The 130,252-nt window shown below is 47.6% G+C and overlaps 26 protein-coding genes across 26 annotated transcripts; 15 read left to right on the top strand and 11 right to left on the bottom strand.

Annotated features, from left to right (window-relative positions):
• Nucleotides 1-687: 687 nt before the first annotated feature.
• On the top strand, nt 688-1,170 carry LAJ45_10767 (uncharacterized protein; the record flags this gene model as incomplete). Its single annotated transcript, XM_046120283.1, has 2 exons — nt 688-924; nt 991-1,170. 2 exons carry the CDS (start codon nt 688-690, stop codon nt 1,168-1,170), a joined length of 417 nt encoding a protein of 138 aa, XP_045966511.1.
• Nucleotides 1,171-6,606: 5,436 nt separating this feature from the next.
• LAJ45_10766 (uncharacterized protein) lies at nt 6,607-7,440 on the bottom strand (the record flags this gene model as incomplete). The annotated part of the gene is made up of 3 exons (XM_046120282.1): nt 6,607-6,685; nt 6,750-6,925; nt 6,985-7,440. The coding sequence occupies 3 exons, from the start codon at nt 7,438-7,440 to the stop codon at nt 6,607-6,609; spliced, it is 711 nt and encodes a 236-aa protein (XP_045966510.1).
• Nucleotides 7,441-11,640: 4,200 nt separating this feature from the next.
• LAJ45_10765 (uncharacterized protein) lies at nt 11,641-14,586 on the bottom strand (the record flags this gene model as incomplete). Its single annotated transcript, XM_046120281.1, has 2 exons — nt 11,641-13,883; nt 13,980-14,586. The coding sequence occupies 2 exons, from the start codon at nt 14,584-14,586 to the stop codon at nt 11,641-11,643; spliced, it is 2,850 nt and encodes a 949-aa protein (XP_045966509.1).
• A 6,299-nt stretch (nt 14,587-20,885) lies between these two features.
• LAJ45_10764 (uncharacterized protein) lies at nt 20,886-22,732 on the top strand (the record flags this gene model as incomplete). The annotated part of the gene is made up of 3 exons (XM_046120280.1): nt 20,886-21,290; nt 21,502-22,555; nt 22,617-22,732. The coding sequence occupies 3 exons, from the start codon at nt 20,886-20,888 to the stop codon at nt 22,730-22,732; spliced, it is 1,575 nt and encodes a 524-aa protein (XP_045966508.1).
• Nucleotides 22,733-26,635: 3,903 nt separating this feature from the next.
• LAJ45_10763 (uncharacterized protein) lies at nt 26,636-30,621 on the top strand (the record flags this gene model as incomplete). The annotated part of the gene is made up of 2 exons (XM_046120279.1): nt 26,636-27,056; nt 27,209-30,621. The coding sequence occupies 2 exons, from the start codon at nt 26,636-26,638 to the stop codon at nt 30,619-30,621; spliced, it is 3,834 nt and encodes a 1,277-aa protein (XP_045966507.1).
• A 2,228-nt stretch (nt 30,622-32,849) lies between these two features.
• Nucleotides 32,850-33,418, top strand: LAJ45_10762 (uncharacterized protein; the record flags this gene model as incomplete). Its single annotated transcript, XM_046120278.1, has 2 exons — nt 32,850-33,121; nt 33,211-33,418. The coding sequence occupies 2 exons, from the start codon at nt 32,850-32,852 to the stop codon at nt 33,416-33,418; spliced, it is 480 nt and encodes a 159-aa protein (XP_045966506.1).
• A 2,620-nt stretch (nt 33,419-36,038) lies between these two features.
• On the top strand, nt 36,039-37,814 carry LAJ45_10761 (uncharacterized protein; the record flags this gene model as incomplete). Its single annotated transcript, XM_046120277.1, has 9 exons — nt 36,039-36,044; nt 36,338-36,354; nt 36,410-36,452; nt 36,948-36,977; nt 37,070-37,147; nt 37,212-37,434; nt 37,507-37,508; nt 37,581-37,646; nt 37,713-37,814. 9 exons carry the CDS (start codon nt 36,039-36,041, stop codon nt 37,812-37,814), a joined length of 567 nt encoding a protein of 188 aa, XP_045966505.1.
• Nucleotides 37,815-38,300: 486 nt separating this feature from the next.
• Nucleotides 38,301-39,575, bottom strand: LAJ45_10760 (uncharacterized protein; the record flags this gene model as incomplete). The annotated part of the gene is made up of 1 exon (XM_046120276.1): nt 38,301-39,575. One exon carries the CDS (start codon nt 39,573-39,575, stop codon nt 38,301-38,303), a length of 1,275 nt encoding a protein of 424 aa, XP_045966504.1.
• Nucleotides 39,576-39,608: 33 nt separating this feature from the next.
• LAJ45_10759 (uncharacterized protein) lies at nt 39,609-40,102 on the bottom strand (the record flags this gene model as incomplete). Its single annotated transcript, XM_046120275.1, has 4 exons — nt 39,609-39,710; nt 39,770-39,866; nt 39,939-40,042; nt 40,100-40,102. The coding sequence occupies 4 exons, from the start codon at nt 40,100-40,102 to the stop codon at nt 39,609-39,611; spliced, it is 306 nt and encodes a 101-aa protein (XP_045966503.1).
• Nucleotides 40,103-42,398: 2,296 nt separating this feature from the next.
• LAJ45_10758 (uncharacterized protein) lies at nt 42,399-45,435 on the top strand (the record flags this gene model as incomplete). Its single annotated transcript, XM_046120274.1, has 4 exons — nt 42,399-43,109; nt 43,190-43,262; nt 43,360-43,581; nt 43,646-45,435. The coding sequence occupies 4 exons, from the start codon at nt 42,399-42,401 to the stop codon at nt 45,433-45,435; spliced, it is 2,796 nt and encodes a 931-aa protein (XP_045966502.1).
• Nucleotides 45,436-49,019: 3,584 nt separating this feature from the next.
• Nucleotides 49,020-50,845, top strand: LAJ45_10757 (uncharacterized protein; the record flags this gene model as incomplete). Its single annotated transcript, XM_046120273.1, has 2 exons — nt 49,020-49,054; nt 49,129-50,845. The coding sequence occupies 2 exons, from the start codon at nt 49,020-49,022 to the stop codon at nt 50,843-50,845; spliced, it is 1,752 nt and encodes a 583-aa protein (XP_045966501.1).
• Nucleotides 50,846-53,433: 2,588 nt separating this feature from the next.
• LAJ45_10756 (uncharacterized protein) lies at nt 53,434-54,736 on the top strand (the record flags this gene model as incomplete). Its single annotated transcript, XM_046120272.1, has 3 exons — nt 53,434-53,514; nt 53,644-54,517; nt 54,615-54,736. The coding sequence occupies 3 exons, from the start codon at nt 53,434-53,436 to the stop codon at nt 54,734-54,736; spliced, it is 1,077 nt and encodes a 358-aa protein (XP_045966500.1).
• A 5,242-nt stretch (nt 54,737-59,978) lies between these two features.
• On the top strand, nt 59,979-62,073 carry LAJ45_10755 (uncharacterized protein; the record flags this gene model as incomplete). Its single annotated transcript, XM_046120271.1, has 3 exons — nt 59,979-60,323; nt 60,387-60,909; nt 61,034-62,073. 3 exons carry the CDS (start codon nt 59,979-59,981, stop codon nt 62,071-62,073), a joined length of 1,908 nt encoding a protein of 635 aa, XP_045966499.1.
• A 7,438-nt stretch (nt 62,074-69,511) lies between these two features.
• Nucleotides 69,512-70,264, top strand: LAJ45_10754 (uncharacterized protein; the record flags this gene model as incomplete). The annotated part of the gene is made up of 3 exons (XM_046120270.1): nt 69,512-70,016; nt 70,096-70,182; nt 70,254-70,264. 3 exons carry the CDS (start codon nt 69,512-69,514, stop codon nt 70,262-70,264), a joined length of 603 nt encoding a protein of 200 aa, XP_045966498.1.
• A 28-nt stretch (nt 70,265-70,292) lies between these two features.
• LAJ45_10753 (uncharacterized protein) lies at nt 70,293-71,910 on the top strand (the record flags this gene model as incomplete). Its single annotated transcript, XM_046120269.1, has 3 exons — nt 70,293-71,352; nt 71,409-71,627; nt 71,684-71,910. The coding sequence occupies 3 exons, from the start codon at nt 70,293-70,295 to the stop codon at nt 71,908-71,910; spliced, it is 1,506 nt and encodes a 501-aa protein (XP_045966497.1).
• A 2,072-nt stretch (nt 71,911-73,982) lies between these two features.
• Nucleotides 73,983-75,440, top strand: LAJ45_10752 (uncharacterized protein; the record flags this gene model as incomplete). Its single annotated transcript, XM_046120268.1, has 5 exons — nt 73,983-74,004; nt 74,239-74,817; nt 74,879-74,912; nt 74,978-75,242; nt 75,300-75,440. 5 exons carry the CDS (start codon nt 73,983-73,985, stop codon nt 75,438-75,440), a joined length of 1,041 nt encoding a protein of 346 aa, XP_045966496.1.
• Nucleotides 75,441-77,147: 1,707 nt separating this feature from the next.
• Nucleotides 77,148-79,796, bottom strand: LAJ45_10751 (uncharacterized protein; the record flags this gene model as incomplete). The annotated part of the gene is made up of 7 exons (XM_046120267.1): nt 77,148-77,723; nt 77,780-78,003; nt 78,055-78,318; nt 78,396-79,242; nt 79,298-79,344; nt 79,408-79,578; nt 79,637-79,796. 7 exons carry the CDS (start codon nt 79,794-79,796, stop codon nt 77,148-77,150), a joined length of 2,289 nt encoding a protein of 762 aa, XP_045966495.1.
• Nucleotides 79,797-81,156: 1,360 nt separating this feature from the next.
• Nucleotides 81,157-81,651, bottom strand: LAJ45_10750 (uncharacterized protein; the record flags this gene model as incomplete). The annotated part of the gene is made up of 2 exons (XM_046120266.1): nt 81,157-81,253; nt 81,320-81,651. The coding sequence occupies 2 exons, from the start codon at nt 81,649-81,651 to the stop codon at nt 81,157-81,159; spliced, it is 429 nt and encodes a 142-aa protein (XP_045966494.1).
• Nucleotides 81,652-103,844: 22,193 nt separating this feature from the next.
• LAJ45_10749 (uncharacterized protein) lies at nt 103,845-105,959 on the bottom strand (the record flags this gene model as incomplete). The annotated part of the gene is made up of 5 exons (XM_046120265.1): nt 103,845-104,099; nt 104,151-104,245; nt 104,506-104,785; nt 104,843-105,271; nt 105,327-105,959. 5 exons carry the CDS (start codon nt 105,957-105,959, stop codon nt 103,845-103,847), a joined length of 1,692 nt encoding a protein of 563 aa, XP_045966493.1.
• A 611-nt stretch (nt 105,960-106,570) lies between these two features.
• On the bottom strand, nt 106,571-107,215 carry LAJ45_10748 (uncharacterized protein; the record flags this gene model as incomplete). The annotated part of the gene is made up of 1 exon (XM_046120264.1): nt 106,571-107,215. One exon carries the CDS (start codon nt 107,213-107,215, stop codon nt 106,571-106,573), a length of 645 nt encoding a protein of 214 aa, XP_045966492.1.
• Nucleotides 107,216-107,458: 243 nt separating this feature from the next.
• LAJ45_10747 (uncharacterized protein) lies at nt 107,459-108,770 on the bottom strand (the record flags this gene model as incomplete). Its single annotated transcript, XM_046120263.1, has 3 exons — nt 107,459-108,391; nt 108,454-108,714; nt 108,768-108,770. The coding sequence occupies 3 exons, from the start codon at nt 108,768-108,770 to the stop codon at nt 107,459-107,461; spliced, it is 1,197 nt and encodes a 398-aa protein (XP_045966491.1).
• Nucleotides 108,771-109,377: 607 nt separating this feature from the next.
• On the top strand, nt 109,378-112,039 carry LAJ45_10746 (uncharacterized protein; the record flags this gene model as incomplete). The annotated part of the gene is made up of 3 exons (XM_046120262.1): nt 109,378-109,798; nt 109,860-110,146; nt 110,198-112,039. 3 exons carry the CDS (start codon nt 109,378-109,380, stop codon nt 112,037-112,039), a joined length of 2,550 nt encoding a protein of 849 aa, XP_045966490.1.
• Nucleotides 112,040-119,530: 7,491 nt separating this feature from the next.
• Nucleotides 119,531-120,359, bottom strand: LAJ45_10745 (uncharacterized protein; the record flags this gene model as incomplete). Its single annotated transcript, XM_046120261.1, has 2 exons — nt 119,531-119,872; nt 120,006-120,359. The coding sequence occupies 2 exons, from the start codon at nt 120,357-120,359 to the stop codon at nt 119,531-119,533; spliced, it is 696 nt and encodes a 231-aa protein (XP_045966489.1).
• A 3,960-nt stretch (nt 120,360-124,319) lies between these two features.
• Nucleotides 124,320-124,869, bottom strand: LAJ45_10744 (uncharacterized protein; the record flags this gene model as incomplete). Its single annotated transcript, XM_046120260.1, has 2 exons — nt 124,320-124,658; nt 124,717-124,869. 2 exons carry the CDS (start codon nt 124,867-124,869, stop codon nt 124,320-124,322), a joined length of 492 nt encoding a protein of 163 aa, XP_045966488.1.
• Nucleotides 124,870-126,056: 1,187 nt separating this feature from the next.
• On the top strand, nt 126,057-127,289 carry LAJ45_10743 (uncharacterized protein; the record flags this gene model as incomplete). Its single annotated transcript, XM_046120259.1, has 1 exon — nt 126,057-127,289. The coding sequence occupies one exon, from the start codon at nt 126,057-126,059 to the stop codon at nt 127,287-127,289; it is 1,233 nt and encodes a 410-aa protein (XP_045966487.1).
• Nucleotides 127,290-127,504: 215 nt separating this feature from the next.
• Nucleotides 127,505-128,626, top strand: LAJ45_10742 (uncharacterized protein; the record flags this gene model as incomplete). The annotated part of the gene is made up of 1 exon (XM_046120258.1): nt 127,505-128,626. One exon carries the CDS (start codon nt 127,505-127,507, stop codon nt 128,624-128,626), a length of 1,122 nt encoding a protein of 373 aa, XP_045966486.1.
• Between the last annotated feature and the right edge of the window lie 1,626 nt (nt 128,627-130,252).

Here is a 130,252-nt window from a genome sequence, read left to right as displayed (position 1 = left end):
CTAGAAGAAAGAAGAGAAAAACTAGGATAGCAAGCCCAGAAAAACGAAATAAAAATTACGTGCAAAACAAAAGAGACAATGGAAAAGGTTGTTATACTCACTCTGCAGCATCCCGCTCTCTTTTTTCGCGTTCCCTCTCTCCACGGCTAGCTCTTTGTTCCAGCGGGCTTGGATCATAAACTTCCCTAGCTCTTTCTACAACCCTAACCTCTCTAAGTTCTCGATCAGCCTTATATGATCTTTCACGCTCTCGATCACGTTCCCTCTCTCTTTCCCTCTCTCTTTCTAGCCTCTCTCTTTCGAATGTAGATCTCCTATCTCCTGTAAACGCGCCCCTATCCGGCCTACTATCTCTGTCCCCTCTTCCACTTGAATAAACTGACACCCCTCTATCCCTCTCTCGAGAGGATGACCTAGCCCTATGCTGAAACGTCTCTCTTTCTCGAGACCTGGGTCTATACCCGCCACGTCCGTAATCTCGTTCTCGCTCTCTGAAACCCGGACCTCCGAACGCTCCACCTCCTCGGGGACCATAATCACTCCCTCCGCCACGGCCATACTCTCGATATTCCCCTTCCCTTTCCCGGCTTCGACCCCTACCGCCTCTTCCAATCCCCCCTTGCTCCCATTCACTTGATCTCCGCCTTCCTCCACGATATATCCTATCACCATCGTTTGATGTTGCATATGTCGAAAAGACCGGTCCCCCTGAAGTGGTTACACCTCCTGATCCAGGCGCCGACACAGGGGATCGACTCTGCCCTGCCGATGGCATTGCGGGGACCCCTCTTCCAAGTGCTGCACGAGGCCCTGGAGGCGGGACCGAACCTCGTGATGAAGGCCCCTGTCCACCCGCTTGAGGGTAGTGATGCCCGTGATGAGGTGACAATCCAGCCGAAGACATGGAAAATGATGATTTATGCGGTGAATGAGCAGGGGCGCCACCATTCCCACCTGTACCACCAGCAATGCCCGATGATGCCAGAATAGGAGGAGGATATAAAGCCTTTGGCCCCTTCGGAACATTATGAGGAAACTCGCGTGCAGGCGCCTCACTTGTGCGTGCTGTGGGTGCTACATAAGCTAGATGAGGATCTCGGCCAAATTGAGGGGTTGATGGAGGAGGTTGGTGAGTTGATACTGAGGGCCTTCGCCCGAATGGTGAGGTAGGGCGTGACCCCGCCGGAGGATCCCGGCGAGAACTCATGTTATACGTTATACGCTGCTATATTGAGATAAAAAAATGATGGTTTGAAAATCCGAGGGTTTCCTTTTATCGATAAGTGGATATTATTGGATTTCCTGATGATGGAGGTATGACGTTGTGGTATTGGTGTCGCACTATAAATTCCTGTGGGGTTGTCGTGGTTTTGTCTCCTGGCGTTGGTGTTGTTAGCTTTAAGGCCCTCAAGATTGAAATTACATGATAATACATACAATATTTTGATTTCTAGCCTGGAAACTCAATTCTGTGGTATAAAACAGATTGCTTATAGAGACCCAATCAAAAACGTTGAAAGATGGTATGAATAAAAACTAAGTTCGAGGACAACAAAGACCGGCGGCGGCGTCCGAGGGCAGCGTTGCAAGAGAGGCTGAAATTCAAGATATAGAAAACGAAGATGTAGAAAAGATGCCCACAATCACTGGGACTACGGATGAGCGAGTGAGTTGGTTGTATCAGTTGATTAGAGTGAGATACACGATGAAACTGGTATATCCTGGTTGTCTGCTGGAGGGGCTCTGTCGTCTGGGTGATTAATCCCTTTCCTTATAACAACCCTTCACGATGTATAGATTGACGCGTTGATGAATAGACCCCTTTCCTTGATATATTCCAGCTCCTATTCCGTCTTGAATAACCCTTTCGTTCTTTTGGCTTTCTTTATCCCTATTTTTCCTTTGCTGTGTTGATGGTTTCCTTGATATAATGATCCCTTCTTCCTCTAATGATGTTGCACAACACGGCTTCAAGAACCCAGATTCTTCAAATGGAGTCGTTTTCCTTCCGTCGTCAGTCGCGTTTTCGCTATATAATTCCCTTCCGCAGACCAGCTCTACACACAGGGGGGGTGGGTGGGAGAGGGGGTGGGCGGAGAAGAATTGAAGGTTGCAGAAACAGAGGGCAAGTCAGTCAGACGAGAGTTGTACGGCGGCTCCCTCAAAAGGCGAAAGGGCAAGAGAGGTTTCTCGGGAGGTCGCCAAGGAACAGGCCAGACCCAATCAATCTCGCAACCACACCACCGAGCCCCCGGTTACACTCGAATGTCTCACCTAGCACACACCCTTCCCTCTTCTTCAAAAGAAGTGTGTCCTGTTTCCACGCCAGAACTGGGAGGGGAAAGGTAAAAGACCTTGACATGGATGGGGCAGCAGAACGGAGCAGAGAAAAGGGAGCAGACATTAACATTCCCGCCACATACTCTGCCTACCTTAATGCCCGCCCCACAAAGCCCCGCCGCCATACCAGACTTGGGAACGCCCCTGGCTGAAGAATGTTGCGTTTCAGTATTCCGACGTTGATTGGGGCGCCCGAAGAAGGAAATTGAAGGGAAAACAACATTCTCTTAGAAGGAAGTGCCACCGCTTCCTATCATACCTGTACCCATATGGATGACTCGGAGAGCAATATATACAAGGTACATGTAAATACATACGTCCAGCGGCCAACCAGCGGCACTGGATTTTACTCTGTGGTAGCAGCACAAAAATACCTAGAGTATTCTACGTACCACCGGTAGATACACCACACAAACGTAGCCTTCTCACTCCGGGATGCAGCATCACGCAACCGAACATGATGAAACGACCGGCCCCAACCAATCACCACGTCTTACAGTCACTTTCAACAAACGATGAACTGTCATCCCATGGAATATATCAGGAAAATGAGTTCCCACTGAGTCGAGATATTGTTGACAATTACATCTATCCCAAGTGAACAGGAGTACCTACAGGGTTCCTTTATTTCTGCATTTTGCCGCCGGTTCTCTTCTGCAAGCACGCACACACCCACAACTCATCCACCCTTGTTGTTCCCGATCTTGGGAGATTTCTGGACGGTTCGTTTAGAGACTAGCCCGCCTGGTGTCTAAACTGTAATGATATTAGGGTAAGGCTAGCTTTTCTGAGAAAGACACTTTTTGTCTGCCGAATTGAAACTCCAGCCATAACTACACTTTTGGAGTGCTGCACTATTACATGTACTCTATGTATGCCTCGGCATTGATTTCCTGGAACACCTGCTCCCCTACACTCGTATCACCACTCGCAGCGAGGCGTAAGTAACTTATGTAAAGCATGCATGTCCTTTTGGTAGGCAACGCAGACACCGTTTATACTTTTTGAGTACACACGTGTCGTCGTTAGGTCGGGGAACGTTAAGGGGCAGGCCGCAACCTGATTCCATTCCTCGTATTAACGATAGGCGCTACATCCTACAACTGTAGCTATATATTCCATTTCGTGGGAGTCTTGGCTTGCATACGTCGAGAGCAGAAAAACCCAACCATGGTGAGTCTGTATCAAGACCGACGCCCACCAAGAAAGAATGAGGGTCATCTCTATCCTACGCCCGCTTAGACAGTAGGTGTGTATTCAACGGGTCGTCGTTGTCGTCTCAATGCCTAAAATCAAAAACGCCATAACGGGTTCGCGCGCACCACCGAGAACATTATGTGAAACGAGCCGAACCAGCGATGCAGGGTTGTTGGGGAGGGATAAACCTCTGTGCACGGACATGGTGTGTGACATTGGGCAACTTGAGACTTGTCGAAGCGATGATGCCGTGCTAATACTTAGAGCGATTTGTTCGAGAAAACTCCGGATGGAAGTGCTTGTAGAGGAGAGGGGAAGCTACATAACTGCAAAGATTCTTGCCGCCGATACGAAAAGAGGCTGATTTTAGGTCTAAGGAACTTGAACAGATCAGCCACGTGGAATGAGTTCTGCATATGTGCCGACGTACAGAAAGACCTTTAATCTGATAAGATCTTTCAGATACGAGTTATGAATATGCAGGGGTTCAGGTGCTCCGCGACATGGCTTGGCCAAACTATCATGATCCGGGCGGGCCACCGACCTTAACGATACTTAAGTTGAAATTCCAGGCTAATCACCAGCCATCTGGTGAAAGCCGTATATACATGATAACTGCCGTGTTCGACTTAAACTTGCGAGATAACCTCGGCATAAAACCGACACATAATTCTCTTCTTGCATTTGCCGTCTTCTCTACCTATTGATCATTGTGGTTTTTTGGACATTGATACCTTAGAACTCAAGTCTATCGAGATCTGCAGCTTCCGTGACCATGCGAATTGGACGTCAAATCGGTACTGTTGTCAACACTGAGGTCCTGGTCCTGGCCCTTAATTTCTTTTCGCTCACACCTTCAACCGGGTGGTTCCTCTATTTGAAACTTTCCGGTTGCTCCTGTCTTCAAGCACAACCTTCAGGCCCATGCTCATGAAGCGTCCCCAGCTCTATATCTTGGTCTATATTATCCAGAAAGATGCAATTTCGAGACTTTATCTTCATGCTGCAAAAATGAGTCCTTATTTATTATAAGATTGAGTGTGATAATACATATTGAGGTAGTTGACATTAGCATCGGAAAGATTTGTCCTTAGGAAATCCCACAAAGGCACCAAAACGACTAGGACCTCTTCATACGAGTTGCTCTAGCAAAATCGTCCCATAGTCCCTTCCCCCTTCCCCGGTTTACCGGTTGATAAAATAATTATCGCGGTTTAGTACTTCCGTATGGTCATGGCCCTTAAAGCTTTTCGTGTAAACACGGAAATCATTGATGGTTCTCCCTCAACCTGGGCGGTTCCACTATTGGATAGTAGCTTGACAAATCTTTATCGTAAGCCAAATCCGGAGTATCTGATTCAACCTTCACCGTTACTCTCTTGGTCGGCTTTGTTTCGCTTCAATGCTAAATCAGGCCGAACCGCTGGGGTTATCGTAACTAATGGTGGCTGACGGCGAGACTAAACCCAACCGATCACGCCAACTATTACGAAAACAGATATTGACCTCTTTTCGTATTCTACTAATTCTTTTCTAGCCTCGAATGTTGATACGGGTATAGAAGGAAAAGAGATCGAGGGACAGGACCGGGCCGTGGGAAGGGAGTGGCCGTGGTGTTAAATACATAAAATAAAAACGACATCTAGATATTCTAGAGAGGGTAACCACATGCATATACATACATGTACATGTATATATACGTCAATGTACATACATGCGGTGCTACGTACTATCAACCTCTTATATACTCTCTTCTAAGCATAATGTCGACGCCAGTTCAGTTGAGAGGTGCTTGATTCGTTTATGAGCTTATTAACGTGGTCATATCTGGAAGTCCCTCTATGAATGATGATGAGACGCCTGCGAGTATTAAGGAACTCCGATATGATAAGAGCACCCGAAAAACCGAGTGATAGTCTATGGTTAAGGCATAACCTTTTTTTTATATTTTGTTTAGTTCTTTAAGATTGATATACCTTCAGGACACCAAACTAACTTGTAGTCTAGTTAATGTGTGATTGGTCGATCGAGCGGGTTTGATCCTTTACCATATCGACTCAATTATGTCTTCTATATAATTTACAGAATCGATCGAGTCCTAAATTGAAATACCTTAGCTAGTAAGAAAGTCATCTCCTGTTCCTCTAGATTACGTCTAATCAAGCACGCGCACTTGGACGAAGTATATCATCAGCCTAATTTGACTTCAGAAATCGAACAAAATATCCTGTCACGTCATCGATCAGGTCTAGCTCACAGGGATGATTGTTCGAGGCCGTTCAACTGCGTAGCTGCTTGGTCGCACAAATATATTCTTCTCACGATTTGTTACCTAAATAAAAGGGATTCGGTTTAGGGAAGCTACCTCAAACTCTTTAAACCTATGTATGTACTCTATAGTATATGCTGCACCCCCAATCAATGCCCCAAACAACTCAGCATTAGAATCAGTTACTCACACAGCACATCTCATTGTAACGCGTACGTCAAGAAACATCTGATCCTGGGAGCTTTCCAAACTCTATTACGAGGAGCGAGTTGGCCTTCCTGAACTCGAACCCGAACCGGCTTGAGCTTATATCTGCTCTGGCCCATTGACGGAGGTCAATTATCCCCTCCTATGCACATTAATCCTGTATAGAAAGTGATCCTTCACCGGCCTCCTCGACTCCGTTTAAACAAGCTTGTTCTTTCTTACTAGTAGGCCCAAATCCTCGCAGAGCTGGTTCTAAATCCCTGGTACTGCCCTACGCCCATTAAATAATACCAGGTGTTGTAAACCACGAGCAGAGGTTTGTGCACGGATTTAGTACTTTGTTAACTTCCTACCAATAGTTATACACGGTGGTTTAACAAGTTTATTGATCAATACGATCATTCGTCGCAGAAATACGGCTTCGTCCAGCATCATCTATATCTATTTCCAGTAACTTTATTCGGCACCGTCGTCATCACAAATCATGGGTACAAAATATACACGCATTGTGGTTTAATTAAATCGTTTATCATTAATTCATCATCATGTGTCGTTATCATTTCTACTTCTATGATCTACAAAGGAAAGAAAATCTAAGCATGGATGCCAGCAACCAATTTGTCGCCAAGAGGCCCCAAAGAATCCTCAAATTCAGCAAAGGATTTTGCACCCCTGGAATGCATATATGTTAGAAAACCACTAGTGATCAATGGACAGATTGGATGGAAGAATTTACCAATTGCAAGTCTTCGAGGCATCAGCATCCTCCCCTGGGAAGGCAAGATATAGAACATCATGCTGGTTGTGCCCACTGTTTCCTGTCATGGAATCTCCAAAGCAGGCATTTGCTAACGAAATGCTAGCCTCGCCGACCTTATCAGTAGCATTGCTATCCCCCCAAATAGCGTAGAACTAGGATTCAATTAGCATATATATATAACAGTCATAGATTTAAGGAAATATGAAAATACCAATTGACCTCCGCAAATAACCGCTACCAAGCTTAAGGGCTTGATTCCCAGCGACTGAGGGTCGAAGCCGTGGTTTCCCAAGACGACAAAGCTGTGCGTGTTGGAGTCCAAGTCGGAGAGACCGTGCTTCACGACATCGCCTACAAAGCTTGTCATACCCTGGCCGGTTGGGTCATTGGCACACTTTCCATAGCCCTGGTTGGCGCCGTCGCAATCAATATCCATATCGGCGAGGCCACTAGGGGTAGTGATCCACATCACGGTATGGTCTTTATCAACGCAGTAGTTCGATTCACCAGAGTACGCTCCTTGGGAGAAACCTTTGGCGACGGCAACGGGGCATTCGCCGCCTTTGACTTTGTCGTAAAATTCTCGGACATTTGCAGGCACCTCGCGAGCGTGGGTGAGGGTAAAGAGGGCGAAAAGGAGAGTGGTAATGAGAGTGTTGAAAATCATATCGAAGGAGCGAATATGATCTTCGGTCAAGTGAGTGTGATTACTTTGAGAAGTATGGTGAGGTGGAATATTAGATGTAGATAGGCGGTTGAGGTTGGCTAAGTACTAGTGGGTGGTTGCCGCTTGTATGGAGGTTGTGAGAAAGATGATATGGTTGGAAAATACACTAGTTTGTGAAACCCTTTATATGAAGACTGCTTTGAGCTGTTGAATGTCATTTCCTAGAGGTTGGTTCTATACATTTATATATGACAACTTTCTTGGTATTGCCCTAGAGACACAATAAGATTCAATCCCAGAAGCCATATTTGCCGCGTCTTGAATGCGACATTCCTTACCAAAATCTTCATCAGAGGAACAACAAGCGGCAATAAAACTGCAGGAGAAGTTTTAAAAGTGCACTTACAGGCTGAAAAGATATTGCAAAACTAGAGGTCTTTGATATTTGCTTTTCCTCGGGATAAAAAGGGCGTATGTAAAGACCCCAAAATTCTTAAGGGTGTATGTAAACTAAAAAATTGAGCTAGTGGCTTAATCTAAATCCTCATTTTTTTTCATTTGGGATGCATATGTATACATGCGTTTGGCCTACATGCAGTACTCTACTCTTTATTCCTTCTCAAAAGAACATAAAGTTTTGAGACTTCGCCCTGCTTGCAGGAAATCCTGGACTTTCCCACCAATGTTAATAACATGTATATATGCAGAACGGCCCGCTGGTATGACAACGTGGTTTTTAACGGTGCAGCATCGATCATATTGATGCACATTTCTCTTACTCTTCGGTGATTTAGATGAGTTTAAATCGTTATTTTCATGCCCGTCTTTCTACCCATACATGATAATTTAGAACTTCTTAACATTGATAATATCGGAGGGTTCCACGGCAATTGAGAACGACGTGATGATTTTCAGGTACCCGTGGTCGATCGTGCCAGCCGTGTGGTGGTGGTAGGTGGTAGGTGCTGACCGGAAGCTGCCCCGGTGGTAGTATTAGATTTCCTGGGTCAGTCGACACTGTGCACCATAATGATTGGTTAGGTACTTCAAGATCTGAAGATAAGCTGTCGTTGAGACCGGATGGTCAGAACTAAAACCCATGTTACACCTACACCTGCCACGTTTGGTAATGACTGTACCTGGATTAGCAGGGGTCATACGTGGGATTACCAAGATCAGTACCATGGGTTGTTTTTATCCCAGGGAACCCCACTCTTCAGGGGGTCAAACCATGCTCTTGGAATGAAGCCCTCGCGAACATTATCCAATAAACCAACAGAACGTTCATGCAAGGAACTGGGAGCTTCAGGATCGTGGGTTTAGGATGTGTCTTTCTCTTTTGAGCCATTCCATGTCGCAAAAGCTGAAATGCAGTAGGGCAACCTCAAGGGTTGCGTTCCTAATGTCAACAACTGTATATCTATTCAGTCCATTTTTTGCACTTTCTAACCGCACGTTGCATCATAGATCGTCACTCGAAGCCAAGCCTTCCCCTCCATCATCCTAAAAAGGAATTCCCAAAACGCCACGACCTGTACGGCTATGATTCAAACGCATTATACCGTACCCAATGTACCGAGACTTGTACACTTGTCCCTGCTCAGTCCCCAAGACTGAATAAGTTCTACATACCTGCTTTCTAAAGAATCGCATCGCATCATCAGGTTGTTCTGTTGCATGCCAGCTCGGAACAACCCAGCCATTCTCTGTCCGCCGCGCAATCGCTCGCTAAAAAAAATAAAAGGTTAGAGAGGAACACACAAGGTGCGTGCATTAGATAATTTTCGTTTAAGTAATGTACCATGTAGTAGCGGGTGGCCGGTGGAGAAAAACGTCTTGGTTGTAAGCCCAACTTCCCGCAACAGATTCTAGGGCTGAAGCGATCCCGATGTGTACTCGGGGCAGGCATGAAGAACCTGAACATCGTTTTTCTGGTAGCAACCACTTTGACCACTGCTAGTGCGTTTTTATGTTCAGGTTCTTGTTACCTGCCCTGAGTATAGACGAGTGCTGTTCCTGATTTAGCGAGAGTCTCGATCGATACCTCGCTAGAACTTATGTACGCTCGTGAAACAAATTCTTTCTCTTGCGCCTGTTTAGCTGCTGTTATACATGTACGATCCATGAGACAATCATTATCGACGTGTACACCTGGGAATCGTTACTCTCACAGCAATATCAGCAGTTAGTGGTTTTAGTTTGACGAAGATAGTTGTGCTTCAACTTTGTATGGTTCCTGACGGTCCCATATGTTTATCAATGAGCTCCGCGGCCATAGGATGGGGCATGCTCGTATTCCAATATGAGGCTGAACTACAAGTTGGAAGGTTCCGGTATGTATACGTAGGACACTCAATCTGCAAGGTATTACTACATAGTCAGCTCAATGGTGCTAAGTGCATTTCTCGGTAAAAGTCGTCTATCTAGGGCCCCAGCTGAATTTGTTTTTTGACGGACTGGCAAGTCCGTCAGGCCAGGTACGGCCTAGTCATCCAGGAACATAAGGCATCAGTTGCGATCAAAAGATTTTTTCCGCTGGGGCTGCTTAATTAGTACAAAGTATCTTTCGTGAGACAATTCAAGGCGTGGGGGAGGGGTCTAAAAGACAATTATGCTTGCCTTGAAAGTGTCCTTCTGCTTGCCGGTATTGTCGATGTCATTCACAGGGTATTGGTGGACTGGGTCGTGTTGGCGGACAACAACCAGGAGAGACAACCAAGCCTAGGTTTATCTTCTTTCATTGGTCAAAAAAACCCTATCCATTGGTACGGTGTCAACCGTGTCCGTAACAGTCCGTCAATAACTACCCTTACTGTACTCCAGCTGCTTGGAATTTCCGTGGTCGTGTGTGCTATTATTGAACATACATACATCTTGTTGGAGAATGTCTTTCCTATGCTCTCGTGGACTACACCAATACCAGTACAAAATTCACCCCAAAATAATGTTTGGCATTAGGCATTTGAGCTTATGTTAAGTGCAGTCACATACGAGGTGCCCTTCACATACCTATGAATGTGAAGTGGAATGCGAAGAGGAATATGGGGGAAACCATCTTCCAATGTCAAGGTTATTCAATGATGATCTATTACTTACGGGAGTCCGGAAGGGATACCGGGTTCGGTCTGTCCACGAATGCCCGTGAACGGACACCCGGACGCACTTGCAGGCACCTCTAATAATCTTGACGAAAAAGGAATCTCTTCTAATACGCGTCTTATATGACCTACGCGGTCACCAATTAAGAGCTGCAACACCATGTAGGTACATACTTCACATGTCACCTTTTTTTTTCACATTTTTTTTCGCTGTTGATTGTAGCAGAGTAGGTACATACCTTCATGTATACGAGTACTACGCACTCTGTGCTCACTCAGGTAGCCTTAGACAATAATACCGATCAAGGTTCCCGGAGACTTTCTTACACAAAACCCGGGACCCAATCCCTCGGCAAAAGAACAAAAAAAAAAAAAAAAGAAAAAGCCTCTCTCGGCTGTTGTTGACTTCCACCTCATTGACTCCCCATACCGACCGCGAGAAAAAAAAATGAATTCAATGCGCCAAACCCGGATCGAACGGGTGACCTTCAGATAGACTTATGACTGATGTACAGCTTCAGTCTGACGCTCTCCCAACTGAGCTATTAGCGCTTGATGTTACACTGAGAATGTTTGGTCTTTTTGTTATGTTACAACCGGATGTTTCCGCTTGTGCTAGGGTGGTAAACTGCACTAGTAAACGGGGATTAATACTTGGACCCCTCTTACTAACTCTGTTGCGACTACTAGAGGGATTCAGAGTGCGCCGGGGGTGTAAGTATCATTGGACCTCTGAGATGTATTATGCGCACGCTCTACTATTTACAATTCTGTTTAAATATTTCTAGGAGATGTTTTGGGTCTGATCTGCCACTGCCTTGCTTGTGTATAATGATATGACCAAGACTCTAACAAAGCTCAAATCCCGCGATCCTAACTAAATACTTAATGGAAGCCCACTAACATTATCCTACACCTCCCCCAAAAGTTCATATCCAAGGAACAATAGAGAAAAAACAGAAAAAGAAACAAGGGTTAAAAAATAAAATTCCCGAAGCAGCACCACCAGATATCGCCATAACAGAAAAAAAAAAAAAAAAAAGTCGAAAAATCAGAAAAAGGTCCCTTTACACCAGAAACATCACATCATAACAATATCCAACTAACAGATAACACATTTCTCTTTCTGCTCGGCCTCAGTTCCAGGTCCTCCTAGACTTGATCGCCTCCCGGGCTGTTGCGCCGGGCCACTCGGCGATCCCGCATTGTTCGCAATCTCCGACATGAGATTTCTGGCGGCCTCCGCTCTCCTCTGCGCTGGGCTCATGCCACCGCTAGCTTGAATTCCCGCTGGAGCAGTTGTTGCGCCAAAACTCGCTCTTCGGCCTCGGCCTTGACCTGCACCCCATGCTTGCTGCTGTTGAATCTGCTGCTGTTGCTGGTACGCACTCAGCTGGGGCTGGGGCTGGTTTGGATGGCGCTCATATGGCGGCGGCGGCGGGGTAGTCTCTGTTCCATCTACAGGGCGGTGTGTGAACTGCCCCGAGCCTCCAGGGTGCCGTGGGGGTGGTGGAGGAGGGAGACCGCGAGGTTGCCCTCCCATAGACTGCGAGGGCCCATGACGCCGCTGTCGCTGCTCCGCATCTTGTCGACTCCGGTAACGTTCATCCTCCTCCTCCTGGAGTTGCATAGCGAGGGCAAGATCTGCATCGTGGTCTACGATATCCCCGGGGGCGGGTGTATGGGTGTCGGTGACACCGGGGATGGTTTCCCAGCCCTCGTCAGGGTCGAGGAGGGAGCGGACCTCCTGACGTGGTGGTGGTGGTGGCGGCGCGTCGCCGGCCCCGACGGGGCGGAAGTCGCCAGAGAGGAACTCGTTGTTACGACCTTGGACATCTACCATACGCTCCCATACTACCTCTTCATGTCCCGCAAAGCCCATATCTGTCACCAAGCCCATGAGCGCATGAGAGTCCCGTCCTCCAATTACAGTCATAAAGTGGTCGTTCCGGAATAAAATTGCGACATCACCAGTCTTAAGTCCACTCTTGACGACCTCGAGCCCGTGTGCTGTCAGCTGCGTTCTGCTGCGTTCCATCCAATCTCGAATGATACCTGCATCTTCAATGATCTGGTCCTCCCCATCTGCAAGAGTACCGTCCTCGGAAGTGACGCGAGAGATAATCTCCCCTTCGTGGAAGAGGAGGGTTTGAGCTTCTTCGTAGTTACACACAGTCCGTCGCTTCATCGCCGCAAGTACAGGATCAGAGGGGGTTGGGAGCCAGCCATGAACAAGCGGGATCCTGAAAGCACCATATAGCTCCATTTCTCGTGTATTTTCGAAATGCATTGTGTGGGTATTGGTAGGAGTATCCTCAGAGTAGAAACGTGGATTGACGTTCATACCTGTGTGGAGCGTTAACAGGAATGCGAAAAGATCGCCGACATCTGGGAGGCCCGCTGCGCCGCCACGGTCCATGAGCTCTTGGAATACAGCGTCCAGGAGGAGTTCGAGTGAGACTTGTTCCCGAAGCTCAAGGGTCTCCCAGAGAGCTGTTTTAGTCCCCACGGGAGTAGAAAGTATCAGTGCATTTACGAGAGCTAGCAAAGGACATGGGCCATTCGCATTTTGCAGAAGAATTGGGGAGCGACGAAGTGGGGCATTGGGAACAGACGGGTCGGTCCAGGCAATATGTTTGATTTGGTAGATTTCAGTGGTCGTATTTGCGGAAGGGGGTGGCGGCGGTGGTGGCCGTATATTTAAATCTGCCATCGCCTCTACTGGTATAGGCGGCACTGGCCTAGATTGATCCGGTTGAGGTATTGGGGCATCAGCTCTTATAGCGCTATCGCCACCTACAGATGACGGCGCCTTAGGAGGCTTCTGGGGACCTTCTGCGACTCCTGCAAGGCGGCGCTCTTCTTCCCAGAACTCCGCCTGTAGTCGCTCCTCTTTCTCCCTTTCCTGAGCTTCTTCGTTGCGGCGTTGAAGTTCTGCACCAGCTCTAGCACGCCTGTCGAGCTCTTCCTCCCAAGTTTTTGCAACCTCGCCTTCTTCCTCGTCCTCGTTCCAACCACCCATACCGACTGCCGGGTATCCTCTCCTTCCCGGATATGCTCTTGTAGTTGATGCGTCGAAGGAGGATAAATCCATCCCTGGATCGAAACCCACTGAAGAAGTCGAAGACGCAATCGAGAACTGTCTGTCTCTATCTTCACCAGGTCGCACGGCGGCAACCGGCGGAAACCTTTGTGGCTCGGAAGCAACATTTACTCCGGTCTGGTTTGAGTGGTTAGGCGCTTTTGAGGAACTAGCGCTAAAGTTATTGGTCGGATTGTAGAACGGCGAATATTCATTGAACGGTCTATCATAAGAGTTGAAATTGGCAGCCATAGGAGAAGAAACTGCACTTGTAGTTAGTAAAGGTATATAGGGATGTTGAGCCCGAGATATGAGTGTCCAATTGCCCAACGATATCTTGACATAGGGAATTAACTCACTATCTTCGCTTTGCCGCCGCTCTATTGGCGTCTTTTCGTTTCCCCATATATCTTCTGAATCTTCATTCCCTGTGACGAATGCACCATGCATCGTCGTCTCCACACCCTTCTGCTCAGGAACGACATGCGTATTGATCTCTGGTTGCTGCTTCTCGCCCCCAGGCGCACTGTGTGTGTAAACCTCAGCATTTTCAGCTGGTACCTTCATCTTCCCACCTCCAGGTTGCAGAGCCTCAGGTATGTCTGCCTTTTCGAAGCTCCCCCTCGGTGTCTCACTACCCCGCTGCGAGCCCTCATTGCTTCCAGCGCCAACTCTTAAACTATCTGGTAACATTACGCCACCTTTCGCAACGCTCTCGGGCTCAGGCGCATGACTTATATGATGAGCAGGTGGTGACCCAACTCTCAAGCTGTCCGGCAAATCTACCGTTGCCGTGGAATTACTCTCTGCACTGGGACCACGGGTCATTTTCCTCGCTTGCGCTTCTCCGAGATCTTGTGATTGCGATAACGAGGGAGGGTGAGGCTCTTGGACGCCAGCAAGATGGGGGTTTGAGTCTTCGGGGTACGGAGGCCTGACGCCGTGTGTATGCTGGTTATCTGACATTATGGAGGGAATCACTTGCGTATCGTGTGAGAGGTTGGAGGTATCGCGAAGAGGTATCGTGGGATAGAAGAGAGAGGAGAATAAGAATGAGTTAAGAGCGCGCAAACGCGCGTCTGGGTGACGTTGACGTGGGGTATCTAGCCACGAGGTGACGCGGCCAGGGTGTGTGTGAAGAGGGGAGATGAGCAATGCGAGAAAGTGGCTCCGAGCGTGGTAGATATCGAAGTCTATTGAAGTAGATTCTATGTCTGGGGGGGAGGGGAACGAGATTAGCCCGGTGATGTCTGCGGTGGTCCCTGCTGCGTTATCTTATACTAATTGTTTTTATGCCCTGTTCCGTTGAGGAAGGAGTAGATACAGACGACGACGGTGCGAGGAGGGGATCTATGTAGGCACGAGGCACGCCACACCCTTGGAACAGGAACCAGCGATGCTCGGCCCTTAAGTTTCCATCACATGGAAATCGTAGTTAGGGGTTCTCCGTGGTCCGTGAGGCTTAGACACCCTTAAGGGCTTAAAATGACCCTGAATTCTCGATGTCATCGCCCCAGTGCTGCTCCTGTGGCAAGAGAAGAGCATCAGCGGCTCGATACCTGGGTACTCTATGAGAGTTCTCCCGGTATTCTATCCTAGCAGCAGCGCCCTTACTTTAATCCATTATGGGGAAACCGGTTTAATTTGTTATCTGATGCGTAGAACAAAACCGTATGAAACACTGCTGGTTTTCGTCATCCCGCCTGACCCTGTCCAAACGGCGATCCTATGTATATAGTTGGTGCTAAGATAAGATAAGATAAGATAAGATTCCAACTGGCTTGGCAGCTAGATACAGACCTAATTTCCTACTTCTCAAGAAACTGTTCAGAAAAGGCATGATCTCTTCATATCACAATTCTTCTAGTAATGCTGCTTCATAGCTTAGGGAAAGGTGAAATATGGTCTCTTTTTTTCTAAGGTAAGAAAAAGAACATCTAATAAAAGAAAGATGATCTAACTTTCAGGCCAGTTGATGAATGATCACGACCTGCTTTGGTCTCTATTAACCCACATTACATCAAGCATACACTAGTACTAGCGAGGATATATAGGCTTTATGCGGATGAATTTTTTTGATGGATTGAGAACTTACTGTCGGAAAGGATGAAGCTTTCCCCGGATCGTGAGCAACGCATTCCCCTTATAAGAGCAGGACAATATTCGCCAACGTCCATCAATGATAATACTCTAAGGGTACCAAAAATAAGTTTGTATTCCTCCCCCGTCATAATATTGTAATAGTTCTAATAGAAATCGGGAATGTTTTTATCTGGCGTTCTGAACAAACCTCACAAGATAGCGTTCGTTTTCATGGACAAACCCGGTACAAACATCGCGGTAGGCGATAAGGAAATAAGCGATAGAGCAGGCACAGTCGGACTCCCACACTAGATATACAGATACCTAAACGATTATTCAGGATACGAAGGGTTTATATTTGGTCCCAGAAGGAAGGACGGAAGGAGAGACAGAGTCAAATTTGTTAGAGCTAAATAGTTACTTTTCGTTTCTTTATTTCTCGCAGATGGCGGTGGATTTTTGACAGCTTGCCGAATACCCTTCATTGGGCGTGGCCGGGAGCTAGCGGGGTAGTTCTGGGTATTGCCATAACTGTAAGGTTGCATGCAATTAATGAATTAAACAAAAAAAAAAAAACCTCGCAAGATCAGGTAAATGTTACGGAAATATGGTCATCTGGCCACCGGCGGTAGAGTGCACGCTTAGCCTGCCGAAAGCGCTCTGCTACACGTAACATATAGAAGTGCATTGATAAAGTCATATGTTTCTCTCTTATAGAGACCGTCTTGAACGGATAAAGGAGCCAAATCCGAATACCTGTATTTCCGAGTGATATCTGGTGAGTCTACCATAACTACGAGTGACTGCTCATGACTGCCAATTGATCTTTGACATACACGGAGTCTATCCTAGTACAAAACTTGCTCAAGTTTACTCCTGGTTTGTGTCATTCGAAGTGAAATTTGTCCGGATTTCTTGGCTTCTAGTGAGTTGGACTGGTGGGCTCTTATCCCGTTAGTGATGGGCACGAGGCAAGTTGTCTCGAGACCTTTAGCAAAACAAGACGAGACCCGGGAGCTGACAAGACAAGACAAGACAAGACCAGATCCGGAGGTCTCGAGATAAGTCTCGAGACTTTTTTGACTTTTTTTCCTCACCTAAATAAATTCTCTAGCCTCGGCCCAAAAATAAAATGAAAATGAAAAAATGAAAATGAAAGAAATTAAACCTTTATTTGCATTGATTAGCATAGTCATAGTGCCTTCCCATCCCCATGGTCACATGACGAAAAGTCTCGAGACTTTGACGAGACTAGACCATTGTCTCGAGACTTTCAAGACTCAGTCTAAAGAATACAAGACGAGACGAGATTGAGGTAAGTCTCGTCTCGTCTCGTCTCGTGCCCATCACTAATCCCCGTAAATGGGCTAGAAGGAAACCTAGAGCAACCACGACCTAAGCTTCCTAATCTTCCTAGATCTTAGGCCAGCCCGAGTTGAGCTAGAGAGGACGAATTAGCTCTTATTTTCACGGGATGGGAACCACTTCCCTTCTACCTCCGTGAAAGGGAAAGAAAAACCTTGGGGGCGACCAGATGGTAAAAAGGCAAGGTCAGACAGCCGGAGAGCCAGGCCAGTGATAAGAAAACGATAGTTATCTCGCTTCTGTTCTATCGGACGCTAAGATAGATTTCATGATGCCTATCGAAGTGAGAGGTGCCCGGTGGGTTTTCTTTATATATAGACTGTGTTTAATTACATGTAATATCAAAGAGCATTTTTGTTGTTCAACGTAGGGTAATTGGGCATGGATACATATAGCTGTACGTTAGTGTTTGGGTTAAGGCCGGCCCCAGACCTTCTTATACCACACAGCAGCGTAGTTGTCAGGTAACAGGTAGGAAGGAGGAATAAATACACATGCGTACATCTCACCACTCAACCTTCTCCTTCCACCACCAAATACTCTTTTATCATCATCCATAATCTACTATTAGCTATCTATCATTAGACAATCACCATATTCATCATGGGAGATCCAGTAACGAGGTTTCACCTAAACCGAACGTTAACGCCGAGGGCAAGGGAAGAGAGAAAGAAGGAGTCCAGTCACCGAATTATGGATAAAGATAGTCCCATTCACCAGCCATCCCGTCTGATGCTGGGGGTCAATCTCGCTCAATCAAAGTATCCGTGTTTTCCACCATGATATCGTGATAATGAGTGAAGCTATATGACCGTTGAGCCGGTTTTCACCAAGCATTCGTCAATATTCTTTCTTTCTTTTTTTTTTAAAAAAAAAAAGTTACCTTTCCCGAACATAGCTGATGTTGACGCATTACAGGACCAAAACATGATATCATGGCTAAATAAGATCTGCAGATCTCATCAGGCGAAGGGATACATCGTTTGACACACCGAGGGTAAATGGTATAGATGAACCCACGCCATCCTGGATTCGCCCAGGCTGAGCCGGGTGGGGTTTCTCGAGTGATATCTCATGATTCTGCACATGAGGCGAGAAACCTAATTCTCACGCTGTGGGGTACAGTGAAGTCTCGATAGTAGGAGGCTGAGGACACCAAATAGCATGCCAGCATCGATAATATGCAGTTTAATAACGAATATGCTACTATGGGGACTCCACTTTATATCCACCTTGAGGATTCCTCCCTAATGGAATCACGACTATCACTAGTGGAAAGTCAGACAATGGACGGGGAATAGATTCACTGAAAGGATAGTTTCTAAATAATACGGGGTTCAATGGTCTGCGGGCTGGTGATATAATGCCTTAATATCCGCTAGAACCAACCAGGGGTGGGGACTAAAAAAATACATAGTAAGGAGGGGGAAAAGTCTTCTGGTAGCCCGCCTGGATGAATATTGCTCAAGACGAAAGAAATTAAACCCATACTCTGTATTGGGCAAAGGCAGGCTGGTATAGCGGCAGAAACACCTCTTTTGGTTGGCTACTTTCTCTGGAAAATCAAACGGCTTTCTGATAGAAAAAGAAAAGTACAAATTTATCTTCAACAATCTAAGCCGGCCATTGTGTGCTGAAAGGGCACATCATTTACGAATGGAACATGCTACGAAGTCTTCGGGTTGGCCTTGTATGATGGCAGATGATAATTTACTTAAACTCTGGCAGTACTTTCGGGATTAACGCGGATATCTAAGTCGCCCCCAATGTCTATTGGAGAGTAGAGCACCGCAGAGTTCAAGGCAACAATGGTTTAATTGTGGGTTGTGCTGATGTCCTACCACCAAAACTCCAAAAATTGGCTATCTCTGTTCAAGGATTACTACTTGAGTGATTGGGTGAATGGCATCGATCTGCACTAAAGTTTCCCATACAAGTAATTTTGAGCTAGCCAATTTTTCGAGTTATGGCGGTATCTCTCTAGTCAGTCCACAATGATATAAAGTCATTTATGCCAGACAAAAGATGTTACACGGAAATGGTGTAACCGGGAGTGTTAACATCACTCTAAGAATACAGCTTTCATCTTGGACGACCATAAACTCTTACTAGGAGTTCCATATATGTTATACTAAACAGTTTATACCAACAACTAACAAGCAATGTAAGCTCTAGGTCTCATGATCCTCTGTTATCCTTTCCGGAAAAGAGATATCACAAATTAATACAAATGAAAATTACACCATCCCTAGTAGCACTCATTACTAGAGCTATATATATCGACTATCAATAGTGAGAGCTTCGGCGTAGAGTCTCAGCCCTCGGGATTCATATAAGCATCCTGGTTCGGCGCACATGCTTTTTCGGAACTCCGAGAAAAGCCAGTATGACTGAGATACACCCAAAGACATAGCTTTAGTCAAGTATTCATATCAGGGTTGATTTATAAAGATATGTATACGGGGTTACTGAAGGCGCGGCATACGAGGGTACAGGGCGCAGTATTTGCATATCCTCGGAGCCCTAAGGCTCGATCCGCCGCAGGAGAGGTCATCAGACATTTTTACCCATAGTGGTGGGGCCTATATCTTGCCACGAGCAAAAAGGAATGGATAGATGAGATGAGAATAGTTAGCTAAAGAAAGATTAGAAGGGGCATCAAGGCATTAGTTCGAGAAAGATGAGACGAGATGAGAGGATCCGAGGACCTTTTGGATGAGTATAAGGCACGGCCATTAAGGCTGCGCGGGCTAGACTGGCCTCTCATCCACCATCATCCAAAAAAAAAAAATTAAAAACCCCGCATATAGACAAATCGCACGAGCAACGATCCGATGTCGACCGCCCAGTGATGATATCACCAAAGAGGATACTGCGGATGTGTAAATTTATCAGCACAACTACATGTAACTACCTACTGCGAGCCGGTGGGAGTCAGATATTCATCTCAGTAAGAAGTCGTCGACCCCTCACCTGTGCATTTCACCCGGAGATGTTGGTGGAGGGGAACATCTTGAAAGTGTGTGGTGGGGTGCCATATCCCTCAGATCTCTAACTGCCCTAGATGGATCGTGTTTTTTTTCCCGGAGACATTCGATCAGATCGAACAGACCGGTTTTTGACTTTTGTTTTTTTTCCGCTGTGTGTGTGGGAGTCGAGAGGGAGGTTGGGAGGGGTTAGACACACATATATAAATAATAATAAACTACATAATTGTATTCCACCACCACCACCACCACCCCGCCGTGACGGAAAACGATGAGATCGAGTGCATATATAGGTAGGGAGAACTGTTATGGATATGCAATTTTGTTTTACCCACTACCAAATACCGTCTTGTGCATACCCGGTGGGACGAGAAACAGATTAATCGGATCGCGATATGCCATTACCAAGGCAGAGAGAACTCGCATATGATGCAGCCCTTACTCGGATCAATTAATTGAGTGATGGGTAGGTATTGGTACCGGTATTGGTATTGTACCTACATCACCGTGAAGAGGAGAGAAGACCTTCTCTGTAGCACACACACACCCACCCATCCATCCATCCATCCATCCATCCATCCCCAGATTTGCAGCCCTACCAGTGCCAGAAATACCCCTAACCCCCGTCCCGAACAACCCTGGCCCCCCCCCCCCGCTATACCGGAGCCATCGCTTGGCATCCGCAACCCATAATTTTCGCAGATCCCACAATTTCTTTTTCTCTCTCTCTGAGTCTCTCTGCACCTGCCCGCCTCACTCCTCCCCTCCCCTCCCCCTCCCCCTCCCCCTCCCCTCCCCTCCCCTCCCCCACCACCACCACCACCACCAAAGATGGCATCCCCGCACGACCTCATCCTCCCGCACACACACATCCTCCTCCGCCTGCCCTCCGGCGCCCCGCGCATCCTCGTCATCACCCCCGACACCACAATCTCGTTGGGCAAGTTCGGGTCCTTCCCTGCCAACGCGCTGCTCTACCGGCCGTACAACCTCACGTTCGACATTCTCGATGCGCCGCAGTCGGGCCTGCGGGTCGTGAGCGCCGCCGAGATCACCCGCGATGTGCTGGGCGGGGCCGGCGAGGAGGAGACCGAGGCCGAGGCGGGCGAGCACTACCGCGAGGAGAAGGAGGAGGCCATGAGGAATAATAGGGAGACGGTGGATGATCCTGCCGCGCAGAAGATGAGCTGGGAGGAGATTGAGGAGGCGAAGAAGGTGGGGTCGGGGTCGGGGAGGGTGGGTTCTTCCGCTTTTCTTTTTTGTGTTTTTTGATGTCGGGGGTGAGGGGTGCAGTGTGGGTAGGAATGTGGTGTCGTGATCATTGGCACGGCATTGGGCTGCAATTGCAATTGGAATTGCAATTGCGGGTTCCTGCAGCCCTCATATCTACATTCTACTCTACAGCATATCTACATATCTACAAACCCAGAACTAACACCCCCTACAGGACCTCGTCCAAAAACTCCTCTCTTCGCACACCGCCCTGCACCAAAAGACGCCCTTCTCACTCCAAAAGTACACCCTGCGCAAGACCAAAAAGTTCCTGCGCCGCTTCACCGTCCTCCCGCTGACCGTCAGCGCGCTCAACAACTACCTCCTCGAGGTGAAGGAGCCCCAGAAGATCCTCGACCTGCGCGATGAGACCCTTGGCCTCATGCTCTCGCTCGGAAACGTCCACTATGGCGGCCGCTGGCTGGTGATCGACGAGACCGGAGGTCTCCTAGTTGCCGCTGTGGCAGAGAGACTTGGGCTGCTATACCACACGCCCGACCCCACCACTACCACCACTACCACCGCCGCCGCCGCCGACAACGGCGCCGACCCCACCGACGACCCCGACGGCGCCGCCGACACCACCACCACCGAAGGCGACACCACCCCCGCCACACGCCCCCCACCGTGCCACCCCCCCGCACCCGCGCCCCTCAAGACCTCAAACACAATCACGCTGATCCACCCAAACGAGCAGCCCAACCTCTCCCTCCTAAAATACTTCTCCTACGACACCAACAACCCCACGCCCACGCACCCGCTGCACACCCACCTGCACACCCTCAACTGGCTGCAGGTCGTCTCCCCGCACACCGACATGACGCTGCAGCAGCCCCCGGAGCCGCCGGGCCTCGCAGACATCCGGGGCGGCAAGCGCGGCGCCTACTACCGCAAGCTGCGCCGCTGGCAGCACGTCAAGGCCATCGCGGACGCCACCGCCGCGGGCGGCTTCGACGGCCTGCTGGTCGCGGGATATATGGAGCTGTCTGGGGTGCTGCGGTGGGCGGTGCCGCTGCTGCGCGGGAGTGCGCAGGTCGTGGTGTATGCGAGCTCGAGGGAGCCCGTGGTGGAGTGCGCGGATCTGTATAGTAGTGCGAGGAAGGCGGAGTGGATTGCGGGGGGTGGGGGCGAGGGGCTGGATCCGACGTTGTTGCTGGCGCCGACGGTGATGGAGGTGAGGGCGAGACGGTATCAGGTTTTGCCTGGGAGGACGCATCCGGTGATGACGAGTAGGGGGGCGGGGAGGGGTGTGTGTTGGTGGGGACGAGGGTGGTGCCGGTGGTGGGGAAGGTGGAGGCGAGGGGCGTGTGGAGGGGGGGAAGAAGAGGAGGGAGGAGGCGGAGGAGGGGGAGGCGGAGGAGGCGGGGAGTCCGCAGAAGAGGATGAAGGGGGAGAGGGGCGGGTAGAAAAGTGGGTAGATGGGTAGCTTTTTTCTTTTTCTTTTCTTTTTCTTTCTAGTTTTAGGTTTTCTTCTTTTCGTTCGTAGGGTAGCTAGCTGGTCTGTAGAGTAATATTCCATAGCAATTGACCAAAAAAAAAATCTGCAGTCTCTTCTCTTCTCTTCTCGTGTTCTTCTTCTCGTCTTGTGCTTCTTCTTCTTCCCGTGTTCTGCTGCTTCGTCGTCCGTCCGTCGGCCGCCGTCTGGTTTCACATTTTTTTTTCCGACACGACGATCATTGCAGCTGTGATCTACCTTCTCCACCCAACCCAAACCCAACCCACCGTTCTCCCCCCAAATGTGACCCACATGTCCACTCCACTCCACTCTGCTCTGCAGCGTAAATCCTCCGGCCGCCTTGGGCATAAAGCATAATGGACTAGGTAGAGTAGGTAGGGAACGCAGAGTATGTAAAGCAGAGGACATGCAATGGCCATTGCACCGGCAATGGCATCCTCCCTGCCCTGTGGAGGGAGAGACTTGTGGGTATGGGTAAATACCGAGAGGTGCCCCCCCCCCCCCCCCCCCCACTGAGGTGGTGTAGAGTAGCCACAAGATTGTGTCACAATTCACAAAATCAAAAAAACCAAAAAATGCGCAGAGAGAGAGAGAGCCTAAGTTGCCTAACTAGGGGCGTTTGTATCATCTTGTGAAATTTTTTTATATATATATATATGTGTGTATGTAGAGTTTGGATATGAAGAAGAGATATCCCAGTACATTACGCCACAGAACAGGCTCTGTTGCATGGTCAAACGCGAACATCTGTTACCTCCCCGCTCCTCCTCCTCCTACCTACATACTCTAAACTGGCTACATAAAACAAGTTCAGCTGTAAAAACAACCATAACTAGCGCCCACTTACATACAGCAGCAGCAGAGAGAGACAGCTAGCCATCAAACTTAAAACCTAAAACTTAAAACTGGTGATGAATGTTTTGTAACACATTGACACAGCACATCATGATCACATCACGTCACGTCGAACAAAAAAATTTTTTTTTATCGCTTTGGACAAACTGTCCTGTCGTCACCAGCCCAAAACATGAAACCGACCCTATAACTAGCGCGGCGGCGGTGGTGGTGGTGGTGGTGGTGGTGGTGGTGGTGATACCGGGAAATAGAGTACTCTAGGTAGAGTAGAGTAGAGTAGAGTGGTTTTTTATTTAGTGGTATGTGCTATCATTTCTCCAACTGGTCCGCAGGGCGACGTGCGTAAAGTACGGGCGGATAAATACGGCTGTCTGTCTGTGCTAGGGAGAAGCAGAGGAAGAAGGGAAGGGGAGAGAAGAGAAGAGAAGAGAAGCCTTTCCCGAGGTACATACATACATACAAGCTAGAGTACTCACTCTACCTACAGCATACAGATAGAGATATGTAGCGATACTGTTGGGAGAGAGACAGACAGAAAGGATATTCCTTCTTCTTCTATGTACTCCAGGTAGGTATTCCAGAGTTAGATACCTTGATGCCCGCATGCGAACGGAGGTAAGTTTTTCCCATTTTCTGGCCCCTCGACGCGGTCGCATTGCTAGCGCTGTCTCACAACCACCTGGCCTGGCTGGCCATGCCATGCCATGCCACCTCCGCCCGCTCCATCATGTTGGCTGGGCGAATCAGGGCGATCAGCCAGAAATTCTCCGTAGCGGGGGAGGGGAGCCGGGGGTACTGGTGTAAGGTATGGTATTCTGGAGTATGTAGGTGCTGTTACTCTACTCTCTACCCTACCGAGAGCACAGAGAGAGTAGAGCAGGTACCCAGGGAGGGAGGGCTATTTCGGTTTCACCCCGATCTTCGGCTGCCTGCGCAGATGTGGCCAGGGCGGGTGCTTTAATTCTGGTTGGGCGCGGACCAGCACGATACGAGGGGATGGATGTACTATGTAGGTAGGGCAGGTATTTGTGGTGAATGCAATGGTATGGATTGACGGGGGGCGGTGTAATAGAGCACATGGTGTACTCTACATATGTATCTAGGTATCTAGAGGATGAGTGAGAGTGGTGAGAATGAGAATGGTGAGATGGGCTCCTGTTGGCTGGCTGGCGTGCTCATCAATTAATGCCATGTCGAGCAGATAGAGAGATAGTTACCTCATGCTCATGCTCTTTGATATGCGAGTCCACTCTGATCTCTGTTGCTGTTCACATACTCACAATCCATACCAGGCCATGACCAGCCATACCCTTCCCACTCTACATACCGGATACCTAACCTGACTACATAGGTACCTACATACACATACTCTCTAAAGTACTGTACTACTGCTTACAGCACTTGCCTACCTACTTTATGATAACCTGTAGCTGTAGCAGGGTCTTAATTGCGTGTCCGTTTTTCCGTGGAGGTGGCTGTGAAGCCATTCCTGTGATTCCTGCGGGTGCGGCTTCTTTTGGATGGACCGTACCGTACCGTTCCGTCCCTTTCTTTCTGGATGCTCTGCTTGCTTGCCTACCTACCCGAATTCCTCCTCCTCGACAAGATACAATTCGCATGATGTACTCTAGCTACATAGGTAGAGAGTACGAGTGAGTATCTAGGGTACATGTAGGGTCAGGACTCACGACGAGGCCGTTGCTGGCTGGGCTGCAGCCGGGAACGGACGAACCACTCACTGCCAGCTACAGCTAGAGCAGAGCAGAGTAGAGTACTCGTAGCTGTCTCTACCTACAGCACTGTAGGTACTTTAGCTACATGGGAGCTATGTACTCCAACTACATGTAGCTCAGGCTACAATCCCTTCTCTACATAGCAATTGAGTACCCGTAACGGTATGCGTTTTTTCCTTCTTCCAGCCTGCCTGCCCCCCCAGCCCCAGTCAGTCCCCGCAACAGCAGCAAGCCCCCGGTTTGTGCCAGTCGTAACGGTTCATGTCTCTCTGTCTGTTACAAACCAGCCTGCCCTGCGACACAAGCCATTTATCGGTCCCAGTTACCTATTTACTTTATCCTGCCTATCGATCTCCCACCCCAGCCAGTAGAGTATGTAGAGTAGAGTACCAGCAGCCACGCTTCTTTCTTACTCTAACCTAACCTACCGTACCCCAATGTGCCCCTCCCCGGGGCGAATTGAATTATGGGCCTATCGCGACACCTCCTCCGTTTGCAGGGAAAAAAAAAAAAGACACACGCTCACACACCACATACCACACACACATTTTGGGGTTGACGTGGACGCACCTATTGGTAAGAACAGAAGTAGGTTTTCCGTTCATGTCTTGTGGGGTACATACCTCACTCACTCACTCCGAGTTTTTTTTTGGGGGGGAGGAGGCTGCTGCTGTATGTATGTATTAAAATGCAAAACCCGCTTAAGGTTGGGTAGGCGGCAGGCGGGCGTTTGCTATATATGAACAGCAGAGGAGTGCCTGATACATACTTACAGCTGCTACTTACTCTTGCTGCAAGCCTTCTTTTTTTATTTTATTTTATTTTTTCTTTCTTAATAATAAAAACGGTTCTGTTCTTTTCTTCCCCCCCCCTTTTTTTAAAAAAAATACTACGTTATACTTCATCTCGTCAATCCCCACACACCCTCACGCTCACACCTTCTGGCAAGGTTCGATCTGGACGTCTGGGAAGATATATATACACATCTATACCTCCAACAAAAAAAAAGGGGAAAGAAAGAAAGAAAGAAAGGGAAGGATTGAAAAGAAAATATATATTAAGAGAAGAGAGAAGCCCACTTACTCACTACTCACCACTACTGTATACGAATTAACACATCCCATCCATATATCAATCAATCAATCAATCAATCTAGCTGCTAGTTAGTGTTCATGACTCTCACTCTCCGCCATCTCACCACCACACCAAACTAGCACTCCAATCACCACCCATCACTCTCACCACAACCACAACCACAACCACCCATGTCCATCCGCCGGCGCAGCCGCGCCTCCTCGCGCCCCTCCCCCATGGAGCTCGAGGTCCCCGCGGACCCCAACACCTTCACCTGGCCCGAGCGCTCCCGCAAGAAGTTTGTGCAGCTGGTGGCCCTCCAGTGCCTCGTCACCCCCGCGCCCATCACCACCGAGCACCCGATCACGCTCGAGGCCCCCGAATACGATACGACGAGGCGGAACAAGCTGCCGCACAAGACGGAGCGCGAGATTGCGGACCACTTTGCGTTTCTAGCGGCGGGCGATGGAAGCGGCGCGGCGTGCTGCATTGAGGAGGAGGGCGAGCAGGGGAGCGTCAGGTTTCGGCTGGCCATGAATGAGGGCGTGCCTGTGGGCGTGTTGGAGGGGTTGAGGGCCGTGTTGAGGGAGGTGAGGAAGGTGGCGAGTGGGGGTAGGGTTTATCTGTTTCTTTTTGTTTTTTTGTGGTGGTTGGTGGTCACTCACTATCAATGATCACCCCACCATGTTTCCTCTTTTCCGTACCCCAAGTTATCATTTCCATCTCTAAACACCACCGCTAACACTCCCACCCCGCACCCACAGAACAAGCCGAATCCGACATCAAGGCCGCCGTCTGGGCCAACGTCCTCGCGCTCGAGCAGGCCAAAGTCCACGCCGACCTCCTCGACCGCTTCACCCGCGGTTCCCGCCCGCTCATCGACCAATTCACCGACGCCCTCACCACGCCCACCACCCCCGACGACGCGCACGCAGCCCTGCAGAAGATCCACGACCTCTGCACCCGCGTCACCAGCACCCCGGACCCAGCCCGCTGCACCCGCGACCTCGACCGCCTCCTCGACACCTGCTACCGCTTCCGCGGCTCACGCAGCTTCAAGACAAACCTCAAGGCCACACCCGCCCGCCGCGGCCTCGTGCAGATGATCGAGAAGCTCGGCCGCTACAAGACCGCCAGCAACGCGCTCGTGCTCGCTGCACGGAAGTTCCCGGCTCTGTTTGCGGCCGTGAGTGTGGAGAGCGTTCCCACGCTCCCCGCGCTCGACGAGCGCGCTGCAGCCGGGTTCAAGGGCGTCTATGTGGGCGAGGTCGTCCAAGACCTGACAAGCTCCCCCGAGGCGCTGTGCATGAGCCGCCTGCGCGCCGCCACGCAGCTGGGCAGCGAGAAGCTGGCGGGGCGCTACCAGGAGCTGTGTCAGGCGGCGCCGACGGCGCACGCCGAGATGCAGCTGGTCAAGTTCTACGAGGAGAATGCGGGCAGCATTGCGGCGCGGCCCGCGTTCATCGGGTGCAGCAAGAAGGCGTGTTTTCTGTGCGGGCTGTTTCTGCAGCTGCAGCGCCGCTTCACGGTCAGTAAGGCGCACCAGAACATTTATCACGCGTGGACCGTGCCGACGATCCGGTGTGCGAGCCCGGAGAATGCGGTGATGCTGGACTTTGTGGTGGAGAAGATGGCGAGGATTATCGAGGACTCGTGTAGGAAGATGTTGTGGGAGAAGCCGGACGAGAGTAGCAGTGGCGGTGGCAGCACCGGTACGAGTATCATTACCAGTACAAGTATCATTACCAGCAGCCCGCACAAGAACATCCTTTCCACGGCCTTTGCTTCTGCCCCTCCGCCCTCGTTGTCCGGGTTTGTGACCCCGCGCTCACCGCTCTCGCCCATCTCGCCGGGCTTCTCGCGCCCCAGCACCGCGGCATCAAACCTTCACAATATCAGGCCCTCCTCCTCCGCAAGGCAGACGCCAAAGCCCGCACCACCACCGTCCACACATGCGCCACCATCGAAGCTCACAGACTCCTCGGGCGACAGCTCCAGCCCAGAGCCAGGCTCGCCCAACCTCTCGTCCGAGTCCAGCTGCACGTCCGTCAGCGAGGACTCGTCGAAGGAGTCGTCGTCGTCGACAAAAGCACCCAAGCGCCAGCCACGCACCAAGCAGCAGCAGCAGCAGCAGCAGCAGCAGCAGCACACCGAGGCCGCACCACCAGCAGTAGCAGCAGCACCTGTCGCCGCCGCAGAGCGCATGCCAGCCATCATGGCAGCCGACGCACCACCGGCGGTGCCCATGCGGTCTGCGTCCAGAGCGAGAGAGTCCCCCGCCCGCCCGGGCTCATCCAGGTCCACCCGCAAGAGGGGGAGTCCTGTCGAGGTGCCCAAGGCGGCCGCAGAACCACAGCAGCAGCACCCGGTCATGAGCACCATCACCCGCTCACAGTCTGTCCGCGTGTCACGCAGGGCCACAGCAGCCCCACCGCCGCCGCCAAAGGCGCCCACAAGGTCTGCCTCCGTGGCCCGCAGACCCACCACAGCCACGCCCGAGATCCCAGCCCGCCGCGGGCATGTCCGCTCTGCCTCGGCCATGGAGGTCAGGAAGGCGCCCGCTGTGTCTGATGCAGAGTCTGTCAGCCCTGGTGCTGTATCTCGTCCCTTTGGCCCTCTCCGCCGAGCACACACCGCTCCGGCCGAGTCCACAGCCACAGCCACAGCCATCCCTACTCCCACCAGGAGCGCCATCCCCGTCCCCCGCTCCGTCTCCCGCTCAAACCGCAAAGCCACCGCAACAACACACACGACACCGCCACGCTCGCCCTCGCAGGTGCGTTACACCCGCGTCGACAACCCCGCCACAGCCGCCCGCAACCGCAGCTCTCCCTCCCGCGAGCGTGACCACTCCCCGGGCCACATCACAAGCTCGCTGCGCCACGACTCGCCCATCAGCATCGCGCGCTTCGAGACGGCGATGGCCATGGCCGTGACCTCCGTCACGGGCTCGCCAACAATGGTCGAGCTCAAGGGGTCGTCGGAGTCCTCGTCCAGCGCCCGCACTACTCCTCGGGGCTCACCGTCGTCGTCGAGGTCGAGAGCGCAGAAGAGAATGTCGCCGCTGTCGGCGGACCCGGAGTGTGCTGTTGTCGATGTCGCTGCCGCTGCCGCCGTGCCTGTGCCTGTGCCTGTGCCTGTGCCTGTGCCTGTGCCCGCGGCCGGTCTGGGGCTGAAGAAGAGCAGCGGGACGTCCATCCGCGACTCGTTCGCCTCTGCGGCCACCAGCCAGACCACGACCGCCGAGACAGCCGCAGAGACATCCAGCACCGCCGCCGTCATCGAGCACGCATACGCCCCTCTTCACCACCCCCTCCTCCACATCGACACCGAGGACGACCCCCCGCTCACACCAATCACAGTCGCAACCCCGCACGGCATCTCCATCATCGACTCCTCGGAGGAATCCTCCCCTACCACTACTACTACTACCACTACTACTAAGCGCAGCCTCACCGAGCGCCGCGGCCGCGCACTGAAGCGCGTCGAGCCCACCACCCCCGGAAAGCGCCCGCGCTCCATCCTGGCCGTTGAGCGCAAGCGCGCCGCGATCGATAGGGCTACCGCCGACGCGGCCGCCTTTGTGCAGGAGAACGGCTTCGAGGCGCAGCGCAAGCGCGGCATGACGATCGCAGATGTAGTGCAGGCGAGCGGGTTCCAGGCGCAGATCAACCGCGGGATGGGAAACGGAATGGGCGGGGTGGGCGTGCGTGCGAATAGCAGGTTCCAGATGGGGCCGAAGGGGTATTACAGCGACACCGAGACGATGCGGGCGCGGCTGCGCGGCGGGGCGCTGAGTACTATTTCGTCGGAAGAGGCGGCGGCGGGGACGGCGGCGACGTCGTCGGGGAGGAGTAGGCTTGGGAGGAGGCCGCAGGAGACGGAGTATACGCTGTACCTGGCGGGGCCGGATCATGACGATAGGACGCTGGGGGAGAAGATCTTTAATGGGCGCTTGAGCGATGCCAACAACAATAATGGTGGCGGCGGCGGCGGTGGGGAGATGAAGCAGCGCGCGGGGTGTAAGCTGCGGACGGCGCTGCGGCCGGCGGAGAAGGAGATTAGTGGCATGAGGGTTAAGGAGGTGTCCAAGAGTTTGGAGGAGATGGTGTTGGATATCTTTTTTCCGGATGCGGTGTTGAGGTTGGAGGTGGTGTGGGATGGGCAGATGGCGTGACTACATGATTGGCTTGATGGCGTTGAGGAGGGGGAATGATTGTTTGGACGGGTTTGAGATGATTGATGGAGGTGAGGATGATGCATTTGTCTATACGAGACGATTTTCTTTTTATTTATTTCCGTTTTCTTTGGCTAGAGGGAGTTTTTTTTTTTTTATTTTTACGATTTACGATTTACGTTTTTGGGGTAATTATTTTTTATTCTGCCTGGGTTTTGGTTTTTCTTTTTCCTTTTTACGCATTTACGCATTTACGCACTTTGGGGGTTACCGCAATATCTTTTTTTAACGAACGATTGATATGATGGGAAACATGCTTTATTACGATATGACTGACAGGACGGGGGTTTTATTTTTTATTTTTTTATATATATACATACGCGGAGACAGGGACATTGATAGCCTAGTATAGCCTTTGGTAGTAGGAGGGAGCTTATAGCTAGCTAGCCTTGGGTTGGCCAGGCTGTTTGGATTGCAGGTCGATTTGAATACGATTTTGGCCCCCACTGATTTTCTTCTGCCTTTGTACTTTTACCTCTACTTTTAACTATTTTCACCTGTGCGTTGATGATGTGAGGCGGGGCGGGGCGTGAGGTGAAGTGGATCTCCATACTCTAGAAGATGTGGGGAGTGGGAGTGGGAAGGGAAGGGAAGGGAGGAGGGGAGCACTCACTCACTCACTCACCCAACTCCGGTGTGCGCTGCTCGGGAAATGATCAGAGCCTATAGCTAGGTGGAACACTTGGTGCGCTGAGATAGGGTGGGGGTGGTGAACAGCGATTACTGGAACGCAATTACTGGAACGCAATTACTGGAGCGGCCGGACGAACCTCTGGACAGAAGGCACCTCCCTAATCCAATCCTTCGTGCGTAAAGGTCGGAACCGTGCACGTAAGACATGTCTTGTGGTGGTGAGGATATTCATAGGTAGCCACTCCCACTCGGCCTCTGTGGAGTAGAGCATCAAAAAAAGTGATATATGCCGTATTACACCCGTGGTTGGCTGGCTGCTTGGGATGGAGTGGCCAATGAGATGGGTCACAACCCCCGTGAGAACACAGACCCGGTCATGTCAGTCGCGATCTGAAGTGTCATGTCGGGGGTTGTGGATGTGGTGATCTCTGTGTTTGGTTTGGTTTGGTTTAATGGTCTGGTGGTGGTGGGAGCTAGGAGCTAGAAACACAATGTGATCCACGGATTCGAAGACGAGGATTTAAACACGATGTGATGTGGCTAATCAATGGGCTTGGTGCATCACTTCACTTGCTGTGCGTGGAGTATGGATAGAGATCGGTGATGTATGTATGTAGTTCGAGTGCGGCGGGTGTTTCCGTACCTACATGTACCTCTAGATACTCGACGAAGAGCTAGGACATGGGGCTTGCATACGTACGTGAGTGCTCGATGATGATGATGATGATGATGATGGGCCAGCTAGCGGACGGAGTAGGAGTAGAGTAGGCACATACGTATATGTCCATTAATTACATATATGGTATATGGTATATGGAGTAGATACCTCCTACTGGGTTTTATGTTTGGCAGTTCCTAGATCCGATAGATAACGAAGGCCCCCGGCCGTTGGCTTTTGACAATTCCCCAATACATCCTACCAGTGGCTAGCTTGCTCAACTAACCCTTAGCCACTGAGAGATTCTAGAAGAACCCGCCTCCAGGGCTGGTAATCAAAAAAAAATAAAAATAAAAATAAAACGTCTAAAACATTTCCCAGTTAGCGTGGTCATGTTTCGGTATAAGGCAATTTTCGACAGGTACCAAACAAAAAGCGATGCAATTTAAGTAGGCGCCGCCGCATCTACAGCCAGGGGCCTGTAGGTATATGTACAATGCCATGTTATCGACCCTACTAGGGCTGCAGCTGGCTGTTTGTTTGAGGTTCAGTTACATACATGTTATCCAACGCGCGGATTATATAGCGGCGAAGCACAGACTATCACTCGCACCCATCATCTCCTCACTCTCCCCCAGCCTTGTCCAAGACGACGCCTCGATCGGCCGGCCAGGCGCATCTCTGTGTGGTCGCGGTAGGTATAAGACATTTTGACAAAAAGTCAGTGCTCACTGTTTCCCCGATCAGTCAGCCGCACGCACGTGCATCTTTTTTTTTCTTTTCAGGTTTTATATTTAGGGAACGATCATATAAATTCCAGCCCTCCCTCCCCACCGAGCTTCGCTACGAGCGCCGCCCTAGCTTCTGATACACCAAGATGCTGCTGCTGCTGCTGCTACCCGGAATCAAGTACTCCCAATTCCTGCTCTTCTTCCTGGTGGTTCTCGCGAGCCACGCGATCCACGCGATCCACGCACAAGCCAACGCCGCCGCCGCCGCTGACGCCTGTAAAGCAGGGTCATGCCTCGACTTCCGGTCTCTGTCTGCGAGCTGCGGCTACGACATTGATCTCGATCAGTCGCGGCAAAAGACCTGGGACGAGACGATGTGTGTTTGCAGTGATTCGTCATACACAAGAATCAGCAACAGGTAGCTACATGATCTATGCCCTAACCACTACTTTGTACGAGGGAAAAGAAGCTGATGAAGTGGTGTTTTTTTTTTTATCTTAAAACCAGCTGCTTTGGTTGTATTGGTGCGCTAGGCATTGCCGGCTATAACTCGACTCAATGGGGGGACGATTGCTACGAAGCATATTCACAGGCACCCCAGAAGTCCGCCGCCACCGCCGCCACCGCCGGGGTAGATCGAGTTATTTACAGTGCCCTTGTAATGGCCGCGGCTAGTATGAGGTTACAGCATGTACTCGCGTGTACTGGCTGGTAGCTAGCAGATAAAACCCAGAAAATACAATTGCCTGGTTTTGAGCGGCGCCGCTCCATACGCCTTCGTCACTTGCATTTTTCTGGTTCTTGCTAGTTGAACGCGAGTGCTGCTGCTGTGAGGGATAGATGGGGTGGAAGAGATTTGTATCATAAAGGGGGGGGCTTAAGAGAAAATGTGCTATTGATCCCGTGACCAATAGTTTCAAACGGCGCTTGCCGGTGATGACCATTGATGGGGGAGTTGTTGCGATGAGACATTTGGTTGGTTTGGCGCTGTTATTTACCAAGGGAGTTGGAATTTTTCGTCATGATCAGCCAGAAATGATGGGCTTGCATGTATGTTTCTTTATTATTCCCTCGGGGGATTGTTATTTATTTCATGATCATTGATAATACCGTTGATATGATTCAATATTTTTAGTTTGTTGAAGCCCTTGGAACTGGTGAAGACAGTTAATCAATCAATATTGTCCCTAGTATATATTCCAGTTTCGAGCAACCAGAATTGAGCAATGGAATTAATAATATTTAGGGATCTCAGACTCGCCCAACGTTATCCACTAGTATCCGGTTCTATTATAATCAAGAACCGCAGTGGCCCAGGGTTTATATAGGATGTCTGTCGTTATATTGCTATTTTAATAGCATTCCTTATAACTCAGATCTTAGGGGGTTCAAATTCGTCCCATGAGGGGTGATCCGAGGCAAAGTTTGCGACCTCAGTAGGAATGTGCGTCATGAATGGGATGAAATATCCGGCCACTTTCATCTTAACGAACGGTTACTTTGAGAAGCAAAATTCCGGCCCTTTATTTGAGATATCCTGACATTAGACGCTGGTCCATAGTATTCCCATGAACATATCCCAGAAGCCTATCTCGTTTTTCCTTTTCTATAGGAGGCTAGGACCGATATCGGGCTTTTCGGGCCATATATACACACTGACCAGAAACCCCGAGTAATTTCGAATCCATAGCGCTTTTCCTTAGTTTCTTGCAAACTATAATTAACCTTTATCTGTGGTGCAGATGCATAACCTATCTCGCAACACTAGCACTGACCAAAGATAAAGGCTCGTGGATGGAAGCCTGATGACGAGGGCTACTTGAACAAGGAACCACTCTTGGCCTCCAAGAGATATATGGCGTAGAGTACCACTGGTGTTAGGTGCCTAGGACCTTTGATGGACTTGAGACTAGATAGAGCAGGGCTTAAGCACTGATTGGTACCGAGTATAGCTTAGAAGAATACCATCTCCCCATACATATTAAGCCGTTACGGTCATCGGGCTTCCTTGTAGACGCGTCAAAAGCTATTTGATTTCTTTACACGCAGGTGGATCTCTTGCTCGTCCTATATATAGCGTTATTTGCTATAGAATATTATGACGCCTAGGAGAAGAATCCAAACTTCAATGTAAGGGGGGATTCCCACTCCAGGCCAGCTTAGCAGGATATATGATGACTTATCGCAATCCCAACTCCTTTTTGCCCCCTCTTTCCCCTACAAACCCATACCGAGGGCTGGGCCTCGCGCGTACTCTATGGGCGTTACAGGCTTGCCTCTTCCTGCAGGAAAGGGCGCCACCAGTCTTCTCAAACCTAAGATAGGCTGGAAGAGTTTTAATTGTAATCTTCCCATGAAGAGATGGGTAGAGTACGGCATGTACAGAGTCCGCAAGAACCAGACTGCAAATCTTCGCTCTTCTTGAGCCCTTGGTGAGACACAAGACCCTAGGGGGTTTAAACCTTACCAAGGGCTCGAGAAGAGTGAAAAGACTGCTTGATATAGAGCTTTAGTGGGCTTTCGTGTCCCCCCCCCCCCCCCTTCTCCCCACGGACAGGCTCCATCAATTATTTCGCCCCTACCAGACTAATCATAGGCAACAAGGGTCTTTAGGAGTGGAAATATTGTAATGTGGGCTTTTTGGTTCGCAATATCGTCATCTTAGTGGACATAAGACAGCGAGGCGACAAGGGAATTAGGGCATTTTCAAGCTTCTGCCGTCAAAATCTGCCAAAATACCCCCCCATATTCTACTCCGACTCATTCCAGCTATATATTAGCCTCTTAAAAAAAAACTGAAAGCTTGAGAAATTATCCTACTACTAAATGGATCACCAAGTGTCACTCGGTCTTCACTCCTGCCCTTGCACGATATAGAACCATCATTTGCAATTGGCACTAGTAAGTACAAGTAAGTGCAGCTGCGGTATACATTTACTCGAACCGGTTTAAATTGTGGAGACAAAGGTTTATATGGTTCAAGCTTAATGGCTAGAGCTAGGTTCAATCCTTGACTCAGGGTCCTCGATGCAAAGCTCAGAATTAAGGATAGGTTGTTGATTTTTCATGGTGCATGTTGTGGACCGAGAGAACGAGTTAACATTTAACCACATGTGCACATATTGTGCTGCAGCTGCAGGTGGGCGCTTATGATGACACTTGAGCTGTCACCACGTAGGCCTAGGCTTGCACTCGCTCGGTTAGTGTGGAATTAGGGAGCTCCCCGAAAGCTTGTCTCGTGCTCAAAATTACCCTTAATCTTCTATTCTTTCTACTAGAATAGACAACTATCAGCACTAGTCTCGGTCTCAGCTGCGGACGTAAAACACGATACCATGCCCGTGACGTCAAGGCTTTGCACGTGAAAGACTTTCAGCCTTCTCAACCTCCCCTTCAACCACTACACCTTACGGCCAACATCTCTCCAAATCTCCATATCCATCAAAGATATATATTCCGTTCGGTCTACATGTGCATGGCCATTGATTAATTGGAGTCTGATCAAGAAGGTATGTGCTAACCTCCAGTCTGTCCTACATGATCCTGACGGGAGGCATAGATGCCTTGGGACATTTACCTCTTCTCGATTTGATCTAGTGGCCTCGAACTGACCATATAACTAAAGCTCTTATAGGTCTCTAGCCACTGGACGTATATGACCACTTCGTCTTTTTGGATTGCAAAGCGTTAAACTGACCACCAGCAGCACGACCCACGAGTTGCATCGCCGCTCAAAGCTTCACCTGAAGGTAAGGGAGTTCACGAGGCTAAACACCACTTGCTTGCCTTGAGCTACTCGAGTGCTCGAGGCCCCAGAGAAGTAATCTTCTTTATACCATTAGGGTTTTTCATCGACTCAGGGGATGTTTCGATTTCCAAAGTCTGGGTGTTTATAAAAAGACGTTTGTCTTTAATTATGGGGTTTTGCAGTCCGAAACAACTCCGTTTGAGAAACCTGGCATACTGTCAAATACAGAGGCATCCCAAGAGAGGCGTTTAAAAAAGTTTACCTCTGTTGACACCATGAATCACGCAAGTTAATAAAACACCACCCCCCCCCCCCCCCGGGCCAAAGAGAGATAAACGAACCCTAACTTGACAAGATTTGCCTCCATCTCTTAAAGCCTTGCGGGCTTTGCGGGCGCCTTCAGGACGCTTACACCGCTTGAATAATGGATCAACTATCAAGCAAGCATAGGTCACTGTGGGCCTTCGAGATAGATTGTTGAAAAAAATAATGAGAGAGAGGCAGTGAAAGCCACAGATTTCAAGAGGTTCGTGATGTTAATGGAAGCGAAAAAAGACGAAATTGTTTGGTTTACAACAGTAGTATCAACTTATACGAACAATATTCTTCTGGGGATAGACTCGCTCTCCTAGTATTGGTCTAGACTTGGAAGCAGCCATTTCGGCAGGCCAGAGTCTACTCACTACGAGTGACACCGTATGATCCTACAATTAACCAACCCAACCAAGGCCAGTAAAGCTAAAATAGTTATCCATGGCAGGAACATTCTAATCCAACCCGATCAGCTTCATTTTTGGTTCCGTCAATTGTTTGGTCCATATTTAGAACAGAACGCAACGTGTCCCGGACTCCCGTTTGGCTCGCCAAGACAACCCTGGAGAGATGCGTCACGTTACGTCACTCGTTTTCTTATTCGTCCGATTTCTTCGGGTTTTGTTTCGTGGGGAGCTGGGTTCTCAACTTTACCTTCCTTGTATTAAAAGGTCTATCAACAACACCCGAGTGGATTTCAATTACGGACACGACCGATTAGATGAATAGTGAGGGGTAACTAGCAGTAATAAACACAAACTCCGTTCCTGAGGGATATATTGAAGAGGACTTACCCCTCGCTCATGAACGTCAACAGCGAGGTTTCAAAATGCGAGTTTCGGCGAAGTCTTATCATAGTATGACAGCGTCTTGTTTCACAAACGTCAGTTGGATCCCTTTTTTTTTTCTTTTCCTTTTTTCTTTTACGTGTTTTTAATATTCCCTAAAGCTCCATTTTATTTTGAAGCAAAATAACGCCCACCGGATCATTACCTTCATTACCGCCCTCTTGACCGCCGCGTCATTAATTCCATTTACATTTTCCTTTTGATCGGGGACTACGTGCAGACAGGCCCAAAACACGTACCTTTCCCTAATTGCAAGAATCGCCACCCCAATTATCCCCCCGCTTAAATCAAAAATAATGAATAGCAGTAACCGTCCGCCCATAGAAAGAGAAAATATTAGCCAACGATAAGTAACCACGCGCACGAGTACTCAACCAAACAAATAAAGGCACGTTCGGGTCAGATACCCCGACCCCGACCCAGGGGAAAGGGGGAGGAGGGGTTTAACCACCAGGCAGGAGGGCCCACGTTAAAAGAAAGAAGAAAAAAAAAGGAAAAAAACGATCACACTAGATCACTGAGCGGAGAGTATAAAACAAATGGAATCGAAAAAGAAAAAAAGGCAACAGAACATCCCTCCTACGATCGTCGTCATACATGAGGCCAGATCGCCGGTTGAAACAAACCATACCCATACCACCGGAAACCTCATGTTATGAAACGAACCTTTCTGACTCCTGGCCGCACGTTCAAAGTATGTCCCCGCCATTGGCGATCTCACTCCACGCTCTATTAACAACACCTCTTGCACCCCCTTCTCTTATTCTCATTTTGATCATTGCCAGGTCCAATCCGGTCTTCCCCGAATCATCGGCCATGTGAGGATCAGCCCCGTGCTCCACTAACATTCCCAAGACTCTCTCCCTACCAGCCCATACTGCACGATGCAATGGAGTGGCGCCATAATCGTCCCTTGCATTTGCCTCTGCACCTTTCTCGAGCAGAACTTTGACGACCTCTTCCTCGCCCGCCTTTGCTGCAAGATGTAACGGCGACCATCCAAACATATCCCGCGTGTTTATGTTCTCAGCACATTTTGCATTTGACAATAGTACGCGAACCGTGGTTGCATCAGCAAGCTTTGCCGCCAGATGCAACGCTGATTGGCCCATCAATGTACGACTAGTTGGATCCGCGCCATGTGCTAACAGTGAACTTACCATCGCGGACGTGCCAGGGTGAAGAACGCTAAGATGGAGAAGCTTCCGCCCAGTGGCGGGATCAGTGTAGGATGTTGTGTTTGCGCCGTGCTCCAATAGCAACGCGGTCATCCCCGGGTCTTTGCGTTCTACAACGGCCAAGTATAGGGGTGTACGACCCTGTGCGTCTGGAAGGTCAACGCAGGTTGTTGTGTTGGACAGTATTAATTGCACCATTGTATAATTGCCGCGGTAGACGGCCTCATGAAGTGCAGACCGGCCACACGCATTGAGTGTGTTGATGTTTGACAATTCTTCGTCGGATTTGAGGATTAGTGTGGCAAGATTTTTATGACCGGCCTCGACGGCCCAGAATAAAGAGGTGTATGTTATGCATTTATAGTGGAGAATGAGTTCCGCACCCGCGCCGAGGACATCTTTGATTGTTTCCACCAGCTCACCGCCCTTCTCCCCCGTGGCTACATGGGTCGGATGCAGCAGCAGTGATGATGATTGTGCTGTGATGGCGGCCGGTGGAGTGTGTGCTGCCGGAAGGATCCTGAAGATTGCGGTTGTTTTTGTCAGTATCTGACTCGCGAGGATACTGTTGGATGAGGCGGCGGCCCAGAACAGGGCGGTGATAGAGAAGTCGTCGTAGCATGCGAGGGTGCGGAGGCGTGGCAGGAGGAGAATCGCGAGGCGGCGGGATGTGCGGATTAGGGAGTATAGAGAGCATGGGAGGAGGTGTTCGCCGAGGTTGAGTAGGAGCTCGTTGGGGAGCGTAAGTAGGTGGGATATAGGGCTGTCGATCGTAGGACTGGTCATTATTACTGCAATTGGACGCTGGAGATATTGTCTTTATGGTGGCGATGAGGGAGTTGACGAGTCGGACTGTAGCTGGCATTTGTGGATCGGGAGGAATAGATGGTGTATAATATGTGAGGTATGTGAGAGGTCCGCCTAGGGAGTGAGTGGTGAGATTATTTTTTTCTTTTCTTCTTTCTCTTCCACTTTCGTACCTTGACCGGTATGCGATGTGTATGTGGGTGCGTAACTGATGGTGGATGGGGGCGATGTGTATGGGTATGTAGAGCGGTGTATGTGTATGTAGAGGACCTGTATGTGAAGTATGTGTGTGGATGCGGTTGGTATTGTTACCGGCTTGACAGTATCTGGCTGGCTACGTACCCCTTTGTGTCTTTGTGTTGATAAAGTTGCAGGAAGATCTCGCAAGCTGTCCTCGGAATGATCCAGGGGGTGAGTGAAAAAATGTTGGGTGTTGTTGCCGTTATCTTAGACAGTGTTAGTAATCGTATCAATATGCAGCTAATATGGGGCTGATCACGAACCATCACTCGGTCTCACTTTCAGGCGGATTTTGTTTTTTAGCGGCACGCTTGGGGGAATGTGTTTGGGGCGAGAAGCTGTAGAGACAGGCATGGATATAAAGGCGCCCATTTGAGGGGCCGAGAAACACTGCTCTGGGTTGAAGATTGAGCTCGGTTAGAGGTCTATATTGCAATTTACCTGGGTTTTCGGGGGAGCTGGTGTTTTCCGGAGGTGACATCGGAGGTCGGAGGTTACACTTTTGGATGGACTGACTGACTAATTGAGCCAACAATTGACCTTGACTAACATGCAGCATCACGTGCAAACAATAATAAGCCAAATAAATAATTAGTACGGAATCGGTCAGGGTTAGGGTTATTATCGGTGAAGGATGAATTGAATACATTTTTAGATTCTCGGATTATCAGATTTCCAGAAATTTTTTTTTTTCGCAAGCGGAAGGCCCGTTCGTCTAGTGTCATGCAGGATGATGCTGATGGTGGAAAAGGAAAAGAAAAAAAAAGTAAGAGAGAGGAAGAAGAAATGTTAATCAACAAGGTACTGCTGGAATTCTAAGATGCTCATTTGGCCGAAAATGGAAGGCTACATAATGTATTAAGAAAGTGGATATGCTGGCCTAATCGATATTGATCGGAAGCATAGTGGGGATAGGATATATCGAGGGGAGAAATTTTGACAGGGGGGGAGGGGGGGGGCAGGATGTGCGGGTTGCAGATTATCGATCCCCGCCTTATGTCTAGTTAACTTAACATACACAAAGTATCATTGACATTTCACACAAGAGAGACAAGACAAGACATATCGCCCAGAACTCACCTCATCCTATCGCTCCACAGACCTCAAAGCCTTTCGTCCCTAGTTACTCGAACTAATCATCTTGGAGCCTCACACAAGCACAATTACCACCAGTCCGCTTAGGAGCACACAGCAACCGTACGTAGTACTACGTCCACCAGTACATATACAGCCGCCATCCTATGAGCCGCACAGTGTTTCTTTTGCCAAACGCACAGCAGGGGGGCTAGTGGGGATGAAAGGGAGGGGTGCTGTTAGTTATTGTACGGGGATGAAGGGATTACCTTGATGATATAGACGAGAGGGGGATTACACGGTTGAAGTGCCCTTTTGGCTAACAACGTGTTTAATGGCAAGACACAGTAAGAGTGTAAGGTTTCTTCCCCCCTCCCCTAGTAATCTCTGGTCTCCTTCCTTAGAGCTCTTTCGTCCTCTCTTTGGACTCAGACTCAGACTCAGTCCTTTTCAATCAATCAATCCCTATCCCCTCCCTGTCCACCCCCCTCGCTCTCCATCCCTCACTCTCCTGCCTGCCTGCCTGCCTGCCTTGCCTGTCTGTCTGTCTGTCCCCCTCCCCGCCTGGTCTCCCCCGGCGCGGCGTCCACCATAGCCGTGCCACCACGCCAGCCAGCTATTATGCTATGTATGTTATGGCCCCGCCGTGTCCATCTTATTCTTTTTTGTATTTTATTTTTAAAAAAGAATCCCACTTTCATCCTTCCCCCCCGCTAGAGAGAAGTGCTAGCTGTCTATATACTGTACCTCTTACCAACCGCAGACGTCCACGTCCCCTCTGCTGTTTCCTTCCCGCCATCCCTCCACCCTGCCCTCAAATTCTTCCCCTGCCCTTTTGACACTGCACCCCTCCAACCCCCCCTCTCTCACTCAATTCACCTCCCGGAAGAATTCGTTGTGTGCGCTTGGCAAAGTCTCTCGATAAGCGATAGACGATCCCCCGCAAATCCAAAAGTACATGCCATCCTGCAGCTCTCCGTCTCATAACTAACTTCTGCTCCTGCACACTACGTATTGCTCAACGACTTGACTGCTTGCTCTTTTTTCTTTTCTTTTCTTCACTTTCTCTGTCTCTTCCTCTCCTCTCCCCTTCCTTCCCCTTCTCTTCTTCTCTTTTCTTCTCTGACTCCTCCTGTCATCTCCTCCGTCAGCCTTGTGAATTTCCGTTTCTGCCTACTTCTTTATCTCCTCTGACCCCGCCCTCCACTTCTTCTTCTTCAGCTGTGGTCGACCCCTCTATTTACTGTCTGTCTTTCCAGCTTCTTCCATCTGGCAGGCACAGCCAACACAAACTCTATCCAGAGTAACATCAACCTTCACCCAAAGCTTTACTCAACGCAACCCCAAGTAGTTGAATCAACACTAGTAGTAGTAGTGAGTGTGAGCTCTCAGCAACAACCAACCTAACGAATATTATATAAATATTCACTACAGCAACCACAACTGCCCCACCAAAAAACAAACTTGGAAAGAAAGAAAGACTCCAAGATGACTACTCCCCCCTCCGTCCTCGAGCCGGACTGGAGCATTGTCTGGGAATCCCATATCCCGCTCACATCTACAAGTGCGGATTTAGTTATGAGTGACTGGTCCGCGTGGAGTGGCACCAGCCATGTCAGCAGCAGCAGCAACAGCCCCGAAGCCTTGCAAGCTCCCCTCTCCCTCCCACTCCCACCACTGCAGCCACCCCTGCAACCACAGCAACCACAGCAACCACAGCAGCAGCAGCAGCAGCCTTGCCAGCACCCCACCACAACCGTCGCCGCCCCTCCATCGAAGCGTCGAAAAAGCATCGGTGGCATGTCCGTGCGGCTGCCTATCCGGAAATCTATATTGCGGAACCCGAACTCTTCGCCGGCGCCCAGAAGAACCCCGAAAACTAAAGCAATCTCCTCACACATCCCCTTCGAAATATGGCTGGAGATCTTCTCGTATTGTTCTCCGGCGCAGCTGGCGAAGCTCCGTCGGGTCAATTCCAGCTTCAAAGGATTCATCGACGATGAAAAGATTTGGGCAAAGAGTCGGCGAAATACATTCCCGAACTATCCGGAACCTATCTATGGCTACCCCGAGAACTACATGTGGAATCTGTTAAAAGGCAGTGGATGCGTGATTTGCGGGGCGCCTAGGTTCAAAAAATGCTACTGGACTTGGGGTATTAGGCTGTGCACTGCGTGTTTTAAGGATAACAGGATCAGGGTATGTGTTTGATGTTTTTCATTCATTCATTTATTTTATTCCCGGAAGTGATGTCGGATGGAGGCTAATGCTTTTGGTAGGGTGATGAGATTTCTGGAGAGCGCGAGTTTGTCAATGCTGCACAAGTGTGTCTAAGGCATTGTTTCGTATCGGGTGAGCCCCCCCTACTCCTGAAACATGCAGCACATCAAACATGTCTGTCGGTTGAAATTGCAAGACTTAAAAGTCTTACTCATTGTTTGATTTGCAGGGAAATTCGTTTCGACCCAACGCGGGAACTACTATGGGCTCGGCGGAGGAGACCCGTGCTACTGGAAAGACGAAGTGGCCGCATTTAGGAAAGCCTATGATGAGAAGAAGAGCCAGGAAGCCGAATTCCCGGGCATCCTCGCCACTTTTATCGAGTATGAAAAGGACCAGGTTAAAGTTCAGATGGACTTGGCGGTAAAGATGTGCGACTTCGAGAGGATTGGTATGACCTTGGGATTTAACATCACCTGATACGTTTATAAGTCCCTAACATGTGCCTTTAACAGAAGCGGTAAACCGCCGTGAGGAACTCGCTGAAATCCGCCGTCAACGTCTTATCTCAATCCCGGAGAAATGCAAAGAACACTTTAAGCCTCCAATTCCTGAGGGCGTCCTTGAACTCATCCCGTCTTACCAGGCTGCGCTCAAGGCTGGTAATATTCTCACCGACCGAGGCTGGAAAACCCTGGTTACAAAGATCACAACCGAGCGAACAAGAGCCGAGGCGCAGTACCAACAACGCCAACAAGAAAAAGAGCAGGCACATCGCAAGTACACAAGCATTAGGCGAAGGGTCCGTAAGGAGGAGGCATTGGACTATAGAAACCTCCGGGAGCTCAAATCTGCCATGCCAAAGCTGTTGAAGTATGCGAGAGATTTTATCAGAAGGGAAGGTGGGATTCTTCTTCTTGAGTCCAGAAAGGTTCAATCTTTCATCATGGAGACATTCAAGTACTGCAGACGTACTTGGTATGAGAAAAACCCCAAGAACCCCCTGCCATTCAGGGCAGCATATTTCATCTGGGAAGAGGTAATCGAGGAAACCTTTAACCGTGGTGGGTTCGATGTGAAGTTTTGTTGCGAGTACTGTACGATCCTAGGAACGTGGGAGGAGATTATTTTTCATCTCGCAGTGGATCACCTAAAGAAGCCAGATATGCTAGGGCTTGCGAGGTATCCTGTGGAGTTTCAACCGGAAGAAAAATACACCTACAAGAGACCTATCCCGAACTGGGATGGCGCTGAATGGCCAGAAAAGATTCCGATCTGTGCCGGAGGACCAAAGTTTTTCCCTAAATTCTTGAAAGCTGCCCCCACCAAGCCTATAATATCAGCTAGCACCTCTACAACAGGCTCTCCGAGACCCAGAAAACCAAAAAAGCCCGGAACAAAGGATGATCCAATTTGCATGTTTGCGAGCAACAGTTGTACTATAAAACCGCAAACTTCAACACGCATGCTTATCCTCCGCGCCATTACGGAACTCAATGACCTTCATGTCCCCCCCTTCTTCCAACTATCCATCTTCTTCAAGAAGATTGTGCTAGAGTTCAAACGCTACAAATTCCGCGTGGAGTTCAATGAACTCTACTACGAGTTGATCCGGATCTGTAGCAGACCCGAAAAAACTCCTGCATGCTTCTCCCACGACTCAATTATGTGCCATACATGCTTATGCTCCTGGGAGGGAGCTGAGAGCAGCATAATCACGCTCATGCAGCACTTCTTCGAGAAGCACCACCAGGTCAAGGATTGGCGAAAAGACATGCTGCTCATGCCTGGCCCTCCAGATATCCTTGATATGTTCCAAAAACTTAACGACCGCCAGATGGAATTCCGTTGGGATCAGAGAGCATCAGAACACCAGCTTGACACAAGCTCTGCAAGAGACAAAATGACCATTGCAGACCAAAACGGAGATGTTTTGTGTTCGATGGAACAGCTGAAGAACATCATTGTGTTGAAGCAAGGCACCAATATCTTTGAGGGCATTGAACGGAAGAATGGCGAACTCCATATCCGGGACGAAAATAATAGCATGGACAGGAAGAGGAAGCGGGAGGCCGGAGAGGCTTTTGACGATGATGTGCAAGGAGAAGGGAGTGATAAGGGGAAGGAGAGTGATGGATCCGAATTTTCTTTTGAGGATTTTATCGCGGAGAGTGAGGAGGATTGGGAGCTTGGCAGTTCTGTGGATTCGTTCGGCGAATTTGATAACGACCTCTGCGGGATTGACTCCGAAACCTGGGTTGAAGATGATGACCAAATGGAGCTCAGCGATATGATGTTCGCTTAATACTCCAAATAGGATCGATTAATAACGAGAATTAGCGGTATGGTTTAGGAGGAACCTAAATAAGATATAACGGATTCCATTTTAAGTTTGTGTGCTGTTTTTCTTTTTTCCTTTTTCCTTTCCTTTTTTTTCCTTTCCTTTTTTCCCTTTTTTCTCACGATCGAGAGAGAGAGGTTTGCATGGCGCATTTGATTTGAATGGTTGGTCATAGATTGATGGTATTATCTTTATTTGCTCTCTCATAGAAGGTTTCCTTTTTTTTTTTATTGTTTCCGAGGGGGCTAGGTGCCGCTACTATTTCACATTATCATCTCGGGGGTCTCATGGGTTTTCTTTGAATTAATTTCCTTGACTTTTTTCTTTCTCTTGCTTACTCTGGGAAATACTGTGCGGGGTGTTATTGTGGGTCATCTATTTTCTTGCTTTATTTACTGGGAGGGGGTGTTTTTGATTCAAGGACTTTCTTCTCCGGTACAGCGGTGGGTAATAAGTCATCAGACGGAACGCCACCAAAATACGCGTTTGCAGGCAAAATTATGGCTAGGTCGCCCGATGACTTATTACCCACCGCTGTACATGCCCTTGTTTGCTGCTTTTTTTTTCTTTTTTCTTTTTTCCCTCTCTCATGGTTCAATGTTTTACTGTGGATCTATGGCTTGCTGGTTAGATTGATACAACTCTTGTGTGTGTGTTTAGGCGGTGGCGGTTGATGCGTGCGCGCTGCGTTATATCCCTATCCTACTAGTTTGTGGTTAAGCAATTTTACTGGATTTGAGCAGTGGTATTATTTCGGGGGTGTTAATTTGTGAACATGGGATGAGATTTAGGAGGAGATTTGTGCTAGACTTAATAAAACAAGAAAGTAACTAATTCGGTTTCTTAATTTACAACTAGTTGGGTTTAGCCCGGTGCTGTCAAAATGATATAGTGATTCATGGACTATCACTCGGTTCCTTTTTCTGACTAGTGGTAGCGCCGTGTGGGTTGGGGTTTGTTTCTTTAAGGAGCGACTAAATATCTGGCACGTGCCAGCTTACTTGGTTTGGCGATCTTGGGATGAACTATAGCTACATGTACCAAACATCGGCCAAATTGCCCACCGCAGGCGGCAAGGCTACAGGTACATTCCTGTTTCGCACAATATCATGTGCGAATGCGAAGCTCAGTTAAGCTTGTTGGGGGTATTGTTTCTATAGACACACCTTCTGTCTGCGGAAATGGGGATAGACAGAAAAGCATTAATTAAGTGAGTGCGTTGTTATTTATCTCTCTAGTGCTCGATCGACTACATTTTTTAATTATCCTTCATTTAGCACATGCGCTTGAGTGGGGGTTTATCACTCACTTAAAGGCTCAATACTCAACACTCAAAGTTAACTCCAAACTCAGCGTCCCCAGCGTCCCAACCCCAGCGCAGCCTCAGCTAGCCTACAAGGCTCCTATCGAACGAGGGCGCTCATTATTATACCTTCCGGTGGTGCTCATACATGGAATATCACTCGCGCCAAGCCAGACAGACATGCGGGAACAGTAAAGTGCACGGCACGTCAATGTTTCTGCAGTGTTATCTAGAGAGTTCTTAGGCTGGTGGGGCTAGCGTTCTCCGGGGAGACGAATTTGAGGTCTATGAGATGAGGATCTACACTCTTGACGTGTAGAGTAGAGATACGGCTATCTGTTATTTAATTCGGCGGTTAGTGATAGTATATGATACTATCGCTTCTTTTGTCTGTCCGTGAATAAGATAGAGGACTAGTAGGGCATATACGCTGGAGATTTTTGCAGTAAGATAGGGCTAGATATGAGTCCATCTCTCAGACACACACGTACGTGCACCACCACTACTATTAGTGTCCAAGATGTCGCGAGGTTAAAGCGTGGGGCATGAGTTATACTTTTTATATACTGCTGTAGATTAGAAAGGTTCTAGCAGGCCTATAGGCTTTTTGTTCGCGAATGTGTGGTCTCTGTACCATCCTCCCTTTAAAAACAGCGGTCTGTGCCCAACTAGGACTCCAACATCGATAACATTGTTCTATTAGTACATAGAAGGCCGTCTCGACGATACCCATTGGGCCATCCTATACCCGGCCTGGGCTTAGATGCTCGCATCCCATGACGCCTGGAAAGATTTGCTATAGGCCCGTTTATCCACTACTGTAAGGTGGTCTAAGCAACTGCGTCTCCCTGTGGTACAAAATCCGAATAGATAAGTAATCAGGGAAACGAGGATAGCTTTTGGTGGCGAGAAATCAGGAGAAAGGGATATCCTATCTTTTAATTTGGGGTAACTGGTGTACTTATCATTTCTCTCACAGTAAGGTTATCCCCACGAATATGATAATAAAAAGTGGTAGTAAACGCGGCCTGCGTGACAGCCACATGAGACCCCCAGCCGACTCATCATCACCACCATCACCACCATCACCATCACCACCATCACGCACATCACCGCCATCACCATCAATACATCAAGAGCGGGCACATGCTATGCCAGCTCACGCCAGATTCATGTACATATTATTCTTTAAGCAATTGTATTTCCTAATTTTTACAAGCCCGTCTATAAAGGGGATGATTTGAAGATGATATTCATGGCAGTGGTTGATGGTTTATTAATTAGAAGATATTTGTGTGATGAAGCCGTGACAATCCACAGAATATCCTGCTACCGTGACAGCCTGGATAGCCTATCCCTTCTCGGCTGATTACCTAGAATTAATTCCTCATGATATCCTGTCACTCCTATAAGTTATCTTTTCCCCCCGAATCATGCAGAGATTGTCATTTACTACCTATACAAAAATTGATAACTTATCCTGATCGTACCAAAGTCGATGTACCACAGGATCTACAGTCGACTAGACGTGTCATCTTTAAGTGTATAAGTAGATCATAAGATTTCATCTTCCTTCGCTCATGATGATCCTATTACCTATAATTGAGCCTCCTACAACTACCCGACTGCGCACGCGCACTGTGCTCTAGGAGGCGGCACCAAGGACAGCTAGCTACATGTACTTATATATACAAGCGCCTGTATTAGATGAGATACTATCATAATTAGACTCTTATCAGTCAAGAAGATGCACCACTTGTCACGTCGGTACATGCGTTATTCTCGATAAATTGCATCCTAGAAAGAAGTCTCTATAGTAAGTCAATCATTTTATGACAGCTCTTACTCTCACGAGCCTCTCTCTTCAGTTATCAATATTCAAGCACTAACGTATATAACAATCCCGCCGTATCTAGCTAGCCTAGAGCGATAGTAATAATAGACCAGCCCCCCGCCCCGATCTGGGTTCTACTGGTAGATAGCTAGACCGCGCCAGCAACAAAACAATGTGTCAATGATATCTCCCCACTTTTTTTCACACAAACGCTGGCCTGCAACGTGACACAGACTGACGCCCAACGCGGCCTAGCCCCGTCACCCTTGCAACAACACGAAGTCACCTCTTTCTCTCGCCTCAAACACCTTCGCTCACGTCGCTCATTCTCGCGACTTTAACCTCATCACCACCACCACCAGACATCACACTCAGCATCAATTCTGGTCCACCAGACCACCACACACCACAATGGCGTCCGCTTACAACCTGGAACCGCAGACGAAGTACGCCCCTCTCCTCACGCCTCTTCCCTCCTCCCTCTCTCTACCCTACCTACTGACCCACCCACTCCTCCCAGTGCCAAAGTAATCCTGCACACCAGCCACGGCGACCTCGACATCGAGCTCTGGGCCACCCAGACGCCTCTCACCTCCCGCAACTTCCTGCAACTCTGCCTCGACAACTACTACACAAACACGGCCTTCCACCGCCTCGTCCCCAACTTCATCCTGCAAGGCGGCGACCCTACCGGTACCGGTCATGGCGGCGAAGCAATCTACCCTGGCGGGCTCTTTGAGGATGAATTCCACTCCCGTCTCCGCTTCAACCGCCGTGGCCTTGTCGGCATGGCGAATTCGGGCCGCCGCAACGACAATGGCTCGCAGTTCTTCCTGACGCTCGGAGACACAAAGGAGCTGACGGGGAGGAATACGATGTTTGGCAAGGTGGTGGGCGACACGCTATACAACCTGGTGAGGATGGGGGAGGGCGAGTGTGAGGAGGGCACGGAGAGGCCCGTGTATCCGGTTACGATTACGGGCGCGGAGGTGGTGGTGAATCCGTTTGAGGACATGAAGCCGCGTGAGGCGGCGGCAAAGGCTGGGACGCTGGAGGAGAAGAAGGCTGCCGCGGGGAAGAAAGCTGCTGCAGGAAAAAAGAAGAAGGGAAAGGCGCTTCTGTCCTTTGGCGGCGATGAGGAGGAGGCAGAGCAGCAGCCGGTGCTCAAGAAGCCGAAATTCAACACCCGGCTCGTGGTCGCCGCACCACTATCGGAAGAGGCGCCAGAGAAACAGGCGGAGAAGAAAATCTCGGAGCCGACAAGCACGGGCGCAAAGAACGCCATCACAACAACAGAGACGGTCACGACCGTGACGTCGAAAGATGTTGACTCCCTCGCTGACCCAGACCCAACACCCGTCCGCGCCCGCTCGCCCTCCCGTACGCCCTCACCACCGCCGACGCGCCAGGCCTTGCAACTCGCAGAAACTAACGCCCAGATCGCGGCACTGAAACAATCACTCCGCCGCGACCGCGACACACCCACTACCACCACAACAACTACAAAACCCAAGAAATCCCTACTAGCAATCCAAAAAGACCTCCTCCCCGCAACATCCATCAAAGGCCGCAAACGCAAGCGCGACACCGCCAAAGACGAAGACGAGACGCTCGCCGCGCTAAAACGCTTCCAAAAGAAGCTCTCCACCGCCTCCTCTGCCCCACCTACCACCTCCTCCGCCACCTCCCGCACAACCAAAGACACTGCCCCGGCCACCGACAAAGACGCCACCAGCGTCTTGGACGAAGACGACGAGTCGGCCCTCTGCGATCTGCACTTCATCCCGAACTGCGCCTCGTGCGGCCTCTACGAGCGGCCCTCACGTAGTCCTAGCCCGGGGGCCAGCGAGGCGCTGTGGAGTCATAAGCTGAGCTTTGAGAAGGATAGACTGGGCAAGGATCTTACGTGGAAGCGCAAGAACGAGGAGCTGGTTATGATTGATCCGAGGGAGAAGGAGAAGGAGATTTTGCAGTTGGGGAAGAGGCGGGAGAGGGGTGGTGGTAGTGGCGGCGGTAGTGGGGGAGGGACGGAGTGGGGGAAGAGGAGGGAGGGCGATGGGGGACGGGGTGAAGGTTCGGGAAGAGGGGGCGAGAGGGGAAGGGGTGGAGGAGATAGGGGTGAGAGGAGGGGGGTGGTAGAGGTGATCGCGGGGGTCCGAGTGGGGGACCTAGGAGGTAGTGGTAATGATTATAGTGAGGCTTTGCGTCTTTTTTTGTATTTTATAGCTTTTTTTTAGGTAGTTATGTTTAGCAGAGGTCTTCTAAATAGATTGGGTTGCTAATTATCAGTCTTTTGTATCCTTTTTGCTAAAAATAAATATGTATTATTATCGCTGCAGTTGTTATTGCGCCCTTTATACCAGAAATCAATTCATTACTATCCTATATTTTCCTAAAAATCCTTGGTAGCATCTCTAAACAGAAACCCTTATGCCCACGGGCTAGAGACCAAGGAAAGCCCATATCTCCATCTCCTTTTACGTACCTCTATTTCCCCTAACCATCCCCGGACCCAACTTCTCAACCACCGAAAACCTAACATATCAATCATTACCTGATCGAAACCAATTAGTCAATTTGACCCCCTTTCTTCTTTTTTCATATATATCAATTATTATGGTTTTCATAAATCAAATCTATTTTTTTTCAGGCTTGGCACACGAGTGATATCTCGTGAATCCAGCCAGCCAGTCAGGTTTTATCAGATCGATCCTACAGTATTGATGAGCGCGATAATTCCCCCCTTTGTCTTTTTTTATATGGTGCTATGTCGAGTGAATACATGCAGTCACGCAGGTTTAAGGGGCTGGAGAGAAATTAATACAAAAAAGTCGCGAGGCCATACCTTTATAGAGCGTAAACCCTTATAAGAAATTGAGGATTAGGGTTTAAGTTCGATACAATGTGCGTTCACAGTAGAAACTGCTTGTTGGACCACCCGAAAATTGAATTTTTTGTTTTGTTTTGTTTAATTCATTTTTCTTTCTACCTCTGTCAATTTTCCTCGAAGTTTTCGATCAAAAACCCCTAACCCTGCTCTTTCTATAGGGGTAACGCACCAAAAAAAGGTTCCAAAGTCTTAAGGGTACTCTTATAACAAATAATCGGTCATTTACCCTTAAGATTACATACAAATTATTTGGGACCGGAAACCTCCACCCTTATAAGGCGAATACCCTTTTAACCCGAATTTTTATAAGGAGATTGTACTGTATATGTATCTCTAGCCAATAAGCCGACCGGGAGACTGGGACAGGAATCTCTATATCGATGCTGTTCCTTCGGGTTGTCATCGGGTGTTGATATCATGTTGTGGTGTGCCGGTCTACCGGTATAAGTACATGAACACGCCCGGTCGGTAATCGGCCGGACAGATCATGCCACAACTCCCCCGCGGTACTTCCTTCATGTCATATCCCACCCGGTACCGGTTCTTGGGGGCGGGCTACTCTAGTAATCCGCCGGTACTGTACTACTCTAGATCTTATATTCAGATTTTCAGCGGCGACCGCTCCCTTGCAGGAATATTATACAAGTGACAATATGTTCTGGTCTAGCTATAGTATCTCACCCCCGCAAACGTACCGGCGAGTAACTTCCCTCAATTGCCCGCGCGCATCGGCCGGATCGAGAAGGCGCGAGTACGTAGGCCTAACTAACTCTTCTGCGCCGGCCCACTGGGCGGTGAGCGGGCGTGGTAATTTCAATGCGGTGATGCCGCCGGGCACCTATATAAGTAGGCCGCCTGAATATTGGTACATATACTCATAATTTAAGTAGGCCAACAGGCCCAAATCTAGGCTCTGATACCGCGCCGATATAGAGCGGTACAAGGGGTCCTTTTCTCGCACTCTCTGCAGTAAGGACCCGGCCCGAATGTTTACCGTTTGCGGGCATGTTCACTGCCGCTAGTCGGCATGAGTGATACCCCATGACGTGACCGCCGTGTCTCTCGCAGCCCGCAATTTATAAGGGTGGAAATTCCCCTGAGGCTGGGAGGTGGGGTGCGGGCCCACCTGCATATAGTGCTTGGAGATCTGCCGTGGTATATAAGGAATCTCTTTATCAACTCCCGGCCTCCTCCTCCAGGCTTTTTCTCTGTTGTATATTTTATACCTCGCAGATCCACACCCATCATACCGGTCCCTACACCAGGTCAAAGGTCCCGACTAAGTATTATATAAATATATCGCTCTTCCCCTTGACGGGTAAACATCCCGAAACAGCCATTTGCATGGTTGATACATCGTTGGTTGCGTCCCAAACCCAACTTTAAGCTTTCCACCACAATAACAACCACAAGACAGCAACGCGATCATCATTATCATCATCATAATCAACGGTAAAGTTATTCCAGGCGACACGTATCAACAAAACCACCGTCAAGTGCGGTCCAAGGTTTCCAGGATAAATGTACCTAGTCAGTCCAAATATAATTTGATCACCACCAATCATGACCCCTCACTCGATCCCAGCACGAGAAAAAAAACAAATAACTCTCAGCCTCGTATCCGTCAAGCGAGCCGGAGTAAAACATATAGCACCCACGACCTATCGCCTTGTTCTGCACTGCCCATTGGCGTTCCCATCCCAATCCATGTTCAGCCTCATGCAGCCTCCTATTCCTGTAGAGTACCCACGGGGCACGCTTTCTAGAAGCGGGATTTACAGGTTTTAACTTTAGAGTTTTTTGCAATGTGGGTTGGCGAACTGGGGAGGTGTGCGAAACTTGTTAAATACGCCGGTACATGTACGTCCTGCACTTTTTCGAGATGGAAATCCGCCAGGAAGAAGCAAAGTAGCCGCAAAGCAAACCAAGCAAGTCATGGAGACTGAGGAGGAAGGCTTTCAGAAGTGGTGGTGCGAGGCAAAAATACTCTCAAACCCCGACATCAGCGGGATAGGTGTGAGTTGTTGTTATGCCCGCCCTCGGCCCCCCCCCCCCCCCACGTTGTTGCCTTCCAGCGTTCCTTTTTCCCCACAAACGCTAACTTGGAACCTATCCGCTAACTTGGGCTTATCACGACGACTACAGGTGATCTCTGCCTTCTTCGTGCAAGGCTTTCTCGCCAGCCTAATCGGCATCTGCATGTACTACTTCTCGGGCCGCTGGAATCGCCTCATCACCTTCCCGCCGCTCGCCTACAAGTACCTCCATGCTGGAGGGCGCCTTGGGGGCCTCCCCACGCTTCCGCGCTCCCTCCACCCCGCGAATCCGCTCCGCGCGGCGATGATGACAGACATCATCCTGCTGACCTCGGACATGCAGACCCTGTCTGGGATCGCCCTAATGGTAGCCTCGCTGTCGCAGTTCCCCAAGCTAAGTGCCTACCACGCTATCATGGTTGGGAACATGGCGTGGATCCCATCGCTATCACATCATCTGGCCATCATGTATGTTTGGGACGAGAAGCCGTATGGGCGCTTCAACACGGTGCGCTATGCGGCGGTGGCGCTGTATGCTGTTTTGTACGCCGTCTACTGCGGCTTGACGTACACGAGTGTTCGGCGGCGATGGGACCTCGAGCAGGATTGTTTCCGCGCGTGTAGTGCCAAGTATTGTGTTGGTAGCTACACTGAGCGGGACTCACTGCTGGGCTGGGTCCTGGTCAATCTTGTCTTTTTCGTGTGTGGCTATGTACCAACTATTTGCGGCCTCTTTGTAAAGATGTTCGTGAAAGGGTCGTGGCCGTGGATGAGGCTCGCTGGAGGCCTTGTGTTTTCAGCCGCCCTCTGTCTGCCAGTCATGATCTTCTGGACGGTTTTTACGCTGTGTGGCGTGTTAGGGTATCGTAAAGCAAACAGAGAGTTACTAAGTGAAGATGCGGAGGAGAGGTGGGGGTTTGGACAAGTTGTTGCGGTTGTATCGTTGCTGCTTGTGGTGTTTGAGTTTTGGAAGTCGTATGTTCGTAAGTTTCCCCCGTCTACAAATATGGCCTTTGAATAGATATGAAAGAATGTAAATTCATGAGAGAAAATAGTCTCAATGCTAATCAATGTTTGCAGAATATAATGAAACGAGTTCAGAGGAGGACCCGGCGCTTTGTAAGTGCACGTGCTTCTGCGGAAAGCGAGTCGATAGCTTTTCCACTGTGGAGAGTGGAGGCATGGTTTCTGTAAATTTTTGAGAGTTATATGTAGTATAATGTATGTATCGAATTGTAAATATCTTCCTGGGACGCTTCCCTAGAAGGAAAGCCGAAATTTAACAAGAGATGAGTGGAAATGACCTCAAATCTAAGTAAATTTATCCCAGTCAGCAGGAATTTGACACCGCAAACACATCTGATATATATTTTGAATAATTGTTTCGTTCTATGATGTTAGGTTTAGTGTGGCTTAGCGCTTTTACGATTACACACGGCCAAGAACTCATTCCAATGGCCGAGGTCAAGTATATATCACTCCCTATCGCAACTACTGATCGAGTCCTGTGCTAACTTGGTTACTTGTGTAAAGGAAAGTGAGGCCTATGCAGTCGATAGAAAGTACATACCATGCTCGACGCCTTTTCTTTTTGGCTGGATATTTCCTCCGTTGCAGGGATAATTGTGAGAAAATAAAAGTATCTCATTATATTACCTATTCCTTTACTTGTCCTTGTTAAGGGATACAACTTTGGGGGTCTTTCCTGTATTGGCCGTCGGTGTCGGTTGCCGAGGTAATTGATACCCACTATCGATATTTTAAAACTGGGTATCACTATACGTATATATAGCTTCTGAGAAGTGGCTCCTGCGGACCCGAAAGTGTGAGTACATTTGTAGATTCTCAGGTGCCTGGATTCAAATAGAGTGGCTTACCATGAGGGTTTTCAGATTGATCGAAAGATAGCACTAATGCTGGAAGAGATCGATCTTTACCAACGTGGATTCAACAAAAATTAAAAGCTTAACAGCACGTTCTGCAGTGTAGTGTGGGTGAGGGGTAGGTACGTCAACACAACCAATAAGATGTGCAGAATTTCTGTCCAAGCTCTCAACATGCGCATACAAAGCGTTCATGTAGAGTATCATAACTTCTATATTCAGAATCGAGGAATAACGATGCCATGATTTCAAAAAAGAAAACAGAATCGGAACCATTTTAAGTCTCGGGACGAATCTTGGGACGAATTTTGGGACGAACCGCCCTTACCATGTCCGAACCATATTCCATGAAGAGACTAGGTAACCCAACCTACACAACCGGGTAAATCCGTACGCACCGACGAATTGGATTCCACATTTGGATCAGATAGATGTGCTTCGCCACATATCTACCCTCTACATATCAGATCAGATCCCATCTCATCTCAAAGGATTGCAAGGTGTCCTTCCTCCCCAGGTTAGAAGAAAGTCTCAAGTGCCAATGATCCAGTGGCTTTTCGGGATCGACGCAACCCATGATAGGGGCACAGTACTTTCCGGGTCCGAGGGGCGGAAACCAGTGGGTCAGAAATGAGGTACGTGAGAGCCTCTCCCCCTTTTGTATGTGCCGTCGCGTATCTAGGGTAGGTGGGTAATAGAGTCTTAGACATGCTTTACCCAATCTTGCCGCGTCGTCTTGCCTTAAGTGATGGACCTGCCTGTCGGTTTCTTTTATTTTTTTGTGACCTGGACTTTTTCCTCAGAGCAATCTCCATATCGATTGCCTCTAGATGGCATGCGTGTAATGTGCCGGTAATGAGATTTCGGGTCTTGTCTGTCTGTCCGCATTCATATCCAGCTATATTTCATAACTCAACCCATCTCACAGGTACCGGAAGGTTGAACGTTAATCGATCAGCCAGTCATTCAGTTAGACCGTCCGGGGGTGATTGAGGCGGCGGATGGACGTGTGTTGGGGGTAATTGATCATGCGACTCGACTCTGGTTCTGGCTCTTGGTACTTGGGTTTAGGTATATCATACTTAGATACACAAATAGTCTTGGTGGGTTTTGTGGAGAGACAGCTCCGAAATCACCATCCATGGGGAGAGGCACTCTAGAAGTTCTCGAAGATGTGGGCAATCATCCGGAATTTATCTCATACCTGGGCTGCATATCTAGTGTATTTATGCAGCGGTAACAGAACCCCCTCCAGCCCTGACAAATCTCCGTAGATGGAGTTGAAAGTAGGTAGAACTGTACCTACGAAGAGAGTAACGTACTTAATCCTGTGGAGTATGCAGGTGTAACTATCCTGGACGTCCGCAGAATAGAGAAACTTCCCTTTTAGAAAAATATCCCCAAAGAGGGGACCCAAAATGGTCGACGCATCCCTATCAAAAAGTAGGAATCCTGAAAAGGGATCATAACAACACCCCTTCCATTCCAAGTTCCCACACCACTCATCATACTCGCACGTGATAAGAGTAGACCCAACAGATGCACGGGACGACATGCATGGTGCTGGTTTCTTTCTTGGTAACACATTTGTTCCTTCATTTGTTCGTTCTGTTTCTCCCTTTTTATTTCCTTTTTTCTTAGGCTCGGGATTGGATAGTATGTTGGGAAGCACCGGTAAGTTGTAACGGAAACTTAGTTTTTTATATGATTATGAATTTGGTCTGATTTGGTCAAGAAGTCTTGATTGCATACCATGAAATTTGTACTGCACTTGTTTTTGGAAACTCTAGACTCCGAGACTCGTAGAGTAGTTTTGTAAGTCAAGGTTCTTGACTATTTTTGGTACATCGGATGGCAGTTTCATGCACTGCTTTTTCTTCTCGACTTCCTTTTCTCCATGCTGAGTGGCCCTTAATGTAGGCCGGCAAGTCGTGATCGTGAGGATCGCGATAAGGCCTTTCCTTGGTTTTTCTCCTTCATTCCTCTATTTTGCCTAATGCTTTCTTATGCATATGTTGTTTCGGTCTTGGTTTTGTTTTTGATTTGTGTATCATAAAGAAGAAGAAGAACCCGGAGGCTTCCTGCACCGCACAGCACAACTGGCGTGATCCATCCCGACAGAGAACTTCTGTATGGCCTATGCAGGTAGTTTTCGTTTCGTGGGCACTACCTACGGCGGGACACCGACAAACAGGGTATAGAATGTGGTCCAAGCGGGGAATGAGGAAGAGAGTATTTGTTCTAGCGTGATAGAAACCTTCTTGTCCGATATGATACATGTATTGGCCGCGGGAGGGGCCGGGTTTAGATGGTGGGGGAAGGGGCAGAGCTCAAGTCATCTGGTACTCTACCTAGGTATTTAGCTGGAGGGAAGAATTTGCTCCAGGTGGAGGAGGTATGTAGGTGTTTCTTGTTGTTTCCTTTGCATGATGATCGTGATCTTTCTTTTCTTCTTTCCCCTTCTCTTGTTTTCTTCTTCCCTTCGTCTCTGGGTATTGTGGCGGGGCTATACTACCTTTGTCATGTCATGTCATATTGCACTGGGAGGGCGCCTTTACTTGACATTAAGTGAGAAATTGAGGCCACGCACGTCGGTTTCTTGGATGAGCCCTGTTCTATGGTACACGACAGCACGACAAGACTTCTATGGTCTGCCAGCTATATGACAGGACGGGTACAAGTTACTTACATATTGTTTTGACCGCCACCCCTTGTAGCTCAGAGGCCAAAGCTGACTGGCTGGTTGTTGTCGGAGTTTTTGAGCCGTGGATAGTGTTTTTGCCTAGGAAGTGTGCATAAGCTGTACCTACATATTATTCTTCAGCAGAATATCGTCAGGCTGCCTGCATACACATAGCACGTAAAGCATATTCGTACACTCGTAGAGTACGTGCTCTACATAACTTATAAGTAAATTCATATGTACCTACTCTACTCTACGAGTCTACCTCGAGTGTTTGGCACAGGTCGAATGTGCAGTTAGAGTACTCTAGAGTGCCTAGATACCCGATTACATGCAGTAATAATCTTACCCTGGAGAGAGTTCCTATTCTGTACATAGATGTACCATATGCAGTCCATCCACTCATCCACTCATCCACTGTTATTCTGGAGCTTCAACCAAGAGAGAGCAATCCGCCGAATGCTTGGCCATGAACGGGTAGGCCAAAGAGCCACAAGCGGCGCAAAGCGAGTTCTTTGGCTTTGCTGTAATACCTACAGCTCTCCATACTGTATCATCCCAGGCCCGATCTCAGGAGAGTTTGGATAGGGTAGCAATCTGTCTTTTTGGCTGTGACCCCCTTTCCTTCCTCTTACTCTCGCTCCAATTGATGCTGCGCTCTCCCACTTTTCCTCATTCTCCCCTCGCATCGCATCGCATCTAAATAGCCAACCAAACAGCTAGCCGTCGTTGTTGCTGCTCCCGTGCCTCTTAGCAGTATAATCCATAACTTATGTAGCGTAGGAGATCCTTCCATCATCCCCCAATAAGTTTTTACAAACGTTCAGCAAATTTATCTCCAAGTGGTCAGCCAGCTGCAGACTTCTCGAACGAGCTTGTAAAGGTTACACTTGATTCGCCTGTCTTCGTGTGCTCGTGCTTCTAGTGCATCTACTTTTCCTTTCGTTTTTTCGTTTTTTTTCACACTCATTTCCCCCCCAGCTTTGTTGCTGCCCGAACCGTCTCCCCCCCGTAGCTATTCAGACTACCCGTGCCCTCCTCCGTCGGCTCTGATCACACCTCCTTTTTCAATCAGACCCCCGTCACACTCTAACCACCCCTCCTCCACCCCCCTTCAGGACATTTCGCTCCTATTCATCTCATCACTCATTCATTCACTCTTCAACGCTTTCCTTTCCTCAACCCCCTACTACACCTACCCCCTCCACCGCCACAAATCTTACTCTGGTGGACTGGAACACCCCTTACCACATTTCACGACGAGACTAGAGACGGAGAAAACCCCTCATCATAACGACTTCCCCGCCCCTTTCCCGGTAACGAGACCCACGCCTTTTAACGATTATTCACGAGCCACGCAACGGAAAGACGACTTTGTGACATTATCGAGAGAAAGAATAGCAAAAATTATATCCTACTCATCCTAAAAAGGCATCAGCATTTGTCCAGCATCATCTTCTTCGTTCGGGTTCATATATTTCTATAGTTTTTTCCACATTACAAAAGAAAGACTTCAATTAAAATCGGGACGATCTTCCGAGAAAGCATTCACAACAATACCGCACTTCTAATACAAGGTTCGCTACAACAAAATCATTTAATTCCAATAAAGAAAACAGAGAGAGAACGACGAAACGTCACTGCAAGCGTCATCTAGAGAAGAAACTACGGTTACGTTAAGACGGTAGTTGGTTTATTTGGTGATCTGACGTCGTTCAGGAATCATCAAAGTTTTTCTTTTCTTTTCCTTTCTTTTCCAACAAAGGGGCTTCGATATCCTTCACTTTTAAACTTGACCAAAGGGACCTTATTACAAGTGCTCTATAAATACATATTTAAAGCCTTTTAAACATTTATCATACCGTCTAAGCGATAGCAATGTCTAGCCATCACGACGGATACTACGACACCATCGGCTCCTCGCGATCACCAACCGGCCAGCACCAACAACAGCAACATCAGAGTCTCCATCGAGCCTCTTCAAGGCATTTTGAAACATTTGCTTCACAGAGTGGCCTTTACACTGCCGAAGACCACGCCGCAAGGTTCGACTCTCGTTATGGCGATTCTTCTCGTTTAGGTGCGGTCACTGGGTACGGGTACGATTCAGGGGCGCAGACTTGGAATGCAAGTAGTTTTGGAGGTGGTGGTGCATTGGCTGCTATGGGTGGCGCTACTGGCAGGATCAAGACCCCATCAAGGCAACGTAGTGCTTTACCAGCGGTATGTAGCAGTAGGGAGGCAGTAGGTATTGATGGGTCGAATTGGAAACTAACCTTCTGATAGATGTGGACTGATACCGCGCCCGTATCTTTGCCCACGGTTTCGCCACTTGCCGGTATGGGGAATATTCCGTTGGGCCCGTCCCCTATGAGAACTGAGACTGTTGGATCGGATCCCGACGAGGAGTTGATACCTACAGCGATCGTAATCAAAAATATCCCATTTGCTGTCAAGAAGGAACAACTGGTGCAATTGATGACAGAGCTTAACTTGCCACTTCCGTATGCATTCAACTATCACTTCGACAATGGTGTTTTTAGGGGCCTTGCGTTCGCAAATTTTACAACCGCCGAAGAAACAGCAGCTGTAATTGATATCTTGAATCATTTCGATCTTCAGGGCCGGAAGCTTAGAGTAGAATACAAAAAGATGTTGCCCTTGGTTGAAAGGGAGCGAATTGAAAGGGAGAAGAGAGAAAGGAGAGGACAGTTGGAGGAACAGCATCGGCCTGTGCAGATGCAGCAGCAACAGCCTATCATCCCTCTATCTACTTCACCTTCTCCCAGCGCTTCTCGGACACTTCCAGGTTAGTACTCCTACCCGAAATCTGTTTTATTCGAGCCAGTTGTTCGCGCCGTAGTGCATTTGGACTGCATAGTTTATTACTTGCCTGCAGAGTGCAGAGTGCATAGACTAATGGTCACGTCCAGACGTAGACTTGAACGATCCACAGACTCTGCAGTTCTACTCACAGCTCCTGCTGTTCCGCGACGATCTTTCCCGAGAGGCTCTTATTTTTCCGTCGACGCTTTCTCCGCAGCAACGTCGCATCGTGCACACCCTTGCACATCACATGGCCTTGGCACACGTTTCTCGTGGTACTGGTGAACAGCGCCAAGTGCATGTTTTCCGTGCCCCAATTTCAGGGACCCCAAGCATAAGCCCACCGTCGATTCCCACGACCGTTCATCCTGTGGAATCGCATCAGCGACGAGTGCTGACTAGGGCGACTACTATGGATTTCAGTGATGCTCGCTCAGAAGGAGCGGGAATGTATTCAACAATAGGTCGTCACGGAAATTCTCTATTGGACATTCCATCTTCGCCTTCTGGCAGAGGAGATATGCATAGCCGACAGAATCTTCGTGCCGCAAAATCGTTTGCTGACTTGCGATCCTATACTCCGTCGCCTGTGCCTTCTTCTGCTAGCTTTCCTGCCGCTCTCGGAGGCAATATTTCTCGGTACACGGACTATGGTGCCAGCGTTACTTCTACTACTCCGAGTTTGACGCCAACTGCGACAGGAACTACCGTGTCTGCTTCTAATGCTAGTGAGTCGTTACTTGTGAATGGACTTGCTGGAGTGTCGCTTACGTCCTCCTTGGGTGGTAATCTCGGTGTCGGTGGAGCGAGCCTTCGAGACCCACTGGATCCTAGGGGTGTTTTGAATTTTGATAGAGAACGACAAAACGGAAGGGACGGCAATCACGATGTTTCAACGCCTGTTAGTGCTGGTAGTAGTAATGGAGGTGTGTCAACAAGGGGATATGGAGGTATGTCGCCGTACAGCGATGAACCGACGTCAGCATCTTCGATGAGAAGCGAGAGGGAGAGAGGCCAGGTAGTGCCTTCTAGACAACCAAGAGGACCGGATCCGGATAGAAATGCGGGGTTTGCGTCCAGGAGGCAGCATCGTGGGGGTTCTGGGGAGTTGGATGTCCAGTCAGGTGTTGAGATCGTGGTTGAATAGAGGGGTGACGGTTTTTATTTTTATTTTTTTATTCAGATTTTTATTATGTTGAAAGTATATTTGTTATTGCCTTTTAAGTCAACTTTAGGGCCTTTGGGACCTTTTCTGTGTGACCTTTTTATTCTATTTATTTCAACTTATCCCGGAACAGTTTTCTCACTGTTGGGATTCCCCCTGTATTAGATAGTACGATGTCTATGATATGGCAACGAATGCGAGGGGAAACAAAACAAAATCAAGAAAGACAGATCCTCCTTTTCTTTTTCTCTATTTCATATTTTGTGCGTTGGGACAGGACGGGCCCGGATGGGATCCGGAAGGCTATGAGGATGATACCTTATTATATATAAAGAATTTTCAGCAATGATACGGGGATTGGGAGGGAGGTATTTCTTATGTTTTCTTACTAACAAGGCAGGAAGGGCTTCATGCTCATGTCGCATCTCGGGGAGGGTTTTTTTTATATATTTTTATTTAAGTTTGCCGTTTTTATCATTTTATATGCGCGTTTCCGTTTTGCTTTTTTCGTTATATTGTACTTGGTTTGATATCCAGTGTAATGCCGGTGTGGGGGTATTTGATAATAGGTTCAAGGTAGCCGGAGCGGTTTATGTAGAGTATCTAGCTTGTTAATTTTGAAAAAAGTTGTTTTGTTTCTGTAAAGTTGTCTCTTTTAATTACCAAAGGGTACTTAGTGACCCAGATCAGATCAATGGGTGGGGAAATCTCGACTCGTCAGAGTTAGGTTACTCAAGTGATCGAGGGTAGCAGTTACTTCGGGCTCCCTTTTGCGGAATGGGAATTATTCCTTTGCTTGGTAATGGATCACTGAGTACCATCGCTGGGTACGAGATCTAGACTACGTACTACGTATCGACATCTCCCAATTCCAACCCCACCACCCCATCTATCGATCCACCTTGTTTTAATTTTCCGGGACTCGAACGAGTGACCAAATCCCATAGGCCCACAGATTATGATAGGATTGAGCAAACGGGGCTGGCGGGTTGCTTACTTGCGTCACAGTGGGTTATCACGGCTGGCAACATATGCCATACACACACCCCCTTACTGGCACTGACTAAAATTGAATCATGAGCGAGAGCATCAAAAAAAGGCTATCATCGAATATCCACTGCTGCGTAAATGGAACACCGAACTCTCTGTTGAGGTACGTAGTGTTCAGTGCATGTTCAAAATGTCGGCATCCATCCAATATGCGTATTCATGACCATCACATTAATCAATGGTAGAAGTGACAACCTCTCTCTCTACTAGCTAGTCATCCAATTGGCCAACAATACCTACGAGGAAGCTCGAGGCACTCAACGGATAGACTCGAGACTTGGAAATGTCGAAGTAATAAGGTTCTGTAAGGGATGCAGTTGGGCGAAGCACGTCTAGATGCCAAAGTTACCGTACACCACATTAACATCACGAGACATCGTTTCACACCGAACTGTACGCAGATTCCCATGGAATGTATCAGCCTAATGGTTTTTGGCAGTTATCTCGGGCGCCTTGGATTTTTTTTTTTTTGTTTAATTCATCGGGTGCCTTGGATGCTCATAGTGGCTAAAACACAAGACTCGGGATTTCCTTCAATAAAAATTACAATATATATAGGCACTAGAAATACTAAAACTCTTGATCATGGGCCCACGGAGACAGAGTGGGTGGGAATATATGCACTAAACAATTCATGTGCAGTGGGCTGACTATACTGTTGAGTAACAACTCTGGCTAGGTAGTAAACTGAAGGAAGCAAGCACCCTCAAGCGATGAGTGTTGTACGAAACCGCTAAGAGAAAATACCAAATATCTCACTCTAAATGACTGTTAGCAAAAGATACAGGTAGTTATATGCATTCATCAGCAGTAAGTACCATCGAAGATACACGATTTTATAAACTCAAATACGTATATCTAAGCTTATAGGGAAAGCAATTTACCGGATGAAGTCTGAGGCACTCGAACAAATAGGCAATGAAGTAGATATATGTATTGTGATACCTACTAAACTAATTTAGTATTACCCTTCTACAAACTGATAGTCTTCTTCATATTATATCACTCGCGTATGAGCACGTGGTTACTTACTCAAAAATATATATGATGGACTTATATTATCATTCACCACCATCTTTATTTTATGGCTGGATGAAGTGGCTAGACGCGCCTGGCTTTTCGGGATTAACAAGAAGCGGTAAATTTACAAGTACCACGTGGAAAACAAGAGTCAAAACACGTGATCCGGGGATTCCTACCAGCTAGATTTCAGTTAATGAGAGGATGATACCAGCAGTCTTTTCCACCTGGCATAGGGTCCTCGGGAAATAAAACATACAATTGGCCTGTGTTATCTTGTGTCCCAAGGTCCCAAGGAAGGCGATTCGGACAATTCCGATTTTGAAAACCCAGACAGACTTCATGTATCAAGTAATATGACATCAATAGTTGGAGCTGATTGGGAGCAAAATGCACTTTTCTCCCTCAAAATCGAAGGTTGAGATAAGCCCAAGATGGGCACCAGTGACAATAACAAGAAGTATGTACTGACTAACCGACAGGGAAACATACGGTAAAAGTAGACATTCAAGCCTTTCTTATCGAAGATTTTCGCCCGTTTCCATTTTCGCTGAACCACTCAGAGCTAGGTTACAGACGACCAAACAGCTTTTTTTGTTACTGTAAGTCAATACATGTATTTACTTGATTGTTATGTTATAAACTATGTAGCTGTAGCATATCTAGAGTTAGGTTTTCAACCATGCTTCGCTATGAACGTGACTTTGGCCTGAGAAAAATACCACATACCCTAACAAATGACTCCTGAAAGTACTAAGTATGAAACATGAACATCTAATATTTCTATGTTCATGGTCAACTACGTAATTAATTCAGTGGTTACTAATTCCATATTCCGAGTGATATACTGTGACTAAATATAATTTGTTCGTTTAGTGTATACGAACTTCCAAAACGGCTACCATATAATCATCATAATCTCTACACCTGAAACCAGCTCGTTGAATCACGCCATATGGAGACGACAGCCCACAGATTTCAGAACTTGAAAAGGTGATCATGACGATGCCTCGCATTAAAACGCACCTCTTGGATGTACGATTCCTCTTCAGGGGGTTAAAATATTTCAGGGGGTTTAGTACTGATATCTACTTCCAACTGGAGGAATTTTGAACCCCGTTCTGAGGTTCCTCGTTAATGATCAAACTTGCACTTATGTTGTAATTATGTAAGATGCCAAGTCTTCGATTTATCGGCTGTCCAGTTACATTGACTCTCTTTGCGCAACTGTAGTTTATCGGCGCCATTCTCGCTCTAAGTGCAAGTGATAATGGAGTTGATCTGATCAGAAAGCTTCGTGGTCATCTGTATAAATTTAGCGGAACGTTTGATGCAGAAAAATTGAATTGGAGACTTGATCTCAACTAGTAGATCTTGAAACATTTTTTGGGCCGGCTATTAGCCGAACGCGATTTTGCTCATATCACACATGAACAGATCTCACAACGGGCGTGGGAGGGGGGCATAAAACACATTAAAGTTTCGTCATGTTGAGCAGTGGTTCAAAATAGGTAAAAACCAAAAAATACTCATAGCAGCCCTGCTGGCGCAATGGTAGCGCGTCAGACTTCTATTAGAGTTCCTCTTGTAGCGATCTGAAGGTTGCGGGTTCGAGCCCCGCGTGGGGTTACTAAGTAACACTTTTTTCTTGCTGTTTCTCTTCAAAGACAAGACTACTTGGTCTCACTAAGGAATGGAATCCCGGGAGTTTTGCTTTTTGCACCCCACACGATCTTTGGATTTTGGAATCCAGGTACACATTTGTAGGGACTTCCCAATAATTCTACAAAAAAACACAGGCACGTCACATACATCCCCTATACAGGCAACTTCTCGACATCGATTCTGTATATCGGGTATCGGGATTCAGAAGGCAGGCAAATAGATGATCACGGATCCAGTGCACCGATTGGCCACGATCACTCACCATCCCACCACTCACCTCCAGCACTCACCTCCAGCACTCCCGTCCCTCAATTCGCAACGTACCCCCATGAGCCACACTACTCTACTGCCCAGAGACATGGGCCGTAAGTAGACCTGACACATCTCAGCTACAAACCTGAGTGATGAAAGTGACTTCTGGGTTTAAACGAATGCCAACAGGCTGACCAAAAATGAGATACAAGCCGTTAGGGGGTAGCCACCAGTAAATACCTGGCTCTCAATCCTCCCAAAAAGCCACAATCATGACCATCATACGTGGGGGCAGAAAAAAAGTGCTAGAGGAGAACGAAGCGATGGCCGTCTAATGGTTTGGAGGGGGAAGATACGGTGATTGCTATTTGTACATTCACTGTCGCTTTTGGCATACCATACATGCTACATACCTCTGAAAGTCTCCGTATGGTTTTGCGATGGTTCGCCCCGTCGGCGGCGGATTGGAGGCTGGAACCGGAGTAAGGATCGGGAGGAGCTCAGTAGGCTTTGGGTGTTTTACTCCCGGAGGTTCCGTGGACACAGACCATCACTCGAATTCTTCGGGCTAAAAAATCTGACAGGGGAAACTTTTCCGCAGAAAATGTGTACTTGATCGTTTACGGTTAGAGCTTATGCTTAATTACGGGCGATACTATTTTTACACTGCTGTACATCATCAGGAGAGGCAAAAAGTGTAGAAACCAACATTGGGGTAGGCATCAAGGTGCCGTACTATCGTGTATTACTTTGAAAGTACGATGTTGTATATATGCTTATTCTATCTTTGGTTGTAAGCAAACCGCTTCGGCGATTTCGATACGAAGACGATGTTTGCTAGAGACACCCACATCTTCTCTTCCTCTCCCCAATGTCTCTGGACGATCCCGCGGCGGGGAAGGGCCGATAGGATAGGTAGCCCGGGACTTGGATAATCATGAAGCAGTTTGAGATAAGTCCGCGTCGAGTCCCGTCCCCCCCTCCCCTCTCTCTTGATATCCTGACTGGGTCCTTTTGAAACACAAAGATTCCTCTGCAGACCAATGCACTCGTAAAAGAACCGCTAGCAGGATCTCCTCTGCCGCACACATGACTAAACAGTATTCCAACTGCACGTTACAGAGAGTGGCGAACTCGTCCTTTTTCCGGCGATCTCTGATGCACCTCCAGGAGGTACTAGTACTGTAAGAGCAGAGGCGTGCGTACATGCTCTAGTCTATGTACTCTCTTGTTTTGCAGCTCATGTTTCTGCGCGAACTACTGGCGAGGAGAGTGAGGGGTGCGGGAGGGAATGTAAAATGTATGTATGTGTCTTAAACGTGTCAAAGGGGCGGAGGAGAGGTGATTGGGGAGGGGGGTGTAAGAGAAGGAGGGTTCAAAAGTGGCTGTGGAAGGGAGGGGATCTTTACAAGCTCTGACTATGGAGAGTAGCGCTTATTCCGGGGCCTGGAATTAACCTAGGATACACAGTGGCTTACGACGTCGTTTGTGTTGAATCCCGAGAGAGCCGGTAGTATACATATGAAGAGGAAGGCCAGTCAGACAGATCATTGACCCTTACGTGGTGAGGGTTGAGGGATCTCTGCAACTGCAACCACCCCCTCCCCCCCTTCATGATCATCGAGTGATTAAATATGATTTCCCTGCCAAGTCGCCCCTCCCCTCACCCGGTGGGTCTATCGCCGAATAACGGGAAGCCGGTAGATATAATTCTGCCAGTAATAGGGTGCTTAATTGTCGCAAGGTATTAGATCTGCCTGATGTCATGAAATGTGTTTTTTCTCGTTCGTTTCTGAGAGAGTACGAGTGCACCGTTGTGCATGCAAGACGCTCGGTTACTCCCGCAGTAGAGTGATATGCAGCTCGATAATCAGTTTGGTGGGGTTGCAGGAAGCAGCAAACCAGCGATAGCAAGGGGGGGGGGGGGGTAGAGGGTGGTGAGGGGAAAGAGGAGAGAGGGCGAGAATAAAATAATAAAAAAGCCACTCCTTAATAGTACATTGTAGTATTAGAATGGTTGTAGTGGTGGATGGGGTAATTGTACTCTAGGTAGTATTGTAGTTGTAGTTGTAGCTAGCCGTTGCTCTCGCTCTTCTTATCCTCTCATCACCACCACCAACTCGGCGAACCCTTTCATCCAAACCAAACATCCACCACCACCCTCACCACCATCTCACGCCCACCCTGCCCCCGCAGCGAGAAACAAACCGGCATCCAAAAGGCACCAAGAAACCCCGGTTAACAAACATCCCCCCTTCACCCTCGTTGCCCTGACTAACCCCCATTTCGCTTAGCCCGCCTCATGCGCCCATCCCAAAGCGTCTGTCATGTGCTGGCAAACTACCTCCCCCGACTGGCTCCACGTCAATCCCTCAAGCGTCCGGAGAACACGTCTCGCAGTTTCTTGGAGAAGCTGTAGCCGGTCATCGCAGACTGGGTCTCATGATGGATGTGTATGACAGCATTGCAGTGGTGAGGCAACGAGGCAAGGTGGGTGGATATGCAATCTGATATGATAGCGAAGGTGGGGAATAGAGTCCTCGAGAAGAGCAGCAGCAGAAGCAGCAGCAGAGTACCTGCCTGCCTGCTTGCCTCTCTCCTTCTGCTTGTCTAGCTGCCTGCCTACCCTACCTGCCTACATGCCTACATGCCTGATTGCGAGTCAATTGCCTTGATATTGATTGAGCTACCTGCCATGTACCTACTATGTAGGCCATCTGCTCAATTCAATTGCGATTACGATCAGAAGAAAGTGCAATTGTTACTGTTAAGCCAGAGAACCAATTTCAATTACTAGATACCTAGTTAACTGTCTCAATTGACAGTTAATATTTTCTGCCTGAAAGGATTATTACAACTACCACTACCGGCAAGTTTCACAAACATACGAGATAAGAGAGATCTATTTCCCGTTTCAATTGAAACATTTTTAAATCCTACACCCTGTGGCCCGCTGGTTCGGTAATCTCTCGATTCCACTCCATCCGTTTTGTTCTCTTTTCACCGACGTGCACTCCCGGGGTAGGGATAAAAATTAATAAGGGAATAAGAAAAAGGAAAAAAAAAAGACAAAATTCAAGACAGTACTGCATTAACTACCTACACCTCCACGGAATCCATGGCCCATCCAGTTGGAAATTGTGTCGCCGGATAATTCAAATACCTCCCCCTCCCCTTCTTGCCCCCCCCCAAAATCATTTCCATTGCGCAGTTCAATTACAAGCAGCACACTTCTGATCTATCTTTCTTCTCGAAATATTTCTGCAGCTTCTTTCTGCTATATTATCATTATCTATCATTATCGTTATCATATCTTTCTATCTATTATCATTACTGCCCTTTGTATCGTACCCAAGAAAAAGAATATAGCCCTTTTATTGTCCATCTCTCTTTCTAGGTCTCTCTGCATCTCTCCTGTTTTGTACTGTCCACAATGTTCCCCCCCAGCTGCCCACCGGCATGCTTGAAACGGAAGACCTCAAGTACCCATTCCTCTTCCAACAAGCGGGTCCGGCTCTCGGGAGTTTTCTCTCCCCGTCTCATTGTTCCCACCGGAGCTCGACGTTCTATATGGGATTGGACCAAACCTCCCCGGTTTATCCTCGATCCTGTTGCAGTACAGGGAGCCAAACGGACCCTCGCCGAGGATGAGGACATATATACACCGAGCAATTGTAAAGTACGCCTTCTAGACAACCGAGATGCCCTCTTCCTGCCCGGTTACAAAAGGCTCCCAACCAAGAAGCAACGTAAGCGGAGCTTATCCACCTCGTCGCCGTCCAAGAAGTCCCTCGAGGTTGTGAGGCTACGGAGACGGGAGCAGTTCAAACGCCAGCTACAACGTGTAGATTCAGGCATTTGCATGGATTCTGATGAGGATCTTGACCTTGACACTGTTGTAGAGAATATCAGTCCTTTCGACGGTTTCGCTTTCACTGGTACAGAATTCTCCTCCTGGACGTGAAGATCATGAGGTATCACTCGTAGATATAGGTACTGACATTCGTCCGGAATCAGGCGTGATCGTCGATATGACCGAAGCCATGGAGGCTACAGCTACAACTACGGAGGGGGACGATATGGATATTGAGGACGCTATCATTAGTACGGATGCCACCACCACTGCCGCTTCAAGCGAGGGTGTCACTGATTTCGGCTCGGTCTCGGCGGAGCAGGCTACTTCTAGCTCGAAGGAAGAGGATGAGGTCAAGGACATGGTGGTGGATGAGGTCAAGAAAGATGAAGTAGAAGAAAAGGAAGTGTCCAAAGAAGAAAGTGAAAAGGTAAAGGAAAGGGAAGAAGATAGGGACTCGGGCATCGATGTGGAGCTCTCAGACGCCGAAAAAGATATGGAACAAAAAGAAGTCGACGAACAGCTCTCACCTAAGGAGACTCCCGTCAAGGAGAAAGCACCGAAGAGGATTAGTATTGAGGAATTGGTGACATCAACCAAGTCAACTGTCAAGAAGGAGGAGGAGGAAGCAGACGATGAGGATGATGAACCACCAAGAAGGTCAACACGTAGAAGGTCGGCAAAGCCTTCGATTCTCCCAACAACTGTCGAGGAAGAGGAGGAAGAGGAGAAAGAGGGAGGCGATCTATTAAAGCGAAGACCATCCAAGTCCACAATTAAAGAAGATGATGAGGTAGAGAGCGAGAAGGAAACTGAGAAGGAAGAGAAGAAAGAAAAGAAAAAACTATTACGACGCAAGGCTAAGGTCGAGGAGGCAGATTCTGAGGTATCCGAGAACGAAGATGAGAAGAAGCCAAAGAAGAAGGTGGTCAAGGAAGAAGTAAAGGAAGTAAAGGAAGAAACAAAGGAAGAAGTAAAGGAAGAAGTGAAGATTGAGGCAGAGGAGGAGAGAAAGGTGGAGATCGTCGAGACAGACAAGATGGAGGAGGACACAGAAGAGGTTCTACGTCACATCTTGGAAGACACCGATATGAGCACAGACGAGGATTACGTTCCAGCTGTCGAAGAACAGACACAACTAATCAAAGATTCGGTTATTGTCGACAGCCACGCTGAAGAGGATGTGACAATGAGTGAAGACGAAGACATGGCTGAGCAAATCATTGAAGACATCAGCGCAGAACAACTACAGAACGAGGCTAAACAAGGGACTCATCAGACAAACAAAGCAGAAGAGTCCAAAGACATCGAGACCACTGATGTAGTCGTCGAGGACTCTCCTCCTCAGGTCCCCACCATTGATGTCAAGAAGACAATAAGGCGTCTAGTACTTGCGCCATCAAGGTTGGATGAGTTTGAGAGTAAGTTTATCACCTAATCACCAGCACCGCTATCACTCTGCTTACAACGATTTTAGTCACAAAAATGATTTCATCAGCACCCAAAACCCCGAGAACACCTCGAAGCCCGAGTGTGTCTCGTTTCAACATCACCATGTCTAAAGCGCCCCGCAAGCTTGAACCTATTCTCTCTCCCAGAAGGAAGAAGTTTGGCAAATCCGAAGATCTCACCCCTCATTGGACGGCGAAGAGACTGGCCGCCAAAAAAAGACATTTCCTGCCATTCAACCCCGCAAGTATGATCATCCAGTCATCCGTTTGCCTATTTGATAACCGACTAATTTTTTTTTAGATATCTCAAGACATGCGTACAGAGATCCCATCAGCGATGAGGATCATTTGACAACGCGCAAAAGCTTTTGGGAGGATGAAGACGTAGAAGATGTGTATGTCGATGACCAATATCTACGTATGGATTGGCCTCTTAAGACTTGGGGCGGCAACTGGATGGCCGAAAACGGGGGTGCATTGATCGAGTTTTGTGTTAGGAAACTCGAGGGTTTCAACATGGCTTGGTAAAGGAAAGCTATTGGCGACTTCTCTTTCTTTCTCTTTTTTATTTTTATTTTTTGATGTCTCTCTAGATCTGGATCTAGACTGTACATTTGTACTGGAGCATTCTGTATAAATGGGGTACCATCATACATGTATGTGGTACTGGGGCTAGGGAATGGCGGCAGGATGTGACTTTTGGGGCGTGTACGGCGTTAATGATTGTTTCATGCATGGACGAATAATGACAGTAATGAATCTCATTTGTAAGATAAGAATTAATAAACTTGCTATGTTACATCTATATCCGCATCCGACGTTTTCAATGGTTCATTAAAGAAGTGTACGATCGCCATGAGGGAACATGTAGCGTTATTGAAACCTAGCTAAAAGAAAAAGCAAAAAAAGACGGCAGAAAATCAGCGCGATGCTGGGAGCTCAAGCAAATAAGGGATCTGATGAGGTGCATGTAGTGTTGTTCTGACCTAAACCGAAAGCACAGTCACAGCTTGAAGTATGTGTAGGTAGAGAGGTCCCTGTGTTGTGTGCGGCTGAGGGTTGATCGAGTGATTGCCGATGATTAATATTTGCAAATAGATGTAGAAACACCCTAGAATAAAAAAAGATCTGATCGTGATGGCTTCTTGATCCACGAGATAGTCGCGGCCTGGATACCCCCCGGACAATCGGAAAACTAGATATTTAATTGTGTCCACAATGTGTGGTTGTAGTTAGTAATTCTTGTCACAAGACCTAAAGACACAATGACCAGACTCCGTTGAGTTTAAAATCTCACATGGCTTATAGGTACATATCCCCACTTTTCCTTTGGAGAGGGAGGGGGGGTTCCAAAAAGCTATTGTAAACGACCTCAACATCCAATCTACTGGATCTACTCTCGAAGGAGAAAATCAAAAGCAGTGAACTCAAAACGAGAGGTAAGTCCCGCGTACAGTATGCACTCATGATACGCACAAAAGATAGATATGCTGTGAGTATATCACAAAGTCATATGAGAAAGTTTGATTTCGAACTACATGTAGTATTACTGGCTGGGGTGCTCTCGGGATTCTTTGGGGGTAGTTGGTTATGATTGGAAGGGCTACAGGCAACTTGTGCGAAATGCAAAAAAACTCTTAATTCTTGAGAAATGCCCGTTTTTGCTCATTAATTCAACCATCTAGGGTTCTTGGTAACATTATTTGTGCTCTCCAGCAGATAGTTGTAGGATGCTTGCTGTTGGTGGGAGTATATGCAGAGGTGGTGGAAAATCGCCCGAGTGGTCTTGTTCTTGCCTACGGAGGACTCGTTTTGAAACGAAACTTATGAAGAGATGTCCCCAAGATTAACACGAAGAGGAAACAACTGCAAGGCTGTATTGCCAACCTATCGCTAAGGAAGACCAATACTTGAATCTAATAGCGTCAACTGCCTATGATTGAGAACAAGCCGAGTAATGCTTGATAAAGGCCTAAGCCAATAACAATTTAATCCGATATGCACGATATGCACGATATGCATCCGAATAGATAATATTGAAAATCTTGAAAAACAGGATCCAATAAAATAGGGCTGGGCAGTCGTGACAAGGGATAGAACGAATAGTGCTCGAGGACATAACCCTCGACTTATTCTAGAGTACATATGTAGAACAGATGTATATTCCACGTAGTTTGATTGATGACCAGTGCCGGATTCCGGTCCCGCGAACATCGTATCCTTCGGTTCTTACTCGCCCCGGGAGAATGCAATAATGCGTATGTATGCCGAGCCCTTGACGCACCGAGAGTATTCGGGACTTCCGTGCGATAGAGCAACACGATCCTTGGAGCTAGCGTCATTTATGCCGCATACTTATTTACCGCAGAAATGTGTATGACTTAAGTTGTGAAGTGTATTTACACTTGTCTGAATAGCCAAACGCCTGGCCTTGAGGTTCAACTGATACGACATGTCCTAAAATACACCAAGGTCACAGGTTATAACCTATTGGTTCAATCAGTTATCGAAACAGCATTAAGAGGGGTGTAATTACTAGATATAGCTTATATCACGATTGGGATTGAGTGAAGTTGGAGTTGCCCAGACCTGCAGCGAACATGACAGCGGAAGTTGCCGTCGGTTAACTATCGATAAGGATTGGCGGGGTGAGATAGTGGGGCAAACTTCAAATTTTTTTTCTGGGCCGCACCCATCCCCAAACAACTGCAACCCTAGATATCCCCAAGAATTCAAACCAGCAATCTATCCGCCCCTACGTAATAAACAAAGAATATGGCTACCCCTCTCACAACTACACTTCAAACTGAGGAAACATCCTTTATCACTTTTCCGCCACCCCCCGATTCCCCACAGCCCCCGCTGCATCTGAGGAGCCTAACACGGAAGATCGCCCATCTGGTGCCGCTGATGCAGTCCTGAAACCGTCCGATCCAATCCCTGAGTCATGGACTACTCGTGAAGTCAAAGGTATTGACTTCAACAACTTCAAGGGCCGCCATGTAACGGTCTCGGACCTAATTACAGGTATGGAAACTATTGGTTTTCAGGGCTCAAATCTTGCACGAGCTTGTAAGCTTGTTGATGCGATGCGTACCTACCGTTCCCCAGAGACTGGAAAAGAAGCTACTATTTTCTTGGGGTACACCAGCAACCTGATCTCCTCTGGTCTTCGTGAGACACTCCGGTACCTGGTTGAACACAAACATGTTTCGGCCATTGTGACCACAGCAGGAGGAGTCGAGGAGGACTTCATTAAATGCCTCGCCTCTACATATATGGGTGCCTTCAATCTTGATGGTGCTACACTGCGTAAGAAGGGCCTGAATCGCATCGGTAATCTTATCGTTCCGAACAACAACTACTGCCTCTTCGAGGATTGGGTCGTCCCTATTCTCGACGCCATGCTTGAAGAGCAGGAGGCAGACCCTGAATGTATCTGGACCCCGTCAAAGATGATAGCACGCTTAGGAAAGGAAATTAACGATGAAAGAAGTGTCTATTACTGGGCTTGGAAGAATGATATTCCGGTTTTCTGTCCTGCTCTGACCGATGGGAGCCTTGGAGATATGCTGTATTTCCACACATACAAAAGCTCCCCAAAACAGTTGAAATGTGATATTGTGGGCGATATCAGAAAGATTAACTCGCTTTCTGTTCGTGCCGAGAAGGTCGGCGCGATGATCTTGGGAGGGGGCATTGTGAAGCATCATATTGCCAATGCTTGCCTGATGAGAAATGGAGCGGAGTATGCTGTATTTATCAATACAGCAAGTGAGTTTGATGGCTCCGATGCTGGGGCAAGGCCAGATGAGGCGGTCAGTTGGGGAAAGATTAAGATGGACGGAGAGGCAGTTAAAGTAAGTGAATTAAGTACCATTATGGAATCTATACTAGCTGACTCGGCTATCTCACAGGTGTACGCTGAGGCCACCATTGCATTCCCTATGATTGTCGCCGCGACCTTTGCTAGACCGTCCGTGCCTGATTCTCAATCTGAGCCCGAGATCAAGAAGGAGGACAAGGATGAGGATTCAGCTGTTGCGTTTAACTCTTAGATGGCATCTTCTTAGATTCTATTGATTGACAGTGGAAACATTTGCGTCTCTCATATTTCCTGTTTCGGCATTTGGTATGGAGTTTTTTCTTCCTAGATATCTTTTGTATGCGTTTCTCATTCCCTCGCAAAACATGATTCATGGTATCGCGGCTTAAGATCCAACTGATCTCCGCTTCTATCTTAGACAAGATTTCGTTGCTTTTTTTTTTTTTTTTTTTAGAATAGACTTCTAATCTATTAAAATGGGTTAAGGAAGAGAAACACTAATAGTTTGAGTTTTTCATTACCTGAAAAATCTCAGACCTAACTAAGGCAGGTCTCTGAAAGCATAAACCGGCTTGGCAATCAATGAGGAAAAAAAAGGTGAGGCCGCACTAGCGCGCCTTTAGGGGCGTTGATAGAGTGGGAGGTCTGTGGGCTAAAATATAAAAATATACTGGTGGTAAAATGGTCTGAACCCCCTGATGTAAATGTCACGTGGTTTCAACTGGTGGACTAGAAACTATAATTCCGCTCAGCAAAGGTACATATAACTAGGGGGTCTATCTACATACCTCGCGACCGCGAGCTGTTACTTCTGATATCCCCAGTTGGCTGCCAGTTCGAGCGTTCCTCTAGATCTGCCAGCTTCATTCCCGCCAGCTCCCGTGACGTTATTATTTTGTAATTCAACTTCATGAGGTCGTTAAACCCCCCTGGTTTTGTGTAACTGGGTACTCTTCGGGTCACCATCTTTTTTCCTCTCTCTCCGCACTTATGGGGCCTTTGGCCCCCTCCACCTTCCTCTCTATCATGCTGTTGAACCATTCAAGTACATATTTTGTGGGGTGGACTGCTTGCCAGTAAGTAGGAAGTAGCAAGCCGGGTAAGCGCAAAAGGTTTCTCTATGGAGCTTTTACAGTAATATTAGAGACCCCAGCAAGAGTAGTCCGTTCGTTATTCTGACGTGCTATAATTTGGCTTGGCGCACAAGATCTCACTCGGTCTAGCATTTATTCTCTCCAGGCGATTGTCAAATTACATGGGCATGGACGAAGGACAGGCTTAAACTAGAAGTTCTGCCTGCAACAGTTAATTGGCTTAGGTAAGTGTTTCTGCTCAACAAGCGTACTTCATGTACATAGTTGGAATACTTTACACGATTGGATCATACATACATACGTTTCTGTGATAGGCGGTTGCAGTAGATCATAATTTATAAACCGTCTCCACCGTAATTCTCATTAGCGTTTGTTTACAAAGATGACGCCGAAGGTTTGATACACTAACAGAGGTGGAGTGGTATATATGAGATTGCGATTCGAAGGTTGGAGCAGTTCTGAATCCTTCTGAATACATGTACATACTTAGAACAGTCTACTTGTCAAAATTCCACGACTACGGGTTCAAGCTCAATAAGGTCAAAATCAGAAGACAGCAGATCAGATATATCATGATTGCGTTTTTATAGGCTAAGTGGTGTCGTTCAATCCTATGCAACCACTATGCTGATACGTATACTGATAAATCTGCACATACCTGCAAAGCAGCCAAGGGGGTCGTTATAACCCAGAATACCTTTTGATGGGATAATTGATTTATAAACCTACTGATAAATTAAACCAAAAGAATCGCGTCTTCATACCCATCCATATCCGAAACAATTAACGAAGTAACCAGCCAACAATGAATCAATCAGCCAATCATATGCGAAACAAGTCTGCACTTATTCCTCCCATCCATTCACCAGCTCGATATCTATAAGTCTTCCTACTCTTAATGATCTCATACCACCAACACTACTTGGCGTTCCTGATCTTACTCCGACTGAGCTCTCGAATTGTGAACCACCTTGGCCAGCTGCCGGCCTTGCCGAAGTTCTGTTCTGCCTCGCCCTCGTCCTACCCTTCTTATCAAGGATCTTGCATACAACAACGTGTTCTTTTGCGGGGTCAAGGGACACCAGGTATCTTTCATATGGACCATTCTTTCTTTGGGAAGGAATCCAGTCTGTAGACCCTAACCATTCCTGTGTAATAGCATCGCGCACTGACTTATGCATCTCACGCTCAATAGATCGTGCCCCGTATTCGATTTCGTAACCATTTTCGGCTATATGCCGGCAAACTGCTGCCTCCCCTTCAACCTCAAGTTTAATATGCCCCATGATTGTTTCTTTGTTAACATCGGCTGCAAGTGTACGTTTAAGTTCAAGCAGATACTTGTGCGCAATTACAGCTTGCTCGGCGGGCGAGAACGGAAGGAATGGTAGGACCATGGAGATTCGTCCAGCGAATGTTGTCTTTATTATACACACGATTAGAAACCTACCCTGACGGTCTAGTATAGAGTACGTACCCCGAGTTCGATGCTGAATTTTCTTAAGAACTTGCTTTCAATTTCATTCATGATATTCGCGAGGAGCTGTTGATCCTGGTTATCGGGATTTTGGAAGGCCTCGACATTGGCCCTGTAATATGGCTCAATAATATTATCCACCTTACTGGTGGCAAGGATCCATATCACTTTTGAACAATCTATCTTCGTATCGTTTCTAACGGCCCGACGGTCGCGGTATATGCCTAATCTCATCAGTTGGGTATCTCATCGACCAAGTCTAGAAATATTCAAACCTTCGTCAAATGGGGTTAAAAGTGATTCGTGCACGGCAGGTCCCATTTTCTCGAATTCATCCAGAAACACAATACATCTTTGCCCGTGGTTGCGACATAAAAAGTTGTTCAAGGCCGAGCCCTGTTCGTAACCTGGGGATGGTGCTGTTGAGCCAAAAAGATCAGCAGTGCTGGTCATTTCGGCACAGTTGATGGTCAGGAATGCTGCTGATAAACATGTGCGCATGCTCTTAGCTAGCTCAGTCTTTCCATGTCCACTTGGACCTAGATTTAAGGATTTGAATATAGAGTTAGATAACCTATGTTTTAATGGTGGGCAAAAAATAACATCGTGTGCTCACCGACAAAAGCTACAACCAGAGGCTTCACATTCGATTTGGAGAGTAGTAAGTGGCTCAATACTCTCCGCATCAAAAAGCTTGTTGCAAAACTCTGACCCACCAGACAAAATGGCATCTGAAACAGATTTGGACATCTTTCCATTCTAGCGATTAAATGCTCACGATCCGTCCGTGGACGTAAACCTCTCGCTTTCAACAACCAGTATCTCTGCGAGATATTGATGGTGCTGGCAAGCTTAAATCTATACTTCTCTGACAGCCATGATGGTATCTCGCTATTAGATGACCTGGAGAATCTATGGTGGCTTGATGAATAATGATCGAAAGAAATAAACTCGTCGGGTATGTGTGTAGGGTCGGCTCCACTGGCTAGTAGAATCCGCACCATCTCAGTGGTGTCGGCTCTTGATCCATGCATGATAGCAAAAGCTAACAACGGTATGTTGTCTGGACCAGCATTCGCGTCTACAGATATGCCTCGAGCTATGAGAAGTTTCAATGCTTTAGGTTCGTTTGTGGCTACAGCAAAAAATATAGGTGGGAGCTTTTCGAATCTGGAAGCCTTATCTAGATAAATATCTTGATCTGAATATCCACCTAAATACTGCTCAACGTCTGAAAGTTGAAAGGGTTCTGCAGCCAAGAGCAGAACCAAGGCATTAACATCGAATTCTGGATCCGACATGGCATACTTTTTTCTTAAGTCTCTGTACTCCGTAAAATCAATTGGTAGTAAAGTTTCCCATAAGTCTCCAATGACTGTAGGGGTCTCAGTAAAATCGGCATGTTGAACAGGCGTCGCTGGTTTGTTGGATGCAGATGTAGATGCCGTCACAGAATGGGTACCCTGATGAACATGGTTTAGTGCGCGAACCTCAAGTCTACAGATATCATGAACTTACGTTAGCTTTTGGTGGGTACCATTCGGTTACATTCACTCTAGTACTAGCTTGGGCTCCCCAGGAATCATCAGCCTTCGTGGGCGTGGTTTCGTCCCAAGTATTTTTGATACCTGAGGATTGCTGATCCCATTCATTTGCTGGTATATGATGCTCCCAATCGAGCTCGTCTTCCATAACTTTATGGTTAGGCTCAAAGACCTTTTCTCTACTATTCCCATCTTCAGAGTTATCCCTGATGTTGCTTTGTACCCTCGGGGCCCTCGTTGCCTTCAGTGGGGGGCCTAAATAGTATGAATTAACACAGGAATCCTAACTAAAAGTTAAACGCACTTGACTTACCTTTATCGCCATAATCGATCCATGATTTCGGAGGGTCTGCTATGATTGGTGTATCGCGATGGAGAAAATTACATTTCGTTCCATGCTTACACTGGCCGGTCTTATTCCAGAAGTAACAGGTTTTCTCGATAGAGCCCACGGTGATATTATCGGCACTCATTTCTTCTAGATCTTATATCTTGGTTCGCTCGGATTCGTTGCCAGTTCTAATGGGAGTATCGTAATCGTTATCTGGGAATAATGTAAAGCCGGGCCTTAGTTATCATAGTCCTGGCAGGGGATTATAATCCACAGCCTCGAGCTCAGGAAGGGGAAAAGGAGGAGGAGGGTTCGTAAAAGACCCTTTGTTTACCGTACAGTCTGGTTAGATGGGAAGGCATACATGTAATTATTTGCGAGGACTTGTGATCCTTTTATAAAATCCCTGCGACGTTTTGCCTGATTTGTGCCTCCATACATAGATGACTCTTCAGGCAACCAACAATACCAAATTATTGAAGCTGAGAATAGAAGGCTTTTGAAAGAATTCGCCATTTACCTACTAGAGTCTTCCAATTCATCTATACACTCCGTTATTCGTACATATTTCCCCCACATCAGGTGGTGTGGCGCATGTGGCTTCTATAAAAATACGAGACCAAACCGCCCCCAACAGACTGCAGAACTTTACGAGTGACGCCCTAATTAAATTTCTCCCGATAATATCTTTAAAATTGTTATTAGGCTCTGACAATCATGGACCTCCTTAACTCAAGATTTCTGTTTCAATTGATAGGCAATATTGAGGTTTCGTGCGGTTAATGAATTTGGGTGCCTGAAATTTGTGACGTGGGGTTGAAGGCTCTTCGACGTTACATAGCGACAATGGATATATTGGTATTGACCAAATCTACTCAATCATAATGAATCCCAGGCTTGGTTGAGTCCTGTTAAGAGAATAAACAACTAGAGAACGATTGTGATGACCTTTTTTTAATTCTTAGTACGTATATGCACAATTCTCCGTGGTACTTGGACAAGAAGTATATATAATACATGTACCATATTAATTTAGATGATCTGTACTTCAGTGCTACAGTAGCTCTATAGGTATCGATATTCTAATACTCTACGTGCGCAAAAGTGTCTAATTGTCTAATTGCGCTAAGCCACATCTAATACCGGTTTACTAGCGGCATATCATATTCAGGATGTAATTCCAGCTTCCTGGCATGTAAGTATATTACTACTCTCAGGTACAACCGGCAAGTTACTTAGTAAAAAAAACAAATGTTCATGTCATCTACTCAACAACCATGCACTGAAGAACCACCAACGATAATAATAACGAGCAAAAGTGAATGAATAGAGTGAGGATCGAACTCACACGGGTTGCCCCACTAGCACCTGAAGCTAGCGCCATAACCACTCGGCCATCTATCCAGGTGACTGGGATTGGTTTATGCACATTTTGAGCCAAATATTTGCTTACCAAGAGACTATAGCTATGAATTCTGCGTCAACTCTCTAAAGATACATTTCTACTGAGATTCCAATTGGGCTGCCCCCTCCACTGGGACCACGAATGAAGGTCGGTACTTGATGAATAACTCCGCAGTTGGCTTAAAATTCTGGCATCTTTACGATTTTGGTCAGTCATTGAAGCTTACACTTGCGGAATCGATGCCGGACAGAACAACTGACCCCCCTTCCACTAGACTCCCTTTGACAAACATCTTCCCCGGCAGAGCTTCCGGCTTTGTAAACATCGTGCACCCGCACTTTCCACAAAAGTACTTTGGCTTTGGCTTTCCACTCTCGCAGCCGGTAATAATGTAAACCGCCATCAATTTTTGGGGGTCTTCAATAGTGACCGCAGTTTCATTGAAAGCGAAATTGAGCTGATAGAGTCCGCCGGCGCCAGCTGAGCAGTGCTTACAGTAGCAGTAGTTAACCTCGGGTTCAGCATCTTCCTCAAAAGTAAGTTTGATACCGCCGCAGAGACATTTGGCTGGTGGGACTGCGTTGGCGGGCATTGTATTTGTTGGGTGGGTGGGTTCTGTGCGGTAGAAATTGATTGTTGAATTGGATGCTTCTTGAAGTTGAAGAGTCCAGTGAACGGAATCTTCAACCCTTATATACTATCAAATCTCCTGGGTAGCTGGCGAGTCATGACGTAAATCTCTTGGGACCATGGCCCGGCAAATAGATCTGCCGTTGAGGATGCAGATGAAGATACGCGGCTACGCTACTGTGTTATTCTCACCGGTGGTCTGTAAGGGTTTCTAGATCTGGTAAGGTTTGCCTTTTTTGCACATGGGTCAGTCGATAATCTGTATGCAAGTTGGAGCTCACATGCAAAGCATCCAGTTTAGTGCTCGCAATACTGGATATAAGGACTCTGTAGCTCCGATATGAGTACATGTACTAATCTAGGCATTCTATCATTTAAGGTAACGTATAGTAGCGATTGGTTATAATGATAATATATAATCCGTTAATAATCCACAGAAATAAGAACGGGCTAGATTTCCTTCCCGTCAGTGACTCATGAACCTTCGTTAGGACAGGTATCGTAAGATGCTTTTTTACTCTGCACTCTAGGCGGTTGCTAGTGTAAGTGGAATGCTTGAACGGGATCTCGGGCCTATCGCATAAAAGATATAATATTGAGGCCTTATCCCTTAGTCTGGCAATGCTGACCCCCCTATAATAGAGGAATTAAATTTGTATGGGAGATCTATTATTTGATAAGAGAGACAACAGGATCTGTTAGTAAAGCCACACAAAAGTTTGCTTTTTTTTGGGGGGTCAGCATTTTTTGCCAGACGAAGGGATAAGGCATCATGATAGTGTCACGGTTGTTTTTCAACGAGTCAGCGCTCATATATAGCCAAGGACCGCGGAGATCTTTAGAAGACTAAGGGCTTGTTTGGGAGCAGGTCCAAACGGCAAATTTGTATGCCAACGGGAAAACTCCGTTTCATTTATTTCATAACTCCGCTTTGCAAGAAATATTTGTGTTTGGCATGCCAATTTTGAACCTCCGTTAGGGCTTTGAAACTGAGTTTTTGAAAAGTAGATATTACCTAACTACACTGCTGCTTGGGAAGCCCAAACTCCGTTTTCAAAAATCTCCATTTGCACTCGTCTAATGGAGTCGTTGCATAACGGAGCTTCATAACCATGAAACTGCCAAACGGGCCCTAAGTGTAACCTCTGCTTGTCGGTCATAGCATTAGAGGGGAAGTTATTAAGAGTCGTAACTTATCACGAGTGGTGTTCTGAATTTTTTTAAAGTTGGCATATCTTGTAGGCCTGAGATGAAGTGTGAGCTGTTAGCCATAAACTAATTTGAAATGAAGATCATTCATATTTATGGAGTTCAATTTCTAGCTGACAATTTGCATGAAGTATAGGATACGTTTAAGTCTCCTGGTAGTTAGCTCCGGCTGGCTACATTGGTGTTAATTGTGTTGCGTCCATTTTATTGAAAGTATGAACGCTTTGTTAAGATATAGAAGCAGGACTTGATATTGAGAATGCTATACTGACACTTAGGTATCGGCTGGCATTATCAAAGTCTTTTCTGCTGTCTCAGGAAAACCATTCTGCGCGGTTTCATCTCTCACGTCTCGATGGGGCCCGGGTTCGTTCCCTACGTTAAATGTAAGAATGTACTGCACGAGAACCACAAAATACATTACTGGGTACGAAGTTAAATTGGGTGTAGATTAATATCGTTCACAGACTCTTATTGTCGCACCTCGTAGAGACACACAATGTTCAATATAGGTCTGGGTACGAGACTAGAATTACATGTAGGTCTAATACGCTATTATATTTAACCACTCCAAGACTAGTCGACAAACAACAAGCCAGAAGATATGTTATGTTATAGACGAAGAAAGATGAGACCTGTTCTAATTAGTACGTAAAACTCTAGTTTGTATGAGCCCGTGGTCAAAAGAACCTGGTCGCGCGTCTGCACCGGGCAACTCCCCACATACACGCGCCAACGATGAGTTCCACTCCCGTAACAGGCCCAATGGCCACTGTGCGATGCCTACTAGAGGAAGAATAGAGGGATTCAGCGACTTCCGTTAGCTATCGGTGACCCGGGTAGTGAAGTTCCCTGAAGTGCAACAAGCGGACAGTTGCCAAATGAGTTTCTGCTGTTGAGGGATCGCTATTGCCCCAGGTCAGCTGTTATAAAATCCCCAGTTCCCATTCCAATCACTACAAATTACAATTACAGTCACTAAAAACAGTCATAATACTTTCAATAGAATCGAAATCGAAATGGATATATATTATGAGCCTTGATTAAGATATTTCGGCTTTTTTCTTAACTATTTTTGAGTAATAAAGCCGTAGGATATGTTATTGATAGCTTGATGTTTTCCGGCATCTTTCCGCTATCATAACAGAACTTTTAGCTTCCGCTATTGATTTCCCGCATCTGGTTGTGATCCAGTCACAGTTATCCATGGCAACAACCTGAAAAAGATCCTAGACAGTCGATACTGTGCGTTGCAGAATTCCTCTAGTGTATACTTTATTTCAAGACCGGCATTCTCAAACCGAGATATCTCAACAGGCTGGGGTACTACAGCAAGCCATTAGTGATTGATGCCGAAATCCTCATCATTTCCGGTGTAACCGTCACCGACCTGGCCATCGTGCCAACTCACAGAATGCGATATCCAACACTTTATTATCATAATTAGAAGTGGCTGAGAGGAAAGCAGACTTTGCTGTAGGAAATGGGGAAAACAGCCAATCCTGATGCATTGCCGAATACAATTCAACCCGCACTAGCTCAAAAGGGTTACTACCGATGCAAGTCTTACCAGAAGCCATTCTTTAGTCTTGAAAGCGAATAGAAAAGAATAGCCAATGCTGATAAATACTTCGGTACTACATCAGCAAAAAATGAGTTTCGCCAGGACGAATCCGTGCATCCAGATGTCCAAATTCGTCTTCCGAGTCCAAAACCTCATCTGTTGCTACCAATGCATCGTCTAGCTACTGCTACAATGTGACACGTATTCTTTTGATGCCTGGTAAATATAGGAAATGTGATATCTGTAACGGCAATATTATATTTCGGCTAAGGTGATAGATTGGGTTGTGAAGAGAAGGAATCGCGCAGTTGGACTATGATTTGTAATGGGTTTTCTGTTATGTTCTTTCGGTTTCCGTTACGCAAGATATTAGTCATCAACGGACTAGGAGTTGGATATATAAGGGGGTGTTGTCTCGTGCCTTTTCATGTTTTCCTTCCTTTCCTCTCCTCTTCACGGAACCTCCTGTATCTACCCCAACGAATACTACTTTTGCTCTACGCCTCGTCCTAGGTTCAATTAGTTGTCAAACTAGATAGAGCCACTCCATAGCCCATAGTCCTGAATACCTATTGCCACGTCCTCGCCTCGGTTGTATTCCTTGGCACCATAGTCCCTACGTCCATAGACCACCGTTACACCAGGTTCCGTCCTTTATCGCCAACCAATACAACACTATAGCCTACAATGTCGGAACACGTTCCTATCGATTATCAACAACTAAGCGACACCCTTCAAACCTTCTTCCAAGAACATCCACAGGTCGATAACACTGTCGGGATAGAAGCTTACGCACTTCTTCAAAGGGCCCAACACGGTCTCGCTCAGTATGCAACGGACTTACAAGAGGTGGAGAGGGAGGCTGGAAATGCAAGGGAGATGTTCGAACGAGACCTTGCTGCTGCTCGAACCCAGCGGGTCGCTGTCGAAGTAGTTGCCCCTGATGAAGAACCGATTGGTGGTGATGATGCTCCACCCGCGCCTCCAATACCACCTGTTGTGGCTACTACCCAGCGGTCGGAAAAGCTCCCAGATCCTGAGGTGTTTAGGGGAGATCGCGATCGAGAAAGATTACACCTATTCAAACAACAGATGAGGATTAAACTATTGGGAAATGCCGACCGCTTTCCCACACTACAGTACAAGTTATCCTACGCATTCAGTCGGATAGAGGGTGTTGCCGCTAATCAGTTCTTACAATATGTCGGAGAAGAAGGCATCGCTTTGCCTTCCATGTTGCGGTTTTATGAAATCTTAGATACTGCGTTCGGGGACCCTGATCGAATGCGCACAGCTAGAAGGAATCTCAGGAACATCCGCCAGCGAAATCGAACCTTTGCTGACTATTTCGCCGAATTTCAACGGTACGCTGCTGAATCAGGAATGGATGAAGTCTCTCGGATTGAGGCTTTGATGGAGGGCATTAACGCGGAACTCGATGAATCGATGATACACCATGAAACTCCTACGACAGTAGATGCCTGCGCGACACTTTTGCAACGGTTAGATAATCGACGACGAGCGGCAGAGGCTAAGCGAGGAAGTAAAAAGCCTTGGAGTGCTACTGCTGCTCCGACCCCTCGTCCCCCACCAGCGAATCCTGTTCCTACCCCTCGCGCTGCCGCCCCAGCTGTCAATGCACCTACTCCTGAGAACCATCCCTCGTTTTGCCCGGGAGGTGATGTACCAATGGATCTGTCCGGGGGACGTCGTCGCCCCACCCCTACTGAAAGAAACGCCCGCTTAGCTGAGGGCCGATGTTTCTATTGCGGAGGAGTCGGACATATGGTTAGGGATTGCCCCCAAGCAAGGGCAACTGGAAATCAACCAAGGAGACCGGTGATGAGAGGAGCAGCATTGAGGGTAGAGGAAAATGATGGAAGCGATAACGAGTCGGCAAAAGATTTGTCCCTGCACTAAGTGGCTTAGCCCAGGGACCATTTAAGGATTTTTCTGAAATGCATATTTCTGGTTTTTCGGTATCAGAGGAGGAAATGGATGGGAACCAATTTGTAGTAACTTGTTCAATTTCACAGAATAAAAATACTTTCGTACCCACCTACGCCCTTATTGATACCGGAGCCTCAGGATATGCTTTCATCGATGAATCTTTTGCACGCCACAACAATCTCACCATGACCCCACTCAAAATACCACGCCACGTAGACGTTATAGACGGCAGACCTATCAAATCAGGAAAGATTACTCATATTCTTGATGTCTCGCTAGACATTCATGGCCATCGAGAAACTGCATCATGTTTTGTGACAAAGTTGGGACACTATCCGATTGTGATGGGGATACCTTGGATGCGACGCCATGATGTTACAATTCGACCAAAGGAAAATTTGCTTATCTTCGACTCTCAAAGCTGCTGTCAACATTGTTCGCTTAGTGGAACTGCAATTACGGTTCATGGTATATCAATTCCCCTACCTGAAACTCATACCGTTACCGTCTCAGCGACCGAAAAACCTACCATCGATATTAAACAACTAATACCGAAGGAGTTCCACCGCCATATCCACATGTTTGAAGAATATGACGCTTCAATACTTCCGCCACATCGACCGTTCCATGATATGAAGATAGTATTAGAAGAAGGCAAACAACCACCATGGGACCAATATACGCTCTATCCCAAATTGAGTTGAAAGCACTCTGGGATTATCTTCAAGAAAATCTGCCCAAGGGAATTATCCGCCATAGTCAATCGCCAGCAGGAGCACCTATACTATTCGTCAAGAAAGCCGATGGAACTCTTCGTTTATGTGTCGACTATCGAGGCCTCAATGCAATTACGATTAAGAATCGTTACCCATTGCCGTTATTGAAGGAAACTTTGGCCAAATTGTCGAAAGCAAAATATTATACCAAGTTAGATTTGCGCTGGGGATATAACCAAATCAGGATAGCGGAAGGAGACGAATGGAAAACGGCATTCCGGACTCGATATGGACACTTTGAATATACGGTAATGCCTTTTGGATTAGCGAACGCTCCTGCTACGTTTCAACACTGGATCAATGACATCCTGCGCCCCTATCTCGATCAATTTGTGACAGCCTATTTAGACGATATTCTCATCTATTCCGAATCCCTTGCAGAGCATAAGGACCATATTCAAAAGGTTTTAACGGTACTTGATGAGAATCATGTCCACCTCAAACCCGAAAAATGTGAATTTATGGTTCAAGAAACGAAATATCTCGGCCTAATCCTCACCCCAAATGGCAACAGAATGGATCCAAAGAAAGTTATCGATGTTCTAGAATGGTCTATACCTACAAATCTTCATGATGTTCAAGTATTTCTGGGATTTGCAAATTTTTATCGACGGTTTATTTTGGGATATTCAAAGATTGTCGCCCCGCTTACAGCCCTAACAAAGAAAAATGTTAAATTCGAATGGACAGATGAAAGGGAGGAAGCATTTCAAACATTGAAAAAGATGTTTACAACAGCGCCCATATTAGTTCATTTCGATCCGAATCGGAAGATTGTGATAGAAACCGATGCATCTGACTATGTTTCAGCAGGAATTCTATCGCAAGGTGATGATGAAGGAGTTTTACATCCGGTCGCTTTCTTTTCCAAGAAACATTCCCCTGCGGAATGCAACTATGAAATTTATGACAAGGAACTTCTAGCAATCGTACGATGTTTTGAAGAGTGGCGACATCATTTGGAAGGATCACAATTCCCTATTGAAGTTTTCAGCGACCATTGAAATCTAGAGTATTTTATGACGACAAAATTGCTAAACCGCCGACAAGCTCGTTGGTCTGAATTCCTTTCACGTTTCGATTTTGTTATACAATTCCGACCAGGAAAACAAGGAGCGAAACCAGATGCTTTGATTAGAAGATCAGGTGATCTACCTAAAGAGGGGGATGAACGGCTGACGCACCAGAGCCAAGTGGTTCTGAAGCGAAAAAATTTGGATACAAAGCTAAATTTGTTCGCGGGTTCTTTATCAAATGAATCCGCTGAAGGAATGCCCACTGTGGAGGAGTTATTTTCAAAAGCTGACCAAGTCGATAGTTTTCCAAACGAAATCCTCGCTATGCTCCGGAACGACGTTCGTCAGTCAAATATAATTTCACTTGCCGAATGTACTGAAGACAATAATGGCCGGTTACTTTATCGAGATGCACTCTACGTACCAAAGGATAATGACCTCCGGCTGAGACTCCTGAAAGAACATCATGACAAACCATCGGCAGGCCATCCGGGTAGAGCAAAGACCTTGGAACTCTTAAGTCGGGAATATTATTGGCCACAAATGCGAAAAGATGTCGATCGATATGTTAGGAATTGCAATATGTGTGTCCGTAGCAAGGCACCACGTAATGCGCCTTATGGGGTACTTCGTCCCATGCCAATACCCGACGGACCATGGACGGATGTCTCGATGGATTTTGTTACCGACCTTCCGGAGAGTGATGGTTACAATGCGATTCTAGTTGTTGTTGATAGATTAACCAAAATGCGACATCTAATACCAACGACTAAAGAGGTGGACTCGAAGGAAGTAGCAAGGCTATATCTCGATAATGTTTGGAAGCTACATGGACTACCTGATATGGTTGTGTCCGATAGAGGAACACAATTTGTTGCGGAATTTTGGAAGTCGCTTTGCAAACGCCTGGAAATATCTCCACGATTCTCCACCGCATTTCACCCCCAAACTGATGGACAAACTGAAAGGATCAATGCCATAATGAAACAATACCTCCGAAGCTATGTCTCCTATCAGTAAGATGATTGGGCCCGACGGTTGGCAATGGCTGAGTTCGCAACAAATAACCATATTTCGGAAACAACAAAAGTCTCTCCTTTCTATGCCAACTCGGGAAGAAATCCCAGGACGACTTTTGGTCCCTTGGAATACGGTAAAACGACAGCGGAAGATCAAGCCAACAGCATTGCAAATGAGATGAAGGACATGGTGGAGTTTCTGAAGAGCGAAATGTTTCGGGCGCAAAGGATACAAGAGGAGTCGGCTAACCTAAATCGTTCTCCTGCCCCTCGTTATCATATAGGAGATAAAGTTTTCTTGTCGACCCGCCATATTCTAACAAAGCGACCCTCCAAGAAGTTTGATTGGAAACGGATTGGTCCTTACAGCATCAAACGAATCGTCAACCCCTATGCTTATGAGCTAGAACTTCCCCGCTCCATGAAGATCCATCCAGTATTCCACGTTTCATTGTTATCACCTGAAGCGGGTAACCCATTACCTGGACAACAACAGTCACCACCACCTCCAGTCGAGATCGAAGGGGAGGAAGAATGGGAAGTCGAGGATATTGTGGACTCTAGGAAACGAAGGGGTGGCTTTGAGTACCTGGTACGATACACTGGATACGATGATGCCTCTTGGCAACCGCTATCGGACCTTGAGCATTCACCTGATATTGTTCGACGGTTCCATGAACGCTATCCACGGAAACCTAAGCCTACCAGGAGGTAGGCCTTAGAGGGGGGCGTAGTCTGTAACGGCAATATTATATTTCGGCTAAGGTGATAGATTGGGTTGTGAAGAGAAGGAATCGCGCAGTTGGACTATAATTTGTAATGGGTTTTCTGTTATGTTCTTTCGGTTTCCGTTACGCAAGATATTAGTCATCAACGGACTAGGAGTTGGATATATAAGGGGGTGTTGTCTCGTGCCCTTTCATGTTTTCCTTCCTTTCCTCTCCTCTTCACGGAACCTCCTGTATCTACCCCAACGAATACTACTTTTGCTCTACGCCTCGTCCTAGGTTCAATTAGTTGTCAAACTAGATAGAGCCACTCCATAGCCCATAGTCCTGAATACCTATTGCCACGTCCTCGCCTCGGTTGTATTCCTTGGCACCATAGTCCCTACGTCCATAGACCACCGTTACAATATCACATCTTTTAACGACTAGTAGGAATCCAAAATATGATATTTCACCTCTTGATGCCCCACCGCCTCCCAAAACGCGAACCACCATGGTGAATCTGCCTAAGTCTTGATGCTAGCCTTGAGCTTGCTAGCAAATGACGCCAGGTTTGACATCTCGAGTATCCCCACCTGCATACCCACCTGCCTATCTGCCTACCTGCTGTCTTCCTGCCTATCTGCCTATCTTCGTCTCGACACTTATCTCCTACCAGCATAATCACTTACCTCCTACCAACACCGACACCTTCCTCCTATCAGTGTCGACCCCTACCTTCTAGCAGCAGTGATACCTACCTCCTACCTGCAGGAATGCCTGTATACGTATTTACCTACTTGTATTTTGACGCCTGTACTGGCACCGCTACAGACCGTTAAATAGCAGCAAATTGACTCCCAAATTTGCAGCCAATTGAAGCCCAAATTGAGACTCAAACGACACCAAAACTTCGACTAATTGCAACAAGCCGACACCTAAATCAGCATCAAATCCACGCTCAAACCTATGCCCAAATATATGACTGACAGTGAACGAAATCAATGTCACTTAAGTGAATAATAGGTAGGTAGTTAAGCAAGCAGATGCGGAGGTAGGCAGGTAAGCAGTCAGGTGCGGGAGTAGACAGTCGGGCATGGGGGTAGGCAGTCGGGCAATTGGGTAGGCAGGCGGCGCGGGGGTAGGCAGGCGGTGCGGGGGTATGCAGGCAGGCAGGCAGGCAGGCAGGCAGTGCGCTGAGGTAAGTAGGCAGACAGTCAAGCGCGGAGGTAGGTAGCGTGCTAGCAAATATGTACATAGAGTATTATATAGACAAATAGATGAATATATTTGACTGGCATTCGGAAACAATGTCTTAGGCGATGTAACTTTTGCCGAATGATCTCATTCTGCCAGCAAAATCTGCTAGCAAAACCAATTAACCGGGCCAAAGATACTAGTATGGAGACACCAGGAGATGACTTTGCATCTAGACCTGTCGCGATGACGTCATTTGGCAAAGAGGTGTACTGGCTCTGTTTCGGTATGGCCCGGCATCGGTCTACAGGTAACCAAAAGTCTTTGGTCATCTGCGGCATCTGGAGCATCTCGAGCGCCCAGGTGGCCCAAATCGACATGTCATTTTTGGCTGATATAGGCGCTCTGGAGAGCGTGGGAAGGGGTGCCAGTGACAACAATGGTGTTCGGGGATTATAGAAGGGCTTAGTGTACCCTCAGGATAGAGTGGAGGAGGTGTGTCAATGTCAAGAATAGTGTTGGGAGATCATAGGAGGGTTTGGTAGGCCCTCTGGGGAGCGTGGTAGGGTGGGGCATGAATTTAACCAGCTCATGATAACGCGGGAGGGATTGATAGGCACTCTGAAGAGCATAGGAGATATTGTTAGGGCAAGGAATAGTCTCAGGAGACCACCAAATGTCCTGGTAAGCCCTCGAGAGAAAGCATTAGAGGATGAGTCGCACTCCCGACTCACTCCAGTAATCTAGTGGTAATAAGTGAGAGGCTTAGTAATCCATTCAAAAGGCTTTCTAGTAGGCTGTTACAACCCCTTGAAGTTTCACGACACTACACTGGTTGAAGAAACCTGTTCGGGGAGCTGTAGGCAAAAATTGCGCACCAGAGAAGCTATAGAGATTCGGTGCAGTGAATATCGAGCCTTCCAGAGCATTTGAAAGGAACAGGAGGCAATCGTAGCGGGGTTGCGAGGCGTCGGGAGTATAACCAGATATTATGAATTCAGGCTCCGGAGAGTGCTGAGGAGGCGTGCTTGAGTGTCGCGAGAGCATCAGCGGAGGCCCAGAAGGCCTCCGAATTGGCCAACAACCTCCAGAGAATTAAAGTTGGTAGGGTGTCTCTCAAGCCTCCGGTGTCTCCTGAATACTTGCACTGGTTACTAATGAAAACATACTCCAGAATGGACCTAAATTATATCACCTGGGTCATCAGAAATGCCTTGAGCATCGCAATCGAACCCTTTAAAGACTCGATCCAGCAAACAAACACCAAAATCAATAAAAGCAATGAACTCCTATTCAAATCAAATACGGACTCAAACATAGAATCGATGTCATATGAAAATAACTGTTCGAAATAATAAAGAACTAAGACAAACTATCTGTAAAGTTACATAGAATGCAACACCAGACCTTCCTCCTCCTGAACCAGCTCAGCACTCACTATGCACAAACCTCGGCATCGACTTCGGAACCTGCATCCGCATCTGTACCTACACCCATACCCATATCCACACATATTCCCATAGCTACCACCTGTAACGGAGCCACTTCAACTGTTTGGTGTATGAGTACATATAGGGCCCGGTTACATGTTGAGAGTCATTGTCAGAAGCCAGTTGCCCAGTGACATGCAAGTACAGGCAGTGTGGTTACCTACCAGCTATCTGAGCAACTACATTCTGAGCGATAGGAAGAGAATCTATTCATGGGAGTAACGACTGACGAGGTCAAGTCTCACCAATGATTAGAAGGCCAGCCAGAGAGAAGCTCTGAGTGCTCAGCGATGCTCTATATCCACTGAGAATTGGGAGTACAGCAGTATTGGCAGGAGCCATGCCTGGGAAGTCTACAATAAGTGAAGAGCTCTATAGCAACGATTAAGCTTATATCTGAGTGGCAGCTCATTCATGCCGCTCCCGGTTATGCGACAACCAAGATTGCAGGTGTTACAAAGGCATTGACTAAGGGTGATTGACTTCGGAACTGGAAGCACCCACTAACGCTTAGAAAGAAGCGGGTTAGCGGTGTTATTGCTTCCCTACCGCTCGAAGGCATCACCGGAATTTAGTAAGGAAGTAGGAGCAAGGAACGGAATCCTTTGGAGTATAAGTACTTAGGATCCTTCTCGCCCAACTATCCGATTTCTCCAGTCTTCATCAGAGCTGTGAAGTATTTTCTACTCGGTAGTAGAGCCCTTAAAGATTATTGAGTTCTTAACGATAAATCTTTGAATAATCTAAACCTGATTTCTATCTTGCACGGCCAAATCTTTCCATCGGATTCGAGCGATACGTGGAAAGACTGTCCCCGTTACACCACCAGAAACAGTGGTGAAGCATCAACTAACCAACCAACGCCTAACTCATATGCAGCCACCGTCTCAGGAGCCACAGACACAGAATTCATAATGGTGACCAAGAAAAGAACCTCAAATCTAAAACAGACCCACTATTCAAGCTGGAGATCTCCAAAATCAATCAAGAAATTGTAATCGAAACAAGCAAAGATTTGGTGATCATACCATCGGACATCAGAAACAAGATAAAAGCAAAGATCCAGGACCCTGATTGACAACTAATCGCTGTCGGAAAACAATAAAGTACAACATCATCCTGGAATCGAAATTCGCAACCCGAGCTACGAATGTACTGGAATACAAAAAAGAAATCGAAAGCGCCCTACATGAACTAAAAATATCTTATGTTGATATCTGAGTTAATTCCAGATGGTCAAAATTCATAGCACATGGCATTCCCACCACCGGCAAACCTTTCGAAGCAAACTAACCAGTGCCATTCAAAATTAGAAACAACTACGGAAACACATTAGAATTGGCACAAATCCCAAGATGGCTATCCAGACCCTGTAACGGGGGTCTATGGACGTAGGGACCATAGTGCCAAGGAATACAACCGAGGCGAGAACGTGGCAATAAGTATTCGAGACTATGGACTATGGAGTGGCTCTTACTAGTATGACAAACTAGTTGAACTCTATGACGAGGCGTAGAACAAAGTAGTATTCGTGGAGTACATACAAGAGGTTCCGTGAAGAGAAGAGGAAAGGAAGGAAAACATTAAAAGGCACGAGACAACACCCCCTTATATATCCAACTCCTAGTCCGTTGATGACTAATATCTTGCATAAAGGAAACCGAAAGAACATAACAGAAAACCCATTACAAATCATAGTCCAACTGCGCGATTCCTTCTCTTCACAACCCAATCTATCACCTTAGCCGAAATATAATATTGCCGTTACAGACCCGAGGCCAGGATTGGGATTACCCACTCCTGTATGATAATTGCCCTCCCTGGCCAACTCACTAAAGACAACCTCAGGCTCTGATACTTGACCCTCCTCAACAGACAATGTAAAATTGACAACTACTTACCAGACAAGTCAGACACCGACTACTCCAAATGCCTGGAATACAGATATAGACAAAAACCCTGATAGCACCTTAATAGCAGATGTGGATACTGTGCTGAAGAACACTAAATCAAAGATCACCCATGCACAGAATATGCCGGAGGCCTCAAATGCATCCAAACTCTCATCTAATGCTAACACTGTAAGGCCACAAACAAAGCAACTGGCTTGAACCGCCTGGAACGTCTCAAAGTAAAGATAACCACATCAGCAAGTTGGCATATATTTATGAGTCTCCCAATAGTCTCCTAAGTCTCCTGAGTCTCCGGAAGCTCTCCTGAGACATCAAAACGGATTTTGATTCTCTGGAGATACAGGAGATACATTACAGAAATTGTTAAGCTTGCTGATGTAGTAAACTCGGCCCAGACCCAATCATAAAATATCAAACCGCTCTACTAGTAGTCATCATCTCGGACACCATCGATATTCCGGTGGAAGAATCCCCTGACTTAATGGACAAGTCTCAATGAGTTACAAACAACGGAGTACCGTCCACGCACACCACTTGAACTGCGCAAAAAACGAATTAATAACAAAATCAGTAGTAGAGTAAGCAGAACAGGACAACAACATACTTTTTCTTTTATTACAAGCATTATGGAATACCAAAGACGACCATCAATCGGAATCACCTCTATTCTACCTGTTTACGGCCAGCAAAAAAACCAACAAAGCAACGATGTATGTTAGGAAACATGCCAACCTAAAACTCAAGTACCACCATACCCACAACCACTTGATCGTTTCTTTCACTGCTGAAATCCAAGAACAGCAAACACAAATCCTCAATATATACCCAACAAGACGAAGTAAACCTTTCGCAGAAGTATTTCAACAAATAATGATCACAATCCAAACTTTCCTAATTATAGAAGACTTCAACAATCACCACTAGTTATAGTATAGGTTCTAATCCCATGACTATATTAGTACGATCAGAGCAGACAAATCAGGAGCCAATAAAGTTAAAAAATAGATACACTGGCAAAAGCTATTTCTACTCAAAGAACCAGGCGAATTCATACATTTCTCCTGAAACAACAATAGATCAATTATCATTGACTTAACCCTGTTCGAATGGCCAGTACTGTACTTTGACATCCGATGGAATATCGACCGATACTGAGCGGACACAAATCATTGGAAAATTATAATCCAACTACAAATAACAAAACCCCCCTATATAGAAAAACAACTATGGCAACAAACAAACTAGGCAAAACTAGATGAAAACATATCAAGCATCTGACTCTCTTGGAAAGTATGGGAAAAAGAAAACCAAACAAAATAGTCCAAGCTGATAAACTTCATATTCGAACATCAGCAAAGAATAACATGTAGTCTTGGGGCGCCTGGACGCCCGAGATGCCCCAGATGCCCTAAATGCCCCAAGACTTTTGCTTACCCGTAGACCGACGCCGGAGAATACCGGAACGGAGCCAGTGCGTCTGTTTGCAGAAGGACGTTGTCACGACAGGCCTAGATGCAAAGTCACCTCCTGGCACCTCCACGCTAGTATCTTTGACCCAGTTAATCGCTTTCGCTAACAGTTTTTGCTGGTAGAATGAGATCACTTGGCAAAATGTTTATCAAATAGGATATTCTTTCCACGCTCCAGTCACATATATTCGTCTATCTGTCTATCTAATTCTCTACGTAGATATTTGCCAGCGCCTTACCTACCCCCGTGCTTGACTTCCAGTTTGCCTACCCCGCACCTGCCTGCCTACCCCCGTGCCTGCCTGCCTACCCCTGTACCCGACTGCCTACCACCATACCTGCCTGCTTACCTGCCTACCTCCGCACCTGCTTTCTTATCTACCTACCTATTAGAAGCTTAATTGAAATTGATCTTGTGCACCATGAGTCATATATTTGAGCGTAGATTTGAGCATAGATTTGATGCTGATTTAGCTGTCAACTTTGTATAATTACTCGAAGTTTTGGTGTCGTTTTGAGTGTCAATTTGGGCTTCAATTTGCTGTGAATTTGATGCAATCTGGTGTCAATTTGGGCGTCAATTTGGGAGTCAATTTGCTGCTATTTAACGGTCTGTAGCGGTACCAGTACAGGCGTCAAAATACAGGTAGGTAAATACGTATTCAGGGATTGCTGCAGGGAGAGGGTAGGTATCACTGCTGGTAGGAGGTAAAGGTCGACGCTGGTAGGAGGTAGGTGTCAATGCTGGTAGAAGGTAGGTGTCGATGATGGTAGGAGGTAGATGTCGAGGTAGGTGTCGAGAGGAAGGTAGGTAGATAGGCAGGAAGACAGCAGGTAGGCTACTAGGCAGGTAGGTAAGCAGGTGATGATCCTCGAAATGTCAAACCTGATATCATTTGCTGCCAAGCTCAGGGCTAGTGCCAGGACTTAGACAGAATCACCATAGTGGGTAGCTTTTTGGGAGGCAGTGGCAGGTCAAGAGGCGAGGTATCCTATTTGGGATGTCTACTCGGCGGGAAAAGTTGAGAGATTATATTTTGGATGTCTAATAAGCATTATAAGATGATCTATCATATCTTTTATGCTTACTAGATGCTAAAAGACAATGTATCACATTTTGTTGGCACCAGGACGATGTTTTGTGTGTATTAGATTAGGTCTTGGGCGTGGAAGACGAATTTGGACATCTGGACTCATAGATTCGTCCTGGCGAAACCCTTTTTTGCTGATGAAGTATGTAACTTGAAAGTGGTGATGGAGGCTGGTAAGTTATTCTGCGATAAGAATCAGAGAAACCCCCCCACACTTCCAGGAGACTATGGCATCAAACGAACTGGGGAAAACTAGAAGAAAACATCTCAGGCCTCCATTTCCCCCCCAAAGCATGGGAAAGCCAGAATCACACAAAGCAAAATGTCGACTTCATCCTCGAATACATAGACAATCAAATAGATCAAGTCACCCAATGGAGGCAAGGACATCTCAAGTCCAAGAAATGGTGGACCCCAGAGCTGAAGAAACTTAAATCAACCCTCAACACACTAGAAAGGAAAGCTAAAAATACCCAAAAAGACAAATACAGAGAAACCTTCAGGAAAACTATGAGAAATTGGACCGCAGCGATCCGCACAGCCAAGGCGGAACAAAGGGAGTAAGAATTCATGGAGGCCAAGAGAAGTGCCATCTGGAAATTAGTCAACACGGGGAAAAGGAGGGACATCACAATCCCAACTATACAAGGTGAAGAAACATTTGCGGGGAAGTGCCAAGCTCTAAGAGCCCAACTCTTCCTCACAAGTTGGACGTCCCCCAACAACCCCCCACTCCCAATCAGACCCCCCTCCTTTGACCTTAGTGACGATTTTCAAGAAGTAACAACAGAAGAAATCAAATCCACAATCAAATCATGCCCAACACACTCAGCTACCGGGTCTGAAAATATCCCATACCCCTTCATACAAGCAACAATCAAAGCGAATACCCAACTCTTCCAGGACATGTTCTCAGCCATGCTCCGACACGGAGTCCAACCGGAGCGATGGAAAGTGGCAAAATGCATACCAATCCCGAGACCAGGAAAACCCGACTACTCATCGGCCAAAGCCTACCAACCCATCTCTCTACTACAATGTTTTAGCAAAGTACTGGAAAAGATAGTGGCAACAAGACTATTTGTAACGGCGGTCTATGGGCGTAGGGACTATAGTGCCAAGGAATACAACCGAGGCGAAGAAGTAGCAGTAGGTATTCAGGACTATGGGCTATAGGGCGGCTCTACCCGGTCTGGCAAACCAGTTGAGCCCTATGACGAGACGTAGAACAAACGTAGTATTCGTGGAGTAGATAAAGGAATTGGAATTGGATTTTATATTGCATGGAAGCACATAGCTTATCGCACACCTACACTACCGCCAGAGACGAAAGAAAAGTACATACAAACATCGCGCGAAATGGTGTAGATGAACAGAAACTAAGCGACGAACAAAGTAACAACACTACAGTAGAATGAGATCCCAAAAGCTTCTCCGTCAAACAACATAAAGTCAATCGTCTATATACCCGTTCACCATAAACCAGGATCATTACCAACGCCTAAAAAGGAAGTACTGCACGAAGCCGAGTCGAAAGACCGCGGAAGCATCAGGTGCGAAAGCATAGGGAGGGGGGTGTCGATGGGGTCCCTGGGCATCTGCTCGTCAGGCGGCAGGGAGTTAAGGTAGGAGGAATGGCACAAAGGCCAAGTGTAGATGGGGTGGGCGTAAGCCGCTACCTGTTGGTGGTTTTTACAGTGGTGACCTTCGAACTCGATTTCCGTAGTATATGGGGTGGTCGCAATCGTAAGTGCTGACCGTGCCTTGATGGGGTGGCCTCGGTTGTAGTGCCCTTGGTTGTAGTGCCGGGCCGGTGGGGTTGGGTGAGCGGGGAAGCCGACTCGGTAAAATTGGGTTGCCTGGCTAGGGCCGTAATGCGGGGTAAGGCACAACAAAGGGACCTCGCGTAGGTAAGGAACGGATGCTTCGTGACCGTAAGGTCGCTAACACCATGTGTTATCATAGGCTTTGGCAATGAGTCTGCGCTGACCTCCAGACTATTGACAGGGTGCCAATACGACGTAGAGAGGGGTAGCCTTTGTAACGGGGGTCTATGGACGTAGGGACTATGGTACCAAGGAATACAACCGAGACGAGGACGTGGCAATAGGTGTTCAAGACTATGTGCTATGGAGTGGCTCTGCCTAGTATGACTAACTAGTTGAGCCCTATGGCGAGGTGTAGAACAAAGTAATATCGTGGAGTAAATACAAAGGTTCTGTGAAGAGAAGAGGAAAAGAAGGAAAACATGAAAAGGCACGAGACAACACCCCCTTATATACCCAACTCCTAGTCCGTTGATGACTAATATCTTGCGTAACGGAAACCGAAAGAACATAACAGAAAACCCATTACAAATTATAGTCCAACTGCGCGATTCCTTCTCTTCACAACCCAATCTATCACCTTAGCCGAAATATAATATTGCCGTTACAGACTACGCCCCCCTCTAAGGCCTACCTCCTGGTAGGCTTAGGTTTCCGTGGATAGCGTTCATGGAACCGTCGAACAATATCAGGTGAATGCTCAAGGTCCGATAGCGGTTGCCAAGAGGCATCATGGTATCCAGTATATCGTATCAGGTACTCAAAGCCACCCCTTCGTTTCCTAAAGTCCACAATATCCTCGACTTCCCATTCTTCCTCCCCTTCGATCTCAACTGGAGGTGGTGGTGACTGTTGTTGTCCAAGTAATGGGTTACCCGCTTCAGGTGATAACAATGAAGCATGGAATACTGGATGGATCTTCATGGAGCGGGGAAGTTCTAGCTCATAAGCATAGGGATTGACAATTCGTTTGATGCTGTAAGGACCAATTCGTTTCCAATCAAACTTCTTGGAGGGTCGCTTTGTTAGAATATGGCGGGTCGACAAGAAAACTTTATCTCCTATATGATAACGAGGGGCAGGAGAACGATTTAGGTTAGCCGACTCCTCTTGTATCCTTTGCGCCCGAAACATTTCGCTCTTCAGAAACTCCACCATGTCCTTCATCTCATTTGCAATGCTGTTGGCTTGATCTTCCGCTGTCGTTTTACCGTATTCCAAGGGACCAAAAGTCGTCCTGGGATTTCTTCCCGAGTTGGCATAGAAAGGAGAGACTTTTGTTGTTTCCGAAATATGGTTATTTGTTGGGAACTCAGCCATTGCCAACCGTCGGGCCCAATCATCTTGCTGATAGGAGACATAGCTTCGGAGGTATTGTTTCATTATGGCATTGATCCTTTCAGTTTGTCCATCAGTTTGGGGGTGAAATGCGGTGGAGAATCGTGGAGATATTTCCAGGCGTTTGCAAAGCGACTTCCAAAATTCCGCAACAAATTGTGTTCCTCTATCGGACACAACCATATCAGGTAGTCCATGTAGCTTCCAAACATTATCGAGATATAGCCTTGCTACTTCCTTCGAGTCCACCTCTTTAGTTGTTGGTATTAGATGTCGCATTTTGGTTAATCTATCAACAACAACTAGAATCGCATTGTAACCATCACTCTCCGGAAGGTCGGTAACAAAATCCATTGAGACATCCGTCCATGGTCCGTCGGGTATTGGCATGGGACGAAGTACCCCATAAGGCGCATTACGTGGTGCCTTGCTACGGACACACATATTGCAATTCCTAACATATCGATCGACATCTTTTCGCATTTGTGGCCAATAATATTCCCGACTTAAGAGTTCCAATGTCTTTGCTCTACCCGGATGGCCTGCCGATGGTTTGTCATGATGTTCTTTCAGGAGTCTCAGCCGGAGGTCATTATCCTTTGGTACGTAGAGTGCATCTCGATAAAGTAACCGGCCATTATTGTCTTCAGTACATTCGGCAAGTGAAATTATATTTGACTGACGAACGTCGTTCCGGAGCATAGCGAGGATTTCGTTTGGAAAACTATCGACTTGGTAAGCTTTTGAAAATAACTCCTCCACAGTGGGCATTCCTTCAGCAGATTCATTTGATAAAGAACCCGCGAACAAACTTAGCTTTGTATCCAAATTTTTTCGCTTCAGAACCACTTGGCTCTGGTGCGTCAGCCGTTCATCCCCCTCTTTAGGTAGATCACCTGATCTTCTAATCAAAGCATCTGGTTTCGCTCCTTGTTTTCCTGGTCGGAATTGTATAACAAAATCGAAACGTGAAAGGAATTCAGACCAACGAGCTTGTCGGCGGTTTAGCAATTTTGTTGTAATAAAATACTCTAAATTTCGATGGTCGCTGAAAACTTCAATAGGGAATTGTGCTCCTTCCAAATGATGTCGCCAATCTTCAAAACATCGCACGATTGCTAGAAGTTCCTTGTCATAAATTTCATAGTTGCATTCCGCAGGGGAATGTTTCTTGGAAAAGAAAGCGACCGGATATAAAATCCCTTCATCATCACGTTGCGATAGAATCCCTGCTGAAACATAGTCAGATGCATCGGTTTCTATCACAATCTTCTGATTCGGATCAAAATGAACTAATATAGGCGCTGTTGTAAACATCTTTTTCAGGGTTTGAAATGCTTCCTCCCTTTCATCTGTCCATTCGAATTTAACATTTTTCTTTGTTAGGGCTGTAAGCGGGGCGACAATCTTTGAATATCCCAAAAAAAAACCGTCGATAAAAATTTGCAAATCCCAGAAATACTTGAACATCATGAAGATTTGTAGATGTAGACCATTCTAGAACATCAATAACTTTCTTTGGATCCATTCTGTTGCCATTTGGGGTAAGAATCAGGCCAAGATACTTCGTTTCTTGAACCATAAATTCACATTTTTCAGGTTTGAGATGAACATGATTCTCATCAAGTACTTTTAGAACCTTTCGAATGTGATTTTTGTGATCTGTGAGGGATTCGGAGTAGATGAGAATGTCATCTAAATAGGCCGTCACGAATTGATCGAGATAGGGACGTAGGATATCATTAATCCAATGTTGAAACGTAGCAGAAGCGTTCGCTAATCCAAAAGGCATCACCGTATATTCAAAATGTCTATATCGAGTCCGGAATGCCGTTTTCCATTCATCTCCTTCCGCTATCCTGATTTGGTTATATCCCCAGCGCAAATCTAACTTGGTATAATATTTTGCTTTCGACAATTTGGCCAAAGTTTCCTTCAATAACGGCAATGGGTAACGATTCTTAATCGTAATTGCATTGAGGCCCCGATAGTCGACACATAAACGAAGAGTTCCATCGGCTTTTTTGACGAATAGTATAGGTGCTCCTGCTGGGGATTCACTATGGCGGATAATTCCCTTGGGCAGATTTTCTTGAAGGTAATTCCAGAGTGCTTTCAACTCGATTTGGGATAAAGCATATATTGGTCCCCATGGTGGTTGTTTGCCTTCCTCTAGTACTATTTTCATATCGGGAATGGTCGATGTGGTGGAAGTATTGAAGCATCATATTCTTCAAACATATGGATATAGCGATGGAACTCTCTTGGTATCAATTGTTTAATATCGATGGTCGGTTTTTTAGTTGCTGAAACGGTAACAGTATGAGTTTCCAGTAGGGGAATCGATATGCCATGAACCGTAATTGCAGTTCCACTGAGCGAACAATTTTGACAGCAGCTTCGCAAGTCGAAAATGAGCAAATTTTCCTTTGGTCGAATTGTAACCATCAGCAACCCGTGCATGTCTTCAGGAGACACCGGAGGCTTGGGAGACACCCCACCAACTTTAATTCTCTGGAGGCGGTTGGCCCGTTCGGAGGCCTCCCGGGCCTTCGCTAATGCTCAGGAGGTTCTCGCGACGCTCAAGCACGCCCCCTCGGCACTCTCCGGAGCCTGCATTCATCATATCCGGTTACTCTCTCGACGCCTCGCAACGCCGCTACGATGGCCTCTTGAGCGTTTCAAACGCTCCGGGAGGCTCGATATCACTGCACCGAATCTCTAGAGATCCTCTGGGGCGCGATTCTTGCCTACAGCTACCCGAACGGGTTTCTTCATCCAGTGTAGTATCGCGAAACCTCAAGGGGTTGTCCCAGCCTACTAGAAAGCCTTTTGGAAGGTTTACTGAGCCTCCCACTTATTACCACTGGATTACTGGAGCGAGTCACCTCTCACGCTCTCTCCCGAGGGCTTACCAGGCCATCTAGTGGTCTCCTAAGGCTATTCCTCGCCCCAGCACTATCTCCCATGCTCTCCAGAGGGCCTACCAATCCCTCCTGCGTTATCATGAGCTAGTTAAATTCGTGCTCCACCCTCCCACGCTCTCCAGAGGGCCTACCAAGCCCTCCTATGGTCTCCCGACCCTACTCTTGGCACAAATACCCCTCCCCCACTCTCCCCTGAGGGCCCACTAAGCCCTCCTGTACTCTCCCGACGCCATTCTTGGTACTGACACCCCTTCCCACGCTCTCCAGAGGGCCCACCAAGCCCTCCTGTAGTCTCCCGACGCCATTCTTGGCACTGGCACCCCTTCCCACGCTCTCCAGAGGGCCTACCAAGCCCTCCTATAGTCTCCCGACCCTATTCTTGGCACTGGCACTATCTCTTACGGTCTTCTGGGCCTCGTCAAATTATCACACTTCTCCCCATGCCCTCTTGAAGGCTTATTGAGCCCCCGAGGAGTCTCCTGAGAGTGATCACTACTCTTGAAGGCATTACCCCATTGATTCGGTCTCTGAGAGTCTCTCACGCTTCATAACCCCCGAATCTGATGTACTCCGTAATAATAGCTTACAATTTCCCACATCTGTACCTAATAACGAAAGCATCCCTTCAAATAAATAAAAACATCGCACAAAAACACACGAAAATCATTTATCCCCTGGCAACGCGTCGCCAGAGGCATTTGTCGAGGCTTCTTGAGCCTTGGCCGCGCCCAAATCCCTCCCCGTCACCACCGGGTTTTCTGAGGCATCATCAGTCCCCAATAATATAGCCCGGTCCCGCTGAGCCTTCCGGCGCGGTTTCGTGGCCCTCCACGCCGCGATGTCTACTGCCAACTGCACATCGTCCTCTTCCCTTCCAACCTTAGATATCATCTCTCGAGGGCCTCGCAACTCCTCAATCTACAGGCCTATCAGTCTCAGTCAATTGCGTGCGCGTCTAAGGTTCTTTACCTTATCTTGAATAGACTCTCTTATTACCTCCAGAGTCCCCAGCTGCTTTTCCTCCGTGGTTCTTCTCCACGTGTTGAACATTCTGGGGTACGTTACTAGGCAAAAGTTAGTACGTCGCGACTCCTAAAGGGCTTGATAAGCCTTACACAAGATATCGGTATTCTGGCTGGGGTTAAAGTGCATTCCTTCCACATAATTGCCCGTTGTCCAACATCGCAAAACAAACCAAATAGCAGTGAAAACTAGACAGATGAATTCCGGGGATATATCATCTACGAACTTAGGATCCTTCGCTCCACACATCTTGTCACCTTTGTAATATTTTAGAAATATTACTTTCACGATCTCTGGGGACCAAAAGTGTCGACGACCTGTCTAATAGCTGTAAGACCTTTACATAGGCTGGTTGAGCCTTTGAAATGGCCTATAAAGCCCCATAGCACGTTAAAAGGAGCTCTTACGGCATAGTTGTCGGAGTCACTAATGAAACGATCATTCTCGAGTAGATAGTTAACTTTGTCAGCCCTCGTCTCTGGGGTTGTTAGGTCCTTCAAGCCGTATAAGAAGCCTTTTGCGGCAAAGTCTTTGATTGCAAACACAAGGTGCGATCTCACTCGTGAACTTGCGATTTGAACCTGTGAATAGTTAGCACAGGGCTAACAAGCCTCCTAGGAGGCTTGATCAGCTCTTACCTCACTCTTCGCGCTATTGATTAGGGTTATGTTTGTATTAAAATGAACGTTAGCCTCCGACCAAAATCGCCGGACGTTAACGGTAAGAGATTCAGGCATTGGCCAAGGCTCCTCAAGCAATGTATGCCGCGAGAGAAGGTCCTTAGCATACCTGATAATCGGCTTTGCCTCCGCTGGCACGTCCCCCCTGTCAGAGCCGTAAACTGACTCTGGCGCTGGTGTGGCACATGCTTGCGTGGGTGGGGTTGCACGATAGGGCTGAGAAGGCGGAGGTGTACGTTCAATGTGATGTTCATTTCGCAATGTACTAGACGAGCGAAATGAGGTTCTTGGTGATGTAGACGCGGGCTTGGAAGCTAGGGAAGCCCTGCTCATGGCTCGGGAGGGAGTCCCCGACCTTTTTGAAGTAACCGTCGTACGGCTTCCATACTGCCTGGTGTTATCACCTTATCCGCAACCTATGGGTTGTGGTTAATACCTGTACTGTATTAACTCCCACGGCAGATGAAACAATTGCTTCGGCTGCTGTGCCACTAATTCTTCTCCTAGAGGCTGCAACAGCCCTGGCGGAGGCTACGGGAGCCTCCCTTGGCCTCTTACCAGCACGAATTCCCTGGCTGGGTACTGGCGGTGCCCGTAGTGGTGGTGCCCGTGGTGGTGGTGCCCGTGGTGGTGGTGCCCGTGTAGGCCGTGCTCGTGTTGGCGGAGGTGGTGGAGACACCCTTCGTTCAGATAAGGGCATCACGGGTGGGGTATTTTCGTCCCCAGGCTCTTCATAGTCGTCATAATCATCCTCATAGACATCTACCTCGTCCTCCTCCGCCACTGGGTGATCGTCGAAGTCAATCCACGGCTGTGGGCATTCTAAAACGCCGTTTACCAATATTTGGCCCCCGGGCGAGCTCAATGGGCCATCTCGATAGCCCGAGGGGCCATGAAAGGAATCTTGGTGAGTATCCAGCTCTGTAGGTGATCCCGACCTCACACTGCTAGCGACACTTGAAACACTCATCGCCTCCCTAAGCCGTTTATTAACAGAGGTGGAGATAGTAGTGTTGGTTGCACTATATCGATCGTCAATGGCACGTTTGGTGGTTCTTTGCCTTTGGGAAGTCATGATAATGTTTGTGGGGAAAAGAATGGCCAGGTAGGCACTGGAGAATGCTTCCGAGGCTCACTATTAATATAGTATGCTTAGCAACCTCTAATATTCTTCTTTTTTCTCTTAGTTGGCTAAGCTATATGCAGTCATCCGAATGCTTGGCAGAAAACTCTGCATTTTCTTGGGCTGAGCTATACCGCTTATAGTCACCCGCCTATCGTCTAAAGGCTTAGGAAGCCTTTTGAATCGCCAATGAAGAAAACGCGGGAGGAAAAACAAATCTTATAAGTATTAATAAATGCTAAGATGAGGCGACTAACTCTAAAACAGATAAGAAAGTCTAAAGAGGCAGCTGCACCAGAAATAGAAAAAGAAAAAAACTGCCTAACAAGCTTTGAAGAAGGCTTCTCAAGCCTTCTCTAGCCGAACATACGTATAGCGCTCACCAAATAGATAAGGTAAGCTAATTCCAAAACAGATATAAAAAGCCTAAAAAGGCAACTACACTTACCAGATACGGCACTTGGCTAATAAAAAAAATAAAAACTGATCAACAAACCAATGATCCCCAAGAAGGCTCCTCGAGCCTTTCAAATAGCTTAACATGCCGCCCCTAGCTAGCATTATCAGTTACCGTCATCGTCATCCCCATCGTCGTCGCCTTCTTCTTCGACATCGTTTTCGTCTCCACCTATGCCGCCGTTATGCCTAAATACATGGTTTCTCTCAGCCAATGTCCAAATCTTGAGGCGGTCATGGTGGCAAGACATAAAGCCAATGCGATTCGGAAACTTCAATCTATACCGCCTAACTAGCCTACGCCCTATTGTTTGGTATCTTTCCACCCGTTCATCAAATACCGCCATTAACTCCTGGAAACCGGTATCGCTTTGGGGCATAGCAAAATTCAGACCAGTGTTATTTACCTTATCAATAAAGGTAAGCATTTGCTCCTCCTTATCGACTTCTATCATTTGGAAATCGTGTTCATCCAGGTCCTCCCACCCATCAGGCGGAGGAGTTTCGGGTCTATGTTTAGGCCCGGCAAGCAGTGCACGAGGCCTATGGAGCACGGCACAAAGCCTCAAAGGTTTGGCTTCACTGGTCTTGAGCCAGGCCTCCAACTCCTCCGCGTCGCCAATACGAACATTTTCCGGATTAAGTGCATACGCTGCCCCAGCCGTCCTAGGGGGTCCGTTTGACATGGCTACGTAGAAGGCCCGGATGACCCTCGGGGGCAGACCGTCGGCAACTTTTGGGATACGCTTCATTGCGACCTTGGCCAACTCTGCTAAGGACACCTCCTCGAGGACGCCTATAGACACCGGTAGTGCTGCTGGACCGTACTAGTCAATCTCACGGTAAGCCGCGCTGACGACGGCTCCCATCTTCGTTGGGTCAATAACATGTACGGTTATTGCAGGCCTGTAGGGTATTCCCATGGCCTTCCAAACCTCTGCCGCAGCCAAGGTGGGATTCTCGTTGGACTCGCCTCCCCCCTCAATGATTTCGGCTTAAGCCCTGGCTCCACGGGTGTGGGCTCTGTTCACTTTGTGGGATCGGTCGCCAATGAGATAACCGAGGGCTGCTTTGATCTTCTCGGAGGCCTCCGAGCCCTTCCTCATGTAACTTTGCTTTAAGGCTTTGAGAACTTTGTGATTTATAAGCCAATCCCTCAATCGCCCGAATAAATCAAGTCCAGAGGTTGTCTTGTTGACCCAGCCAATTCTTGTCATCTCATCACTGAGCGCAGTACGCAGAGCCCTGTAGACATCATCTCTTCCAGTAAGTTGCAGAATCTCCCTCATCTGTTCAATACTGGTAATCTTATAGGCAGCTGAGGCTCTTCCCCTGCGTGGTGGCATGCTTGGTGAATCGGCTGAAGCCTTTTGAGCCTTTTCAGGGGTCGCAGGAGGCTTTGAACGAGCCTTTGCTGATTGGGGTTCGTCGGGTTCGTCGTGGATAGTTGTGTCGCTTTCGGCGTCGCTTGGTGAATCGGCTGAAGCCTTTTGAGCCTTTTGAGGGGTCGCAGGAGCCTTTGAACGAGCCTTTGTTGATTGGGGGGCGTCGGGTTCGTCGAGGATAGTTGTGTTGCTTTCGGTATCGCTTTCTTCGGGATTACCAGTATATTCAAAGGGGGGTCGACTCGGAGTTGGGGGTTTGGAGATTTTGCTTTGTTGTTCTTCTTGCAAGGCGGAGCGGCCTACCTCGAGGCTTGATGCGCGTGGTCGAGAGCATGTTAGGCATTCGGGTCCAGGAGAGGCTCCACCAGAGGCTTCCGGGAGAGATTCTGTATCGGCTCTACTAGCTCTGCTTGCGATTTCTGGTACAACTGTTTTTGTTGCAGCGAGGGTGGCGTGGTGGTCCTTGATTTGCTGTATGTGTGCTTCGTACGCTGCTAGGAGCGCGACCGCGTCAAAGTCTTCGAAATCATTGTCTTCAGAGGCCTGGGAGTCTCTTCAACTGGAGGTGGTTCTTCGCCTTCCTCGAGATAGTCAAATGCTAGTACCAAGCGGTCCGCGTATGCCTGTGTGCTTTGAGAGGCTTGGGGAGATTCCGGAAAGGCCTGGTCTTCGACTGCAGGTGCTTCTTCTGCAGGTGCTTCTTCGGCCGGAATGGATGCTTCGACTGGAGGGTTGACGAAGGCCAGAGGGGGTGCTATTGGGGTTGGGGTGGATTCGCTAATGCGCGGATGTTTGCGTTCTCGTGAGTCTTTGTCGGAGGAATACCAAGCTCCAGGGCAATGGGGGAATTCTCCCAAAGGTCGAGTCTGTGTATAGATATGTGAATGATATGTATTTAGAATTAGAAAGGTCAACGTACCATTTTATATATCCGTGGGTTATATTCAAGTGAACGTTAGTTGAAATCCTGACCCTAGCTTAACTTGGGGGCCTGGGGGAGTATCAAGAGTGCGAATGGCCTACTAGAAAGCTCCGCGAGCGTGTAGGGGGGTGCCTATATATATTCTCCTAGATGAGGATCCTATACTACGTCATATATCGAGTTGGTATTGTTTGCTGAAGTTGGGTCATGCTATATCACTCGGGTTGGTGGTTCGGACCTTTTCAAAGGCCTAACAAACACATTTATGAGCTCAATAAGCCTAACCACCATGCACTAGGTCAGTTTTTGGTTTAGCGTGTGGAGAGCTATTTGCCAAGACTAGGTTGACAAATCATTTGTGCCAAGTCATTTCTTTTGGATGGCTTTCAGAGCCTTTTAGATGGCTTTAGGAGCCTTTTAGATGGCTTGAGGAGCCCTCCCGGACACCTCTGCGTTAACGGTGTCAGTTTTGGTTTAGTGTGTGGAGAGCTATTTGCCAAGACTAAGATGACAAATCATTTGTTCCAAGTCATTGGAGCTTTTTGGATGGTCTTAGGAGCCCACCCGACACCTCGGCGTTATCGGTAACATCAAATATCAATCAACAATGAGATCACGATGCCCTTTCTGCATAAGGAGCTACGCAAGTCCTGGTAGTTTCGATCGACATCTTTCAAGAGTCTACGCAGAGAAGGCAGTTGAATGGTACAACAGTCAGCTTACACACCGTGCTGAGGATTCGGTGAACCTTGTAGAAGGCCCGGGAGGACTATACGGAAACGAATTGTTGAATGTTGGGATCTTTTCCTTGGGTCCCACGAGCGTAGACCAAAGCGAGTCTGATAATGAATCAAACGATGACACAGACTCGTTGACAGAACGAGACAGCATGTTCAGACCAGCAACTACCGTGTATGAGGGTGCAGGGGAGCAACTTTTCCCCTCCACAGGATATTCCGAGAGCTCAGAGAGCCTTCTGTCCAACCCGTGGCAACCTTTCAAATCAGCAAAGGAGTTTGAATTATCATGTTGGTTCCTGCGATCCCACATATCGCAGGGTCAAATAGACGATTTTTTTTCGAGCGGCAGGCGCAGGGAAAGGCTCCTACCACAATGGAAAAGGCTTTACAGGCCATCTTGATGAGATGGTTTCTAGGGACGGTTTAGGAAGAGAAGGTTGGATGCACTCAGAGGTCGAGTTGGGGGGCGAGAAGATTGCATACTATTACCGGGACCCTATGAGTGTGGTGCGATTCCTTCTGGGGCAACGTGCATTCAGAGAATCTTTGGTGTATGCCCCAACGATGGAGTACAATGAGCCAGGCGAGCGAATGTACGGTGAAATGCATACGGCAGACTGGTGGTGGGAGATGCAGGTTTGTAAAGCCCTCGTGAATGCTTACTGAGCCTTTCTAACGGAGGTTAAGAATACTCTGCCAGAGGGATCAACAGTGGTACCAGTGATTTGCACATCAGATGGAACGCACCTAACGAATTTCAGTGGTGACAAGAAGGCCTGGCCTGTTTACTTAACGATTGGAAATATCACTTCAGAAATACACAATAAACCTTCCAGTTTTGCATTCATACTTCTGCCTCTTTTACCAGTTCCACGGAAATTGGGAGTACGGGCAAATGAACATCGTCGAGAGAACCAGATCGCCCTTCACAAAGTTTTGGGAAAGATTTTGGAAGGCCTTCGGGGCCCTGCACAAAACGGTGAGCTTATAGCGTGCGCTGATGGCTACGATCGCCTGTGTTTCCCTATACTATGTGCCTGGGTTGCCGATCAGCCAGAACACGCCTCGCTACAAAATATCAACAATCATGCCTGCCCACGATGTGAGGTTGATTTCAAAGGCTTGAGAAGCCTTCACGAAAGCCCGCCACGGATTCAGGAGCGATATGTTGAGATCGTAAAGGAATATGAGGATAATAGGTCTAACGCAGCACCCGTGGAATACCTTGTATCAAAGTCTTTAAAGACCCTCTACAATGCCTTTTGGGCCTTGCCGAGGACCAGCGCCTATGATCTCCACAAGCCCGACATACTACACAATATCTACCTGGGACTATTGAAACACATGATGGAGTGGGTTCAGGGGTTTCTTAAGAAACACAATCGAATAGAGGAGTTTGATCGAGCTTGGTCCTCTATCGGGCCTTATCCAGGGCTCGCTGTGCCCAACAAAGCGTATCGAGCAACTACACAGTGGCAGGGTAAAGAAATGCGACATCTTGGCCGGATAGTTTTGGGAGCCTTTGCGGTGGCTTTACAAGTCCCTCCAATGGCGGCACGGAAAGACTTTAGTAGAGCTTTGCGGTGTGTACGAGCGTTGATTGACTTCCACCTCATGGAACAGTATACAACTCATACAAAGGAGACTCTAGAGTATCTGCAAAGCTATCTCGAAAACTTTCACAAGTATAAAGATGTATTTCTCGAATTCCGGGCCTATAAACGAACGAGGAAGGACGCCAAGGATCGAACAAAAGCACTGCAAGGCTCCGGAAGCCTTGGGAGAGGCCTAGAAGAGGTTCAAGAGATTCGGGAGGGGTCCCATTTTAATTTCATTAAGATGCATCTACTATCACACTTTAGAGAGCATGTGGAGCGATTCGGAAATATACCCATGTTTTCAACGGATGTCAGTGAGTTGGCTCATCGGCGGCAAATTAAGATGGCCTATACTGCTTCGAATAAGGTAGATGCCACGGTCCAGATTCTTGATTACCACCCAAGGCGTATGGTGATGGAGATGAGAGTATTGAATTTGAAAGATATTGTTTTCTCCCTGCCCGAGCATTATGAGGGCCTGCTGAGCCATCGAGAAAGCTTGAGAGACCTATTGGAGATTTTCAAAAATGAAGACCAACAAAGAGGAGGCAGTGAGCGATTGCTGGACGGAGATGCACCACAGAAACCTAAGATGACGACGCCGGACAATTCGGCGATCTGGTTATCTGATATCGCAGACATTATCAAGATGAACAAGACTACACTTGCCAGAGCTGTATCGGAATATGGTCAGGGACTACAACGGGAAGAAGGAGGCTTGTTAAGCCTTCTTGACTACCCAGTGAGGTATTTCAAATGCCTGCAGGTGCCAGTATCAGTGTTCCAAAAGAGTGATAGCTACGAGATACATAACATACGATGCACTGGAGAGGATTTGTTCAGGAAAAGGGAAGTTCGGAATGATTGGGCTTGGATTAAGGTACTACGGACCCCTGGGGAGCATTTCAGGGACGTTTATCAAGGCACCTGAAGGCAATATTCAGACTACGTGATATCTTTACTAGAAAGACATATCAACTTTGCTTGTTTGAGCTGCTGGAGGCAAGGGACAGGGGCCTTCCTGAAGGCTCGCATGGACTTCTAAGAGTCGCGAGGCACTCCCGGCAAAGATTTTGGATAATTAATACTCGTAGCGTCTTGGGAATGGCACATTTGTTGGAATTGTGGCAGGGACAATGGCTGGTAAACACTAGAGTAGATTTAAGAACTTCGAACGAATTACATGTATAAGGTTAACGAGGGCTTAAAGAGCCTAGGCAAATGCTTCTGAAGACTGGTCCTCTTAAACGATATGTATATACATGGGCAATATAAGATTCAACAGATAAGAAATCCAAGGGCTGGTAAAGGCTCAAGTAAAAGTGTTAGGTGTTAGGTTTTGTAACTAGCCGAGCGGCTTGAGAGATCAGGAGTGGCGCGAGGGGCTTTTTGGAAGGCTCGAGGGGCCTGTTGGGTAGATTTTGGGTGGTTTAAGGGGGGGCGTGAGGCGCCTATAGAGTGGCTAAGTGGGGCTTGAAGAGCGTTTGGGGGTCTCGAGAAGCCTATAGATTTATAAGACGAGTCGGGGCCTTGAGAGAGGTTGAGGGGGCTCAAGAGGCTTTTTGGGAGACTCGCGGAGCCTGTTGGGGAGTGGTCTAAGGGTGTCGAGTGGCTGGGGAGGGTTGTGAGAAGCTCGAGAGGCCCGCTGAAATGTCTAGGAAGCCTTTTAGAAGGCTCGGGAAGCCTGGTTAAAGAGGAAGCGGGAGAGACTCAAGAGAAGAAATTGAGGCGGAGAGTTCTCCAGAGAGTGCCAGGTTACTCCGGAGGCTCAACGGATTAGGCGAGGTGGTGAGGAGACATGGGAGGGGTAGGGAGACTAGTTGTCTTGGCATCAACCTTTGGAGAAAGGGACAATCCCCCGGAGGCGGATGCTAGCTTGCTGATGACATCATGGCGTCGCATCCAAGGTATCCCAATCACAATCGGATAATGTCCCAATTTGGTCACAAAACATGACGCAGTCTCTCGATGGCCATGAATGTCTAGCGAGACATCGACAATATGGGTAATCCTCCCTGACTTGATAGGTCTACCATCTATAACATCCACATGGCGGGGTATTTTGAGTGGGGTCATGGTGAGATTGTTGTGGCGTGCAAAAGATTCATCGATGAAAGCAAATCCTGAGGCTCCGGTATCAATAAGGGCGTAGGTGGGTACGAAAGTATTTTTATTCTGTGAAATTGAACAAGTTACTACAAATTGGTTCCCATCCATTTCCTCCTCTGATACCGAAAAACCAGAAATATTCATCCTAGAAAAATCATTAAATGGCCCCTGGGCTAAGCCACTTAGTGCAGGGACAAATCTTTTGCCGACTCATTATCGCTTCCCTCATTTTCCTCTATCCTCAATGCTGCTCCTCTCATCACCGGTCTCCTTGGTTGATTTCCAGTTGCCCTTGCCTGGGGGCAATCCCTAACCATATGTCCGACTCCTCCGCAATAGAAACATCGGCCCTCAGCTAAGCGGGTATTTCTTTCGGCGGGGGTGGGGCGACGACGTCCTCCGGACAGATCCATTGGTACATCACCTTCCGGGCGGAATGAGGGATGGTTCTCAGGGGCAGGTGCATTGACAGCTGGGGCGGCAGCGCGAGGGGTAGGCACAGGATTCCCTGGTGGAGGGCGACGGGTCGGAGCAGCAGTAGCATTCCAAGGCTTTTTATTTCCTCGCTTAGCTTCTGCCGCTCGTTGTCGATTATCTAACCGTTGCAAAAGTGTCGCGCAGGCATCTACTGTCGCAGGAGTTTCATGGTGTATCATCGATTCATCGAGTTCCGCATTAATACCCTCCATCAAAGCCTCAATCCGAGAGACTTCATCCATCCCTGACTCGGCAGCATATCGTTGGAATTCGGCGAAGTAATCAGCAAAGGTTCGGTTTCGTTGACGGATGTTCCTAAGGTTCTTCCTAGCCATACGGATTCGATCAGGATCCCCAAAAGCACTATCTAAGATTTCATAAAACCGCAACATGGAAAGCAAAGCGATGCCTTCTTCTCCGACATATTGTAAGAACTGATTGGCGACGACACCTTCCAATCGGCTGAATGCATAAGATAATTTGGACTGTAGTGTGGGAAAGCGGTTGGCATTTCCCAATAGTTTAATCCTCATCTGTTGTTTGAATAGGTGTAATCTTTCTCGATCGCGATCTCCCCTAAACACCTCAGGATCTGGGAGCTTTTCCGACCGCTGGGTAGTAGCCACAACGGGTGGTATTGGAGGCGCGGGTGGAGCATCATCACCACCAATCGGTTCTTCATCAGGGGCAACTACTTCAACAGCGACCCGCTGGGCTCGAGCAGCAGCAAGGTCTCGTTCGAACATCTCCCTTGCATTTCCAGCCTCTCTCTCCACCTCTTGTAAGTCCGTTGCATACTGAGCGAGACCATGTTGGGCTCTTTGAAGGAGTGCATAAGCTTCTATTCCGACAGTATTATCGACCTGTGGATGTTCTTGGAAAAAGGTTTGAAGGGTGTCGCTTAGTTGTTGGTAATCGATGGGAACGTGTTCCGACATTGTAGGCTATAGTGTTGCATTGGTTGGCGATAAGGGACGGAACCTAGTGTAACGGGTGTCTATGGACGCAGGGACTATGCTGCCAAGGAATACAACTAAGGCGAGGACGTGGCAATAGGTACTCAAGACTATGGACTATGGAGTGGCTCTATCTAGTATGACAACTAGTTGAACCCTATGGCGAGGCGTAGAACAAAAGTAGTATTCGTGGAGTAGAGACAGGAGGTTCCGTGAAGAGAAGAGGAAAAGAAGGAAAACATGAAAAGGCACAAGACAAAACCCCCTTATATACCCAACTCCTAGTCCGTTGATGACTAATATATTGCGTAACGGAAACCGAAAGAACATAACAGAAAACCCATTACAAATCATAGTCCAACTGCGCGATTCCTTCTCTTCACAACCCAATCTATCACCTTAGCCGAAATATAATATTGCCGTTACATTGTTGTAACGGTGGTCTATGGACGTAGGGACTATGGTGCCAAGGAATACAACCGAGGCGAGGACGTGGCAATAGGTATTCAGGACTATGGGCTATGGAGTGGCTCTATCTAGTTTGACAACTAATTGAACCTAGGACGAAGCGTAGAGCAAAAGTAGTATTCGTTGGGGTAGATACAGGAGGTTCCGTGAAGAGGAGAGGAAAGGAAGGAAAACATGAAAATGCACGAGACAACACCCCCTTATATATCCAACTCCTAGTCCGTTGATGACTAATATCTTGCGTAACGGAAACCGAAAGAACATAACAGAAAACCCATTACAAATCATAGTCCAACTGCGCGATTCCTTCTCTTCACAACCCAATCTATCACCTTAGCCGAAATAGAATATTGCCGTTACAATTGTTGATAAGAGACATAACTTCGAAGATACTGTTCCATTACGGCATTGAACCTTTCGGTTTGTCCATCGGTCTGAGGATGGAAGGCGGTGGAGAATCGTGGGGATATTTCCAGGCGTTTGCAAAATGGTTTCCAAAATTCCGCAACGGATTGTGTTCCTCTATCGGACACGACAGTATCAGGTAGTCCATGTAGCTTCCACACATTATCGATATACAACATCGCTACCCTCTTCGAATACACCTCTTTAGTCGTTGGTATCAGATGTCGCATTTTGGTTAATCTATCAACAACAACTAGGATCGCATTATACCCCTCACTCCCAGGGAGGTCAGTGACAAAATCCATCGAAACATCCGTCCATGGTCCATCGGGTATTGGCATTGGGCGAAGTACTCCATAAGGCGCATTACGTGGTGCCTTGCTACGGACACACATATTGCAATTCCTAACATATCGATCGACATACTTCCGCATTTGTGGCCAATAATATTCCCGGCTTAGGAGTTCCAAAGTCTTCGCTCTACCCGGATGACTTGCTGATACTTTATCGTGATGTTCTTGTAGGAGCCTCAGCCGGAGGTCATTATCATTTGGTACGTATAGTGCACCTCGATAAAGTAGCCGACTGTTGTTGTCTTCCGTACATTCGGCAAGTGAAGTTTTATTAGAGTGATGAACGTCACTCCGAAGCATAGCGAGGGTTTCGTTTGGGAAACTATCAACTTGGTAAGCTTTTGAAAACAACTCCTCCACAGTAGACATTCCTTCAGCAGATTCATTTGATAAAGAACCCGCGAACAAACTTAGCTTTGCATCCAAATTTTTTCTCTTCAGAACCACTTGGCTCTGATGCATCAACCGTTCATCCCCCTCTTTAGGGAGGTCACCTGACCTTCTAGTTAGTGCATCCGGTTTTGCTCCTTGTTTTCCCGGTCGAAATTGTATAACGAAATCGAAACGTGAAAGAAATTCAGACCAACGAGCTTGCCGACGATTTAATAATTTTGTCGTCATGAAATATTCCAGGTTTCGGTGATCGCTGAGAACTTCAATAGGGAATTGTGCTCCTTCTAGATGATGTCGCCACTCTTCGAAACATCGTACGATTGCTAGAAGTTCTTTATCGTAGATTTCAATGTTACATTCCGCAGGGGAATGTTTCTTGGAAAAAAAAGCTACCGGATATAAAACTCCCTCATCATCACATTGTGATAGAATCCCTGCCGAAACATAGTCGGATGCATCGGTTTCCACTACAATCTTTTGATTCGGATTGAAATGAACTAGTATAGGTGCCGTTGTAAACATCTCCTTCAAGATTTGAAATGCTTTCTCCCTTTCATCCGTCCATTCGAATTTAACATTTTTCTTCGTTAGAGCTGTAAGCGGGGCGACAATCTTTGAATATCCTAAGATAAACCGTCGATAAAAATTTGCAAATCCCAAAAATACTTGAACATCATGAAGATTTGTCGGTGTAGATCATTCTAGAACATCAATAACTTTCTTTGGATCCATTCTGTTGCCATTTGGGGTGAGGATTAGGCCGAGATATTTCGTTTCTTGAACCATAAATTCACATTTTTCGGGTTTGAGGTGGACATGATTCTCATCAAGTACCGTTAAAACCTTTTGAATATGGTCCTTATGCTCTGCAAGGGATTCGGAATAGATGAGAATATCGTCTAAATAGGCTGTCACAAATTGATCGAGATAGGGGCGCAGGATGTCATTGATCCAGTGTTGAAACGTAGCAGGAGCGTTCGCTAATCCAAAAGGCATTACCGTATATTCAAAGTGTCCATATCGAGTCCGGAATGCCGTTTTCCATTCGTCTCCTTCCGCTATCCTGATTTGGTTATATCCCCAGCGCAAATCTAACTTGGTATAATATTTTGCTTTCGACAATTTGGCCAAAGTTTCCTTCAATAACGGCAATGGGTAACGATTCTTAATCGTAATTGCATTGAGGCCTCGATAGTCGACACATAAACGAAGAGTTCCATCGGCTTTCTTGACGAATAGTATAGGTGCTCCTGCTGGCGATTGACTATGGCGGATAATTCCCTTGGGCAGATTTTCTTGAAGATAATCCCAGAGTGCTTTCAACTCAATTTGGGATAGAGCGTATATTGGTCCCATGGTGGTTGTTTGCCTTCTTCTAATACTATCTTCATATCATGGAACGGTCGATGTGGCGGAAGTATTGAAGCGTCATATTCTTCAAACATGTGGATATGGCGGTGGAACTCCTTCGGTATTAGTTGTTTAATATCGATGGTAGGTTTTTCGGTCGCTGAGACGGTAACGGTATGAGTTTCAGGTAGGGGAATTGATATACCATGAACCGTAATTGCAGTTCCACTAAGCGAACAATGTTGACAGCAGCTTTGAGAGTCGAAGATAAGCAAATTTTCCTTTGGTCGAATCATAACATCATGGCGTCGCATCCAAGGTATCCCCATCACAATCGGATAGTGTCCCAACTTTGTCACACAACATGATGCAGTTTCTCGATGGCCATGAATGTCTAGCGAGACATCAACAATATGAGTAATCTTTCCTGACTTGATAGGTGTAACGGTGGTCTATGGACGTAGGGACTATGGTGCCAAGGAATACAACCGAGGCGGGTACGTGACAATAGGTATTCAAGACTATGGGCTATGGGGTGGCTCTTCCTAGTATGACGACTAGTTGAACCCTATGACGAGGCGTAGAGCAAAAGTAGTATTCGTGGAGTAAATACAAAGGTTCCGTGAAGAGAAGAAGAAAGTAAGGAAAACATGAGAAGGCACGAGACAACACTCCTTTATATATCCAGCCTCTAGTCCGTTGATGACTCATACCTCGCGTAACGGAAACCAAAAGAACATAACAGAAACCCCATTACCAATCCTAATTCAACTACGCAATACCTTCCCTTCACAATTCAATCGATCATTCTAACCAACAGATAATATTGCCGTTACAATAGGTCTGCCGTCTATAACATCTGCATGGCGTGGTATTTTGAGTAGGGTCATGGTGAGATTGTTGTGGCGTCCAAAAGATTCATCGATGAAAGCATATCCTGATGCTCCGGTATCAATAAGGGCATAGGTGGGTACGAAAGTATTTTTATTCTGTGAAATTGAACAAGTTACTACAAATTGGTTCCCATCCATTTCCTCCTCTGATACCGAAAAACCAGAAATATGCATCCTAGAAAAATCCTTAAATGGTCCCTGGGCTAAGCCACTTAGTGCAGGGACAAATCTTTTGCCGACTCGTTATCACTTCCATCATTTTCCTCTATCCTCAATGCTGCTCCTCTCATCACCGGTCTTTTTGGTTGATTTCCAGTTGCCCTTGCTTGGGGGCAATCTCTAACTATGTGTCCGACTCCTCCGCAATAGAAACATCGGCCCTCAGCTAAGCGGGCATTTCCTTCGGTGGGTGTGGGGCGACGACGTCCCCCGGACAGATCCATTGGTACATCACCTTCCGGGCGGAATTAGGGATGGTTCTCAGGGGCAGGTGCATTGACAGCTGGGGCGGCAGCGTGAGGAGTAGGTGTAACGGCAATATTGTATTTCGGCTAAAGTGGTAGATTGGATTGTGAAGAGGAGGTATTGCGCGGTTGAACTATGATTTGTAATTGGGTTTCTGTTATATTCTTTCAGTGTCCATTACGCGGGGCATTAGTCATCAACGGACTAGGAGTTGGATATATAAGGGGGCGTTGTTTCGTGCCTTTTGATGTTTTCCTTCCTTTCCTCTTCTTCTCACGGAACCTTTGTATTTACTCCACGATATTACTTTGTTCTACGCCTCGTAATAGGGTTCAACTAGTTAGTCATACTAGGTAGAGCCACTCCATAGTCCATAGTCTCGATTACCTATTGCTACGTCTTCGCCTCGGTTGTATTCCTTGGCACCATAGTCCCTACGCCCATAGACCCCCGTTACAGTAGGGGCAGGATTCACTGGTGGGGGGCGAGGAGTCGGAGTAGCAGTAGCATTCCAAGGCTTTTTATTTCCTCGCTTAGCTTCTGCCGCTCGTCGTCAATTATCTAACCGTTGTAAGAGTGTCGCACATGCATCTACCGTCGCAGGAGTTTTATGGTGTATCATTGATTCATCGAGTTCCGCATTAATGCCTTCCATCAAAGCCTCAATCCTCGAGACTTCATCCATCCCTGACTCGGCAGCATACCGCTGGAATTCGGCGAAGTAATCAGCAAAGGTTCGGTTTCGTTGACGGATGTTCCTAAGGTTCCTCCTAGCCGTACGCATTCGATCAGGGTCCCCAAAAGCGGTATCCAAGATTTCATAAAACCGTAACATGGAAGGCAAAGCAATGCCTTCTTCTCCGACATATTGTAAGAACTGATTGGCGGCGAAACCCTACAATCGGCTGAATGCATAGGATAACTTGGACTGTAGTGTGAGAAAGCGGTCGGAGTTTTCCCAATAGCTTGATCCTCATCTGTTGCTTGAATAGATGTAGTCTTTCTCGATCGCGATCTCCCCTAAACACTTCAGGATCTGGGAGCTTTTCCGACTGTTGGGTAACCACTGGAACAGGTGGAACTGGAGGTACCGGTGGGGCATTATCATCTCCGATTGGTTCTTCATCAGGGGCAACCACTTCAACAGCAACTCGGTGGCCCCTGGCAGCGGCTAGATCTCGTTCAAACATCTCTCTCGCATTTCCAGCCTCCCTCTCCACCTCTTGTAAGTCCGTTGCATACTGAGCAAGGCCATGTTGTGCCCGTTGAAGAAGTGCATAGGCTTCTATTCCAACATTGCCATCCACCTCTGGATGTTCTTGAAAGAAGGCCTGAAGGGCATGGCTTAGCTGTTGATAATCAATAGGAAGATTTGTCGCCATGGTAGACTATAGTGTTGTATTGGTTGACAATAGAGGACGCAACTTGGTGTAACGGGGGTCTATGGACGTAGGGACTATGGTACCAATGAATACAACCGAGACGAGGACGTGGCAATAGGTGTTCAAGACTATGGGCTATGGAGTGGCTCTACCTAGTATGACAACTAGTTGAACCCTATGACGAGGCGTAGAACGAAAGTAGTATTCGTGGAGTAGATACAAAGGTTCCGTAAAGAAAAGAGGAAAGGAAGGGAAACGTAAAAAGGCATGAGACAACGCCCCCTTATATATCCAACTCCTAGTCCGTTGATGATTAATACCCCGCGTAACGGAAATCGAAAGAACATAACAGAAACCCCATTACAAATCATAGTTCAACCACGCAATACCTCCTCTTCACAATCCAATCTATCGCCTTTAGCCGAAATACAATATTGCCATTACAGCCTTGAACGGCTGGTCGTTTAGGTTTCACAATCGGGGGAGCCGACGGGTTTGAGGAGGGGTAAGAAGAATGACGCGTCCTAGTAAAAGGCTTCAACCCGGTAGATAGGGGGGCGTCTTATTCAGGGCCTGAAGCAATTCGAGAGTCAGGATGTCGAAACGGGAGGGGGTCCCCTGTACCCTCGAGCAGTCTGCCTCGGGTAAATACAGGATTTGGATTTTATATTGCTTTGAAGTACAGGACTTATCGCACGCCGGATCCTCCGCCATCAAACATAGAAAAGAACGGAAGGAAACAGAAAGAAACGGAAAGGGAAAAGAACGTAAAGAATCATAAGAAGGTATAGAAAAGGAAAGAGAGAAAACCAAAGAAACTGTTCATCATTCCTCTGGGTCCTCCTCGTCCATTTCGTACCAGTCGAGTAGGTTGGTTTTTGCTGCGAATTGTAGAACCAGGTAAACATTAAGGTTGGTGAATAAGCAGTTTTCCCAGGTGGGTGGTCCTGGGATCTTGTCCATGAGTGGCCTTCGTATTTGTGTCCATCGCGGGCACTCAATTATGGTGTGTTTGAAGGATTGTTCTTAGCCAGATTGTCAAAGGTCGGGTTCCGTGAAAGCTGGGTATCTGTCTATCCTGGTGACTTGACATCGTATGCGGTGTATGAATTTCGTTTTGGATCGGGGAAGTTTTGTTTGTTTGGGGTGGAGCTTTAGGGTTCCTGGCTCATAGTAGTTGGTGCATGAGATGGAGTTCCATTCTTCTAGCAGTCATCTGGTAAGTGTGTCGTTCTGGATCCATCGCTCTCTGCGGTGGCCTGGTTGTTGGAAGGGTAGCATGAGTGATGCAATCCGATGTAGGCCTGTGCCTTCTGTGTTTTTAATTCTAGTGGGGAGGAGCTGTATGAGACCTTCGTTGAGTGGGTGGTCGGCAGGGTGGCAAAGGATACGCGTCCCGTATTTTCGTGATTTGTGGTTGAGGAGGTGTTCGAGTGGGGGGAGGGCTGCCTCTTTCAGCAGTCTTTCGGTTTTTGTCCAGCGGGGTAGGCCTGTGACTATCCTTGCAGCTTTATTATAAAGTGGGGATAGTGATCGGAGGATATGGTCGTCTCCCGTCCAACATGCCTCTGATCCAAATAGGATGGTGGGGAGGAAGCCTTGGACAATGATGTGATGGATGGATTTTACTGTTGTTCCGGGGAGTTATGCGATGTTTCTGATTCTGCTTATGGCTTTAAGGCCTTTGGCGATGGTTTCTTCGATGTGGGGTCGGAAGGAGAGGTTTGAGTCCAGCCAGACTCCAAATATTTGAGTCTGTCTTTAGGTTGGATTTCTTCTTTTGTGATTATTACCAAGTTTCTGGGAGTTGGGGTACTCGACGTTGTGGGTTTGAAGAATACCAGGTCAGATTTCTGTGGTTCGTATTTGATATTGAGGGGTGCTGCTTTCCTGACTCTTTCAGCCATTCTTTCGTTGAGTCTTTTGGTGATGTAGAGGGGGGACTTTGCGAGTTGTACGAGTGCATCATCGTCGATATAGGTGGTGTTGGTTTCTTTGGGGGAATTGGTGGGATCTGTTATCACCCCAGCGTATATCATAAATAATACTGGGGATAAGGGGGAGCCTTGGGGCAGTCCTGAGGTATATGGTTGTGGTGATTCCAGTTCGTTGTTGAATTGGAATTGGAGCGTTCGGTTGGTGTTGAACTCTTTACACCAGTTGGTTAGGTATGTTGGGAATTTTTGTTGAGTCATAATTTCTGCGAGTAGGAGATGGTCGACGCAGTTAAAGGCTCCTTGTCTATCATTTGTGAGGAGAGCTGGTCTGTCTGGGGTAGTTCCTGTAGTCCGTGTAATCAGGAGGTTTTGTAAGATGGGTGTGAGGGTTCGTAGTAGGGCATCAATTGCTGAGATTGTTGGTCTTCCTCCGAATTGGTCTTTACTGAGGGTTTCTAGTATGGATCCGGCGGTGCATAGTCTTGTTGCCACTACCTTTTCCAGTACTTTGCTTACGCATTGTAACAGGGAGATGGGTCGATAGGCTTTGCCTGATGAATAGTCGGGTTTTCCTGGTTTCGGGATTGGTATGCATTTTGCAATTTTCCATCTATCCGGTTGGACTCCATGTCGGAGCATGGCTGAGAACATGTTTTGGAAGAGTTGGGTGTTTGCCTTGATTGTTGCCTGTATGAATGGGTATGAGATGTTATCGGGTCCAGTGGCCGAGTGTATTGGGCATGATTTGATTGCGGATGTAATTTCTTCTGTTGTTACTTCCTGAAAATCGTCACTAAGGTTAAAGGAGGGGGATCTGATTTGGAGTGGGGGGTTGTTGGGGGACGTCCAATTTGTGGGGAAGAGTTGGGCTCTTAGAGCTTGGCACTTCCCCGCAAACGTTTCTTCACCTTGAATAGTTGGGATTGTAGTGTCCCTTCTTTTCCCCGTGTTGATTAGGTTCCAGATGGCACTTCCCTTGGCCTCCGTGAGTTCTTTCTCACTTTGTTCTGCCTTGGCTTTACGGATCGCTGCGGTCTACTTTCTGCTCACTTTCCTGAGGGATTCCCTGTCTTCAGTCTTTTGGGTGTTTCTGGCTTTCCTTTCTAGTGTGTTGAGGGTTGATTTGAGTTCTTTCAGCTCTGGGGTCCACCACTTCTTAGATTTGAGGTGTCCTTGGCTCCATGGGGTGACTTGCTCTATTAGGCTATCTATATGTTCGAGGATGAAATCGACCGATCGTTTTGTGTGGTTCTGGCTTTCCCATGCTTCGGGCGGAGGTGCAGGCCCGAGATATTCTCCTCCAGTTTTTCCCAGTTTGTCCGATGCCATAGTCTCCTGAGGATTTAGGGGGGTTTCTCTATTCGTAGTTGTAGGATGGTTTTCCCGAGATCAGAACCTGTCTCATGTCGGTCAATGTTCCAGCGGATAACGTAGTCCAGTCATCAGCAAACCTGTAGCCTTCGCCAGACGCCCGGGGCGCTCAGGGCGCTCAGGGCGCTCGGTAGGTAAACTACCCCTCCAGAGATACCGCCAGTGCTCCTGGCGAGGTCTGGCGCACATTATTCCGCCCCAGCGCACACTAGTCCGCACAACGGGCCCCGACACTAAATAATAGCGCCCGGTGTAACTAGGACGTCACTCTACCCGCTAGAGAACGCCAGTTGCACGCTTGGATATCCTGACTGCTCCTGGAGCACTCTTCACTGCTCCAGCGGGCTCTGGGGATAGAATGATTGCCCTGACTCCCCCTGACGTTGCCGGATGGGGTGCTTTGAAATCTGGCTCATGCCCGACGTACCGATTCCTACATGTCGGCGCCCCGTTCTCTCTAGGCATACACCTCTCCACCGTTCCGGCCTCTGGTATTCACAATTCCCCCATGAGATTACAAAAACATCACTCGCACGACGATCTCTACTGTCTCCAGAGCACTCGCGACTGCACTTTGAGAATTGGTGTATTCAACACCGTGATCCTCCGCCTAATACTAAATACAATACGCCATTTAACACTCTAACTAACCCTAATACAATATACGAATCAGAAGAAATCTCCCACTATCTCCCTTAGCACTCGTGATTGTTCTACACATCCTCCTCCCCCCCCCTTCGTAATCCCCCGCTACAGGTAATTCCGGCTCTTCTTCTTCCTCCTCCCCCTCCTCTTCGGTGTCAATGCCGCGAAGTCGGGCATTAATCACTTCGTCCTGGGCGCTGTCGGAATCAACCCGACCTCCTGGAGCACTCGTGGGTGTTCTCCGAGCATCTCGGAATGCGGCAAGATCCGCAGCCAGAGCTTCATCGTCCTCGCTAAAACCCTCCTCCGGTATAATCTCAATCGTTACCCCTTTTTTATCTCGTATCTATTAGGGTTAGCATTTAGAATACCACTCGCATTACCGGCATCTAGAAGTATCATACCTTTTCTCGAAGGTTATCTTTGATTACCTCCAAGGTTGCCTCCTGGTTCTGTTTACTTCTCCCCTTCCAAGTGTTGCTCATCCTGTTGAACGTTTCTACTCGTGTTTGGATGTCAGCTTGGCAATCCCGTATAGCCCTAGGAGCATCCGTCATTGCTCCCAAGGCACTCGCCATATCAATGAGGGCATCGGGCCATACTTACTCACAACACTCTCATTCTGCGACTGAAAATTATCAGGCTTCACGTAACTCCCTGTTGACCACGCCCGAATGCCGTGCCAGATCGCCGTCGATATCAGGCAAATAAGGGTAGGGGTTATCCGCTCTAGAAATTCGGGATCCCTAACCCCTCGCATTCTTACCCCATCGAAGTATTTAAAATACAATATATCGATAATTTCCGGAGCCAGGAAGCGCAGTCGGTAGGTCTAGAATCTGTTACCGGCTATCCCGAGTGCTCTCTGGGCATCCACTGGCATCATACCTCGTAATGCTGTTGGGGGCTCAAGAAACGATCATTCTTCAAAAGGTATTCCACTTGAGCCGCCCTCGCCTCAGGCCCCACAAAATTTCCAAGCCCGTATATCGTAGAGTCCGCCAGGCGCCCTTTCACCTCGTGCATCAAGTGGGAACGGACACGGGAGTGCAGACTTCTGACCTATCATTCTCAATTATGCTTCCAGAGCACTCGTAATCCTTTTGGGGGCACTCACCTGTTTAATAACGACCTCATCAAGGTCTACTCTACACCCCACTCGGCGACTAGCAGTTGCCCACATGCTCACTACCAGTACCGAAAGTCTTGCTGCAGGTGGAAAGGGCTCATGTAGAAGAGTATGCTCCCCGATTAACACGCTACACTCCTTCTCAATCCTCTGAGCCTGCACTGACAGCTGTAACGGCAATATTATATTTCGGCTAAGGTGATAGTTTGGGTTGTGAAGAGAAGGAATAGCGCAGTTGAACTATGATTTGTAATAGGTTTTCCGTTATGTTCTTTTGGATTCCGTTACGCGAGGTATGAGTCATCGACGGACTAGAGGCTGGGTATATAAAGGGGTGTTGTCTCGTGCCTTCTCATGCTTTCCTTCCTTTCCTTTTCTCTTCACGGAACTTCTTGTATCTACTCCACGAATACTACTCTTGTCCCACGCCTCGTCATAGGGTTCCCCCGGTTGGTCATACCAGGTAGAGCCGTCCCGAAGTCCATAGTCCTGAATACCTATTGCTACGTCCTTGCCTCGGTTGTATTCCTTGGCACCATAGTCCTCACGCCTATAGACCCCCGCTACACCAAGTTCCGTCCTCTATTGCCAACTAATACAACACCATAGTCTACCATGGCAACACATCTTCCTATTGATTACCAACAGCTAAGCAATGCCCTTCAGACCTTTTTTCAAGAACACCCAGAGGTGGATGGCAATGTTGGAATAGAAGCCTATGCACTTCTTCAACGGGCACAACATGGCCTTGCTCAGTATGCAACGGACTTACAGGAGGTAGAAAGGGAGGCTGGAAATGCGAGGGAAATGTTTGAACGAGATCTAGCCGCTGCCAGAGGCCATCGAGTTGCTGTTGAAGTGGTTGCCCCTGATGAAGAACCAATCGGAGAAGATAATGCCCCACCGGTACCTCCAGTTCCACCTGTCCCAGTGGTTACCCAACGGTCGGAAAAACTCCCAAACCCTGAAGTATTTAGGGGAGATCGCGATCGAGAAAGACTACACCTATTCAAGCAACAGATGAGGATCAAGCTATTGGGAAATGCCGACCGCTTTCCCACACTACAGTCTAAGTTATCCTATGCATTCAGCCGATTGGAGGGTGTTGCCGCCAATCAGTTCTTACAATATGTCGGAGAAGAAGGTATTGCTTTGCCTTCCATGTTACGGTTTTATGAAATCTTGGATACTGCTTTCGGGGACCCCGATCGAATGCGTACGGCTAGGAGGAATCTTAGAAACATCCGTCAACGAAACCGAACCTTTGCTGATTACTTCGCCGAATTTCAACGGTATGCTGCCGAGTCAGGGATGGATGAAGTCTCTAGGATTGAGGCTTTGATGGAAGGCATTAATGCAGAACTCGATGAATCAATGATACACCATGAAACTCCTGCGACGGTAGATGCATGTGCGATCCTCTTGCAACGGTTAGATAATCGACGACGAGCGGCAGAAGCTAAACGAGGAAATAAAAAGCCTTGGAATGCTACTGCTGCTCCGACCCCTTGCCCCCCCCCGGGAAATCCTGCCCCTATTCCTCGTGCTGCCGCCCCAGCTGTCAACGCACCTGCCCCCGAGAACCATCCCTCGTTCCGCCCGGGAGGTGATGTACCGATGGATCTCTCCGGGGGACGTCGTCGCCCCACCCCTACCGAAAGAAATGCCCGCTTAGCTGAGGGCCGATGTTTCTATTGCGGAGGGGTCGGCCACATAGTTAGAGATTGCCCCCAAGCAAGGGCAACTGGAAATCAACCAAAAAGACCGGTGATGAGAGGAGCAGCATTGAGGATAGAGGAAAATGATGGAAGTGATAACGAGTCGGCAAAAGATTTGTCCCTGCACTAAGTGGCTTAGCCCAGGGACCATTTAAGGATTTTTCTAGGATGCATATTTCTGGTTTTTCGGTATCAGAGGAGGAAATGGATGGGAACCAATTTGTAGTAACTTGTTCAATCTCACAGAATAAAAATACTTTCGTACCCACCTACGCCCTTATTGATACCGGAGCATCAGGATATGCTTTCATCGATGAATCTTTTGCACGCCACAACAATCTCACCATGACCCCCCTTAAAATACCACGCCACGTAGACGTTATAGACGGCAGACCGATCAAGTCAGGAAAGATTACCCATATTATCGATGTCTCGCTAGACATTCATGGCCATCGAGAAACTGCATCATGTTTTGTGACAAAGTTGGGACACTATCCGATTGTGATGGGGATACCTTGGATGCGACGTCATGACGTTACCATTCGACCAAAGGAAAATTTACTTATTTTCGACTCTCAAAACTGCTGTCAAAATTGCTCGCTTAGTGGAACCACAGTTATAGTTCATGGCATATCAATTCCTCTACCGGAAACCCACGCCGTTACCATTTTGGCGACCGGGGAACCTACAATCGATATCAACCAACTAATACCAAAGGAGTTCCATCACTATATCCATATGTTTGAAGAAAATGATGCTTCTGCACTTCCGCCACATCGACCATTCCATGATATGAAGATAGTATTAGAGGAAGGCAAGCAACCGCCATGGGGACCAATATATGCCCTATCCCAAGTTGAATTGAAGGCACTCTGGGAGTACCTTCAAGAGAACCTACCTAAGGGAATTATCCGACATAGTGAATCGCCAGCAGGAGCACCTATATTATTCGTCAAGAAAGCCGATGGAACTCTTCGTTTATGTGTCGACTATCGGGGCCTCAATGCAATTACGATTAAGAATCGTTATCGTATAGGAGACAAAGTTTTCTTGTCAACCCGCCATATTCTAACAAAGCGACCCTCCAAGAAGTTTGATTGGAAACGGATTGGTCCTTACAGCATCAAACGAATCGTCAACCCCTATGCTTATGAGCTAGAACTTCCCCGCTCCATGAAGACCCATCCAGTATTCCACGTTTCATTGTTATCACCTGAAGCGGGTAATCCATTACCTGGACAACAACAGTCACCACCACCTCCAGTTGAGATCGAAGGGGAAGAAGAATGGGAAGTCGAGGATATTGTGGACTCTAGGAAACGAAGGGGTGCCTTCGAGTATCTGGTACGATATACTGGATACGAAGATGCCTCTTGGCAACCGCTATCGGACCTTGAGCATTCACCTGATATTGTTCGACGGTTCCATGAACGCTATCCACGGAAACCTAAGCCTACCAGGAGGTAGGCCTTAGAAGGGGGCGTAGTCTGTAACGGCAATATTATATTTCGGCTAAGGTGATAGTTTGGGTTGTGAAGAGAAGGAATAGCGCAGTTGAACTATGATTTGTAATAGGTTTTCCGTTATGTTCTTTTGGATTCCGTTACGCGAGGTATGAGTCATCGACGGACTAGAGGCTGGGTATATAAAGGGGTGTTGTCTCGTGCCTTCTCATGCTTTCCTTCCTTTCCTTTTCTCTTCACGGAACTTCTTGTATCTACTCCACGAATACTACTCTTGTCCCACGCCTCGTCATAGGGTTCCCCCGGTTGGTCATACCAGGTAGAGCCGTCCCGAAGTCCATAGTCCTGAATACCTATTGCTACGTCCTTGCCTCGGTTGTATTCCTTGGCACCATAGTCCTCACGCCTATAGACCCCCGCTACAACAGCACATTTGCACTCCTAGAGTTAGGGACCACAGACCTCTGAGTCAATTGGCTCGAAGGAATGTCGCCAGTGTTCTCAAAGACGTCGTGAGTATCCTCCGGAATACTAACCTCGCTTCCCGGAATCAAAATACCCTCGCTTTCCGGCATCGGAGTACTCTCGTCCTCCTCCCTAGATGAGGGAAGGTACTCGATTTCGTAGACTCTTCGCGATCTACCTTGACCGTGAAGTTGGCTTGAAGGAATCTGACGACTGCTCACAGAGTTCTCGCCAATTGCCTCGCTAGGCGGTGAAGAACGATATGTCCGGTAAGTGGGGACGACTCCCCGTATCGAGAGCGCATCGAGGAAAAATCGATATGGCGCGTAGAAGAGGTATACTCATGAGCTTAAACAGGTGCAGAGGGCCTAGACTGTGAGGGTGTTGGGGGTGCTCTCTGGGATGCCGGGAGTGCTCTCTGGGATGCATTCTGGCTGCGTGCTGAAGTGGGTGCTGCTCTCCCTTGACCTTGTTTACGTATTACTTTCGCGCCCGGTCGAGTTCCCCTCTGAATCGTTAGCCACTAATACTTACATGTTAAAAAGCATCAATGAGCGAGATTGAGTCGAACCTGTACCACGTCCACCGACACGTTGGAAGAAGCAATGACCTCCGCTACCGCGCCAGTTGGTTTCCTCCGAGCATTGCCCAGTGCTCTGGCAGTAGTCGGCTGAACTGTATGAGGTCTCTTTCCGACAGTCTGAGACTTCTGGGTGTAAGATGGGGGGGGGCTTGAGGTTCATCCTCTGGTTCATCCTCATCCTCCTCAGAGCTCTCGTGGTCATTCTCCGGAGCATCATCATAGTCTGAGTGGCTAGTATCAACAGTTTCTTCCACCTCTGGCGCCTCAATTGCCTCAGGCTCCTCCTGCGCTTCAAAATTATCAGTATGGTCCTCGGGGAGATGAAATTCTACCCTCCTAGGACTGCTCCTCCCAGTGGGGTTTCGGAGGAACGGAGAAGACCTTTCCGAGTTATTTGAGCGGCGGTAGTCGATTGACTACTCCGAGTGCGGGCTGGCAGTGGAGTCAATGTTCGGTAACATATTTCAGACTCGTCAGTCAGTAAATCGTCATGTTCTTCAGGTCGTTTTGGGAGTCGTGGGCGCTTTGGGGCAAGAGGTGCTGAACCGGAGGAGCGCTTGGTGGGAGCCATTCTGATGACTG

The sequence above is a fragment of the Morchella importuna genome (genome assembly GCF_003444635.1).
Source record: "Morchella importuna strain M04M26 chromosome Unknown Morimp01GS050, whole genome shotgun sequence".
In the NCBI taxonomy this organism is placed as follows: domain Eukaryota; kingdom Fungi; phylum Ascomycota; class Pezizomycetes; order Pezizales; family Morchellaceae; genus Morchella; species Morchella importuna.
This window is presented reverse-complemented; position numbering and strand designations above follow the sequence as displayed.